We start from the raw sequence: 134,129 nt of genomic DNA on the forward strand, positions 1-134,129 counted from the left end.
CCCAGCGTGGACCGCGGTCCGAAGGATGCTGCAGCCGCGGGGGCGGGACCCGCAGGCGCTCGCCGGCGCCCCCGACGCCGATTGGGCGCAGCTGTGACCGGCGCCGCACGATTGGCCAGTGGCGAGGCAGGGGCGGGGCCTGGCTCCTGCAGCCGGGCGGCGGGGGACGCGGCCAAAACCCGGGCAGCTGCTGCGGGGCGATGGCCGCGCCGAGCCCCGGGCCCCGCGAGGTAAGTGCGGACCCACGGGAGAACAGGAGAGGGCAGGGGTCGGGCCTCCCTTCCGCGAGCGGCGCGAACACGCCCCCATCCCAGTCAGGGAGGGGCCCTGGGCCATACGGGGCGCGGGTGTGAAGGGGGTGAGCTGGAGGGTAGCCCGTGAGGTCTTCCTCAGTTTCCCCATTGGGAAAATGGAGATGATGGTGATAGAGGCTCCTTCCGAGGCATGCGGGGAGGTCACTTCTGGGCACGTGGCGAGGCCCACTGGTGCTAGACCAGATGAATGGACTTGGAGCCCAGCCCGGATAATGACCACAGCTAGTGAGCACCTGCCGTTGTTTCAGATCTCCTCTTAGGGATGAGAGGGCGAGGCCGGGAGAGGCTGCATGGCTTCCCCCGAGCGCACACGGCTGGCGAGATCTGGCCATGCTCAGGGCAGGCTGGACCGCAGCACACATTCCCCACCCATGGGCACAGTTACCATCAGGCTGTTTGGGTGCTGACCGGCTGCTGGTGCAGTGCCACCCCTCCCGACACCTGCCAAGACAGTGGCAGAGAGTGAGGGGGAGCGGACTCAAAAGTAGCGGAAGTGGGAATCGAACCTGGGTCTGTGCCCTCTGAGATAATGCCACCTGCTCTTTGCTTCCCGTGCCTCCCCCCACCAGGTGCTGACCCCCTCCCCAGAGGCTGGACACAGAACAGCCGCCTTGCGCTCCAGCCGCTGTGGGCTCCTCTGGCGCCTACGGGACAAGCAGGCTCGCCTGGGTCTGTTTGAGATCGGCCCAGGACATGAGCTGCATGGGCTAACATGTATGATGCAGGCAGGGCTGTGGGCTGCCACCCAGGCTGCCATGGACCACCCGCCCACGGTGAATGGCCAGCCTGCCTCCCGCGTCCCCACATCGACCGCAGGGCCCAGCTGATGCCCTGTCTCGCTGATCGTGGGGAGCAGAGAGGGTCACCACGAGGACGAGGGGAGGGAGGGAAGGTCTGGGTGGAAGCCGGTTGCCCAGGGTGTCCAAAGCTCCTGACCCAGTGCTTGCTGTGGCTGCAGGTGGGCCCTGCCTCTTCTGGGCTTCAGTGGCCCCAGCGGCACAATGGGTGGAGGGGATAGTGACCTTGGTTTCTGAGCACCCCCACCCCAGCCCTGCCAGGGTGGACGATGAGGAGGGACCCCACCCCCACCCTGCCTGCCTTGCCCATCCTCCCTGAAGCCAGGCTGGGGCCCTGCTGGCTCAGCAGAAAGGGTCACCCGTCTGCAAGCTCAGCAGCTGGGCAGGGCTGGGTGGGCATGCGTGTCCTGTGTGTGCATGTGTGTGTGTGCACAGGGCTGGGTGGGCATGTGTGTCCTGTGTGTGTATGTGTGTGTGCACAGGGCTGGGTGAGCATGTGTGTACATGTGTGTGTGCACAGGGCTGGGTGGGCCTGCATGTCCTGTGTGTGTATGTGTGTGTGCACGGGGCTGGGTGAGCATGTGTGTACATGTGTGTGTGCACAGGGCTGGGTGGGCATGCGTGTCCTGTGTGTGCATGTGTGTGTGTGCACAGGGCTGGGTGGGCATGCGTGTCCTGTGTGTGCATGTGTGTGTGCACAGGGCTGGGTGAGCACGTGTGTCCTGTGTGTATGCACAGGGCTGGGTGAGCATGCGTGTCCTGTGTGTCCTGTGTGTGTGTGTGCACAGGGCTGGGTGAGCATGTGTGTACTGTGTGTACGTGTGTGTGTGCACAGGGCTGGGTGAGCATGTGTGTCCTGTGTGTACATGTGTGTGTGTACACAGGGCTGGGTGAGCATGTGTGTCCTGTGTGTCCTGTGTGTGTGTGCACAGGGCTGGGTGGGCATGCGTGTCCTGTGTGTGCATGTGTGTGTGTGCACAGGGCTGGGTGGGCCTGCATGTCCTGTGTGTGTGCACAGGGCTGGGTGAGCATGTGTGTCCTGTGTGTACATGTGTGTGTGTACACAGGGCTGGGTGAGCATGTGTGCCATGTGTGTGCATGTGTGTGCGCACAGGGCTGGGTGAACATGTGTGTCATGTGTGTGCATGTGTGTGCACAGGGCTGGGTGAACATGTGTGTCTGTGTGTGTGTGTGCACAGGCCTGGGTGAGCATGTGTGTCCTATGTGTGTGTGTGTGCACAGGGCTGGATGAGCATGTGTGTCCTGTGTGTGCATGTGTGTGTGTGTACACAGGCCTGGGTGAGCATGTGTGTCCTGTGTGTGCATGTGTGTGTGCACAGGGCTGGGTGGGCATGTGTGTCCTGTGTGTGCATGTGTGTGTGTGCACAGGGCTGGGTGGGCATGTGTGTCCTGTGTGTACATGTGTGTATGGACAGGGCTGGGTGAGCATGGTGTTCTCTGTGTGTGCACAGGGCTGGATGAGCATGTGTGTCCTATGTGTGTGTGTGTGCACAGGGCTGGATGAGCATGTGTGTCCTGTGTGTGCATGTGTGTGTGTGTACACAGGCCTGGGTGAGCATGTGTGTCGTGTGTGTGCATGTGTGTGTGCACAGGGCTGGGTGAGCATGTGTGTCCTGTGTGTGCATGTGTGTGTGTGTACACAGGCCTGGGTGAGCATGTGTGTCGTGTGTGTGCATGTGTGTGTGCACAGGGCTGGGTGAACATGTGTGTCGTGTGTGTGCATGTGTGTGTGTGCACAGGGCTGGGTGAACATGTGTGTCCTATGTGTGTGTGTGTGCACAGGGCTGGGTGAGCATGTGTGTCCTGTGTGTGCATGTGTGTGTGTGTACACAGGGCTGGGTGAGCATGTGTGTCGTGTGTGTGCATGTGTGTGTGCACAGGGCTGGGTGAGCATGTGTGTCCTGTGTGCACAGGGCTGGATGAGTTGCATGTCCTGTGTGCATGTGTGTGTGCACCGGGCTGGGTGAACATGTGTGTCGTGTGTGTGCATGTGTGTGTGTGCACAGGGCTGGGTGAACATGTGTGTCCTATGTGTGTGTGTGCACAGGGCTGGGTGGGCATGTGTGTCCTGTGTGTGCACGTGTGTGTGTGCACAGGGCTGGGTGAACATGTGTGTCATGTGTGTGCATGTGTGTGTGCACAGGGCTGGGTGAGCATGTGTGTCCTGTGTGCACAGGGCTGGATGAGTTGCATGTCCTGTGTGCATGTGTGTGTGCACCGGGCTGGATGAGCATGTATGTAAGGGGCCACTGTCCATCCCTCCGCTAGGGGCTTCAGCCACCTGGGCCCTCCTTCCCTTGCTGGTGGCCATCAATGCTGTTTCCACTGCCATGATCCACCCCTCCCTACCACCCAAAGGTGTCAGCCTAGAGGTCACCTTCCCAGGGAAGCCTTCTCAGACCCCTCCCAGGCTGTGTCAGGCATACTGATGACTTCAGGACTCTCCCTTTGTGCTGGGACGGAACCTGGCCTCACTTGCCCCGTGTGTGTCCTGGAGTCCAGAGACACGTGCCAGGCTTGCACATGGAGCCGGGTGCTGGGGACACAGCATCAGACACCCACCCTCCCCAGAGGCCGGCTCCCCAACTCACACACCCTCAGGGACAACTTGGGTCCCTGTTTGCTGAAGAAATCCAGTGTGGGGTGGGGGCGGGGCAGGGAGCAAGGTTAGGTGCGGGACAGCTGGAGCCTCTGGGAGGGGCTCAGCCTTGCCCTGACCTCCTCCACCCCTCCCTGCAGGGGCTGCCCACCCAGGAGGACTTCTCCGAGGTCCTGACCCAGGTTCACGAGGTAGGCAGCCAGGAGTCCTGTAAGGGAGGGGCCTCGTCCCCCACCCCCGCCCTCGATTGCCTGTGCTCCTGCAGGAAGGGCGCGGCCTCCAGAGCCGGCTGCGCAGCCCTGGACCCACGGGGCCTTTGGGGCTCTTTTCCAGGGCTTCGAGCTGGGCACTCTGGCGGGCCCCGCCTTCGCCCGGCTGCGCCGCTCGCTCGGCCTGGCGGAGGAGGACTACCAGGCGGCGCTGGGCCCCGGGGGGCCCTACCTGCAGTTCCTCAGCACCTCCAAGAGCAAGGCCAGCTTCTTCCTGTCGTGAGCTAGAGGCAGGGGCGGGGCGGGGATAGGGATGGTGCCCGGGGAGGGGGCGGCCAGAGGGAGTCCGGTGGGGGAGGGGCGAGGGGCGGGAAGGTCGCGAGGCCAGGCCCGGGAGAGAGAGGGCCACGTGCACAGGCGGGGCCGTGACCTCGGCCTCCTGCTCGCAGCCACGACCAGCGCTTCTTCCTGAAGACCCAGCGGCGCCGCGAGGTGCGGGTGCTGCTCGCCCACCTGCCCCGCTACGTCCAGCACCTGCAGCGGCACCCGCACTCGCTGCTCGCTCGCCTCCTGGGTACGCGGGGCCCAGCCTCTGGGGCGGGGCCTAGAGGGCCGGGCATGGGATTGCCTAGTCCTGGGGGGCGGGGCTGCTTCTAGGGATGGGGTGGGGTCCAATCCCACCAGGACCCCAGTTGGAGAGGGGCGTGAGGTGGGCCTGGCGGGGCGGGGTGGATCTGGAGGAGGGGGCGAGGCCCGGAGCGGGGCTTGGCGCCGGGGTGGCCCGGGTTGTGCAGTTTGGGACCCTCACCTGGCGCCCTCTCCCCTTCCAGGAGTGCACAGTCTGCGGGTGGCCCAGGGCAAAAAGGTGGGTGAGGCCGAGGAGGGGCGGCTGCAGCGGGGGCGCGCCGGGCTCCCCTCACCGCGCGCTCCCGTCCCCAGAAATACTTCATCATCATGCAGAACGTCTTCTACCCCGCCGGCCGCATCTCCGAGCGGTGAGTGTCCCCCGGCCCCGGCCCGGGCCCCCGAGCGCCCGCGGGGCGGAGGGTCCAGGAGGGGGCCCGCGCTGCGCTGCGCGGATTGCGATCGGCCTCCCCGCTCCCGCAGCCCCGCGAGGGTGGGGTTGCCGCCCCTCCGGGTTACGGGACGGTGAAGGCGAGGGCGCGCGGCGCTCGGGGATCCAGCGCCAGCCTCGCTGACCGCTGACCGGTCGCACGCAGCGCGGTGCCTTCCTCGCTAGCCCCCCACCTCCCGTGGGCTCCCCTCTAGCCCCCTGGCTGGATCGCTGTGTCGGGAGGGCGGCGCCGCGGCGCCCGGGGCAGGCCGCCCAAGGCCTGAGCGCGAGCCCTTTCCTCGCCGCTCGCTGGGATCTCCGACGCGGGGCTGCGCAGGCCCAGGGTGAGGTCCCCAGGTGGTTAGGCCCCCGGTGAGCCCGGTGCCCGCCTGGCCGCGTTGCCCAGGTGCCTGAGTCCACGAAAGTGCCCCGTCCGCCCCACCTGCCAGGTATGACGTCAAGGGCTGCCAGGTGAGCCGCTGGGTGGAGCCGGGCCCCGCGGGCAGCGCCGTGGTCCTGGTGCTGAAGGACCTCAACTTCCAGGACAAGACGATGGAGCTGGGTGAGCCCTGCCTGCTCGGCTCCTCTCAGGGCGAGGGGTGGGAAAGTGCCCGGACCCTGCCCTCTCCTAGGCCCTCAGGAGCCCAGGTTCCCAGGCGGGGCTGCTCTGAGCCCAGCTCCCCGCTCCCCGCCCCGCGGCGCTGGCGAAGGGGCGCAGCTGGGTGCGTGACGCCGGGACGGTAAAGCCCCCGGCCCGCTGGGACGGAAGCCGAGCACCCCCTCCCCGCCCTGCTGCTCCCAGGCCCCCAGCGGAGCTGGCTTCTCCGCCAGATGGAACTGGACACCGCCTTCCTGCGCGAGCTCAACGTGCTGGACTACAGCCTGCTGCTGGCCCTGCAGCGCCTGCGCGAGGACGAGCGGGGCCAGGCCGGCAGCCTCGTCTTCCGCGTGGCCAGGTGAGCGCCCCCCCCCCCCCCCCCCCCCCCCCCCGGCCAGGGGACGCGCAGAGGTGAGCGCAGCGGCACAGGAAAAGCCCCGAAGGCTGGGAAGTGCCTTAGGAAGAGCCTTACCCCTCCTCGCCCCTGCTCACCCCTCCCCACCCCATCCTTCACCCCTCCTTACTCCTCCCCCTCCCCCTCCTCACCCCTTGCAGACTGACCGTGAGCCTTGCGGAGGCAGGTGTGGGGGTAGGGGTCCTTCTCGGTTTGGAGGCTCGAGATCAGGCTCGGAGGGGACAGGCGTGGCAGAGTGGCTCCCGGGACTCTGGGTCCTTGGCCAGCTGCAAGGCCAGCCTCCGGGCCTGAAGAGAATTTCCGGCCCACGGGGGTTCAGAGAGGCACGCTGAGAGATGAGAGCCATGGAGCTGGCAGGCAGTCAGGGAAAGGCGAGACCCCTGCCCCAGGGCGCGCGGGCAGAGTGCACAGTCAGGGCTCCCCATGCAGCCTGTGGCTGCCCGGACACTGGGGCACCTGCTGGGGTGCAAGGCCCCTGGAGTCCGCCCTCTCAAGCCAGGTCCGTTTCTCTCCGGCCCCTACCCCTAGCTGGGTCCCCTGGCTCCGGGTTTACACAGAGTCGTTGTTATCCTGAAATTCTCCTGCTGGCCGTGCCACCGCCCAGCCCCTGCACATCCCATCACCCAGGCCAACCCTGGCACCACCGAGGGCACCTGCGCTCGGCGGCTCCCAGGTCTCCGGGTTCTGGTTGGTCGGCGCCCGGCTGGGACCCACTTCTCATTGGCTTGTGGTTTCCGAGACGCGAAGAGACCGAAATAAAACCTCTCCCTGACTCCCACACACATGTCAAGGTTAGGGGTTGGGGGCTGGTGCTGTGGCATAGTGGATAAAGCTGCCGCCCGCAGTGCTGGATCCCATATAGGGGCCAGTTCGAGTCCCGGCTGCTCCACTTCCCATCCAGCTCTCTGCTATGGCCTGGGAAAGCAGTGGAAGATGGTCCAAGTCCTTGGGCCCCTGCACCTGCATAGGAGACCTGGAAGAAACTCCTCCTGGCTCTTGGCTTCGAATCGACCTATGGCCATCTGGGGAGTGAACCAGCAGATAGAAGACCTCTTTCTCTCTCTGCCTCTCTCTAACTCTGCCTTTCAAATAAATAAATAAATCTTAAAAAAAAAAAGATTAGGGTCTGGCTCCTACCTCTGCTGGGGCTGGGCACCCAGCCAGGGGCGTCTTCTGGTTTGGAATACATTTTGAGGCAAAACTACATGTACCTGCAAACGAGGGTTGTAGGGTTTTTTTTCAAAAAGCTTCAGTCCTGAGACCCTAAGATTTCCAGGGTTGGATAATTCCGTTCAAAATTTAGCAAAAAACCCAGAAACTCACCCAAAGTCGTGGCACTTCAGGCAGAGCCAGGTCTGTGTGACCCGAGGGCTCCAGGCCGGCGCTAACCAATAGAAACAGAATTCAAACTACGTCTATAAATTTTTAAAGTTTTTTTTTTTATTTGAAAGGTAGAGTTAGAGAAAGAGAGAGAGAGGGAGATCTTCTGTCTGCTGGTTCACTCCCCCAGATGACTGCAACAGCTGGGGCTGGAGCCTGGAACTCCGTCCGGGTCCCACACGTGGGTGCAGGGACCCAAGCACGTGGGCCACCCTCTGCTGCTTTCCCACGCGCATAGGAAGTGGAACAGCTGGGACTTGAACCGGTGCCCATGTGGGATGCTGGCGTCAAAGGTGGCGGCTTAACCTGCTACATCACAAACCCGGCCCCTACATCTGCAATTAAAAACAAAAATAGTGCTTTATTTGAAATGGTAAAAATGGGCGGTTGTGTCCCAAAACCCGGTAGGGAGTCCTTGTGCTAAGCAGGTGGGCGCTGCCGGGTTTAAAAAAAAAAAAAAGAAATGGTAAAAATGACAATATTTTTAATACAATGTGTTTAGCACATCCGAAATGCGGTCAGTTCCTCCCAGAACCTGCATACGATGAGTGAGGTGACGGTACACTGTTTTTTCGATGTTTCCTGGAACTTAGGTATGCACCTGTGGGCAGGACGTCCCCGCCGGTGCTGGCCGCGTCCTCAGCGTCCCGGCGGCGGTCAGCGCGGCGCTCGGCGTGAGTCACGCCGCCTCCCGCAGCCTCGCGCTCCGCTGTCGTCCCCAGGTCCGTGCAGGGGGCGCAGAGCCCGGAGGCGCCGGGAGCCCAGAACCGCAGGCTGCTTCCCGACGGCCCCAACGCCCTGCACATCCTGGACGGCCCGGAGCAGCGCTATTTCCTGGGCCTCGTGGACCTGGTCACGGTGTACGGGCTCCGCAAGCGGCTGGAGCACCTGTGGAAGACGCTGCGCTACCCGGGCCGCACCTTCTCCACCGTCAGCCCCGCGCGCTACGCCCGCCGCCTGTGCCAGTGGGTGGAGGCGCACACCGAGTGAGGCGCGCCCGGCTCGCCGGCTGCGCCTCCGCACGCCGCCAGGGGGCGCCGTCGCGCCGCCCCGCGCCAAGGACTCCCCCGCGTTAGCTTATCCAATCCTCAAAAAATGCTCCTGTTCCCTTTCCCCAGACCATGGCCTGGAGGCTCGGGGACCGAGCGAGATCACTGAGCCGGAAATGCCGGAGCCGGGACTCGACCGTGCCTTTTGGGCTGCAGAGCCTGCGTCCTCAGCCGTGGGCTCCCGCAGTCCTGCCCTGCCCTGGGGGAGGTGGGAGACTGACCACCCCAGCACAGATGCGGAAGCTGAGGCCCAGAGACCTTAAGGGGCTCCGGCACCGGTAAGTGCAACAGGGTCAGGCCCAAGAGCCCCGGCCCTCTGGTTCCCTGCCCGGGGCTCCTCCAGGGGTGCAGGTGGGAGGAGGCGGGGGCTTCCTGGAGGGGGTCCCGCTGCTGATCTGCTCTGAGCTCTGCCCTCCGCCCAAGTCACTTTTTCCATCTGTGAAATGGGGGCAGGGCTCAGCAGTCAGACCCCTGGGCCCAGCTTCTTTGCCTCGCGCCCCCTCCTCCCCGGGAGACTCCCTGGCCCCTGACCCACCTTTCTCCTCCTCCAGGAAACTCCGGCCAGGCCTCTGAGCCCAGCGCCCTCCCCCGCAGCCGCTCTGTGTGAGAGCAAGGTGCTGCATCTCTGTCTCAGCCTTGAACCTGTCCCAGGGGAGGGGGAAAACCGAGTTCGTGGACTCAACTGAACGTGTGCGGGGGCGGCGGGGGCCTGCGGGGCCGCCTGCACAGTCTAGGGGCGCTTATGTGACCGATGGCGTAAGGGGGGGCGTGGGCTCGGACCTCTCGTCGGAAACCAGAGTCAGCCACGAAACCGGAGTCAGCCACGGGGCGTGGGAGCCCCCCCCCCCAGCACTGCAGGGGAAGGAAATCTCGGGGTGGGAGGGGACGGCCTGGGGACAGCCCTCAGCGACAGCGCCACCCCGCTGCCTGTCGGGAGCGGCCACAGCCTGCCACGGGCAGGAAGAGCGGTGACGTGGCAGGGCCGGGGCGTGGGTTCCTGAAATACATTTTTTTTTAAACGTTGACATCACTCCCGGTTGGGGCCTTCCTCGGGTGATGGTTACTCAACCTGTCCACGCGGCATCAGCCACAGCAGGAAGCTGAGACCAGCAGTGGCTTCCACAGCGGGCTGGGGAGACCCCGGGGGAGGGGCGGGCCTTGGGGCAGGAACTGGGGTCTGCGGCCTCGTGACCCTGGGGGCTGGATGCCCGGGCCCGAGTCAGCACCCAGAATCCTGCGCTCACGCACGGGCGTCACAGCCCCCATCCTCCCGAGGGTCTCTGGCCGCGAGCCTTGGCGGGAGGGGGCAGTGGGGGTCCGGGACGCCTGGCTCTCCTGACCTGTTCATTCAGCAGGTGTTCGCACCTCGTGTGTGCCCTGCCTGCCTCCGCACAGGAGCCTACGCTGTAGTGGGCACGGGAACCGTCACACACAGGTGGCCAACACCGTGGAAGACAGAGTCGGGGTGAGACAAGGGGGGAGGGTGCAGTGGGGGGGTTGGCGAGGGCCTCGCCGAGTAGCTCGGAGACGAGGAGTCGGCCATGTGACCAGAGCAGTTCCGGTAGAGCGTAGAGCAGGTGCAAAGGTCCTGAGGCAGGAGCGAGCTCCATGTGACTGGGGGGTCAGAGGGTGAGAGAGAGGGAGAGGCAGGGGTTCACGCTGTGCAGGTTCTTGTAGGCTGAGGGTTTTTGTTTTGTTTTGTTTTTGTTTCCAAAACCGAATAGAAGAACTTGCCTGGAGCTGCAGGACGCCTGGTCTCAGCTCCACTGTGGACTTTGGATCCGCATCTCCCCTGGGCGCCCCTGCTCTGTGTGGCCCAGTGAGGAGAGGGTGCTCACCAGCCACTGTGGGCGAGGACTGAATCCAAGGGAACTGCGCCCGCGGGGCCCCCAGGGCTGAGTCCTCAAGGAGACTCAATGGAGGAGGACACGGGGCCGGCGCTGTGGCACGGGCTGAGCCTCCACCTGCGAGGCTGGCATCCCATACGGCACAGGTTCGAGTCCCGGCTGCTCCGCTTCCAATCCAGCTCCCAGCTGATGCACCTGGGGAAGCAGCACCCCCCCCCCCCAGGGGAGACCTGGATGGAGTTCCAGGCTGCGGGCTTCAGCTGGGGTGTGGGGATTCGGGGAGTGAACCAGCGGATGGAAGATCTCTCTCTCTCTCTCTCTCTCTCTCTCTCTCTGTCTCTCTCTGTCTCTCCCTGTCTGTCAGTCTGCCTTCAAATAAATAAAAATGAAATCTTAGAATAAAAGAAGACTTGGGGCAGATGGGAGGGGCTCGGCCTTGGGGACCCATGTGTCCCTTGCCTTGTGTGACAGGAGAGGCCGTGGAGAGACTGAGCTCAGACCACTACTCTCCGGGGCCGCCTAGGCTGGGGCGGGGGCCGGGGATGACAAGGGGCGGGCTTGTGCTGAGACCCCCTGCCCAGGGCAGCAGAGCTGGGAGTCGCCGAGGGGGACCCAGTCCCCTGGTGTCCTGCCTACCCTGCATCTGGGGAAAGGAAGGTTGGGTTTGCAACGGGAGCCAGGGCAGAGCCCAGCGGTTCGGGCCAGGGTCCTACGGGGGGGGGGGGGGGGGGCTGAGGATGCTGAGATGAGCTGTCCAGCCACCGCAGCGATTTGGGGTCTTAGAGAGGAGTCTCTACCCCCTCCCGCTGCCCGGTCCCTCTCTCCTTTCTGCCGGAAGCCTGGCCCCTGAAGCACCTGGTTTGAAAGCCACAAGGGCCCCCCTCCCTCCGAGACACAGCGCCATCCGGGGTGGGGGGCTAGGCTGAACTGGGTTTGGAGAACACTCCAGCGGGGGAAGCCTAGGGAGGCCCGAGCAGGTGGTCAGAGCCCCGCTCTGCGCTGGCACCGCCCGGGGTCCCTCCCTGGCTGCGCCACGAGCTGCCCCCGCCCCACGAGGACAGGGCTGCCGGCACCCCCACTGCGCGGAGGAGAGAAGCAGAGACCCAGCTGAAGTCCACGGAGACGCGATCGTGGTAAAATAGTGACACTGGGGCCGGCGTTGTGGCGCAGTGGCCCAGCTGCTGCCCGGGACGCTGGCCCCCCTCCAGAGTCCCGCTGGAGCCTGGCGCTCCGCTCTCGCCTGCTCCCTGCTCAGAGCCCGGCAGGCAGCCTGGGCTCAGCCTTGGGCTCCTGCCACCCACGCGGAAGACCCGCGCGCGGCCTGGGCTCCTGGCTGTGGCGCATTCGGGAAAATGAAAAACGGAAGGAAGATGCCTCGAATCCCCCACCCCGCCTCTGCCTTTAACAATTTCTTTTTTAAAATTACATGAAAACAACGTGGGGGCTGGTGTTTGGCCTAGCAGTTCCATAGTGGGGGGCCTGGGGAGTGGTGGGGCAGATGTCCCCGTCTGTCTAATACGTGAACAGACAACAACCAGAAAACCACACTTGCTTCTTCCTTACTTGAAATTCCAATTTAACCGGGAGTCCAGTGTCTCACTTGCGAAACCTGGCGACCCTACCTGCCTGGGCCGGGGGGCTGCAGGACCCCAAGGCCTTGTTTAATTTCCCTACGCGCCCCTCAAGTTTAGAAACGGGGACACCGGAGTCCGCTCCGCGGTGCGGCCACAGCGCGGGCACCCCAAGCGCACCCCGGCTCGGCTTGAAAGGCGGGGGAGGCTGGCGCTCAGGCTCCGCCCCCCGCGCCGGCGGCCCCGCCCCCAGCCTGGAGGCCTCCCCGCCAGCCACGCACGTCCCGCCCCCGCCGCGCAGACCCCGCCCCAGGTCGCGCCGGCTGCACTCGTAGGCGCCGCCCCCGGCGCGCAGGCCCCGCCCCCTCCCGCAGGCTCCGCCCCGCCCCCGGCGGCGCTGGGTAGGCTTCCAGTCTCAGAAGCCGCGGCCGCAGCGCCGCCTCCGCCTCGGTCCCCGCTTCCAGCCCGGCCCGCCCGGCCCGCAGGTCATGGAGCGCCGAGCAGCGGATCCGGAGCCTCTGGCGCGCCCCAACCAGCCCGCCCGGTTAGCGCTTGGCCGGGGGAGGGGGCGGTGGAGCCGGGAACGGGGTGGAAATCGCACATCCTGCCCTCCGCAGGCCTCTCGTGCGTCCCGGGGTGGGGAGGCAGAATGGATGGAGTGGAAATCCAGGCGCTGGGCTTTCTCTGCCTCAGAGCGGATGGGTGACCTTGAGCGAGAGGGCGCCGCCTCTCCTTCCCCATCCGAGCAATGGGGACTGGGTTCCCGGAGGGCTCCCCCAAAGGCGGCCCATTCCAGCTCCTTTAAGGCGAGACGCGCTGTTCGGTGTCTGGAGACCCATTCCCTGGGCGCCATCGGCCTGTCCACCGTCCCCTGCCTCGGTTTCCCCCTCTGCCCCGTCCCCTCCCGGCTCTGAGTTCCTGGGTCCTTGGCAGGTGCCCAGCTTCCGCCTCTTGCCAGCCGCAGCCCTGGAGACAGCATCCCCCCGACTGCTGAGGCTGCGCGGCAGCATGAAGGCTCAGGTGAGTGGTGGCGCCCTCCGTCCCCGCCTTCGGACCTCACTCGCTCCTCGTGGTGCTGTGCAGCCCCAAGCGAGTGGCATGCCCTCTCTGGTTTCCGTGCCTTGGTCTTCTCTGTTGAGTGGAGATCATGGTGCTACAAGGTCACCCAGGTGACAGCTGCCTGGGCGTGGGGAGTGAGACGAGAGCTTAGGCCAGCTGCTGTTGGGTTCATCCAGGAGGCCCCTGGTTACCCGTTCTGGGAGAGGCACCTCGTGTGGTCTGGGGGGAGGGGGCTTGAGCCTTGACTGCCTGCCGAGGTCTCTGGGTGTCTGGTTCCTGTGGGCTTGAGGGCAGCGGCCCAGGTGCCCGGCAGAGGCTAAGACCTCGGGGGCTGACTGCCCTCCCCCACACAGCTGGCCACACAGAAGAGCCCTATTTTTAGAAGCTGATGTGGCTTGTGGGCAGGAGAGGGTGGGCCTTCATCAGGATGTGCCTGCTGGGTGCGGCGGGGCGGGGTGGGGGTTCCCTCCCCACCTCTGAGTTTTGAGAGTGCCAGCTGGCTTTCAGAGGGTTCCCGAGGGGCAGGACAGGGGACCTGTGCCTGCTGTAGACCCAGGTGTTGGTAGCCAGGGCAGCCCCCCCAGGCGGCCCCTGTTGGTGGGGGCTTTCCCAGCATCCGCCACCCCACGCCGGGCCCCGCCAGCACTTCCTGGTTCATTGCCTCTGGTGGCAGCTTTTCTTACTGAAGGCATTTTTCCCCCCAAATCGCTGGTTGCACCTGGACAGGTGACCCCGATCCACCAAGCCAGGTGGGGGTGGGGATGCAGGAGGCCGAAGGCCGGGCCACCTGGGGAGTCGCACCAGGGCTGCGCAGGCCCTGGGGCTCCCGGCTGAGGGCCTCGGCTTTGCAGCCGGCAGTGAGGCCCCATCCTGCAGCCCTTGCTCTGCGGCCTTGAGAGCAGCTCAGCCCTGGTTGGTCTCTGTGTCGACGTGGGGAGAGCGGAGTTGTCTCTGGGCTTTGTGTCCTGAGCCGGCAGGCCTGCTGAAGCGAGCCCGGTGCAGCCCCCGGGGAGGCCCCTTCCTCACACCCTCCCTGTCGCCGCTGTCTCCCTCCCTCAGGGCCGGCTCCTGCTCGTGGTCCTGTGCTCCGTGGCCTTCTCCGTCTCCTACATCCTCTTGTGCTGCTGGGCCTGCCTGCCGCTCTGCCTGGCGACCTGCCTGGACCACCACCTGCCTACTCGCTCCAGGCCCACGGCGCCGGGGCCCCTGCACTTCAGCGGATACAGCAGCGTGCCCGATGGGAAGGTGGGTCGGCTGGGTGCTGTGTTGGAGGCAGGTCCAGCCAGGGTGCCCTCCCACTCCAGGGGGCCGGTGAGGCTGGGCTTGTGCCAGGCCAGCCTGGACCTTGAGCTTGGTCCTTGCACATAGCAGCTGTGTGGCCTTGGTCAGTCCCTGAGTCCCCAAGTTCTGGGAGGCAGTGGGGTTTGGGATTAAGTGAGTCTCGGTTGGCTGCTCTCGGCTGGATGCCAGGGATACAAAGGTGCTCCAGGCCATTGGCGGACAGACACGTCCCGGTGCTGTGCACCTGCTGTGTGTCTCGTCCGTCCGCACACAGTCCCGTCAGCAGGCATGTATGTGGCCCCTGCCACTTGGGCAGCCTTGTGTTGATGGCTGCTGTGGGCAGGCAGAGGGGGCGGGTAAAAGATATGAGGGAGACAGGGATGGGGTCCCAGGAGGGGGAGAAGCAGCTGTGGTGCCTCCCCACTGCAGAGCAGTTCAGACCCCTCTCCCTGATTTCAGTGGCTCCTACACTGTGGGCTGCATCTTTTTTTCTTTTTTTAAGATTTATTTATTTATTTGAGAGAGAGGGAGAGTCAGAGAGAGAGAGAGAGAGAGAGGTCTTCCATCCTCTGGTTCATTCCCCAAATGACCACAACAGCCACAGCTGGGCCGATCTGAAGTCAGGAGCCAGGAGCCTCCTCCAGGTCTCCCACGTGGGTTCAGGGGCTCAAGGACTTGGGCCAGGCTCCGCTCCTTTCCCAGACGCATTAGCAGGGAGCTGGAGCAGAAGAGGAGCAGCCGGGTATGAAGCCGGCACCGCAGGTAGAGGCTTAACCTACTACGCCACAGCAGTGCTGGCCCCTTCTTTTTCTTTTTTTTAAAAATTTATTTATTTATTTAAAAAGGCAGAGTTACGGGGGGGTGGGGGGGGAGAGGTCTTCCATCCACTGGGTCACTCTCCAAATGATTCCAACGGCCACAGCTGGGCCAGGCTGAAGCCAGGAGCCTGGAGCTTCATCCAGGTTTCCATGTGGGTGGCAGGGGCCCAAGGACTTGGGCCATCTTCTGCTGCTTTCCCAGGCACATTAGCAGAGAATTAGACTGGAAGTGGAGCAGCTGGGACTCGAACTGGTGCCCACATGGGATGCTGGGTGTCGCAGGCAGCAGCTTAGCCCACTGCGCTGCAACAGCAGGCCCGTGGCAGGTTTCTTAGCCAGGGAGAGCTGTGCGCTGGGCAGAAGGCTTGCAGTGTGCGGTGCACGTGACGGTGCTCCGGCTGCTGGTCTAAGAGGCGCGCCCGTCCTCAGGAGCTGGGCTCTGGGGAGACAGAGCCCGGGTGTCCTGGACTCTGGGTGTCCGGAGCCTGCCTCCATGCGGGAGGGTGGCCGGCTCCTGGCTCTGTCAGCCGGCTGACTGGGGACAGCGTGTGCGACAGGTGCTGTGCAAACATTTGATGAAGAAATAAATGGGGCAGGGGGTGGGGGAGGCGAGCGCCCATGCCTGCGAGAACAGCGCGGGGCAGCAGGTGGCGGGTGGCCCGGGACACCGCCTGGAGTCTCTTTTTCTTAAGAGAAAAGGAAGGCTGGCGCCACGGCCCAATAGGCTAATCCTCCACCTGCGGCGCTGGCACCCCGGGTTCTAGTCCCGGTCGGGGTGCTGGATTCTGTCCTGGTTGCCCCTCTTCCAGGCCAGCTCTCTGCTGTGGCCAGGGAGTGCAGTGGAGGATGGCCCAAGTGCTTGGGCCCTGCACCCCATGGGAGACCAGGAGAAGCACCTGGCTCCTGCCATCGGATCAGCGTGGTGTGCCGGCCGCAGCGGCCATTGGAAGGTGAACTAATGGCAAAAGGAACATCTTTCTCTTTGTCTCTCTCTCTCACTGTCCACTCTGCCTGTCAAAAAAAAAAAAAAAAAAGGCTGGCGCCGCAGCTCAATAGGCTAATCCTCTGCCTTGCGGTGCCGGCACACCGGGTTCTAGTCCCGGTTGGGGCACCAGATTCTGTCCCGGTTGCCCCTCTTCCAGGTCAGCTCTCTGCTATGGCCCGGGAGTGCACTGGAGGATGGCCCAAGTCCTTGGGCCCTGCACCCCATGGGAGACTAGGATAAGCACCTGGCTCCTGCCATCGGATCAGCGTGGTGCGCCGGCCGCAGCGCGCCAGCCGCAGCGGCCATTGGAGGGTGAACCAAAGGCAAAAGGAAGACCTTTCTCTCTGTCTCTCACTGTCCATTCTGCTTGTCAAAAAAAAAAAAAAGAGAGAGAGAGAGAGAAAAGGGAAATCTGTATTTTGAGTGTCGGGGGAGTCAGATTTTATGCATCAGGAAATAATGAAAATGTGTAAAGGCCTTGGGAGGGTCCATGGACTGGCGATTGTCAGGAGAGGCCCAGGCTGAGGGCAGGCAAGAGTCTGGTGCTTTCTCGCCGGGCACAGAAATTCTCCTGCGAATCCGGGCATCAGCGCCCCATCGCGAGCGACAGCCAGCCGGGCGTCTTTCCTCCCCAGCCGACCCCTTCACCCGGTCCGTCTCTGGGAGCCCACATGAGTACAAGGGGGCGCGGGCCCCCCGGGAATGTTCGTGGGCATGTCGCTCCATTTGCGCCACTCCAGGGACAGGGAGCCTGGCGTGGGGCCCGCGCTGCACCCTCACCTGCGCCGTCACCCCCAGCCGCTTAGAAATCTTTTCATCAGCTTTATTGAGGTGTGATTGACATGTGACAGAACCCACTGCTTGTAAGTGCACCCTCCAGTGGCGTGTGACAGGTGTGTGTGGCCTTGGAACCACAGTCGAGCGACAGAAACGTTTTCTGTCCCCCCAGAGAGTTCTCTCACTTTTACATTTTTAAAAATAGATTTTTTTTTTTAATTTATGTGAAAGGCAGAGTTAGAGAGAAAGAGAGGGAGAGACCTTCCATCCATTTATTTACTCCCCAAATGGCCACAATGGCCAGGGCTGGGCCAGGCCAAGAAGCCTGGAGCTCTGTCCAGGTCTGCCACATGGGTGCAGGGGCTCAAGCACTTGGGCCGTCCTCCGCTGCTTTCCCAGCACATTAGCAGGGAGCTGGATCGGAGTGGAACAGCCGGGACTCGAACTGGTACTCATAGGAGATGTACCTGCTGTGCCACAGCGCTGGCCCCTGGACTAAGAAATTTTTTTTTAGATTATTTATTTATTTATTTGAGAGGGGTAAAGTTATAGACAGAGAGGTCTTCCATCCGCTGGTTCACTCCCCAAATGGCCACAACAGCTTGAACTGGGGGCTGATGTGAAGCCAGGAGCCAGGAGCTTCATCCGGGTCTCTCATGCTGGTGCGGGGGCTCAGGCACTTGGGCCATCTTCCTCTGCTTTCCCAGGTGCATTAGCAGGGAGCTGGATGGGAAGTGGAGCAGCCGGGACTCGAGCCAGCACTCATATGGGATGCTGGTGCCACAGGTGGAGGCTTAGCCCACTGTACCACAGCGCTGCCTCCCCGACCCGACTAACTTTTTAAAAATTACTTAATTACTTAGGCAGAGAGAGAGTGTTTCCCAAGTGCCTCTGATGGCCAGAACTGGGTTGGGAAAAGCCCGGAGCCAGGAACTCAGTCCTGTCTCCCACATGGGTGGCAGCAGCCCAGCGACTTGAGCCATCACCTGCTGCCTCCCGGGGTTGGAATTCGCCGGAAATGAGTCAGGGGCCCCAGCCGGGCGTCTGGCTCCGACTGGCCGATGTGGGATGCAGATAATCTTAATTGGGAGGCCAAATGCCAGCCGCTGGGCAGATTTCAGAAAGTTTTGATAAGAATCATTGAACTCCACATGGGAAGCTTCAATGCGCCCCGGAAGACTGGGGCAGAGGGCTTCCGACTGCCGAGAACACCGCATTCCCGTCCTCAGACTTCTTGGCAACGCCCCTCGCCCTTTCTCCACCTGTGTGTCTCCTCCAGGCGTTTTTCTTTTCTTTTTTTTGACAGGCAGAGTGGATAGTGAGAAGGAGAGACAGAGAGAAAGGTCTTCCTTTTTGCTGTTGGTTCACCCTCCAATGGCGGCTGCGGCCGGCGCACCGCGCTGATCCGAAGGCAGGAGCCAGGTGCTTCTCCTGGGTGCAGGGCCCAAGCACTTGGGCCATCCTCCACTGCCTTCCCGGGCCATAGCAGAGAGCTGGCCTGGAAGAGGGGCGACTGGGACAGAATCCGGCGCCCCAACCGGGACTAGAACCCGGTGTGCCGGCGCCGCAAGGCGGAGGATTAGCCTGTTGAGCCACAGTGCCGGCCTGCTCCACTTTCAATCCAGCTCCCTGCTATGGCCTGGAAAAGCAGTAGAAGATGGCCCAAGTCCTTGGGTCCCTGCACCCACATGGGAGACCTGGAAGAAGCTCCAGGCTTCTGGTTTCGGATCAGCCCAGCTCTGGCCGTTGCGGCCATCTGGGGAATGAACCGGGGGTGGAAGAGCTCTCTGTCTCTGCCTCTCTGTAACTCTGCCTTGCAAGTCCTTGAAGAGCCATCAAGGGACGGCCAGTGTGCCCCAGGGCAGCCAGCCACAGGTGGGGGGTGGGCACCACGCCCACGCCTCGCTCCTTTCTCTCCCCACCCCCTGCAGCCGCTGGTCCGGGAGCCGTGCCGCAGCTGTGCCGTGGTGTCCAGCTCTGGCCAGATGCTGGGTTCGGGCCTGGGTGCCCAGATCGACGGTGCCGAGTGCGTGCTGCGCATGAACCAGGCGCCCACCGTGGGCTTCGAGGCGGACGTGGGCCGGCGCAGCACGCTGCGGGTGATCTCGCACACGAGCGTGCCACTGCTGCTGCGCAACTACTCGCACTACTTCCAGCAGGCCCGGGACACACTCTACGTGGTGTGGGGCCAGGGCAAGCACATGGACCGGGCGCTGGGCGGCCGCACCTACCGCACACTGCTGCAGCTCACCCGGATGTACCCCGGCCTGCAGATGTATACCTTCACGGAGCGCATGATGGCCTACTGCGACCAAATCTTCCAGGACGAGACCGGCAAGAACCGGTGAGCCCCGGGGGCGGGCCCTGGGGGTCAGCAGTGTGGGAGGCAGGCCCGGGGCTGCCCCTCGCCATTCCCGGTCCCCTCAGATGGCAGAAGTAAAGGTCGCGGAGACACTGGCCTCTCCGTGAGCTGGCACACACTGTGCTTGCAAGATCCCCTCTCAGTCCACACCCCCAGCAGCACTGCTGGCTCCGGCCAGCCCCCACCTCCAGGCACCTGCACCTCCCCCACCCCCCCATGTGCCCCCGTGACCTGCGCTGTCCCTGCAGCCGCCCTCTTGCGGGCCCCCCTGCTGCCACCCTTGCCCCCGTGGATTCCGCCCTCAGCCCTCCAGCGGCTTGGCAGCTCGTGGGGAATAAAGTCTGGACCCTCTCTTCTCAGCCCCTGGCCCGCAAGCCCCAGGGATCCGGCCCCTGCCGGCCCCTGTGCCCTCCACTCTCCTTCACTCTCTGGGCCGCAGCCTCGCTGGATGGCGTCTGGGGTTCCTTGGACATCCACTCTCTCCCGCCTGCCTGGAATATTCCACTCCCATGTCTGGCTGCTTCTCGCCACTCAGAGCTGGGTGAAATGTCACCTCTTCAGGGAAGCCCGCCCTGACCACGCCATCAGGAGCGCTCGTGCCCTGCCATTCTTTATCATATTTCTTGATCTTGTCCCTCTTGGACGAGGTCCTGTTCGTGGCTTTGTCTCCTGGCTGCCCCTCCCCTGGGAAATGTCACTGCCCAGCGCTGGGTCAGGGAGGCGTGCAGTTTGAATGCCCGGTCTGTAGGGTTGAGGGGTAGCCCTTAGCTGGCGAGGTGCCCAGTGCAGCAGCCGTGACAGAGCCTCGGCCTCGGCCACCACGCGTGTTGGGGAGGGGCCGCCTGACAGTGTCCCCCCCCCCCCCCCGCCCCCCAGGAGGCAGTCCGGCTCGTTTCTCAGCACCGGCTGGTTCACCATGATCCTGGCCCTGGAGCTGTGCGAGGAGATCGTGGTGTACGGCATGGTCAGCGACAGCTACTGCAGGTCAGGCCCGGCCTCGGGGGTGGGGCGGGCAGGGGCCCCGCTCTGGCCTCAAGCCAGGGAGTCCAGCAGCCGCGGGGGCACACGGTGGGCGGCATTGATGCCCCCGCCCCAGGTCTGATCTCGGGAGAGCGCTCGGCCGGGGGGACGGTCCCCAGCGTGCATCCTGGTGCCGCCCGCGGTGCTCCTCTGTCAGAGGCGGAGCAGCCTGCAAGGCGCTCAGCCCACGCGGTCCAGGCCACTGGGCGGGGGCGGGGGGGGGGCGCTTCAACGAGTTCACGGAAAATGCGGATCTTGGGGGAAAAAAATCAGATTTAAAACGCTTTCTGCACCCAAAGAAACTACTCTGTCCATCCCGTCTGCTGTGAACTTTCTGGAGTGCCCTCGTGTCTCAGTGGTCGTCACAAACGAGTTTGTGATATTTCAGTCGTGGCGTCTGGCTCCCTATGGGCCTGGCGTTACTTGGTAACATGGATCCCGGCGAAGGCCGTTGTACCATTCTCACGTCCCCCACCTGTGAGTTCAGGAACGTGCCCCCGTTCTCACGTCCCCCACCTGCGGGTTCAGGAACGTGCCCCCGTTCTCACATCCCCCACCTGCGGGTTCAGGAACGTGCCCCCGTTCTCACATCCCCCACCTGCCCCACCTGCGGGTTCAGGAACGTGCCCCCGTTCTCATATCCCCCACCTGCCCCACCTGCGGGTTCAGGAACGTGCCCCCGTTCTCACATCCCCCACCTGCCCCACCTGCGGGTTCACGAACGTGCCCCCGTTCTCATATCCCCCACCTGCCCCACCTGCGGGTTCAGGAACATGCCCCCGTTCTCACATCCCCCACCTGCGGGTTCAAGAACGTGCCCCTGTTCTCACATTCCTCCCAGCTGGTGGCTTTGGAACTTGCTGGTTGAGCAGGTGGGCAGGACGGCTGGAGCCCGGGTGGCCCTGCTGTGGCCCTGGCCGGACTGCTGGGCTGCACGGTGCCGGCTGGGTGGGTGTGCGGGCTGGCAGCTCTGTTGGGGCCTCAGCGCCAGTGGCTTTGGGGTTCGTACCCTTTGACCTCCGTGCTCTCCTGGGAAGGTGGTGGTCCCCGTCCCCACTCACAGACAGGCTCCTGGGGCACGTGCCTGGCCCGGGGCCACCAGACTTGCAGGAGGCGGGGCCAGGGCTGGAACCCTGGCCTGTGGGGGCCCCTGCGCCTCCCCGGTCTGTCCTAGCTCTCCTGGGTCCTAGCATGGGTCTCCGGAGGCCAGTAGTGCCAGGGGAGGGGTGACCGTGGCAGGGGGTGGGCGCTGGTGCCCCACGCCGGTCCTGTCCCTGTCCCCGCAGGCAGCAGAGCCACCCCTCGGTGCCTTACCACTACTTCGAGAAAGGCCGCCTGGACGAGTGTCAGATGTACCTGGCGCATGAGCGGGCGCCCCGCAGCGCCCACCGCTTCATCACGGAAAAGGCCGTCTTCTCCCGCTGGGCCAAGAAGAGGCCCATCGTGTTCGCCCACCCGTCCTGGAGGACCGAGTAGCCCCCGTCTCCCGGCCGGCGGCTGCCGCACCTCCGCCGGCTTCTACACTCCGCCAACGACATTAATTTATGAATGCTGCCACGTGGGTTCCTTCCCGCCCCGCCCTGGGGATGCCTGGAGCCATCTCCGGCCTCTGACTTGAGGGGACAGGGAGGGGCCAGTGACCCTGGCTGCACCCCTCTCCTGGAGTCATCTTCATTTCGGGGTTCACACCGCCCCCCCCCCCCCCCGCCAGGTCTCTCAAGTGGCCTTTGCCCCGGGGCCGACGCCGCCCCCACTCACCAGCATCGGGACCTGGGCCCATCCGGGTCTTTCCTGTCCCGTCCCCGGCCGCGGATGGTGCCACACTTCTCAGGCCGGGCAGTAAGAGCCCGGGATTCGTTGGGCGAGGCAGCTTCTGGCCTTGTGCCGGGGCCGTCTCAGGACGTACGGGTAAACGTGATTTCTGGACACTGTCTCCTGCGTGGTCGTGCGTCTCTCTGGGCGGGGCCTGGTGATGGACTACATCTGCCCCCTGCCCTCGCCCCCCACCCCCACCCCAGCTCAGGCCTCCTGGAGGCCTAGGATGAAGGCCCTGTCTAAGCTTTCTCTGGGACCCGCGTGCCCAGTGGGAGGTGAGCCAGGGCCAGGGAGGGAGGGAGGAACTGGGGTGAGGGTGAGGGCGGGGGCAGGGAGGAAGGAAATTCCTCCACCCCACGCTGCCTCCCAGGGCTGTGGGTCAAATTCCAAAGACTGCCAGTTAAATTCCCTGTTCACTCCAGGGCTGGACGCTTTGTGAGGCAGGAAGGCCCAGGGCAGCCTGGGCAGGGGCTGCCGGGGTCTCAGGCGGGGCGGCGGGGGGCGGCTTTCCTTCTGCCAGCTGCGAGACAGGGACCCCTTGTGAGGGGGCGAGTGTTAAGCCACCTGCAGAGGAGGTGAGGCCAGCGGCAGGGCCGGGGTGCAGAGGCCCCGGCCGGGCTCCAGGGCTTCGGGCTCTCAGCTGGGGAGGGGCCCTGAAGTTCTAGCTGGGGCGGTCAGGGCCTGCTTCATGGGTGTGTCCCTGTGCGTCAGCCCGAACCCTCTGTGTAGCTTAATGTTCTACTGACATCTACTAAGGGGCCTCCCGTTTTCCTGCTGCCGGTTGTGTCTGGTGCTCGGGGTGACCAGGTGCACACTCCCTCCTGCCACCCCCCACCTCCAGGATAGGCCAGAGACCTGGCACCTGGCCAACAGCCCCTCCTCCCCTCCCCAGGCCTTGCAAGTGTGGGGGGAGGGGGAAGCTGGGAGCCGGCTGGCAGCCGGGCCACCGCTGCTGACCTGGACAGTGGCAGGGGTCTCCGCGGGGGTTGGGCAGGTAAGGGTGGGACAGAACCTGGTGGGAGTTGGGGTTCAGGCTGGAGTCAGCGCTGGCTTCCTCCTGGCTCCACTTCCTGCTGCGGCCGGCGGTGTGGGCCCTGCACATTAATGTTCTCTGGGCCTCAGTTTCCCCTTCTGTAAATGGTACTGAAATATCCCTGCCTCTGTGGGTTGTATGAACTCAGACATGGTGGCCCGGCCTTGGGGCTTCTGACGCACTTGGCACCTAGTCGGGGGCCTCATTCAGTCGGCCCTGCCCGGCCCGGGGCCCCTTCAGCTGGCTCCCTGCTCACAGCCTCACGCTGGGAAGTTCCAAGGCCCAGGCTCTGCTGGCCTTCATGGGATTTGGACTTGGCCTCCACCTGGGAAGTGGCTTCTTCTTCCTCCAAAGGCTGGCCCAGCCCTGGGGCCCAGGACACAGAGGCTCCTGTTTGCTGGCCCTACCCCTGTGTGGGGCGTTCACTGTTGAATTGGCCCACACAGATCCCGTGTCTTTGTGGGGTGGTGACCTCCCAGGAGTGAGCCACCAGCCACTTCCTCCAGACAGGAGAAGATGACCCCTGGTGGGTCTGGTGGCTACTTCAGGGTCTGCTGAAAGCTCTGGTGACCATGACCATGACCATGAAACTGAGGACCCCGCTCCTTTGCCACTGCGGGCCCTGCGGCTGCCAGAAGGTAAGTGGGGGTGGGACCCTGCGCGCAGGTGCAGGGCGCTCTGAGGGCTCTGCTTCCCTGGCCTCTCTGGCTGGGGACACCCCCCCCCAACTCCGGAGCCCAGAGGGGACGCCAGGTAGCTTCAGCCAGAGGGGTCCCCAGGAACCCCTTCCTCAGAAGCCTGGCACTGCGGCCTTGTGCGCCAGGTCTTGGGGACAGGTGTGGGGCAGCTCCTGGCGGACGCCACATTGCCAGCTACACCTCCCGAGAGGGGGAGAGGGAGGCGGGAGTGCCCAGCCTGGCCCTGCCCTGGCCTTGAGCGCTTGGGTGTGCTTCCTGTAAATTGAAGCTGGGGCAGCAGGTTGGGGACGTTTGCTAAGGGGCAAGGAGGTGGAGCGGACGGAATGGCCCCCGAGCACCTGTTGCAGGTGACGTCTCCAAGGACTCCAGAGGTGCTCTGTGCGGGAGCCGCGGTCAATGCACAACGTTCCCTTTTCTCTCCTCCTTGTGATCAGCACTGCAGGGCTCCTTACTGCTCCTGGGGCCTGGAAACACAGCGGGTGGCAGTGAGCCCGGCCCAGGGGCATGGTGGCCCGTGTGGCCCCTCGCACTTCCAGGGTCTGGGTCACTGGCCTGGGTTAGTGAGAAGGGATGGGCCCCAGATGTTCCTACCCTGGTGCAGCCGCCGGTTCCCCGGAGGGCTGGGGGGCCAGGATCTCCCCTTCGCTGAAGTCAAATTCCTCAGGCTTCCCCACCCTCTGGGTGTCCGTTCTGGGGTGGGCCCGCTGGGGCTGGGGAAGGGAATGGAGGTGGAGAGGTAGCCGCCAGCAGAGACCAGCAGAGACCGGAAGCCTGGAGTCTGTCCTTTGCAGCGCCTCCTTCCGCGCCTGATAGGCTGTGCTTCTCAGCTGGAGGCTGGGGTTGGGGGCAGGGGGTGGGGTTGATTATTTTATTCTTTTTTTTTTTTTTTTGAAAGATTTATTTGAGAGGCAGAGTTAACAGAGAGAGGAGGAGGGAAGGTGGGAGAGAGAGAGTGAGACCTCTCCTATCTGCTGGTTCACTCCCCAAATGGCTGCAGTGGCCCAGGGCTGGGCCAGGCAGGAGCCAGGAGCTTCTTCCGGGTCTCCCACATGGGTGCAGGGGCCCAAGCACTTGGGCCATCGTCCTCTGCTTTCCCAGACCATCAGCAGGGAGCTGGATCAGACGTGGAGAAGTCGGGACTTGAATCTGTGTCCATGTGGGAGACACAGCTTAACTCACTGTGCCAGAACTCCGGCCCCCTGGTTACTTTTTGTTTTAATTAAAGACAAAGTGTTATCTACTTACCAAATTAGTACAACATAAACCACCTGGCGTTTACGAAGCAAGAAGTGAGAGTCACGTCGACTCCTCCCCAGCCCCTCTCCACCCTGCACACTTCCAAATGTGCCTTGGTGCTTGCGGGGGGTCGTGTGCCCTAAGGACAGCAGCCAAGAACGCACCGCACCTCCTGCCCGGGCCCCTGCAGCCGGCTTGCATCATGGACGTGCACCCTCTGATGTTCGCACAGCAACGAAATGGCTTAGCGAGCACGTCCCAGTCGATCCCCCTTCTTAAGCTGTGTGCCCTTGTATTGGGAAAAAAAAAAAGGCAAAAAAAAAAAAAAGAGTCTATACGCCCTTTGTTCTTGGAAACTAGAAACACTTTAAAATGTAATGACATTGCATGGCCATTATCTTAACATTTGGGGGAAATACAGACAAATCAAAAGCCAAAGAGCATCCCCAAATTTCATCCTTCCACTATTAACACTCTGTAGGCAAAAGCTCTCACGATTCATTTGTCTCATCTATCTACTCTTGTGCACCTTTCTCTCCTTAAATATTTACCTACTTTATTAGAGAGGTGCCGGTGCCCGGAGGGGATGAGGGCGCTGTAGGTGGAGGCTTAGCTTACTGCGCCACAGCGCTGGCCCCAGCACAGGTGTCTTCGCCAGAGTCTTAGGTGCCTGGATCCAATGGCCACCTCTTGCTCGTTTCTTTGTAAACACTGAGATGCACACCAGGACGGCCAGGCCACGCTTGTTAGTTTCAAAGCACAGTGCTATGGCCAGGACCTGCGGCCAGACAGTTACTGTAACGTGCACCGTGCCTGTTCCTCCCCCAGGAACCTACTGTGCTTCTGACATTTGCTTTTAAAACTTTAATCACCGTGCTAGGGCAGGGCTCTCTCCTGGCTGCCACGTGAAAACAGTATCCAGTCGTGCCCTCAGCATCCAAGGGACCCACATCCAGGGATTCAAACACCCGGGGGTTGAAAATAGCTGGGAAAAAATTGCTTTTGTACTACTCATGGACAGACTCTTTTCTTGTCATTATTGCCTAATATAGTACAACTATTTATGTAGCGTTTATATTGTATTAGCTATTAAGTAACCTAGAGATGCCTTAAACTATGTAGAAAGGCGTGCATAAATCATGTGCAAATGCTAAAACATTTTTAAAAAAAGATTTACTTATTTATTTGAAAGGCAGAGTTAGAGAGAGAGAGAGGGAGAGACAGAATCTTCCATCCTCTGGGTCACTCCCCAGATGACAGCAACGGCCACACCTGGGCCGATCTGAAAGGAGCTAGGAGCTTCTTCCGGGTCTCTCATGTAGGTGCAGGGGCCCAGGGACTTGGGCCATCCTCCACTGCTTTCCCAGGTGCATTAATAGGGAGCTGGATCGGAAGAGGAGCAGCCGGGACCCGAACTAGCACCCATACGGGATGCCGGCAGTGCAGGCAGTTTACCTGCTATGCCACAGCGCTGGCCCCTATGCTGAGCCATTTTATAGGAGGACTGGAGCGTCCCTGGATTTGTGAATCTGCAGGGGATGCTGGCACCAATCCCCTGTGGACGCTGAGGGACGATGGCATTACGTAGTCTTCATTCCTGGCGGTGCTAAGATTCACCTGCATACTTGTAGCTCACTCCTTTTCCCCTGCTACATAGTATTCCATCGTGCAAATGTCCCCTACTGTCAACATGATGGCTCTGCGCGTTGTGTCCAGCTTTGTATTATTTCTTGCAATGCCACTTTGCTGTGTACCTCAGTGAGAATTTTTCCAGGGTTCATCTGCACTTAGAAGGCAAATGTTTACCGTGTTGGTTTCCAAAGCGACTATACAAGATGCAGGTGTGTAACCTGCCTCCTACCTGCGTGTCCTTAATATCCTGTGCACCTGTTGCTGCCAGGGCCTGTGGATGACCGTGTCCCTCATTTCAGCACTCACGATGATGAGTTGTGCCTTTGTTCCTTTAACCGTTGTGTCCTCGCAATGTATACTCAGATGTTTTTCCCCATCGCGTCAAATGATGTTATGGATACCCAGGTAATCATAAGAAGTGACTTTTCAAAATAAGTATTACTTTCTTTTTATTTGAAAAGCAGACAGACAGAGGTAGACAGAGCCCACAACAGCCAGGGCTGGGCCGGGCCAAAGCCAGGTCTCCCAGGTGAGTGACAGGGACCAGAAATACCTGAACGCCTGCTGCCGCCCAGGGTGTGCGTTACTGGGAGCTGGGTTGGAAGAGGAGCCAGGTGTGAAACCAGGCACTCTGATACGCGATGTGGGCGTCCGGAGCACTTTACTCTTTTTAAAGATTAATTTTATTTATTTAAAAGGCAGAGTTACAGAGAGGGGAGATATTGTCGGTTCATTGGTTCATTTCCCAAGTGGCCCCAACAGCAGAGGCTGGGCCACGCGGTGGTCTCCCGCGTGGGTCCAGGGGTCCAGGCACTGGAACATCGCTGCGCCTCCCCAGGCCATTAGCAGGGAGCTGGATGGGAAGCGGAGCAGCCGGGACTCCACCGGCGCCCGTAGGGGAGGCCGGCGTCCCAGGCGGCGAGGGCAAGGCCGACCCCAGGAGGTGACATTTCTAGTCCTGGGGCGCCCTGGGAGTTTCCTTCCCCGCTCTCCCGAGGCAGGGGAGCGCCAGGGCCGCGCCCCCGCGGGTGCACCCGAGTTAGCTCCCCGGCGCAGCGAGCGCCGCGCGCGTGTGCTTCGGGACTCGGCTTTCCCACCTGGGGTCGCGGTGACAGCCGGGCGACACGGTGGGCCTGGCCCGCACTCCCAGGCTCCCAACGGCTTCTGCTGTTTTCGTGGTCACCACGGCGGCCCCCGGGCGCCACCGATGAGCTCTGACGGCCTCAGGACCCGGGTCCCTCGCCCCTCGCCCACCCCCGCGGCGCCGCCCGGAGGCGGAGCCACCTGCGGCCTCCAGGCTCCGCCCGCCTCGCAGGCCCGCGCCCGGGCTGCGAACGGCGGCTCTAGGACCCGGCGGCCCGGGGCTGCGGCGGGGCCTGGGCGGCCGGAGGAGCGCGGACCCCGGCTCTCGGCTCCCGGCGCCATGTGAGGGGGCTCGGGGGCCGCGGGGGCCCGGCGCTCCCCGGCGGAGGTGAGCGGGGGCCGCGCGGGCGCGGGGGCGGCCGGCGGGGAGGCGGCTGCGGGGGCCGGGGAGGGGGCATCGCAGGCCGCTAGGCAGGGGAATGGATGCGGGGGCCCCGGGACCCCGGGACGCACTCCCCACCCTGGGTAACCACGCCCAGAGACCCCGGCCCTCGCGGCTTCGCGGGACCTCGCGCCGCGGCTGCCGGGCTGGGGCTCCCGGCCCCTGCCCGGGCGCTGCTCACTTCGGGCCCCCCGGAGTGCTCGAGTTGGGAAGGGGTCGGCGCGAGTGGGTACAGGGGCGAGCCCGTCCCGGGTGGATCCCCGACTCGGTGCTGCCATCCTCTCCCAAGGAGCAGCCCCCTCCCCCTCCCCGAAGTCCCCTCTCCCACGCGGCTGCTGGGGGCGCCGGGGCCCCAGGGGCAGACAGAGCGGGGCGCGGACCCCCGTGGCTCAGGGCGCAGCCCCCGTGCACGTCCAGCCAGGGTCTGAGTGCGCGCCCCGGGGCCAGCGCCCCTGGCTGCCGCCTCCCAGCCCGAGCGAGCGGCTTTGCCACGGGCTTGCGCGGCGCGCCGGGCCGGCTGCTGGACACGCACACGGCGGCCTCGGGCCCGCGCCGGCGGAAGACGAGAGGCGCCGCGCCGCGCAGCTCCCTGTAAACACGCTCCCTAGAGCCCGCTGGGCCGCCTGCACGGCGCTGCGCCTGCGACGTGGTCTGCTCATCTGTGAAATGGGCCTAGGAGCTGCGCCCGTGCAGGAGGAATCGGACACGCGTTCCCCGATGTTGGGGGAAGTGGCCGGGCGGGGTCCGGGGAGGAAGCTGGTGGAGGCCAGGCCTTGAACGGCCAGTGAGCAGCCGCCGGACTGATGGCCGCTGATCTCCACGAAGCCCTTCCAGCCTAGCGCGCCCCTTGCCACGTCCGCCTGCATCCAACCACCCCGAGAGTCACTTTCTCTTATTATTCCCACTTCACAGATGAGGACACTGAGGCTCAGAGAGGTCACATGGCTTGCTCGAGGCCCCCCAGCCAGTAAGTGGTGGAACCGGATTCGCACTGGCGCCTGACACGCTGTCCTGACCACCGTGGCCTTCGGAGGGCAGGATTGTGATGGGCTGACCAGGGGGACGGTGGTCCTGGCTGAGGGCTCTGCTTGGGCCAAGGTGGGAAAGCGGGGCCCGGGGGGCGTCGGCAGGGAAGGGCAGTAGCTGCAGGAGGCTGCCCCCGGGCAGTGTCCCCGGAGCCCGGAGCCCGGAGGCGGCGAGGCTGATGGGGCAGCCCCCGGACCCTGGCCCACGAGTCCACGAAGGAGCGGCCCCTCCCTTCTGATGAGCCTCAGTTTCCCCGTCTGTCCGGCGGGGGCTGGACCGTGGGCGTCGGAGCCTCCCTGGGAAGGGCCGGGGAGAAACCCGAAGCCGGCCGAGTGCGGGGGCGGGGTTAGCGGCGGGCGGGGCCCTGACCGCCAATCAGGAGCGGGGGTGGGGGCACCGCCTTTGGCCGAGGTTGGGACTATTCCCGGTGGCTGCGTGGGAGTAAACAGCAGCTAGAGCAGGGGGCGGGGACCCCGGAGCGGGGCCGGCCGGGAAGCCCCCTTGCAAGCTCCCTCGCCGACTCATGGCCGGAAGTAGTCTGGGTACGGTGCTTACGCCCTTTTCACAGGTGGACAGGTTGAGGTCTGGGTCCCGCGGCGGTGGGAGCGCTTGGACAGCGGGGCTCAGGGCTGGGGTGGTGCCGGGCAGGCGGGGCCGGAAGGAAGGCTGCCTAGGGCTTTGCTGACGGCCACTTGGCCCATGGCGAGTCTGAGCGCTGGCTGAGATTTCCAGGCTGGGACCAGACCTGGCCCGGTGCCGTTAGCCCCCAAGACCTTCCTTGCTAATGGAGTGAGTAATTCCGTGCCGCGCCTGCCCCCGCGATCTCCGTGACGGGGGATGTGGACTGTGGCACCTGGGAGCTCTGAGCCTGCCGGAGGGTAGGCCAGGGTGCAGGAAGGAGGGTGTCCCGGGCGTGCCCAGGACCTGGGAGGGAAGGGGAGCAGAGGAGGTCAGGGCCCTCCTGGGAGCAGGCTGTGCGTGGGGCTCCTGCCGAGTGCGGCCAGCTCTAGGCCTGCCTGGGTGCTGGCGAGCCGCCGGTGAGGGCAGGCCGAGGCCACTACCGGGCTCTGTGACTTCAGGGAGTTCTCGCCCTTTCTGTGTCTGTCTGCACAGTGCTTCCGGCCCTGAGCCTTCAGTTCTGGGTGCAGAGAGCAGGCGGGGAGGGGGGGTGAAGCCTTTGACCAGCCAGACCCAGGGGAAGGTGGCTGGGCCGTAACCCTTTCTGGTGGCTTGCAGGTGTGACCCCACTTCCCTGCCCCCCGGGCCGCCTGTGGGACGCTGGCCCCTACCCCTCAGCAGACGCCGGCGAGAGATGAGTAGCAACAAAGTAAGTCCCCTGGATTCCTCAGGCTCGCCTCCTTTTTAAAGATTGATTGATTGATTTGAAAGGCAGAGAGAGAGAGAGAGAGAGAGAGAGAGAGAGAGAGAGGTCTTCTATCTGCTGGTTCACTCCCCAGATGGCTGCAACGGCCGGGGCTGGGCCAGGCTGAAGCCAGGAGCCAGGAGCTTCTTCCGGGTCTCCCACGTGGGTGCAGGGGCCCAAGGACTTGGGCCATCTGCTGCTGCTTTCCCAGGCCATAGCAGAGAGCTGGATCCGAGTGGAGCAGCCGGGACTCTGAATCGGCGCCCATAGGGGACGCCCGTGTCACAGGCGGCTTCCCCGCCGTGCCCCGTGCTGGCCCCAGCCCCGTTTCTTAGTCTCGTTTTCCTCTGACGAGGAGCAGCTGATGTCTGGGAGGCCTGCGCGTGAGCCCTGCTTTGGCCTCTGATCTGTTGAGTGGCTCTGGGCAAGCTCAGGGTCGATCTGACAGGGGCGACTGTGATGCAGGACCGGCTGGGGAGGTGGGGGCGGGGCCGGAGGTCAGAGTCAAAGCTGACCGAGGGGAGCACCCCCTCATCCGTGCATTCGTGCTGACCCCGCACACCTCTGTGCTGGAGCTGCCGCGGCCTTGGCTGAGCGGGACATTTCGGGGATGGGGGTAGGCTGGTTGTATTCATTGGGCTCTAATCCGGAGAGAGAGCCCATGACAATGTAAACAGGGAAGTGCAGTGGCCGATGTGCTGGGCTGCAGGGGGTTAGAACTCAGGGTTCCGCCCTGCCTTCGAGGCTTCACTTGCTAGGTTCCGCCTTTGTAACGTGAGGAAGCCACAGGCATGCTGTAGAAATGGTTCTTCCAGTTGTGCACGTCTGTCCAGCAGGAGGTGTGACTGCGCCCTGGCCTGCTGGGAGCCGGCCGGCACTGCAGGGCACCGCGTGCCTAGGCTGCACTGCTTGGTCAGCTCTGGGTTTTCAGTGCCTTTCCCACTTGGACACGTTCGCCTTCCGACGGTGTCACGGTGTGAGCGGGATATGGCTCCCCAGACTCGCCCCCGAGTTGTGCGTTCACGTTAACGGGTTAATGGCTGGTGGCTTGGCAGTGTCTGCAGTGGGGCCCGCAGGAAGGGACGGGATTGGGTGAGGGTGTTGGGTGGAGCCCCAGGATAGAATCCCGGGGGCTTCCTAAGGAGAGGCCGCGTGGAAGGTAGTGGACAGGGTGTGCCCTGTGTCTCTCCCTCCAACCCACTGGGGCCTCCCGATCTTGGACCTTGAACCTCCAAATCCGTAGAGGGACTGACACAAGGCTGCACCAGCAGCCCAGGGCTTCCACGCGGGAATCACAGGTATAAGGAACATATCTCCCCCCACCACACACACACACACACACCCTACAGGCCTGACATCCAGGCCTTGGTGCTGCAGGTAGCTGAGTGGTCTGGGGGAGCTGTGGTCCTGCAGGGGCCAGTGGCCCTCAGCCGCAGGACACTGGAGCAGATGCCTGGGCTGGGGAAGTCATGGCTTTGAAAGGGGCTCCCCCTGGCCAGCCCACCAGAACCCAGACTGAAGCCTTTGCCCCTGCGGTGTCTCTCTAGCGCCCTCTACTGACTAAGATTAATATGCAACTGGCTGGCAAGGGAAAAGATTTAAAGTGCTCAGCTCTATTTGCACAGAGCAGGTGGGGTGAACTTGGAGCTTAGAGGGAACATGGGCGTCTGTTGGCATTTGTGGGCCATAGGATTCAGGACCCCTCCCCACCCGGAGACCCCAGAGTCTTCGGATGCTCAAGTGTCTTATTAGAAACGGCTTAGCGTTTGCGTGGCACCTGCTCCTATGCTCTCCTATCCTTGAAATCGTCTCCGGATTACTTAGAACACCTGAGGCAGTGGAGCTGCATGGGGCTGCTTGTTACGCTGTAGTGCTTAGGGGAGAGTGACAAGGAAAGTCCATCCGTGCTCAGCACAGACACAGGCGTCGTGGGCTTGACTGCCTTTTTGACCTGCGGTTGGGTGCATCCCCACAGACAGAGGGCTGACTATGCATTGAGGAGGCCAGGAGCGTTACTGCTGGGAAAGACCTGGCCCACCCGTCTCCAGGCGTCCGCTCACCTGCAGCTGGGGAGCAGCTTGCACCCGCCTCCAACCCAGCCCGGCAAACCCTCACTGAGATTCTGCCCAGCTCCCTGTCCTGGGATTTGGGGCACAGTGGGGTGCGAGGCTAGCCCAGGCCCAGTCCTCAGAGCTGGTGGTCTATCTGGGGGTTGGCAGTTTGAATGCAAGGTGACCAGTGCTGTGAGAAAGGGGGCTCAGGGGGGCTGGAGGGAGGCCTTCCTGGAGGAGGAAGCGCCTGCACTGGTATGGGAGGAAGAGTTAGCCGGGTGTGGTCGGCAGCTGGGCGCTCAGCAGCCTCTCCCGTCCGCAGGAGCAGCGGTCAGCAGTGTTCGTGGTCCTCTTTGCCCTCGTCACCATCCTCATCCTCTACAGCTCCAGCAGTGCCAATGAGGTCTTCCATTACGGCTCCCTGCGGGGTCGCAGCCACCGGCCTGTCAACTTCAAGAAGTGGGACATCGCCAATGCCTACATCCCTCTCCTTGGCAACAAGGTAGAGTGGCCCCTTGGGGAGCCCCGGGAGCTGCCCGGGGCTGGTGCCCCCCAGGGAGAGTGGATCTCTCTGTTCAGCCTCACTGTGCCTTCCTGCTCCCGCTCCACCCCCCTCTACTCCCCTCCTCCCGCTGACCCCAGGAGGCAAAGCCCTGGCCCCTTGCTTGCTGTGTGACCTTGCACAAGTGCCCTGCCCCCTCTGGGCCTCAGGTCTCTCCCAGGTCCCACCCTCCGTGTTCAAATTGGAAACCGGCTGCATGTTTCTACTGGTGTCCGTCTCTGCTGGGGAGACCAGGCGGGCTTGGGAGCAGGGCGCTGGGTGCTTAGCAACCCCACAGCAGGAAGAATGGTGGCTGTGCTTTGCCAGGGCCTGCGCTCCTTGGACACATCCCCTGAGGGCAGCTCCGTCATCTCCCTGGGGGAGAGAGCGTAACCGCGGCCCTGGCTCCAGAGAGGGGAGTTGCTTGTCCAAGGGACCCAGCCCCTGCTGACTGGCAGCTCAGAAGTCATCCCTGGGCGCTGTGGGTGCGCTGGCTGTAGTCCTGGGGTCCGCTCTGTGTGTCTGTGTGTCCCCATCCGAGGCTCTGGGCACTGCCGCATTGGGAAGGAGCCCCTTAGGAGTGTTTCCTTGAAGGAGGAATAAGACAGATCCTGGGATGAAATGGGACGGCTCGAGTGTGGGAATGGGGAAGGGAGGTGGCCGAGCCTGGCGGACAGGGCACCTGGGACCCAGGAGCTCAGGAAAGTGGGCAAGTTGTCAGTCGAGACACGTGAGACCTGTTGCTGCATCTTGGAAGAAGGGCTCATGGAAGGCTGCCTGGAGGAGGTGCCATTGGCAGAGAGAGAAAGAGAGGTCTTCCATCCGCTGGAAGACCTCCACTCCCCAGATGGCCACAGCAACCGGAGCTGCGCTGACCCGAAGCCGGGGGCCAGGAGCTTCTTCTGGGTCTCCCATGCGGGTGCAGGGGCCCAAGGACTTGGGCCATCTTCTACTGCTTTCCCAGGCTGTAGCAGAGAGCTGGATTGGAAGTGGAGCAGCCGGGACTCGAACTGGCGCCCATATGGGATGCCAGCACTGCAGGCGGTGGCTTTACCCGCTATGCCACAGCAGGCACCCCCCCTTTTTAAAATTTTTTATCTATTTGAGAGGATGAGAGCTACAGACACAGAGAGAGAGAGGTCTTCCATCTGCTGGTTCAATCCCTAAATGGCTGCAACAGCTGGAGCTGCGCCAATCTGGAGCCAGGAGCCAGGAGCTTCTTCCAGGTCTCCCATGCGGGTACAGGGGCCGAAGCACTTGGGCCATCCTCCACTGCCCTCCCGGGCCGTTAGCAGGGGGCTGGATCAGAAGTGGAGCAGCCGGGACTCGAACCGGCGCCCACATGGGATGCCGGTGCCGCCGGCTTCACCTACTACGCCACAGCGCCGGCCCCTCTCCCGGTTCCTTCATAACAAGGTGGAATCTTGTTTATGGGTGACGAGGAAATGTCACGGTGACCTCTTTGGGGAGTGGGGCTCTGTGGTCACCTGGACCTGGGGTTCAGATCTGGGCCCTACGCCCTTCCACCGCGACCTGGGGTTCAGATCTGGGCCCTATGCCCTTCCGCCGCGTGACCTGTTCTCCAGCGAGCGTCCTCTGGCTCTCAGCACCCTCCGCTCCCCCCCCCCGTACCCCCTCCCCCCCAAGCCTGGGCTCAGAGACACCCCCCCCCCCCCAGCGAAGCCCGTCTCGCGGTCGCCTTCCCAGCACCAGCCGCTCAGGGGCGCTGTCTGACCCCGCAGCTGGGCGCTTCCCCAGGCCAGGAGCAGGGTCTCCGCTCACTTTCGGTGTCCGGCAGCCGGCCGTTCGCCAGCTGGCTGGAAGTAGCTGCTGAGTGCTGAATGACTGGGCTCCACTTTCCCCTCTTTAAAATGGGCGCAGTCATTCTCGGCTCCCCGAGGCCTGGATTTGCGGAGCACCCCTCGCCTCTCGCCCCCCCAGACGCTGCCCTCCCGGTGCCACCAGTGTGTGATCGTCACCAGCTCCAGCCACCTGCTGGGCACCAAGCTGGGGCCCGAGATCGAGCGGGCCGAGTGCACCATCCGCATGAACGACGCGCCCACCACGGGCTACGCGGCCGACGTGGGCAACAAGACCACCTTCCGCGTGGTGGCGCACTCCAGCGTGTTCCGCGTGCTGCGCAGGCCCCAGGAGTTCGTCAACCGGACCCCGGAGACCGTGTTCATCTTCTGGGGGCCCCCGAGCAAGATGCAGAAGCCGCAGGGCAGCCTGGTGCGCGTGATCCAGCGGGCGGGCCTGGCCTTCCCCGGCCTGGAGGCCTATGCCGTCTCTCCCGGCCGCATGCAGCAGTTCGACGAGCTCTTCCGGGGTGAGACGGGCAAGGACAGGTACCGGCCGCCCGCGCGCCCCCGCGCGCGCCCACTCCCTGCCGCCCTCGGTCGGACTTCCTGGGGGCGCGGGCCTCTCCAGCGCTGCGTGGCCTCTCCTCCCGGCATGCTCTGCGCCCAGCGAACGGGGGCTCCCAGCATGCTCTGCGCCAGGGCTCAGAGTCACCCCCAGCCTCTGTCTCGTGCAGCTGCCCCTAGCGTCAGGTCTCGCGAGAGGTCTGGGCTCTTCCCAGCATGCCCTGCTCTAAGCACGGTTGCTCCCAGCATGCCCTGCTCCAGCTAATGTCCCTGAAACAGCTGGGCCAGCGCTGTCCGCTGTGAAGAAGCCACACCTGTAGGTTCGAGTTCTGTGGCAGCCACGGGTAGAACGTGACGAGAGAGAGGCCGGCGCTGCTGACTTACTGTATTTCTTTGACTCTGCCGCTGTGTTTTGTCCGCTTTGTCCCTAAATACCCAACATCTTCGGCGCTGCCCTAAAAGGCTGCGAAGCACCTGTGCGCCGCTGTTGGTCGCTGGTGCGCAGCTGCGGCTCCCGTGTGCACCCTGGCTCTGGCTCAGCTCCCTGTGTCTGGATTTCGGTCGAGCCTTTGAGGCTTTCTGTGCAGATAGTCATGCGTTAAATAGTCTCCCTTTTTAAAAAAAAAATTTTGTTGTTTATTTGAAAGGCAGAAACAGAGAGAAAGATCTTCTATCTGCCGGTTCACTCCCCAAATGGCTGCAATGGCTGGAGCCAGGAGCCGGGAGCTCCATCCGGGTCCCCCAGGTGGATGGGGGGGCCGAAGCACTTGGGCATCCTCCACTGTTTTCCCAGGTGCATTCGCAGGGAGCTGGGTTGGAAGAGGAGCATCCGGGACTCGAACCGGCGCCCTGAAATGGAGTGCTGGCCTCCCTGGAGGCAGCTTAACCTGTTGTGCCACAGCGCCGCCCGGATATCGCTGTTTATCAGACGTTTTTCTGTAGCAGTTAACAGGATCCTGTGGTTTTTCGCGGCTCACTAGGCTAATCCTCCGCCTGCGGCGCCGGCATCCCGGGTTCTAGTCCCGGTTGGGGCGCTGGTTCTGTGCTGGTTGCTCCTCTTCCAGGCCAGCTCTCTGCTGTGGCCAGGGAGTGCAGTGGAGGATGGCCCAAGTGCTTGGGCCCTGCACCCCATGGGAGACCAGGAGAAGCACCTGGCTCCTGGCTTCTGGCTTTGGGGCAGCACGGTGCGCCGGCCGAAGCAGCCATTGGGGGGTGAACCAATGGAAAAGGAAGACCTTTCTCTGTCTCTCTCTCTCTCTCACTGTCCACTCTGCCTGTCAAAAAAAAAAAAAAAAAAGAGTATTAATGGGTTCTAAAGAATATGATGGGTTGTATTGACTGAATACTGAATCAAAAATATTTGTGCCTCTGGAGTACCCCCTGGTGGTGGTGTGGTTCCTCCTGTCTTGCTGGCGGGGCCCTGCCAGTATTTGGCTGAGCCTTTGTGCCGGTGCTGGTCTTGGTAACGGGGTCACGCCGGCCTCTGAAAATGAACTGGGAAGGTTCCCCCCCACACCCCGTATATTTTCTTTCTTTCCTCCTTCCTCCCTTCTTTCTTCCCAGGTTTATTTATTTACCTGACAGGCAGTGTTACCAAGAGAGAGGAACAGAGAGATCATCCATCCGCTGGTTCACTCTCCCCAAGTGGCAGCAGCGGCTGGGGCTGGGCCAGGCTGAAGCCAGGAGCCAGGAGCTCCATCTGGGTCTCCGCCGTGGGTGCAGGGGTCCAAGCACTTGGGCCATCTTCTGCTGCTTTCCCAGGCGCAATAGCAGAGAGCTGGATCAGAAGTGGAGCAGCTGGGACTCGAACCGGGGCCCATATGGGATGCAGGTGCTGCAGGCGGCGGCCTCCCCCGCTGCGCCACGGCGCCGGCCCCCACCTCTTACATTCTCTAGAAGAGATTGGGTAGCTGTTCGGTAGGATTTGCCAATGAAGCTCTCTGGGCCTCCAGAGTTCTTTTCAGAAGGTTTAAACTCTGAGTAGTGTCGGGCTCTGCAGGCTGTTTCTCCATGGCCGAGCTTCGGTGTCTGTGGGTTTTGGGGTTAGAGTGTTTCATCTGAGTAGTCGAGTTTATGTGTGGAGTTGTGGAATTGTTTACTATGCATTTAGTGTCCAGGCCAAAGCCAGGAGCTTCATTCAGGTCTCCCACATGGGTGCAGGGGCCCCAGCACTTGGGCCACCTTCCCCTGCTCTCCCAGGTGCGTCAGCAGGGAGCTGGATGGGAAGTGGAGCAGCTGGGACTCAAATCCATGCCTATGTGCAATGCCAGTGTGGCAGGTGGCGACAACCCGCTATGCCACAGCGCCAGCCCCGGCCAAAATGTTTATTTTATTTTTTTTAAAAAAGTCAAAATAACCACCTCCCACCAAGTATGTGTCCCAGACTCAGTTCAGCATCTGCTCACTGTGAACTGTCCTCCGTGGCACAGTCTGTGTCGTCTTTTCCCGCGGTCTGAGACACCGCTGAGTGTCTTCTGCACGCAGTGGCGAGTGCTCGGCGGCCACACGCGGCCGTGGGCTGGGAAGCAGGTGCCAGCCTCACCCACGGTGCGGTCACAGCCGCACGGCCGGCTCCGTAGGAGTCCACTCTGCAGCCTGCTCCGCCGTCCCTGCCTGCCTGCCCGATCTGACCGGGGCACAGCATGGCCCGGCCTCTCTCTCCCCAGAGAGGATTCCCCGCTCTCCGGCTGGACAAGCACAGAGCCCCGGAGCGGGGCTGGGCAGGGCCCCCAGGGTGGGTGGGAAGGGTTCCGGGCGGCACCCTGGGCGCTCCTCCCTGCCTGCGCCCCCTCATCCTGCCCCCTCTCTGCCCCCAGGGAGAAGTCCCACTCATGGCTGAGCACCGGCTGGTTTACCATGGTGATAGCGGTGGAGCTGTGTGACCACGTGCACGTTTACGGCATGGTGCCCCCTGACTACTGCAGGTGAGCCCCGGGCCGGTGCCCCTTCAGGATGGGCCTGGAAACCTTGGCTGGGCAGGGGGTTGTGGCCTTGGAGGCCTCTGTGTGGATTTCAGACTGCTCTGCGGGGTACCACCCCCAGCTCCGCCAAGGCTTGTAGGTTTTTTTTTTCCTTTCTTGCTTTTTTTTTTTTTTTTAAGATTTATTTACATTTTTTGAAAGGCAAAGTTACAGAGTGGAAGAGGCAGAGAGAGGAAGCAAGGTTTTCCATCCAAGGGTTCACTCCCTAAATGGCCACAACTGCCAGAGCTGGAGCCAGGAGCTTCTTCTGGGTCTCCCACGCAGGTGCAGGGGCCCAAGACCTGGGCCGTCCTCCACTGCTTTCCCAGGCCACAGCAGGCCACAGCTGGATCAGAGGATGCGGCTTTACCGGCCCCCAAGCCTGTTCATGAGTGATGGGGCTTGTGACTGCTTGAGAAACTGACAGCACGGCGGCATTACTGTCTTCCTTCCTCCCTACATTGGCGGTCAGGCCAGGCGTAGGTCCTGCCGTCCGCCCCGCTCCCTAGATGAGGGAGACTGGGGGAGTACCCAAGGTCCGCAAACAGTAAGGAGTGGGCCAGGCTCCCACACCCCGCCACGCTCTGCCCTCTTGGAGAACGGAGGTCTCACTCCATTAAATCATACACAAGTCGCCAGTCCCACGCACACCCCTTACAGATGTGGGGAAGGGCGGGTCCCCGCGGCGCCCACCCTGCCTGACGCCCCCGTTTCTCCGCCCCAGCCAGCGGCCCCGCCTGCAGCGCATGCCCTACCACTACTACGAGCCCAAGGGGCCGGACGAGTGCGTCACCTACATCCAGAACGAACACAGCCGCAAGGGCAACCACCACCGCTTCATCACCGAGAAACGGGTCTTCTCGTCCTGGGCGCAGCTCTACGGCATCACCTTCTCCCACCCGGCCTGGGCCTAGGCCACGCCTGCCGGGGCCACGCCCCTCGGCCGCTGCTGGCCAATCCAGGCTGGCTGCAGCGTCTCCCAGCCAATCGGGGCCTCGATGAGGCTGTGGGGGTGTGGCCTCCAGCCAGTCGGCCCCGGGGGGTATCTCTTGGCCAATCAGGGATGTGGGATGTTTGGGTTAATCAGGGGTGTCAGGGTCTGAGCATAGTCAGGGTATTGGGGTGCTTCTGAGTCGATTTGAGGCGGACACAGCCTTTCCCATGAGGCCTTGGTTCAGAGCCCCAGGAATGGCCCCCAGGTCTCTTGGTTTGTGGCTGGGACACTGGGGGTCCTGTCCCAGGGAGCAGGGAGTTTTGTGTTGCCCCCTCAAGTGCCAGCAAACGGAGGGGTTGGAGGGGGCGGGGCCGCGGGCTCCCGGGAAGGGAGTGGCTTGTGGGGAGGCCCCAGGGCTCCGAGGCTGGCGTCCAGCTCCTGGCTCCTGTGTCCTGGGCTGTGGTGGATAAGCCCCTTCCCCGGGCAGCTTCTGCGGGCCGGAGACCCTCCTCCCCCACTGAGTCCCGCGGGTCCGTTTTCCCTGGGACCGGAGCCCCCAAGCCACTGCTGAGCCCCCAGTGGTGGCAGGGGGACCTGGGGTGCCTCTCCCCGCCTCCTTGAGGAATACTTTCAGGAATTTCTGTGTAAACTTCCCCAGGCTTGGGGGACTCCACAGGGAGGGGACAAACTTTAAAACAGTCTTCTGGGCCCCTCAGCCCAGCTGCCGAGAGCTTGGCTCTTAAAGGGCCAGGCCTCTCTTTTCCACCTGTCGGAGAAGCCTTTGGTTGAGACAGGGGGACCCTGACCAACTGGGGTTCCACGGGGTCTCCGTGTGAGGCTGACAGGGGCTTCCGAGGATCTCCCTGGCGCCAGGCCTGGGATGGCTCTAGGGAGCCAGGAGCTGCGTCCCTGGCTCCTGGCCCTAATCAGGCACTTTATTGACGCTGTTCGTTCTGTGGGCGGGCGGGCGCCCTGCTCTGCCAGAGCCTGGAAGGCCAGGGCTGGAAGCGGGTGCACAGGGGGCGCTGGGGGGCGGTGACTGCCCCATCTTGGTTTTGTAATGATTCCTACAGGAATAAACACGTCTGAGCTCCAGCGCTGGGTCCTGTGAGTCTGCAGCCAAGGGCCAAGCAGGACTGGGTGCTGCCCGGATGGAGCGCGGGCTCTCAGGAGGGGAGGGGGTGGAGGAGTGGGGTCCAGGGCCTGGGGGCCTGAAGAGTGGGCAGCGGACACGTCCGGGCAGGCCCCCAGGAGGGCGTGTGGCGGGCTGTGGGCTGGGCAGGGCCTGTGAGTGGGTGGGCTCCGCCGCTGCCTCTGGGCACAGGGCCTGTTTCCTGCAGGCTGGCACCAGGCAGGGGCTGTGCCTCTGAGTTTACAAGCTGTTTAGGCAGATAAGATGCCCTTGGGGACGAGGCCTAACAAAGGGTGACCGTGTCAGACAAGGGCAGGCGGCCGGCTGGGCTCTCCCAGGGCTGCCACAACTGGGAAGGAGAGCTGTCCGCTGGCACAGGGCCAGCCGTCGTGGCTGCCAGGGGCTGGGGGCAAGAACCACCTTGGCGTTTGCTGCTCAGTTCCCGGAGTCAGGGACGTCGGGGAGGGAGGGAGGCTTAGCCGGGAGGAGTGAATGGAACAGAAATTCCACTGGGGGGACCCAGGAGGCCATGAGGCCAAGGCGGTGGCAGGGAGCAGCGAGAGATGGTGGCAAGGGGCCAGGAGCGTCAGCGGTGGAGGGGGGAGGGTGGCGAAGCCGGCTGGGAGGCAGCCCAGGGCGCAGGGGTTGGCCGAACGTGGTGCAGGGGGCAGCTGGGGGTGGAGGGTGCTGGAGGATGGGAATTTCTCCTCCAGGCCTGACATGGGGACCTCAGGGCCCTGCGTGGGCAGGGATGGGCAGCAGGGTGCACGTCCTGCCCCACGAAGGCTGCTGGGGACGTGGGACCAGGCAGAGGTGTCCAGACAGGGTCCCCCAGCCCGTGGGTTGTGGAATAGCTCAGGCCGGGAAGCAAAGATGTGTTCTAGGGGCGGAATGAGGGGGTCGCGTGCGGCCGTTGTCCGCTAAGTGGACGGTCCAGAGCGTGTGAGGGGCTCAGAAGGGAAAGCAGCACCTAGGGGCCCGTGACCCCCGACCCACCAGGAATTAGGGGCTCAGGAGTCAGCAGCCAAGCTCCAAAACTGGCAGCGGACCCGAAACAGGACGTCAGAGCCGCTTGTTGAGAACCCCGCTGAGGGAAGGGTGATGGCTTGCTGGCCTCGTGGGCGGAGCCCAGTGCACTGGGGACTGCTGTGAGCTGGCAGCTAATGCGATACCACCTAGGCTTGGGGATCCCAGCGTCTCACCGACCGTGATGAGATCACCCCACTGAGGTCTAAGACCTGTAAGAGCTGGGGACCACAGGAGACCTGCAGTCACCCGCTCCCCGTTTCACCTGTCACGCCCCACAGGGCAGGCTCGGTGGCCTGGGGAGCCTCAGCAGGTGGGGCTTTGGTGGGGGACACCAAGGGCAGGAGACCTGGGGGGCCTGGACCCCAGCCCCTCACCCCATCTCCTAGGACCCAGTGGATGCTGATCCTTCACGGCCAAGGTCAGCCTCCTGGGGCAGTGACCTTCTGGCCACCATCCAACCCGCTTCTTCCTTGGGCACCCGTGTCTGTGCCCCGCCCCCTGTAACCCGGGAGGCCGAGACCCCCACCTCCCGCACTGCAGACCCACTGGGGGGGCGCCCCTCCTCCCGGCTGCACTTCCCCTGCAGCTGCTTCCTGCGGATGTGGCTGATGTCAGCGGAGCCCCCAGCCAGGCCCACCTGGGGCAGCCCCCGCCAGCCTCAAAGCCAGCGGCCCCTGCCCCGGGCTTGTTTTCAAGTCTCGGAGTTCTCTCTGTAACCAAAATATTTTTTAATTTAAAAAAAAAAAAAAAAAACATAAACCCTTAGCTTTATTTTTCTATGTGTCTGGTTGTAGGTGCGACACGAGCTGTACGAATGGTGTAGGGTGGGCAGCAGGGTCGCGCCTGGCTCTCGGCCTCCAGGCAGTTTGGGATTGCAAGTCCCGAGATTTCTACTTTGCAGAGCTGAAATGCAACAAAGTAAATAAAATAAAAAATCTGGGACTAGACTTCACACCTGCCACACAAAACACAATTCCTGCCCCTCCGTCCCTTTGTCCTTTGTTTAGGTTATATGTCAGAATAAAATCCCCAAATTTTGGGGCCTGTGCTGTGGTGCAGTGGGTTAAAGCCCTGGCCTGAAGCGCCGGCATCCCATATGGGCACCGGTTCTAGTCCCAGCTGCTCCACTTCCGATCCAGTTCTCTGCTATGGCCTGGGATAGCAGTAGAAGATGGCCCAAGTGCTTGGACCCCTGCACCCACATGGGAAACCCAGAAGAAGCTCCTGGCTCCTGGCTTCAGATTGGCGCAGCTCCGGCCGTTGTAAGCATATGGGGAGTGAACCAGCGGATGGAAGATCTTTTTCTCTGTCTCTACCTTTCTCTGTAACTCTGTCTTTCAAATAAATAAAATAAATATTTAAAAAAATAAAATCCCCAAATTTTAATATCCTGACAGTGGTAGATACACAAATTAAATAATTATAGCGTGTGCTTCAAACTGTCTTTTTGATCTTAAAGGTTTATTTATTTGAAAGGCAGAGGCAGAGAGAGAGAGAGAGAGAGAGAGAGAGAGAGGTCTTCCATCTGCTTGTTCACTCCCCAACTGGCCGCAATGGCTGGAGCTGTGCTGATCCGAAGCCAGGAGCCAGGAGCTTCTTCCAGGTCTCCCACGTGGGTGCAGGGGCCCAAGCACTTGGGCCATCTTCTGCTTTCCCAGGCCATAGCAGAGAGCTGGATATGGAAGCCAGGATTCGAACCAGCGCCAATATGGTATGCCTGCACTGCAAGTGATGGCTTTACCTGCTGCGTCACTGCACCAGCCCCGAACTTGTCAATTTACAAGGTTTATGTTATTTAATTTGGTGAGAAATAAAAGCACAACAAAAGTGTTCCAGCTGAGCCGCCAGAGCCCCAGAGCTCTCTGGCTCCGGCTCCCCCACTGGCCCCGCCCCCAAAGTGCTTCTCCTGTTTCTGTGTCTGGCGACTTCAGAGCCCTCAGAGGAGTGAAATCCACGTGTCTGCCTGTGACCAACTTGTTCCACTTAGCGTGATGTCCCCAGGGTCCATGTCATGTTCAAATGGTTTTTTCTTTTTTTCTTTTTAAAGATTTATTTGAAAGGCAGAGTTACAGAGAGGCAAAGCCAGAGAGAGAAAGAGAGAGAGAGAAAAAAAGAAAGAGAGAGGTCTTCCATCCACTGATTCACTCCCCAGTGGCTACAATGGCTGGAGCTGAGCCGATTCAAAGCCAGGAGCCAGGAGCCAAGAGCCTCTTCCTGGTCTCCCGCATGGGCGCAGGGGCCCAAGCACTTGGGCCATCTTCCACTGCTTTCCCAGGCCACAGCAGAGAGCTGGATCGGAAGTGGAGCAGCCGGGTCTAGAACTGGCGCCCACATGGGATGCTGGCACTGCAGGCGGAGGCTTCACCCGCTACGCCACAGCGCCAGCGCCTCAAATGGTTTTCTTCATGAAGTGATCAATGCTTGTGAGAAGCGATAGTCTCGCCTCCAAACCAGGGGTCCCAGGGTGACAACCACCTCTCAGTTCCCTCCAAGATGCTGTGGGTTTTTTTAAAAAGAGTTTTTATTTGTTTGTTTGAAAGGCAGAGTTACAGAGGAATGGTGATAATGGCTAAGGCCAGGCTGAAACAGAGCCAGGAGTTTTATCCAGGTCTCTGTTGTGGATGCAGGGGCCCAAGCCCTTGGGCCATCTTCTGCTGCTTTCGCAGGCGCATTAACAGGGAGCTGGATCGGAAGTGGAGCAGCCGGGACTTGAACACCAGGATGCTGGTGTTGCAAGCAGTGGCTTAAGCTGTTAAGGCCCCTGACGCTGGGGCTCTGGCTGTAGGACAGCAGCATTTTAACTTCACAGAGTTCATGCAAAAATCAAATCAAAGTTGGGACCAGACTTCAGACGCTTAGCCACACATGTGCACGCACACACACATGTGCACACGCATGTGCGTGTTTAGTTATTTTTATGCAGGTGGGATTGGAGCAGTGTGGTGGGGCTCTGTGCCTGATTTCTCCAAAGCTGTGCCTGTCTGTGGCCTCTTGCCCTCCCCAGCTCCAGGGAACCCCCTCTTCTTTTCTCAAGAGGGACTTTGGAGTAGGGTCACCACCTCCCCCCTCTCCCCGGCTACACCGCTGTTCCATCAGCCCCTGCACCAGAGAGTGTTTCTTACACAGTTCTTTGAAACTAGCAGGCCATTTCTCTTTTGTTTTTGTTTTTAAAGATTTATTTATTTGAAAGAGTTACAGAGAGGGAGAGGCAGAGGCAGAGAGAGAGAGAGAGGCAGAGAGAGAGAGAGAGGTCTTCCATCTGCTGGTTCACTCCCCAAATGGCCACAACAGCCAGGGCTGGGCCAGACCGAAGCCAGGAGCTTTATCCGGGTCTCCCAGATAGGTGCAGGAGGCTGGGACTCGGGCCTCCTCTGCTGCTTTCCCAGGCACATTAGCAGGGAGCTGGATCAGTAGTGGAACAGCCGGGACTCGAACCTGTGCCCATATGGGATGCTGGCACAGCAGGCCATGGCCTTAATCTGTTGTACCACAGTACCAGCCCCCCCTTATGTATTTTTTAAAAATATATTTATTGATTTGAAAGGCAGAATGACAGGGAGAGAGAGAAGAGAGGTCTTCCATTCCCCAGTTCACACCCAAAATGCCTGCAACAGCCAAGGCTGGGCCAGCCCAAAACCAGGAGCCAGGAGCTCCATCAGGTCTCCCACGTGGGTGGCAGGGACCCGACTGCTTGGCCACTATCTGCTGCTTTCCCAGGCATGCTAGCTGGGAACTGAATTGGAAGTGGAGTACCCGGAACTGGAACTGGCACTTGGATATGGGATGCCAGTGTCGCAAGCCATGGCTTAACCCACTGCACCAGGACACCAGCCCCCATACAGTCACTGTCCACACATGTTTCTAAAAGTGGAGAGAGGGGCCGGCGCTGTGGTGCAGCGGGTTAACTCCCTGGCCTGAAGCACCGGCATCCCATATGGGCGCTGGTTCGAAACCCAGCTATTCTACTTCCGATCCAGCTCTCTGCTATGGCCTGGGAAAGCAGTAGAAGGTGGCCCAAGTCCTAAGCCACTTCTTGGGCCCCTGCACCCACATAGGAGACCTGGAAGAAGCTCCTGGCTCCTGGCTTCAGATCAGCGCAGCTCCGGCCATTGCGGCCAATTGGGGAATGAACCATCGGATGGAAGACCTCTCTCTCTCTCTCTCTCTCTCTGCCTTTCAAATAAATAAGTAAATCTTAAAAAAAAAAAAAAAAAGTGGAAGAGAACATTTGAAATTTGGATTCACATCATCGGTTTCCTTTGCCCAAATGTGGTGCCTGTTCACACCCGTCTGTGGCTTTGCGGAGGGGAGGGCTTTCCAACAGCTTCCGCTGCAGAACCTCAGACTCACTGCCCCGCCCTCCCGAAGCCGGGTCCCCAGCAGTAGGAACCGTGTGACGTCACAGGTGGCAGAGCTGGGACAAGACCCAGGCTGCTGTTGCTGCTGAGATGCTGCCACCTGGGGCGGGCTGTAGCCTGGGTAGTCGTACTCGCTCCAACACATTCCATGGCTCCCTAGTGCCTACAACACAAATCCCGAGTCCAGTCGGCCCCACCACCTGGGGCTGCTGCCCCCAAGGTTGTGCCGTGGTGGGGCACTTGAGTTCTGCAGCTGGGCTCCCAGCCCTGCCCTCCACCTGTCTAAGCATCCACTGCCGGGTGCTGGGTGCTGGGTGCTGGGTGCTGGGTGCCAGGCTCCTGAGCAAACGCTGGAGAGGCAGGTGGTGCTCCACTGGCCAGTTCAGGCCTCACATTCCTCCTCGCTGGTTATGGATTCAAGGCCGCGCCCTTAGCTAGGATTCAAGGCCGCGCCCTTAGCTCGGCTCAGTCTTGTCCCTCACCTGGGTCCCCACAGCTCTCTAAACAACCCATGTCCTAGCACTCCCTCCCATGGGGGCAGGGCTGGGCTCTATAGCCTGCTGCCCAACCCCCAGCTGGAGACAGATGTGTGGGTGGTCTCCCTCGGCCCCACTCTCTGCACCTGCCTCAGACCCTGCAGGAGCTTTGTGCAAACAGCCTCAGTTTCCCCAGCTGGCACAGGGCAGCTTGCCGGGCCCCTGGAGTGACGTGGGCACAGTGCCGGGACCGCTGCAGCCAGCTGGGGTGCGCAGCAGGGGTGCTGGTCTTGGCTTCTCTTCAGGGCTCGCTCGGCCCGGCCCCCCTCCCTCCCCTCCCTCCCCGCCTCTGGAGCGCCGGCTCCCGGCATGCTGCGCGCTGACAGCCTTATAAATAGTCGCCTTTGCGGGCGCCGGAGGACGGGCACGCACTGCCCTGGCGCCCACCGCAGCCCTCCCCAGGTCAGTGTGCCCCCGCCCGCCTGGGGAATGTCTGTGCCGGGGGGAGGGGGCTCTGCGGGGCGCAGGGCAGCTCACGGCGGTGGGGGGGGTGTATGTGTGTGCAGCTGGCTTCCCCAGGGTTGTGCGTGGCTGCCCGTGCGATCCGTGGTTGTGACCTGTGTGTGTGTGCGTGTCAGCGCCTCCCGCTCGGGGCGTTCACGCCACAGTGCTGTGCCTTTGTGGATCTGCGTGTACGTGCTGCAGCCCCCCCCCCCAGTCCCCTTTTGTCCCTGCCCCCTCTCCCCAGGCTCCAGGTCCCTGTCCTTGGCACATCCCCCGTCGTGGGGGGGGGGGGGGGCTGCGGCCTGCTCTCCTGCCCCGGAGAACCCGCGCAGGGGCCAGCCCTGGAGCTCAGAGGGGCTGTCCTGCATGTCACTTCGGGAGTCAGGGGGACCCAAAGTCCCTGGATACTTGGCCACTGCCCCAGCTTCCTGCTAGGGCAGGGGGCTCGGTGGGAGTCCGGGGCCAGCACACTCGGCCGACCACCCCAACTCTAGCAGTAGCAGGACAGGCCAGAGAGGGGACCCTGCCGCCCAAGGTCACACAGCTGAGTGATGGGGTGCCAGCCACTGGGAGAGCTGCTCCCGGGTCAGGAGCTGGGGGCCCTGGGCCTTACCCTGTGCACCCGGAACACCACCCAGCCCGCCCCGGGGCCGTAAAAGGCCTGGGTGCTCAGCTCGTAACCCAACTCTGCCTGGACCCCCGGCCCCCGCGAGGCCTCCTCGCCATCCAAGTTATTTTGGACCAAGGAAGCGGCAGGTGCCCGCACAGCAGAGGGGCTTGGGTTACCCGGAGGCGGGGTCAGGCCGCTTCTCAGGGCTTCGCTGGGGCTGGACCTGGCACGGGACACTCCCTCAGCCCCGGCAGCTGCCCGGAGCCTGGAAGGACCCTGCCCTCCTTCAGCGCACTCAGCAGGAAAGTGGCCGTAACTCATGCCCCGCGGGCAGGGACCGTCAGCGAAGCTGTCTCAGGCCCCATCAGGTGCCAGGCCCGGAGCAGCAGAAAATGCAGACCCGAGTCTGACCCCAGCCGGCCCTTGGGCCAGCCTGTCCTCTCCAAGCCTCAGTCCCTCCCCCGGCCCTGTGCTCGGCCACGGTGCCAGGCCCAGGCAGGTGGGGGACACAGGCCCATCTACAGTAGAGGAACCAATCCAGTGTGGCAGGCCCAGTGCTGGAGAAGTTCAGAGAAGGCGCCTGCCAGTGCAGAGTCCAGGGGGCCTTCCTGGAAGAGGAGACAGCTGAGCTGGCAAGTTGGGGAAAGGCATCTGCCACGGTGTGGAGGGGTCAGCACCACGGTGGGCTAGAGGGCTCCACGCGTCCCTGTGGCAGCTCATTGGCTGCCAGGGTGACCTCGCCCGGCCCTGCCAGCTCAGTGAAGGGGCCAGGTTTTGTCTTGGGTGTCGAGGGGGCCACGCGTGGGAGACTGTGGGCAGGTGAGTGACATGGGCCGATGCTCGTTAGAGAAAGTCCCACAGGGGTGGCAGCCAGGAGAGCCGTGCGGGGTTGGGTGGTGACAGTGGCCTAGGCACCTGCTTGGCACAAGGGAGCGGCAGTGAGACAATGGAGCAGGACCGGCAGAGGTGCTGGGGCAGAGGCTGGACCACGGGAGTCAGGTCAGCGGCCGATGTGGGAGAGGAACTGTCCTGCTGATTTGGGCCTTCAACTTGGCCGGCTGCTTGGAGTCCGTGGGTGCATGGGGCTGGGAGAGGGGCCTGGGCTCGCTGCATGGGCGCCAGGGGTCCCTGAGCCAGAGGGTTGGTGGTCCTGGGAGGGAGGGCCCAGGGTCAAGGCAAGGGTGGTTGTGACCGTGGCTGGTGGCACCAGGAGTGTGGGGTGGGGGATGGGAGTGAGGAAGAGGAAGGCAAAGGCGGCAGAAGGTGGTTCTGAGGAGATGCTGGGGGCCTGGAGGGGTGGGGGAAAGGAGCAGGGAGGCGGGGTCCCCCGTCCACCGGGCAAGCTGAGCCTGCACGGGGAGGGAGCCTGGGAGCCCTCACTTTGAAAGCCCGCGGTGGGGGGGCGCTGTGTCCCGCTGAGCGGCTTCTGTGGATTCTTCCCCCTCGGGCCCCTGCGTCCCTTAGCGCATCCTGGTCCAGGACCGGGTCCCAGGCGAGGATCCACGTCCCTCCCGTCCGCCTCCCGCCTCCTGGCCGGCCGGCAGCCCTCCCAGGTGGCGGCCGTTGTCAAGGTGCTGGGCAGACGCCAGCCCCGCCCCTACTTTCTGGGGCCCCAAGGGGAGCAGCCCAGTGGGCGCCGCCCCCACCATCCCCGGGGCACAGGGTGGGGGTTCCTGCTCTCCAGGGACAGGTGATGTAACGGATGCTGCAGGGGAAAGGTGACTTTCCCAAGGTCACCCGGCCTCCTGGGCCTCCCCCTCTGCCCCCAGCTTACGTGTGTGTTGGGCCTGGCACGTACCAGGCGCCCTGGGTGTGGCCTGGCAGAGGCTGAGTCAGGGGAGGGAGGAGAAACAACCCCCCCACACCTGTGCCCTTGTCTTGCAGAGGCAGACTCGGCTCCTGAGAGCGCGGCAGGATGGAAGGTACGTGGCTCCCCTCCGTTCCTGCCCACTGCCCTGGCCTCAGTGTGCCCATCTGTTAAAAGGGTCTGCGCCTGGGGAGACACAGAGAGCTGGGAGAAGGCTTAGGCTGCCAGAGCAAGCCTGCCTGGGAGCTGCCAGCCCCTCCCAGGGTGTGCCGGCTCCAAGACTAATTTCAGAGGCCTCCAGGCCTCCCCCTGGCTCCTGCTGCACCCCCCCACCCCGGGCGCGCTCACCTAGGTGGTATTATAGAGCTAAGTCTCTGGCTGGGGAGGGGACCTGCGCTGCCGGGAGCCCCACCCATGCAGAGTGCCCCTCTCCGGAGTCTGAGGCCCGCTCCTGTCCCTCTCTGAGTCTCTGAGCTGTCAGCAGGCCTGGGCCCTCCTGGCTCCTGCGGGCTGGGACCTAGAGGGAGACGTGGGCGGGCAGAGAGCGCGCCCTTCCTCCCTCCCCCGCCGGCTGCCGGCTGCACCGGTGTCCAGCCCCTGGGGCTGGGCCTCAGCCTGGCGACTCTTCCAGGAGCTCGGTGGGCCTGGCACCACCTGCCGCTCCGCCCTGAACCGCAGCCACCACAGGGCTGCAGCCTCTTCCCCAGCCCCAGGCTCCTGCCCTTCGGCCCCCCCGCCGGCCCTCGCCCCCTGGGGGCAGGGCCGGAGAAGCAGAGGCCTCAGTTTCCCTCTGCCCAATGGGGCCGAGGTCTTGCAGAGGGCGGAGCGGAGGTTGCTCGGCTCCCTGTCTGGCCAAGAACTCCTGGCGCCCACCGCAGCCCTCCTCCCTGGCAACCGTCTCCATGGCAACATATGTTGTGGTTGCCAACGCCACATCAGCACTGCTGGGGTGGGCGGGCGATGGGCAGGACCAGGCCTGAGAGAGGCAGGGCAGGGGGACCCAGCAGCATAGGATCATGGGCTGCTGCTCGTCCAGTGACCCTCGCAGACGGGCCGACTCGCGGGCCAGAGGTGACCTAGTCCTGCCACCCAGCCACCCGCAGGGAGGCGCTCCCGGGCCCGGGCCTCTGCCCCCACCGCTCCTTCTGTCCTCTTTGCTTCCACTCCCCGCCCTGCTCCTCCTGGGCTGGGGCCGCAGCAGGCCTGGGACCCCAGGGGAGCCGGGGGCTCTTGGTCAAGCCAGGAGCTGAGCTCTGCTGTCCTTTCCTGTCCCACAGAGAAGCTGAAAAAAGCCAAGATCATCTTCGTGGTGGGTGAGTTGCGGGCAGGCAGCGGGGCGGGGGGGGGGGGGGTTGCAGCACTCCAGGCTCCGCCCCTCCCTCACTGGGACCCCCCCCCCGAGTCTCGGGGTTCCTCAATGGGTGGGCGCTTGCAGGCGGGCCTGGCTCCGGCAAGGGCACCCAGTGTGAGAAGATCGTGCAGAAGTATGGCTACACCCACCTCTCCACCGGCGACCTGCTGCGCGCCGAGGTCAGCTCGGGCTCGGCCAGGGGCAAGAAGCTGTCGGAGATCATGGAGAAGGGGCAGCTGGTGCCACTGGTGAGTGGCCCCTGGCCGCGTGGGGGTAGGGGCAAGGGGGCCGCGAGGTGCACCTGCCAGCAAAGCCCCCCACATGCCGGCCAGGCTGACCAGGGCCCTCCCTGGCTATGCGCCCTCCTGTGGCTCCCCACTGCCCTCGTCAGAAAGATCCTTCCAGGAGCTCCCAAGACCCCGGGGGCCCTTCTGCCCACCCACTCCCCAGGTGTTCTGCCGTCCTGGCCTTGCTGTTCCCAGACACGCCCCCTCCCCCCGCCTGGCCTGCCCTCTCCTCCTCAGCTCTCGGCCTCCCCAGTTCCGCCGCAAGGATCCCCCTCATTTTATCTCTCGAAGCCCACAGCCACTTCTCTCCTGGACAACCTCGGGAATTAAGCCCCCCGCGTGCTGTCTGTCCCCTCCCCGGCCACGCACTTCCCCAGGGCAGAGGCCTGATTTGTCCCCTCTGGGTCGTCCAGCCCAGGACCTGCCCGGGCTCGGGAGGGAGAGGAGGCTTCCTGGAGACGGAGGCTTGCTGGGGACGCGGGAGTCCGGGGGAGGCCCTCTCCTGCCACAGGACCAGCACGAGCCGAGGCCGAGAGGACGGGGGAGCGAGGCTCCAGGCCCCTTCTTCCTTGGCTGTGCCCGCAGGAGACGGTGCTGGACATGCTCCGAGATGCCATGGTGGCCAAAGCAGAGACGTCCAAAGGCTTCCTCATCGACGGCTACCCACGGGAGGTGCAGCAGGGAGAGGAGTTTGAGCGGCGGGTAAGGGTGGGGCCGGCAGAGGTCAGGGCGGAGGGAGGGAGGGAGGCACTGATGCCGGGGTGGGGAGAGAAACCAGGAGGACTTCCTGGAAGAAGCCTCTAGAGGGAAGGGAGGAGCCAGGCTGGGCACCCCCTGAGACCCTGGGCCAGTCCTGTCACCTCTCAGCAAACGGGAGAGGACGAGGACGGTGGCAGGGAGGGTGCGTCCTAGTGCAGACCGTGGCAGCCCCCAACTCGCAGTCAGCGGGCAGGGAGCAGCGGCTGGAAGGGCGAGGCCAGCAGGGGAGAGCGCAGTGTGGGGGCCGGGGGTGATGGGAGAGGAGCTCAGGCCCGGCTGGAGGCCGCCAATGCAGGGGCTCCAGCCGGAACGCCAGGCCTTGGTCATCCTGCAGCTCTGAGCGGCCTTAGAGCAGGTGCCCACCAGGAGCACCGTCCACGGGGTGGGGGCGCCTCATCCAACCACACGCGTGCACACGCACACAGGAGCACACGTGCTGCTCTCCTACATGGGAACACACGCACTGCACACGTCCACGTGAGCACATGTCCATGCACACACAAAGTATGTGTGTTCACAGGCACACGCGTGCTACTGGGCACACGATGCACACGTACAAGGGTGCAGCACACACACATGCACACACGTGCTCCACAAGGCCTCACAGGCAAACATACTGGGTGGTAAATGCCTAGGAGGGGGAGGGCAAAGGAGAGGGTCAGGGGGTTAACTGGGCACTGCCGAGACAGGGGCGGGACCAGGCTGCCATCCCCCACCCCGCTATCTGTGGGCCGTCTTTGAGCTTCTGTAGTTCCTCAGCCCAAACATTATTTTTTTAAAGGTTTATTTATTTATTTGAAAGGCAGAATTACAGAGAGGAAGAGGCAGAGAGAGAGAGAGAGAGAGAGAGGTCTTCCATCCGCTGGTTCACTCCCCAAATGGCCACTACGGCCAGAGCTGGGCCGATCTGAAGCCAGGAGCCAGGAGCTTCTTCCGGGTCTCCCATGGGGTGCAGGGCCCAAGCACTTGGGCCATCCTCCACTGCTCTCCCAGGCCACAGCAGAGAGCTGGATGGGAAGTGGAGCAGCTGGGACTCGAGCTGACGGCCACATGGGATGCCGGCACCGCAGGCGGCTCCTTTACTCTCTGTGCCACAGCGCCGGCCCTCAGATTATTGTTTGACCTCCAAGTGTCTGCGAGGCCTCAAGTTTTCCTCTCTGCAGAATGGGTGTTGCTTGGGCTTCCCTCAGACCCCTGGCCCTGAACCCTGTGGTCACCTCCAGGCAGCACTGAGGAGTGTCCTGTCCCAGCCGAGTGATGTCACCTGCAGCCCTCAGGGCCACATCTAGAAAGCGGGGTCAGTGGAATCCCCATCCCAGCACTGCTCAGGGCCCAGGCAGAACCAGGGCCCTGCAGAGGCCCCGGGGCCTTTGGGCAGCTGTGTTCTGAGACCTGGACACCAGGGGGCGCCAGGGCCCTGCTGAAGGAGGCAGGGTGGGCTGCAGGCCTGGGCTGGCGGGCCCAGAAAGGGGGGCGGGTGGCATTGTCCAGCTCTCTTCAGACTAAGTGTCCAGGTGCTGACTGGGAAACTGAGGCCCCACAGTCAGAACCCCAGCCGGGGACCCCTGCCCAGGGCCTTAGCTGCCTTCATAGCCTCACTGCACGTGTGTGTGTGTGTGCGTGTGTGTGTGGAGCCCCTGTGCATGGCCTGGGGACCCAGAGGACGCCGAGGCTGTGGGTGCACGCCCTGGAGAAGCTCAGTGCCTACGATGATGGCAGGTGGTGGCCTTGGGACTGGGGCCAGACGGCTGTCCCGGCCCAGCCCTCCCTGCCCATGGTCCCTTGGAAGAAGGGAGCGCCTGGAAGGCTGTCCCTGGTTAATGGACAGCCGGAGCCACCCTCCCTGAAGCTGTCCTTAACCCCAAGTCCTTAACCACCTCTGGGACAGGCGCGAGTGTGAGGGTGGGCTCAGAGAGGGCAAGCGGCCCGGCCTAGGACACACAGCTGGACAGAGGCAAAGGGGAGCTGGGGCGGACCCTGGGGTGCTCTGTGCTGGAGGGCAGTGAGGCAGCACCCGCTCGGCCTCAGAGAGGGGCCTGGGCACCAACCCAGGTGGTCCGGAGCGGCTGCAGAGCCTTGAAGGCCGTGCAGAAGCCCTCGTCCGACCCTGAGGCTGTGGCGGCCGCGGTGGCTCTGTCCCGCTCGCTCAGCTGCCTGGCCCCTGACTCGGGGAGCAGACCCGGGCCTTGCCTCACACAGAGGCCGCACCCTGCTCCTGGGGACAGGTGGCCAGGCAGGGGGCCCTGCGGTCAGCCCCAAGGACCCCCAGAACTCAGTAGCCCTCCCACCCCTGCCCTTTGCCAAGTCTGTGCCCAGCCCCCCAGGTAAAAGTCAGATGTTCCCAGCCCGCTGGGGACAGGGGCGTGAATAAATAACTGGGGGGAGGAGTGAGGGGGCTGGACGGGCGGAGGGACCCAGGCGGGTGCAGGCCTGGCTTGGGGGCAGGGGGATGGCCCCCGCAGGCGGCCCCCCGGGGAGGGCATGGGCCTTCTGCGCAGGTCTCCAGGGAGACCTGGGAGGGGCGGGGCAGGAGCCGGGTCCCTGAGCCGCGCTGGCCCCGCCCGCAGATCGCGCAGCCCACGCTGCTGCTGTACGTGGACGCAGGCCCTGAGACCATGAAGCAGCGGCTCCTGAAGCGCGGAGAGACCAGCGGGCGGGTGGACGACAACGAGGAGACCATCAAGAAGCGGCTGGAGACCTACTACAAGGCCACCGAGCCCGTGATCGCCTTCTACGAGAAGCGAGGCGTCGTGCGCAAGGTGCGCGCGCGGCCCCGCCTCCGCCGGGGTGGGCGGGGGGCGCCGGCCCTCGCCCTGGCACCCCGGCCCTCACGGCCCCGTCTCCCCGCAGATCAACGCCGAAGGCTCGGTGGACGAGGTCTTCGCTCAGGTCTGCACCCACCTGGACGCGCTGAAGTAGCCACAGCCCCTTCCCAGCTCGGCGCCCCGCCCGCCCCGTCCGGCCTGGAGGTGGCCCTGGCCGCGGCCCAGCGCCTCCGCCCTGCCCGGCGAGCACAGACAGAGGAAGCCACTTTATCCTGTTTTCACAGACAGCCGAGCACTAAAGGAATTGCCAAGGACATTTGGTTTTACTCGGTTTTTTTTTTTTTTTTTGCTTCCAATCAGAGTTGATTCACCTCGGGTGTGCCCTCCAGGCCGAGGACCCCAGCTCTGCACCCCTGTGGCGCTGGGGCTCCTCTGCCCACCTCGGCCAGCGCCCCTTTCCAGCTCTGGTGGGAGACCCCATGCCAGGCCTGGGGACGGTGGTGACAGCCAGGCTGGAGCCGTGGCCTGGGGTCTCAGCCTGGGCTTCGTGGCACCCTTGCTGTGTGGCTTTGGCCGTGACCCTCACCTCTCTCTGAGCACAGGTTCCATGCCTGACCCTCCCCGGGGCCTGGGCTGCGGCAGGCAGTGAGGTCACAGGCAGGGAGACGGCGGGGGGGGGGGGACTTCCTGGGCAGCCGGGGTGGCGCTCACCAGCCTCCAACAGTGAAGTGGCCTCCTGTGCCTGTCTGACAAGGGCATAGTGATTGGGTGGGGGTGGGGAGACCTGCTCAGGGTCACCTCCCTGGGGAGGCGTGACCTGAAGGCCTCCCCGGTGCTGGCAGCCTGGCCTCTCTGAGCCATTTGCCAAGTCTAAGCCGGGCCCTGTGCGTAGATCAGACCCCCACCCCAGCCCCTGCCTCCATGTTAGGCTGAGCCGGAGAGCAGACAGCCCGACCCACAGCGTGCAGCCCCTGGAACCCCGGGGAAGAACCCCCTTCCGCGTTCTGTTCTCTCTCCATTTCGCGGCCTCATCACCAAGAAAGGCTCGTTTGGTGCTCACGTGTCCTTGGCACCCACCCTGGCCCTGGACGGGGCTCCCTGCCAAGCGAGGGTGCCCACGTGCGTCCTGCCATGGGGGGCTGCTGTGCTTGGCGTGGCCCCTTCCGATGATGGCAAGGGGCCCCGTTTCCCAGTTACATTGGTTATTTAAAGTTCCTTTCAAATAAACGTATTTAAGTTATAAAAGGAGAGTCCATTGGGAGAAGCACGTGAACTAAGCCGAGGGTGCTGGGGAGAGAGGAAAATACAGGTGCCATGGGGGGGGGGCATGCAGCTGCTCCCCACCGTGAGCCTGGGCAGCTGGGAGAGCAGGAGCCACAGAGCCCTGGCCACCTCGCAGCCCCAGTGCCACGCGGGGACATGCACACGCCCCCCACATGCACACTCATCACGCATACACGCTACGACTCCTCACACACACTCCTGTCTCAGGTTGTCTGGGGTCAGTGCAAAGCCCAGCACAAGGGTGGGGAAGAACAAGAAAGATCCGCCCGAGAGGCGTCCGCGTCGCTCCCCTTCCCTCCCTCCGGGTAGGCAAATCTCAGCTGACCCAGATGCTCAGACTGCTCGCCACGGAATCCTCGCATTCGCTCTAGAGACACCGTAGGGGCGGCGTTGTGGCGTGCGTGCCGCTGCCTGGGTCACCTGCACCCCGGCTCGGGGCGCCTCGCGCGAGCCCTGGCTACTCTGTGTTTCTCATCACGCTTCCTCCTGATGCACACCCCGGGGGGCAGCAGGTGTCGACCCAAGGACTTGGGCCCCTGGCACCCACGTGGGAGACCTGGATGGAGTTCCAGGCTCCTGGCTGCAGCCTGGCCCCTGCCCCGGCCGTTGCTGGCAGTAGAGGAACTCTCTCTCTGAACATCCCTCTCTCTGCCTCTCAAATAAAAGGAATAAGTAAGAATTTTGAACAACCACAGATACTCCTCTCTCCTCGCTGTCTATGCAGGCGACACAGATCCTCTTTGTGGAAAACACAAAACGTCATCGAAAGCCCCAGCGACTCCTGTCCTGGCCGCTAGGAACCTGCTGCTCATCCGGTCTCCGGCGGCCAGCCCGAGGGGACCCCTGTGCTCAACCAAGACCCGCTCTGGGCAGCGGGACCCTCAGAACTCCTAGGGCATGTGTGCGGGCAGAGGCTCCTCTAGCTGAGCTCTGCACAGGGCCTTGTGCATATCCAGGGAGTCACTCCAACTGCATGGAAGGGCAGAGGGAACAGCCCCGCAGAACTGCAGGGTGGAGAGGACCTGTCGGCTGTAGCGAGGGCAGAGGCCTCCGGCGGGCCAGGGTTCAGGCTAGAGGGGGTACAGCAGCCAAAGACAAGCCTGGTGGTGGCGCAGTCCTTGGATGCCAGCCCACGCATCTGACGTGTCTCCTAAGGACAATGGGGAGTTCAGAAAGTGGTGATTTTTGTTCTTTCTCTTTTAAAGACTTATTTCTTATTGGAAGGGCAGTGGCAGAGAGAGAGGCAGACAGAGAGAGGATCTTCCATCCGCTGCTTCACTCCCTAAATGGCTGTAACTGTGCTGATCCGGAGCCAGGAAGCACACACAGGAGCTTCTTCTGGGTCTGCCACGTGGGCCATCTTCGGCTTACCCAGGCCATCAGCAGGGAGCTGGATCGGAAGCAGGGCAGCGGGTAAAAGCCCCAGCCTGCAGCTCCTGCGTCAGCGGGGACCGTAGTGGGGTTCTTGGCTTTGTGCAAGAAAGAATTCAGGCATGAGACAGAGCAGTGGTAAGCAAGACGGGAAGGTAAGCAAGACGGGGTCGGGCACCCGTAGGAACGGAGGGCGCCTCTCCAGACAGACCCTGAGAGCGCCCAGGCACTCCGGCTGGGAGAGCGAGGTTGCAGGTTGAATGGCGAGAAAGCCCCTGGCCGGCCAGGCGCGCGGCTCCGCGGAGAGCTGAGCGTGCGGTCTGCAGACGGCGGCTCCCAGGAACAGGGGCCCGGTGTTTCCCACGGCCCCTCCTTCCCCTCCTCCTCCAGGCAATCCCTCCCAGGTTTACTACCCAGGGCTGTCAGCCGGGGAGCCCCCTGAGCTGGCGGAGGAGCCTCCCCTGGGCTGCGGCGTGGAGGAAGGCTGGGAAGGTTTTATCGCTCAGTGTTGTCTGGTCCGGTAACCCGCATGGTGCTGAGGAGAGAGGAGTGTCCCGGGGAGCTTCCCGTGGGGGGAGGGCTGAGCCCACCTGGAAAGTTCTCGGGGTCTGGGCGGGACTTTGCAGTGCAAATCCTGGGCTGCTTCCCAGGTGAGCTTCTGCAGGCGCTGTTTTCCTCAGGCCTCTCTCACGCACACACAGGCTAATTTCTAACTTCCCACCTAACACCGGCATCCATGTGGGCCCCAGTTGAGTCCCGGCTGCTCCACTTCCAATCCAGCTCCCAGCTGACATGCCTGGGAAAGCAGTGGAAGATGGCCCAAGTGTTTGGTTCCCTGCACCTGTGTGGGAGACTTAGAAGAAGCTCCTGGCCGGCACTGCGGCTCATTAGGCTAATCCTCCGCCTGCGGCGCCAGCACCCTGGGTTCTAGTCCCGGTCGGGGCACCAGATTCTGTCCCGGTTGCTCCTCTTTCAGGCCAGCTCTCTGCTGTGGCCCGGGAGTGCAGTGGAGGATGGCCCAAGTGCTTGGGCCCTGCACCCGCAAGGGAGACCAGGAGAAGCACCTGGCTCCTGCCTTTGGATCGGCACAGCATGCCGGCCACAGCAGCCACTGGGGGGTGAATCAACGGAAAAAGGAAGACCCTTCTCTCTGTCTCTCTCTCTCACTGTCCACTCTGCCTGTAAAAAAAAAAAAATAAAGATTTATAAAAAAAGAAGAAGAAGAAGCTCCTGGCTCCTGATCGGCGCAGCTCCAGCCATTGCAGCCATTTGGGGAGTGAATCAGCAGATGGAAGACCTCTCTCTCTCTCTCTCTCTCTCTCTGTAACTCTGATTTCAAATAAATAATTTTTTAAAAAAGTTCATGGAAAAATGGAACGTAAATTTAATGAAGCAGAGCAGTCGGGACTCGAGCCAGCGCCCATATGGGATGCCAGTGCCAGGCGGCACTTTCACCCCGTGGAGACGACGCCGGCCCCACGTGTGACTCTTTGAAGAACACGGCCGTTTTCCAACATCATCACAACGCAGAGTTTCGGTGACGCCAGCTGAGCCCGACCCACGAAAGCGCTGATTCTCGGTGCGTGTGAATTTTTCCGGTTGTCCCCCAGGTGCGACGCACGGAAGGTTTGTGGAACCCAGGACGGGACCCAGGCCCACCCTGGAGAGTGGCTTTCGGGGGCTGCCAGGCCCAGGTGTCTGCAGAGAGGGAATGACCGCTCTGCCCCAAGAACGTCGCCTTCTGTCCCCCGAGGGAGGGGCCCTGGGCCCTGCTGTCTCCAAGGCCAGCGTGACATTGTGTCTGGTCGTGACACTGTGTCTGGTCGTGACATGTGCTTAGCTAGAGTGGCGCTGTCCTGTCTCGGCACGCTGGCCCGGGGAGGGACCCGATGTCTGGCCAATGTCTTCACTGGAAGCTTCCTGGGTGCCCTTGAACTTGCTCCTCGCTCCCTTGCTGGTCCTGGAAACCGGAGTTAGTTAGCCACTTCACAGATCCCAGTTCAGCCTTGTGGCGAGAGCACCTGGTAGGTGCCCAGGGCAGGTTTTCCAATCGGATGGGGCGGGGATTAGCCCAGAATGAAGCCTGGTGCTGGCTCCCGACCCTGGCTTCCACTAATGCAGACCCTGGGAGGCAGCAGTGATGGCCGGAGCAACTGTGTCCCCGGCTTCAGCCTGGGCGAGGCGCTGTCGTGGGCATCTGGGGAGTGAATCAGCTCTCTGCCTCGCGCACTCCCTCCTACATAGGTGAATTTTTAAAGAAATTAAAAAGAATTTTTACAACAAAAACCAGACAGGAAGGTCAGGTCTGCCACACCAGGGGCTCTACTGGGCCCCTGCGTCTCCCGGGATCTTGTCCAAAGCTGCTTCTCTGGGCAGGTGTGGGGCGGGGCTGATGTCCGGGCCGCTGCTCCAAGGGCCACACTGGGGGTCGCCCGGGGAGACTGCGCCTGGGGTCCTGGGTGGAGGGGGGAGCCTGGGGGCGGAGAGGAGGCCCCCCCCCCCGGCGGTCACACCCACCCCACAGGGCACTGAGCGGTGGGCGTGGCCGGGTCGGAGGTCAAAGCTGTCACATGTCCTTGGTGTCCCGGGTGTCTGCCCGGCTGGGGTCTCTGAGAGGGTGTGCTCCTGGGCGGTCCCTGCAGGGGTGGTGGCCTCGGATGCCCCCCAGGACTGAGCCCCCGTGTCTTGGCCTCGCGGGCCCTGAGGGCCGGGGCCGGAGGCGCTGAAGTGGGAGAGGAAGGAAGCGGGGCGCAGGGGAGGCCAAGGCTGTCGCCTCCCAGCCGCGCGAGGGGCCTTGGGTAAACAGGAAAGACTGGCGGCTCCCCAGGCAGGGGCCCTGCCGGGCAGGCGGGACTCCCTCACCAGGACGCAGCCCAGAGAGGTGGTGTGGCCTGCCCCGAGGCACACAGCAGCTGAGGCGCAGGGCCCGACTCCCCGGGGGTCTCCTGCCTTATGCGGTAGTCATGGTGGCTGGGGTTCTGGGCGAGTCCCTCCCCCTTTCTCGGGCCCCAGTTTCCCGTCTGGTGAACTCAGAGCCCTCACAACTCAGGGGTTCTAGAACTCTGGCCCGGTGGATCCTTCTGCCACCCAGGTGGGCCTCCCGGTTCTGCGACCTTGGGGAGTCCAATGTCACGCTGGCCTTGGAGACAGCAGGGCCCAGGGCCCCTCCCTCGGGGGACAGAGGTGACGTTCTTGGGGCAGAGCGGTCATTCTCTCTGCAGACACCTGGGCCTGGCAGCCCCCAAAAGCCACGCCCCGGGCGCTCGGAGCCGTCCCCTGAGAACGTCCCCTGAGGTCTGGGTCTGCGTCACCCCGTGTGGCCCAGGACTGGGCCTGCTCAGTGTTCACCCAGCATGGATGGAATGGCTTCCCTGGGCCGGGCACCCTTACAAGATGGCATAGAGGGGCCGGCGCTGTGGCGCAGCGGGTTAGCGCCCTGGCCTGAAGCGCCGGCATCCCATATGGGCGCCAGTTCTAGTCCTGGCTGCTCCTCTTCTGATCCAGCTCTCTGCTATGGCCTGGGAAAGCATTGGAAGATGGCCCAGGTCCTTGGGCCCCTGCACACCTGCGTGGGAGACCTGGAAGAAGTTCCTGGATCCCGGCTTCGGATTGGCTCAACTCTGGCCGTTGTGGCCATCTGGGGAGTGAACCATCGGATGGAAGACCTCTCTCTCTCTCTGCCTCTCTTCTCTCTGTGTAACTCTCTGACTTTCGAATAAAATGAATAAAATCTTAAAAAAAAAAAAAAAAACAAGATGGCATACAGCTGGCAACAAAGCAATGCCCTTGACCTCATGGGACATTCATCCAGGGAGAGGAAACACAATAAATGAAGGACACGCAGTGGGCCCCGGGTGATGTGCACCCCAGGGCAGGTGGGAGGGGGGTCATCTCAAACACCAGGGTCAGGGGACCTCACTGACCGTGTGGTGTAGGACCAGGGGCTCAAAGAACGAGGGAGCAAGTGCTGTGGCTCCCAAGGGGGGTAGTGTTTCAGCAAGCGGATACAGGAAGTGCAAAGGCCCTGAGGCGGGCATGTGCTGGACACAGAAGAGCAAGGGGCCAGTGGCTGGAGTTCACTGAGCTGGACGGAGAAGCCCAGAAGATGAGGCTGAACAGGGGATAAAGGGGTTTCCCTGGCCCTGTGAGGGGCTTTGGCTTCTGTTCTGAAAAGAGGGTTATGGGGGGAGGGTGCTGAGCCGACAGCGACGGACTCCAACTTAGCTTGGACAGGGGCCTTGAGAGTGTGGGGGAGGGGCTGAGGCAAGGGCAAAGCCAGGAGGGAGCTCCGAGAGGAGGGGACCGCGATGTCGGGTGGGGGTGGGGACAGCTGGGTCTGCAAACCTGGGCATCTGAAGGAGAACTCAGCAGGAACCACCCGGGGCTCGGGGCAGCGGCCAAGGTCCCAGGGCTCGGGGGAGGGTGGGAGCACAGCCCTCTGTCCGTCAAGGTCTTCTCAAGGCTTGTGCGACAGGAGGGGTCAAGGTGTGGGATGGAGGCTGAGACAGGAGCAGCCTGCAAAGCCTGGAGCCCAGCTGTGGCCGTGTGAGGGCAGGGGTGGCACTGAGATGCCTGGGGGCCTGGGGGCCGCTCTGGCTGGAGGTAGAAAGCTGGGTGCCCTCAGCCCACAGACGGGATCCGAGGTCACCCATCTGGGCGGGCACAGGGCCACGCACGTGGGCTCGGGCACACCCTTCCCCCAGGGTCTGGGGTTGGAGGTCCTGGGTCACTTACGCCTCCGGGGCACCGAGAGCTTGCCCGGATCAGCAAGGAGCTCACGTGTTTGATTCTCTGGCTGGGACCCAGCGGCGGGCGATCAATCACGGTGAACTTGACAGCCAGCGGCAAGACCCGTGGGACAGGACGGGCACTAGGGGAGGGCCTTGTGATCGCTAGGGGACGTGTGGGTTCGCAGCACGCGTGCAGGGCTGTTGGAGCCGAGCCCTAGCCTGCTGGGCACCAGGGCCTGAGAAGGCCCCGTGTGGGGGTGGGGGTTGATAGAGGCGGGAAGCAGCCCAGGGACCCAGCACAGGGTAAGGGGAGGTCAGGGAACTGGTGGAGGGACCAGAGAAGGCGACCAGAGCAGTAGGACAGGCAGGGTGGAATGTTCTGGAAGCCAAAGGCAAAACACACACAGGATGTGGTTTATTCTCGGCTCCCCCCAGCCCTGTGGCCACGCGCAGCTGAGCCTCAGTTTCCTTTGCTGTGGAATGGGGACATGGGCGTCTCGCCCGTGCAGTGCCACAAAGTGGTGCCCAGCACAGGGCTGGGTGGGTGAGCCCGGTCCCTGTCCGGCCCTCTGGACTCCCCTGGGCCAGGAGGCTGCCTGCCCGAGGCCCAGAAGGCAAAAGGCCTCGCCCCGGGCCACCTGGCTCCGGCAGGCCAGCGTCTGGATTCTCTATCAGTGAGAGTCTGGCCCCGCTGTTATCAGCAGCCCCTGGCTCTGGGCCGGTGCTGGAGACACACAGCCGCCTGGGGGGTCCCTAGGGGCCTCCTCGAATTCCTTCGATGGCCAGCGGCCAGTGTAGACGTGCCGCATCCCTTCCTGCATCCCAGGCCTCCCCGGCCAGCCAGGGGAGGAAGGAGCAAATGCGTGTGTCTGCCCACTGCCCGGTCCAGGCCAGGGGCTGCCAGAGGCCACATGTCTGTCTGGCGTGGACCAGAGCCCCAGCAGGAAGTGGATGGCTCCAGGGGGTCTTGGGGGGCTCTGATGAAGGGGTCTGCTTGCCCAAGGGTGTACAGGGAGCAGGACTGGCACCAGGCATGAACCCCTGGGGCCAGGACCCCCTCGGCCTGCTCGTGGAAGGAGAGGCACCAAGTGCACGGCCAGCCAGGGCTGTGGCCTCCGCGGATGGAACGCGGGAGACTGCTCACGGGTGCGCTGTGTGCAGGCCGCGACCCGGCAGCAAAGGCGCCAGAGCTGGACCCCTCGCCTGCTCCCCCCCCCTCCCCCCCCCCCCCCCCCCCGGCACGGCTGGCCCGGGGGCAGAGTGCACAAGGGGCACAGGGAGCCAGCCAGCCCCAGGTCTGTGCCCTGCCGTGAGGCGTATGACCCTCGAGCTTCCTGGGGACCCAGCACGAGGCCCAGGGCGCTGTGCCTCAGTTTCCCTGTGCCCAGGACCCGCCCCACTGCCTTCCCTTCCGGACTAGGTCATGCTCTCAACAAATGCATCTCCAGGACCCAAGGCCCAGGCCGCATGCTGGGGACCAGCAGCCGGAGGACATCAGAGACGCTGCCTCCTGGGGCTGCTGGTCAAGCAGAGACAGGTGCGGCCCCACCCCGTCCGGGCCTGGGCTGCTGTGGGAGCGGAGGGGACCTCCTCTGCCCCCGGGGGTCCTAGGCTCTCCCTCCTCCCTTGCGGGCTCCAGTCTCTCCCATGGTTATGGATCAGTTTTTCTCTCCCTGTGGCTTTTCTGTAAGTTCCTCCTAGTGTCCTCCTGAAGTCTCTCCTGCTTTCTAGAGAATCCACTGGGTCTCGTTTATAACCCAGATCGGGGTGGCATTCGAGGCACAGAGGGACATGGTGGGAGGGGACGTTCGATGTCTTCTATCAGGTTCTTCTTTCTGTTCTCGGGTTCCCCACCCCACCCTGGACAGCACCCCCAGGCCCTGGATACCCACAGCCCATTCAGCCAGGCAGGGCAGGGAAGCAGCTGAGCAGGCCCTGGGTCTCTTTCCTGCCGGGAGGCACTGAAATGTCAGGGAGCCTTGGGCTCCTGCTCTGTAAAATGGAGGGATAACGGCTTGGCTTAGCGTATGAGGGCTGATAAGGTGAACGCCTAGGGCGGGTCCTGGTGGAGACAGGGCTGGATTAACTGTCCCCGGGCGGGCACAGAGCCTGCCCAGGGGCCTGGGGGAGCCTCACGGCCACCGCTAAGCCATCCTTGGCTGCAGAAAAAGGCGCTGGAGCTGCCCCGGGCCGGCGGCGTGGCGCGGGCGCTGCTGGGACAGGACGGGTCTCCCTCGAGCCCACTCCCATGCCCGAGTGGGAGCCCACAGGGCCTCCCCAGGGCTGGGCGAGTGACCCTCCCCGCAGCCCCCACCCAGGGAGCCCTGCCCCCTCGCTGGTCAGCTCCTGCAGGGCCTGTTGGGGTCACTGGAGCAGGCCGAGGAGGGCTGCGGGCGCCTGGGGACCAGGTCTCGGACCCTGGTCGGAGGCAGCCGGGGCTCCAGCCTTCTCCTCCCTCCAGTCCCCCTCCCCGATCCTAGACAGGCACAGCGAGAAGGAACCCGGCTCCATCCCACACCCAGACTTCTCTCCTAAAGCTGAGCTCTGTCGGAGTCCTGCTCAGGAGCCCTGCACGGCTCCCCCGGCCCTGGGGTAAGGTCCTGGCACAGGGCCGGCTCGAGTCTGTCTGCAGGCTTCCTGCTTCTACACGGCCCTGCTTGTCCCCAGGGGCCTGGCCCCTCCCTGCCCCGTGCCAGCAGGCTGTCCTGGTCACTTCTCTCCCCGTGTACCCCCCCCACACACACACACACTCAGTGCCCTCCCCAGCGGCTGTCTCAGGTCCCTTCTCTAAGCTCCCTTGGGTCTGACCCTAGGCGCCACCTGTGACAAGCACTGTGGGTACACAGCAGGTGCTTACTGTTTGCACAATGAATGTGGGATGGATCTGGGATTGAGAGCAGGCCCCGGGAGCACTGATGGGGGAGTGTCTCCTGTGTGTCTGGCCGAGGGTCAGCCTGGTCCTCTCACAGCCGCCCAGCGAGGCCGGCTCTGCCAGGCCCCACTTGACGAGCAGGTGGCTGGGAGTTGAGGGCCCAGGCCTCCCAGCTTGGGGCAAGCAGAACAAGTTTGAACCCAGGGCCCCATCAGTGGGGGCTGTCTCCAGGACCTTGTGGATTTTCCACCCGGCGAGGGGCACAGCCTGTGTCCCCCCGGGCCGAGACACTGCCCCAGCTGCCTTGCCCGGCCCGGTCCTGGGCCTGCCTTGCTGATGGAAGACATCCTTGGTGCCCGAGGAGACCTGCGCGAATCTCAACTCCGTCCTTTCTCGGACCAGTTAGCTCACTGCCTCAGTTTTCCCTTTCTGCCATCTGCATAATGGGAATGCTGAGTTTGAGGCTGATGGCGCCCACAGGGCTACCCCTGCAGGCACCCCCACCTGCCAGCCTCGGGGACACAGCCCTGAGCCTGGGCCCGCCCACCCCCACCTCCCCCCATCCCGGGGGCCCCCCACCCAGCGACAAAGCCAGTGGCACTTCCTCTACTCGCCTGGCAGGCGGCCTGGGCCGGCCCCTTCTCTAAGGAAGCGCATTTCCTGCCTCTCTGGGCCGGGCTGGATGAGCCAGAGCTCCCTGCCGCCGCTGCCGCCGGTCATACCTCGGCCTCCCTCTGCGTCCACAGGCCGGGACCGCCACGCCGCCGCCGCCGCTGTCCCCGGCAGCCCAGCAGCCCTGCCCGCCCCACCACCGGCCAGTGCTGCCTGCCCGGCCCCGCGTCCCTGAGCCCACTTCTCCTGAGCCTTCGGCCGCCACCCCAGAAGGCTGGAGCAGGGACGCCGCCACTCCGGCCGCCTGCTCCCCTCGGGTCCCCGCGCGAGCCCACGCCGGCCCGGGCGCCCGCCCGCAGCCCTGCCTCTGGACACCGGATAAAGCCCAGCACGCACAGCTCCCAGCGGACGGCATGGACCGTGGCGCGCTGCCCCCGCTCGTGGCCCTGCTGCTGGCCCTCTGCAGCCTCGGCCCCACAAGTAGGTGTCCGGGGACCCGGGGTGGGGACACTGGGCTCCCAGCGCCCAGGGCCGGCCCCAGGTGTTCCCCTGAGCTCACCCTGCACCGGGCTAGGCTGGGGTCTTGGGCCTTCGCAGTCGCAGGACTTGGGCACACCAGGCCGACGCGCTTACCTCTGCCCTTCCAGTGCGCCATGCCGGGAAGCCCAGGCCCCAGAGTGCTGTGCAGCCCCGGGAGACTTCCCCACCCTCTCTGGGCTAAGGAATGTGTGGGAGGTGGACCCGCACGCGGTTGCTCCTCAGTGAGTTCTGTGAGGACAGCCTCCAAGGCTCCGAGCAAGGTGGGGAGGGAGCGAAAGGGCCCCGTGGGGACAGCGCTGGCCTGGAGGGGGTCTGGCCGGGCCGCTGGCTTCTGCCTCGGTGCTGTGGTGCTGTTTCCCGTCGGCTTCAACTCCCCACGCCCTCACCTTCCCTGGGGCCTGTGGAAGAAGCCAGCATGGCGATGCCCTGGCCCCCGCCCCATGCCTCCTCCGGCTCCCCGGGAGCACTGTGGGTGGGGGTGCAGGCCCAGGTTGGGATTCCGTGAGGCTCCTCAGCCCAGGGGCTTCTCCAAGGAGTCACAGCTGCTTTGGAAGCCGGCCAGAAGAGAGGCCGGGAAGGACCCCAGGCCCACCCCCACCCCCATCCCACTCACCGTGGGGCTCCTGGGGCCCCCCGGCCAGCCCTGGGGACCCCTGACCCGCCGGGGCATCCAGGACCTCCCTAAGGGGCCTGCAGGGAGGGGCAGGAGGAGGAAGGGCCTGCGGCTGCGAGGCCAGCCCCTCCCACCTCACCCCTGCACCATCCTGACCAGGGCCCCGGGCCCCAGTTCCGAAGCTGCTACCGCCACCTCACTGAGCGGCAGCTGAGGCTCAGCGGCCCAGGCAATGGACCCCAGACCCACGGCGACCAGGGCACTGCCTCCCCCCCGGGCTCCCAGCCGCCCTGCAACATGGCCGCCCTCATCAGCCCCATTTCCCAGGCGGGGAAACAGAGGCTGAGTCCCCGGCCGGGACTCCCAGCTGCTCCCACAGGGCTGCTCGGTTTCCCCTCCTCGCTCCCTCGCATCCGGCTCTTGGAGAGCTCACTCCCTTCCTTTGGGCCTTGGAGAAAGAGCCGGGCGGACCTGGAGTCTGGCCTCACCGGCTCCGAGTCAGCAGTGGGCAGGTCAGTGAGAGCCCGTGGGGCGGGGCTCGCCCGCACCTGCGTCTCTCTCCCACCGCCCAGACACCACCCTGCCCAGACGCCACCCTGCTGTGTCCCCCTCCCTGGAGTCCTAGTGCGCAGGCGTGGAAGGATGAGGCGTCGGACACTGAGTATCTTACGTGTCAATGTGCTTCCTTCAGTTCCACGCTGGCGCGATTTGCTTTTCCGCGGTAGCCATGTTAACTCTGGTTTTGAAAATCGCGGGGTGTTGTACCTGTGCGATCCTGGGAGCAGGTGGAGCTGGCCCCAGCCCGCACGGCGGTGACACAGGTTCCAGGGCATTAGCAACCATGCAGCCCGGGTGGTGGGCAGTGTGGTGAGCCGCCTTGGAGCAGGATGGGGAACCCAGCTCCCCAGCTCAGGGCTGAGGGGGGAGTGACCCAGGCAGGCTCATTCAGGCTGGTCGGGCGGCGGGTCTTCTGGAAACAGAACTGGCAGAGGGTCCTAGAGCTGTCCCTGTGCCTAACCTCTTATCCCCACAACCCAGCCTTCCGAAGCCAGCCCTGGAGCATGGACTTGCCCAAGTACGAAAAGCCCCCCAGCAGGGGGCCTTGGAGCCAGATCCTGATGCCGCGGGCAGGTGTCTGGGACACACCGCCAGGTGACACACCGCGGGGACTCCGGTCCTGTAGCAGCCAAACGCTCAGAACGCTCAGTGTGCGTGCAGAACGTTCTGGAAGGCTGTGCATCCCACGTGCCCGTTCTTTGGTTCTTTGGCGTGGGGCTCTCTCTCGAGGGGAATTTCGCTTTCTAAGACACACTTCTCTGTGTCATGCTGGAATTTGTCATTTAAGCACAAACCTGTAGGGATTTTGAAAAAGTAATTTAACCTGATCCTCAAAGCGAGGGGCTCTGTTAGCGGTGGCACCGGTGGCGAGCTGGTGGGTTTGTACTGGTTTTCATCGGCTTCTTAAGGTCATTTGGGATCAGCATTTGGGAGTCTTGTGCCCCAGTTTCCCTGTTGTCATGTGGATGGCATAAGCATCGTATTGCAGTTCTAGAATTTTCTGTACCTTCACTGTGCCGTCATTTGCCCAGTGAATCCTTTATTGTGGAATGTTAGGTGGCTCCTCGCTTTGTTCTAGTTATAAATATCACCGCATGCACGTTTTTGGTCCATGCACCTTTTCCTGTATCTGGGATTATTTCATTTGGATGGAGTCCCAGCAGTGTGGGAGCTGGGCCTCGGGGCCCGTGCTGGGTGGCTGGCATGGGAGGGGCAGGGGTGTGACGGGGAGCCACTGGCCACCTTTTTTGGGGGAGAGGGACCTCGCTGAAGAGGGGGTGGTGACACAGCACAGACCTCAAATGCCCTCCTCCTCCAGGTTGCCTTCCAGGACAGCGTCTCCCTGGCCAGGAAGAAAGAGGCTGGAGCAGCAGCCGTGTGAGAGGATGGGTCCCTGGGGACTGTGGGGCCGTGACCACTGAGTTCCCCTGCCAGACAGAGGTGACACAGGGACAAAGGGACAGAGGGACTTGCTCATGGTCACAGAGGCGTCTCAGACGACAGCCTGGCCAGATCTGGGAGAGAGGAAAGTAAGAGCTCTCCCAGCTCTCTCCCATGTCCTAGGCCACTGCCCAGTGCACAGCGAGGGGACCGGGGGCCAGGACAAGCGGCAGGTCCAAATTCCACCCCCAGCCCTCCGCTTCCAACCCAGCTTCCCGGCCCGCACCTCTGACGTGCCGCGCGCCTGGAGAACGGTCACCTGTCTAGGCCCTGGCCCTTGGCTCCAGCCCAGGCTTGGGGCCGTCAGCCCTGAGGGCTCCCCACCAGGACGGAGTGGGCGTCACACCTGGGTCTTGTCGGGGGCGCGTCCTTAGCCCCTGCTTGTGCCGCACCCCGCGGTTGCCTGCTGCGCGTCCCCGTCCAACCCAAGTCTTGCAAAACCCTCTGGGGGCTGCACCCTGTCAGCCCCACCTTACAGATGAGGACACTGAGGCAAGGCCGGCGAAGGGATTTGCCGACCAGCACAGTCCAGACCTGAGCAGCGGGGCTTGGGCCCTGGGCCCGACCACTGCACAGCTCTGCCTCCGAGGTGCTGAGGCCCTGCAGGCAATCGGCTCCTGCCCCTGCTCCCCGAGTGGCCCTCCCCACTAGAGTATGGCCCCCCGGGACCCCGCCTGCAGCCCAGGCAAGGCCTTGCCCTTGTCCCCAGATGAGACCCCAGGACGCTGGAGCCCTGTGGGACCTGCAGTCTGCCTCTCTGGCCCCCCCAGGCGGAAGCTGAGGGTGATGTAGGGGCCCGACGCAGGCCACCCAGCGAGTTAGAGGGAGGCCCAACAAACCCACCCCACAGATGCGCCGAGCCCCGGGCTGAGTGACCGGGACCCAGCGTGGCCGGGACTTCTCCTGTCCTGGAGAACCTGTGTCGCCTGGGAGTGCAGACGTGTGGCCCGCGCAGAGCAAGTCACCTGGGCCTGTGTGGTTCCAGGACACTCAGCACTGATGCGCCTAAGAAAGGAGGAATACGTTCCCATGGGATTTTCTCACCAGGGCTTTAAAGGATGAATAGGAGTTGGCCAGGAGGTCCAATGAAGGGTGGCCGTTGGTCTGGGAAAGGCAGAGGCCTGGAGCATGGTATGTTTGAGGGGAAGCCCCCTTGTCCCCCGCTGACTCAGTGCACCCACGTGTGGCAGTGGCTATCAGCTCCTGGGCTAACCCTGTTCATCAAAGTGCAGCATCTCGGCAACTCGATCATCGGCATACCCACTGTACAGACAGTAACACTGAGGTGCGGAAAGGGAGCTGGGAGCTTTGGCATCCGCCTGATCCCTGTGCTGCGTGCCAGCGCCTGCAGGTCCCAGGCTCACTCACTAGGAGACACAGCCCACAGAACAGGTGCTGGGGCCACGGCTGGATCGTTCACGTTCAAATATGGGCCTGGCCACCGAGTGGCGGGCCCCCGCCTTAGCCTCCCCAGGCCTCTGTCTGGGGACAGCAGCACCTCGGGCGGTGAGGACCCGACCTGTGGGTGCGGGCAGACCCCCGCAGTGGTCGGCTGTGACTGCTGTGTCTGCAGGTGGGGAAACTGAGGCACTGGGGGCGGCTGCTCCAGATCCCGCTCCCAAGAGGCAGAGCTGGGACCTGGCCCAGGCCGTCCGGCCGGCTCCAGGGCCCCTTCCTTGAACGTGGGCTGGCCACTTGGAAAGTCCCAGGGGATCTATGCTCCCGGGTAGGGAAGGGGGAGGAGGGGACGTGGCGGGAGGCGGCTTGGGGCTCTCTCTCAGGAGGCCGGGTCACCCAGGCCCCATGTGGCGCCTCGGCCGCCCCGGGTCCCGGGAGGCCCCGGCCTTCCCCCTGGTGCCAGGGGATTGTTTTCAGCCGGGCCTGGGCCCGCCTTGGGCTCCTGGAGACAGGCCCCGGCGTCACACTCCCTCCTGTCTCCCCATTCTCTCTGCGGGGTGGGGGTGGCCGGGATCGAAAAGGCCCCAAAATAAATGGACCTCTTATCTGATCTCCCAGCCTGCCCGTTATCTGATCATTACATAATGGCCAGGCCCGCGGCCTCTCCCGCTGGCTGACGGCATGGAGGAGGCGGCCCTGGGCGCCCGGCACTCCGGGAGGAACTGGGGTTCCTGGAAGTCTGGGGAGGGGGCAGGGAGAGTTCAGAGGGGAAGAGGGAGGCGCTGTGTGGGTCTGCAGGCCGGCCCTGGGTCGTGCGGGGAGAGCCGGGTCCCAGGCCCGGGCACTGAGCCCAGTGCTGTGTGACAGGGGCCTGTCCCACCTCTCTGGGCCTCGGTCTCCCCACCTGTACAGTGGGGGCAGGAACTGGGCAACAGCCAAGGAGCCTGTGTTCCCAGCAGGAAAGGGAGAGGGCACGGGACGGGGCTGTCAGGTGAGGGAGACCCCGGGACGTCCCTCCCCCAGGTCTCTCACCTGCTGGCTGCCCTGCCCCCACCCTGCCCTTAGATAGTCACTTCTTTGACAGTGACTGAAGTCCGTTAAAGAATTGGGACGTCCCACACCGTCCCCCCGGGGGCCTCTGTGGGTTGTGGGGGTCCCCAGCTGACTGTCACTCCACAGACCAGGAACTGCCGCCCTGAGGGGGGACCTCAGTGACCAAGGCCGCCGAGCAGGAGCCCTGGGCCCGAGATTCAGATGGGGGCAGACAGGGGCCTTGCTCGGAGCCCAGACGCCATGCGGCCCGGCCCTGTGGAGTGCCCGGGCACGCCCAGGACAGGGCCAGCGTGAGGATGAGAGGGCCCGGGCACCCGTGGTGGCCAAGTGCCCCGTCCCATCTTCCGGGGGCGGGGGCGGGGGAGCCGGGCGCAGGCTCGCTGGCCGCCACCTCGGGGCTGGCGTCGGCTGGACGTGTGGCCCGGCCCTGCGTGCCCATCTTTGATCTCTAAGAAAACAGGAAGTGAGCGCGACAAGATGGAGACACAAACTTCCCAACAGTCTCCCCTTCTCTGTCCTCCTTCCCGCCCCGGGCCCCCTCCGGCACATTCCTTGGGCCGAGGTGTAGGGGCCTCACTTCCTCTTCCTCCTAGGCCACTCGGGGTGAAATTCCATTCCCTTCCCTCAGGACCCGGCTTCCTGGCCGCCCAGGGCGGGCTCCTGGGCCTCCTGCGGCCGCCTCCCTCCAACCTGGCCACCCTCACGGCTCAGCCCGTCCCCTGGGGCCGGGGCGGGGCCACCCTGAACCCTCGGCCCCCCCCCCCCACACCATCAGCAGGTGTCACAAGTATATGTAAGAGCCCGGGGAACAGCAATTCCAGACCCACAAGTGTGCCCGGGGCGATACCTGGGGTGGACATATGCTTTCTACAAACATCATCTTCTGAAAAACACTGATTTTATTTCAAAGGCAGAGTTACAGAGAGAGGGGGAGAAACAGAGGGAGAGAGAGGTCTTCCATCTGCCGGTTCGCTCCCCAGATGGCCACACTGCTCAGGGCTGGGCCAGGCCGAAGCCGGGAGCCTGGAGCTCCGTGTGGGTTTCCCGCGTGAGTGCAGGGGCCCAAGGACTTGGGCCATCTTCTACTGCTTTCCCAGGCCGTAGCAGAGAGCTGGATCAGAAATGGAGTGGTTGGGACTTGAACTGGTGCTCACATGAGATGCCGGCATCACAGACCATGGCTTAACCCACTGTGCCACAACGCCAGGCCCCAAAATGTTCCTCTTTTATCTGAAATTCAGGCTTGACTGGGCGCCTTGTCTTTTATCAGTCAACCTGGCAGCACTCTGACCTTGGACGAAGGACGTTTCCTCTCTGAGCCTCAGTTTCCCCATCTGTGGAATGGGTATAATGCTCCCTGCCTTGCAGCGGTGGCAGCGCTTAGCGGGGGTCACAGGCCTAGGAGCCACCTGGGAGGCGGAGCCGTCATGACCCTGTTCTTACCCAGCTCTCTCTGCGCCTTCCCCAACAGGCCTGGCAGAGACCGTCCACTGTGACCTCCAGCCCGTGGACGCCGAGAGAGGCCGGGTGACATACAGCACCAGCCAGGTCTCGGAGGGCTGCGTGGCTGAGGTCGCCAGCGCTGGCCTCGAAGTCCACGTCCTCTTCATGGAGTTCCCAAACGTGAGTGTCCCCGGCGAGGTGGGGCGGGGGCTCTGGGCGATGGGGGGGGTGCACCAGGCAGTGTCAGCCCCAGGGCTCCCGCCAAGAGAGAGACAGGGGCGTCTCCCTGGGCGTTCCTGGGGCAGGGTCTGGGGGTGGGGCAGGTTCTGCAGCGGGTGGCCAGGGTGAGTCTGGCAGGTGACTGGTGAAGAGCACCTGGAGCCCCTCCGCCCCGCAGCCCCTCCAAGACCCCAGCCGGCGACTGCTCTCTCCAGGAGCGCCCGCCCCGGGCCTACGGTCAGTGTGTCTGACGAGCTGGTCCCTCCCGGTGGTGACTGTGTGCCAGGTCCAGGGCTAGGCCCTGCCGTGTGCCAGGGATGCCGCCACCTGGGGCAAATGAGGCCTCCGGGGGCCACCTGCCGGGCTCTGTCACTCAGCTTTGCAGAGGTGGCCTTGAGAGGCGAGGCCGCAGGCTGGGGGACTCCAGGCCCCGGGCTGGGGATCTCATTGGGTCTGCCTGGGCCAGAAGCCGCACCTGGCCGAGGCAGCCCTAGGTCCCAAGCGCGATTTCCTGGGGTCCGTTAGGGCCAACCTGCCCCGAAAACAGTTGAGTTGCCCTGTGTTTGTGCTGTGATAAGAAGGTGCCCAGACCACCAGCGTCGGGGATCCTGCCCACCGCCGGGGCTGTGGGCCGCGATAACCCCAGGCCGCAGATAGCACCAAACACGGCTCGTGCGGTTTGCACCAGCTTTGTTGGCCGTTTCACACCGGGCAACGACACAGAACCGCAGACGGGCCGCTGGGAGCTCGTGCTGTTCGTCCTGATGTTCAGGGATGCCCTGCCAGTGATCACGCATCCTTGGGCCACGGTCACACAAAGGCCCCGGGAGGCTTCGCCCGTGGGAGACAGGAGTGTAGACAGCCAGCTGCGACACAGGTGACCCGTCGTGTTCTCGGGGCGCCCGGGGCAGGGACACTCCAGCTGCCATGGCCTGGTCCGGGGCTCCCTGATGGGAGTACCTGCAGGAAGGAGGCCGCGGAGAGAGCAGGTGCAGACGCAGGGGACAGCTGGGGCCGGGTTGAGCTCATGGCAGGAGACGAAGTTCACGTTGGAGCAGGTCTAGTGAGATGCAAGGGGCCCAGAGCCACAGTGAGGAGACCGGCCTTTATCCTGCGGGCAAGGACAGCCAACGGCCGGGCTGGTGGGGCTGTGGCCGGGTGCACTGTGAGCAGGTTGGTGGGGCTGTGGCCGGGTGCACTGTGAGCAGGTTGGTGGGGCTGTGGCCGGGTGCACTGTGGCTGGGCTGGTAGGGCTGTGGGCCGAGTGCACCATAACTCAAATCCTATCCCAAGGGGCCTGTGGCTCCCAGCAACAGAATCTCCCAGCCTCCCGTCTCTTCCGGAGATCTCCATCCACAGAGCATGCAACTTTAGCTCAAGGAGCTAAGCTGCAAAGGCTGAATGTTGGTGGAGGGGGCTGAGAGCCAGGAGCTCTGGGGTCCAGCCCCAGCTGGGTCTCTGGCCAGCACCTCCCGTGGTGCCCGGTGTGCACAGGCGGCTCCTTCTCCCCCGTGTCCTGCACACCCTTTGCTGGGGCTCAGGAGCTCACCTAAGAATCAGAGCGGCGGAGTCTGGCCCGGAGCCGGGCATCCACCAATAGCAGTTGGGTGTATGGAGCAGTGTGTGAGGGGCACAGTGACGCCGGTGTAGGAGGTAAGAACACTGGCTGTGCGGAGGTGTCTGGAGCAGCAGTGTAGACGCTGCCTGGGACACGTGCGTCCCATCCTCCTGGTTTCGAGTCCCGGCCTTGGCTCTCAACTCAAGCTTCCTGCTCGTGTGCACCCTGGGAGGCAGCAGGTGATGGATTAAGTGCTTGGGCCCCCGCCACCCACGTGAGAGACCCGGATGGAGTCCCAGGCTCCTGGCTCTGGCTGACGCGGGCATTTGGGGAATGAACCAGCAGATGGAAGATCTCTCTCTCTCTGTGTCTTTCAAAGAATAGAAATTAATTAATTTTTTCAAATGAGAACAGTTTCGGGAGCCCTGAGGTGCTCCAATGGGACGGACAGCCGCACCGCCTGGGCCACCTCTCTGGGCCTTCACTGCCCAGGGACACCCTGAGTACCCTCAGACAGGCGGGACACCCAGCTCGCAGGGGCAGCGCCAGCCAGGTCCTGCGTCAGGGCCTGCTCCCAGCACCTGCCAGTGTCCCGTGGGCCTGAGCTCCAGTGCCCACCCGCAGAGCCCTCAGCACACCGGGTGTGTGACTGTGCACACATCTCCACGGCTGCCGACTAGCGGGCAGGCACCTCCAAGGGTATTGCTTCCGGACAGGTGGGCAGGGGCCACGAACCCATTTTCAGAGAGGCCGGCCCTCCTGGAGCTGGGCCTCCCCCTGGAAATTCCTGGCCTCCCCGTCCCAGGGTTGGGCCCACAATCCCTCCAGACCCTCCCACTGCAAACACTGAGGAGCCCATGGGGGCCCTGGGTGGCACCTTCCTCCCCAGACAGCCCCCAACAACAGGACCCACAGCCCAACAGTCCCCCGCCCCCAGGCCTCTCCGGGTACCTGCTCTGCGCCCTGGAGCGCTTTTTGCAACTCAGGGGGCGGAGGGGTGGGGTCGGCAATGGGCGCTCAGGGGCTGTGGGGACAGGAGAGCGAGCCTGAACGTGCAGGGGAGGGTCCCTGGGGGACGGCTCCCAGGCTCTAAGCAAAGAGAAGGGTCACGGGCACTCCAGGCGCCGGGCACTGCACCGGCAAAGGCCGAGAGGCGAGAAAGCTGGGCCAGCAGCTGCCATGGGGTGATGGCCGCTCCAGCAGCCCGCCTGCCCCCTCCCCGCCCACGGCCGCCTGCGTCAGTCCCCGGCCTGGAGAAAGGACTTTCCAGTCCGCCGCTGCCTGGCCCCAGAGCCCTCAGATTCCCGGTGTGTGGGTGGCAGGCGGGAGGAGGTGCGGGGGTGGTCGGCAGACAGGCAAGGGGCCGCTGGGCAGGGTCCCCGAAGGGCAGGCTGGAGCCTGGATTCCGGGAGGGGGCCCAGGGTCACATCCTGACCCGCGGAGACAGGAAACCGGCCTGGTGTCTGCGCAGCTCCGCTGTCTTCGTAACACACTGCGGCAGCCGCTGATTCACCCCGCTCCGGGCAAGCCCGGGGGAGCCGGCACGCCCCACCCGCCCCGTGGCGCTGACTCACGCCTGGCCAGAGCCACACGCAAGGCGGCAGAGGCTGGGACCCTGGGCTCCCCCAAACTCCTTGTAGGGGCTCTGCAGGCCGTGGAGCCCTCAGACCCGCGCCCTCTCCAGCCCTTTTCTGGTTGCACCTGTCCCGCCGGGGTGGAGGGCTTGCAGGGCCTGAGGACCCAGCTGGAACTGCACTTGCCCCTCCAGACCCTGCTCGGGGCCCCAGGACCCTTGCCTTCCTTGTCCGGAGTGCCAGAGCTCCTCCCACAGCTGCACGAGGCTCTTCCCTGTCCCATCCTCTAGGGGGCGCACTGCGGGGCTGCCGTGAGCCCTGGGCTCCGGCGGCTGTTGCCGTGGAGGTGGGGTGGGGGAGAGGCAAGGCTTGGGCGTGTGGCCTGGGCTGTCCACGGGTGGACCGGGGAGCTCCCTTGCAGGGTGGAGAGAAGGGGCAGGCTGGGGCCAGGGGCTGCCAGTGTCAGGCGGGTGTGCGTGTGCCCCCTGCTGGCCACCCATCCCAGGGCTTGCTGTGTGTGGTCATTTGGGGATGGGGTTCGTTTTGCTCCCGTCCAAGTTCCTGAGGACAGACTTGGAGTTGCCCCGTCAGGGGAGTTTGGAGAGCTGGGGAGGTGTGGGCCGACCCCGGCAGCCCCCTGAGCTGGGGGAGTCCCCTGTCTTTCAGGCATCCTGGAAACCCTCTGTGGCCGTGGGGCCGCAGATAGCCAAGGCTGGGCAGCCGGCAAGCACAACCCCCAGGCATCACTGAGCCCGGCTCCTCCCGTCATGGGGAGGGAGGCTGGCCCAGCAGCGCATGCCCTAGGGAGGCCTGGCAGAGCCCCAGCCTACCCCCAGCCCCTCTGCCCTGGACCACGGCCTCCCCCGGTAAGTGGGCCGTCCCCCGGTGTCCTCGGGGACCGGTTCCAGGACACCAGAATCTTCCACGGGTGTTTGGTTCCCTTCCGTGGAGCGGCTCAGTGACGTGCACGAAGCCCACCGGTCTCCTCGGACACTCGAAGTCATCCCTGGATGGCTCACTGCACCTGCGCCCACGTCAGTGCTACAGAAATAGCTTTGTGTGTGGTTTAGGAACTTCTGCCCGGGTTCAGTGGATATGTCTGGAATATCCCTGATTCTGTAGATGTGGAACCCGGGCCAGAGAGTGCACTGTGCTTAACTGGACACGGACAGTCACTTTGCAGGCAGAATTGCACCAAAACCTCAAAAGTCTGTGGAATGGGTCTAGTGTTCAACCCATTTTCCAGACCAGGAAACTGAGGCCCAGAAAGGAGGCACGACTGAACTGCCCTTGAATTCAGGTCAGCCAGGCTCTGCCCGCCCCTCCCCTGTTTGTGCCATCTCTGAGTCTGTCCACCAGGGTGGACAGAGGGGCAGCTGGCTCCCCGAGGGCCACCTCCAGGCGGGCCCAGGGAGGGCGGGCTCCACTCCGGGAAGAATTACTGGAAGTGGCTTTCTATAAGCGAGTACGAGCGCTCGGGGCCTCCCCATCGAAATCCCGGCTGCTCGCCACCGACCGCTGGGCCAACAATGGCATCCGTGGGACACTGGACATAAAAATAGAAACGGGCTCCCGCCCACCTGCTCAGCCGGGCAGGCCCGGGCTGGGAGGCTCAGCTGGCTCCCAGAATTCCCAGAATCCCACTGGGCCGCCAGGGAGCTAGGGGAGGGGGCGGGCAGGCCTGTGTGTGGCTGTGGGTGAGTCAGGGCCACGGTCGTGGAAATGTTTGCTGTGGAAACCAGGGCCGGGTGTTCCTGGTCTCCGGCTGGTCTCAGCCAGGCCCCGGGAGCTCGGGCCGCTCGGTGACAGCTGAGGAGGGGCCGGGTTCCTGAGCCCCAGAGCAGACGTCCGTCCAGTAGCTGCTCCTCCGGATGCCCTCACCCCTGGCGTGACCGGGCCCTGACCTCCACTTCCCCTTCTTCACTTCCCTTACGCAGACCCCCTCCCCCGCCGGCCCGAGCCCCATTTCCCAAGGGCCGCAGCAGGGCCAGGGGAGGGCTGGCTTCCAGCTGCTCTCGGCTCCTGCGTGCCCTCGGCCCGTGGCTGCCCTGGAGCAGGGAAGGCTGGGTCTCCTTGCCCACCGCAGCCCGTGGCACCTCCTGACCACCGTGCGCCAAGCCATGGGGCCGCCTATTTGCCGCGTGTGTCCCATGGTGGGTGGGGACAACAGCTGTGACCTGGGGTGCAGTCTGGGAGGGGGTGGGGCTGGGAGCGAGGACCCAGGCCAGGCAAGCTGTGGGCTCCCCACGCGGCCACTCACTGGCAGCTCCCTCCGAAGCTTCCCTGAGCCTCTGTGGCTGCATCTGTAGAATGGGACTGCACCTGTGCCCGCTCTGCCCAGACAGCACAAGCAACACGCTCAGCCCAGGGCCCGGCCCGGGCAGGTGTGAGAAGTGACTTAGGGTAGGCCATTGCTCTTCAACAGCTTTATGAGATAAAATCCGCCCACTGAAAGTGGATCGAGTGGTTTGGGTATAGACACGGAGTTGTGCAACCGTAAGCGATCCTTGGCGCTAACAGTTCCGATGCAGTGAACATCTGCGTTGTCTTGGTCAGTCTCAGTGACAGTCACAATCCGGGGCACGATGGCAGCCGCGACACTTACATGTACATTTCGCACTTTATCAAAATGTGGTGTCAACCCCCGCTGCTTGTTTTGGAAGTGCTTAGAATGCATATTTTCTTAAAAGCATTTATGTATTTGAAAGGCACAGTTACAAAGAAAGGGAGAGAGAGAGAGCCCTCCCATCCGCTGGTTCACTCCCCAAATGGCCACAATGGCCAGGGCTGGGCCAGGCTGAAGCCAGGAGCCTGGAGCTCCATCCGGGTCCCCTACATGCGTGCAGGGGCCCGAGGACTTGGGCCGCCTTCTACTGCTTTCCCAGGAGCATTAGCAGGGAGCTGGACCGGAAGTGGAGCAGCCGGGACTGGAGCTGGCGCCCATACAGGACGCCAGTGCTGCTGATGGCGGCGTAACTCCCTGCACCACAGTGCCCTCCCCTAGGATGCATATTTTTAAAAATGATGAAACAAAGGAAGGGCCGGCGCTGTGGCACAGCGGGTAAAGCCACTACCTGCAATCCCAGTGCTCCGTGTGGGAGCTGGTTCGAGTCCCAGCTGCTCTACTTCCCATCCAGCTCCCTGCTAATGGCCTGAGAAAAACAGTGGAAAACAGCCTAAGTGCTTGGGCCCTTGTACCCACGTGGGAGACCCGGATGAGGATCCTGGCTCCTGGCTGCAACCTGGCTCAGCCCTGGCCATTGCGGCCATCTGGGGAGGGAACCAGCAGATGGAAGATCTCTCTCTGTAGCTTTGACTTTCCAATAAATAAATAAATAAATAAATAAATAAATAAATCTTTTTAAAAAGATGATGAAACGGCCGGCTCCGTGGCTCAACAGGCTAATCCTCCGCCTTGTGGCGCCGGCACACCGGGTTCTAGTCCCGGTTGGGGCACCGATCCTGTCCCGGTTGCCCCTCTTCCAGGCCAGCTCTCTGCTGTGGCCAGGGAGTGCAGTGGAGGATGGCCCAAGTGTTTGGGCTCTGCACCCCATGGGAGACCAGGGTAAGCACCTGGCTCCTGCCATTGGAACAGCGCGGTGCGCCGGCCGCAGCGCGCTACCGCGGCGGCCATTGGAGGGTGAACCAACGGCAAAAGGAAGCCCTTTCTCTCTGTCTCTCTCTCACTGTCCACTCTGCCTATCAAAAAAAAAAAAAAAAAAAAAAAGATGATGAAACAAGCTAGGTTGAAAAGCAGAAGCTATACACCCATCAGAAAACATCAATGGAAAATGTGAACATGTTCGAATGTAAATCTGAAGCCGATCATTCTACTATAAATTAGCATAAAATGATTATTTAAAAATGGCCAACCGGAATGGCGCAGTCCAATCAAGACCGTCCCGGGGAACGCTGAAAGCGAAGGGACAAGATGTGCTCCTGTACCGTTTTCCAGAGCGGACACAGGGCTATTGAGCAACGGAGATCTCGCTGGGCTGCAGCGCTGTCCCCGGCTTTGGGACATCGGCCGGGGGAAGGACAAGGAGGCGGCGAGAAGCTGCAGACTTCCCACCGGCCTCTTGGCCAGGCAGGGGCCTCCCCAGGGGGCCTGCAGGAGGCGTGGCCGGCAGCCAGGGCTGTGCTGCGGCAGGGCCTTGGGGCCTTTCTGTCTCCCTGAGCTGGGGTTGGGGTGGCCACTGGGTCACGTGGCCTGTTGGGCTCGCTCGCTCTCAGTCCCTGGGTTCAGAGAGCCTCTACAGAGGGGAGCAGAGGTCACTGTGCCCTTGGAGCTCTGTCTTTTATTTTCTTATTGGGGCTAAGGTGTCGAGAAGGGTAGCCAGGGGCCAGCGTGGCGGCGCACTAGGCTAAACCCCCGCTTAACCCGTATCCTGTATCCGAGCGCCAGCTGGAGTCCCGGCTGCTCCGCTTCTGATCCGGCTCCCTGACCACGCACCTGGGAAAGCAGCGGAGGATGGCCCAAGCGCTTAAGCTCCTGTACCCATGTGGGGGACCCAGGAGAAGCTCTGGCTCCTGACTTCCGCACGGCGCAGCCCTGGCTGTTGTGGCCATTTGGGGAGTGAACCAATGGATGGAAGACCTCTCTCTCTCCCTCTCTCTCTGCCTCTCAAATAAATATATGAAAAAGAAAAGAAGATGTGGCAGGGAAGGGCAGTGGTGAGAGCCGAGGTCTACCCAGATCCAAATCCCAGGCCCTCTTATTTGCTGTGCGACCAAGGGCGAATGACTCCTCCTCTCTGCAAGTCAGGGTCACTGGGAGGAGCAAATGAGCTAAGCGTGCCACAGTCAGAGCAGCCCCAGCTCGCGGGGAGCCGGGGACAGGTGTCGTGGTCGCGGTTAGGAAACTTCCAGAAATGCACAGTGCTGGGGGACGGAAATTCTCCATGCAGGTGACACGTCTCCAGACACGTGCGTTCGCCTTCACACGCTTCTACAAAATCGTGGTTTTATGCCCTCAAAAATGCGTGTGCTTGTGTGTTTCAAATAGTGAGGCAAATAGCACTGGTGCAAACTGGGAGAGCATGTGTGGGCCGGCTGGCAGCAGAGAAGCCGCCCGGAAGGCCAGAGAGGGGTGGGGACAACGGGCACGAGTCACACATGGCAGGTGCTCCTGCGAAACGAGAGACCTCTCTTGGCCGGCTGCCGTGTGAAGTTCAGGTTCATCCTGTATTTCCCGCCTCCTTGGCTGTGTTGGGGCTGCCCTCACAGCGCTCTGAGGACAGGCCCAGCTCTGGGCCCCGGGAGGCAGGGGCAGGGGCCTGGGGCCGGCAGGCAACGGGCCAGCACCGGCGCATGGTGGCCGCCCCGTGTGAGTCTGACCAGTCCGCACCCGTGTCCGTCTCCTGTCCCCACCCCAGGAGGTGTCAGAGCTGGAGCTCACTCTCCAAGCATCCACGCAAAATAGCACCCAGCCCCGAGAGGCGCTTCTGGTCCTCGTCACGCGCAAAAGCATCTTCCTGCAGCTCCAGGCGCCGGGGATCCCGCTGCACCTGGCCTACGTGAGTGCGACCTCCGCCCCCCCCCCCCCCCCCCCCGGCTGAGCACTGGCCCGGGAGGCCCCTGCTGTCTGTCCCGTGAGCCAGGGCCTCCCACCCCAGGGGCCCAGACGGCAGCAGGACCCGGCGTAAGAGAATCAGGCGGGGTCAGGTCGCTGTGCAGTTCTGGCCACCTGTGACCCTCTGTACGGCCTCAGGGTGCCCACCTGTCCGGTGGGACAACTGGGCTCGACGGTGGTCTCCAGATTAATCCTTTCGCTGGCTTTGAAGTTTCCGGACTGGCATTTGGGAACTCAGGTTCAAGTGTGGTGGGCAAGGGCAAGGCGGAAACCTAGTTGAGGTTGGAAGTGCGGTCGGGAGACTTTGTTTTGTTCGTTTTGTTGCATCCACTAATGGATGTGGCCCACGTGGGTGGAAATCCTCATTGTTTAAAGTCACGTGCACCAGAGGATGGAGGGGAGGGGCCCCAGATGTGAGCAGCTGTGGTTCTCAGCAGGAGAGCACAGGGCCAGAGGAAAGGTCAGGAGGGGAGCGAGGCAGAGAGCAGCGGGCCTGGCCTGGCGTGGGAGGGGCAACAGACGCAGGAGGGCAGCTCCGGGGGCCAGGCAGAGCCACAGGGGCGGGGAAGAGGAGCCGGGGACAGAGCTGGGGCTGGCCGGCGGACAGTTCCAGAGAGAGACAGAAGCTGCTGGGTGTGTGCAGGCGTGAGGAATCCAGGGAGGGAGGTGGGGCAGCAGGGACTGCCCAGGGACAGACACATGGACGCGGCCCAGCCAGCAGGGCCAGCTGAGGAGGGAAGGGGCTGGCCAGGCGGGAAGGACCCCATGAGGCCCCGCCCACCCAGAAAGGGAAATCCAGGCGTCAGGGAGGGAGAGGCCTTGCCCTGGCTCCTCCAACTCCTGCCTTTACTCCTCCGGGGGAGGAGGGGTCTGAGCCAGGGGGGCCCAGGGGCGGGCAGGAGCAGGAACCCAGCCAGCTGGGAGGTCGCAGCTGCCGGCTCCAGCCTGGGCTTGGGTCTTACCGCCCTCCTGGAGCTGGCAAAGTCCAGTCTTGGTCCCACCAGAGGCCCGCCGTGCGCCTTCTCTTACGTGGTAACGCCCTCTGCCGTCCTTTGCCTCCAGTCACTTGACACACGTCTGAGTGGCGACACTGCCCAGGTCACGGGCCTCCCCCGCCCATCTCATTCATTCACTCATTCATTCATCCCCCCTCCCTCCCTTCCTCGTGCTAGGTGTCAGGGTGAAGCTGGCAGATCAGGGGCCCCCAAAATCAGGCAGATGTTTCCCGAAGAGCTGGGCGAGTAGGCGCTGTCCCCTGCAGGCCCTCAGAGCGCACAGGGAGGCAGGGGGACCGACGAGCAAGGGTGCGGAAGGGCCCACCTTGGGGGGAGGCGGGGCAGTCTACCGGGGTGCTGACGCCCCAAATTGCTCCCTGACCTCCCACATGGGACAGAGGGGCTCCAGAGCCCTGAGCCGCGCTGTGTCTCCCCAGAACCCCAGCCTGGTCATCTTCCACAAGCCCCCGGGAGTCAACACCACGGAGACCCCACCCTTCACCACCAAGAGCCAGGCCCTCGACTGGGCCGCCACGAGGGGCCCGATCGCCTCTGCCGCTGAGCTGGAGGACCCCCAAAGCGTCGTCCTCCACCTGGGCCCAGGTCAGCTGGGGTGGAGGCGGCTGGCCCATCCCTGGGGCTGGGAACCGCGGGGGGGGGGGGCCCTGGGTCAGCCTAGCCCTGCCCTCCTGCGGGGTGGCAGTGACTCCACACCCACGGAGGGAAGCCCTGTCGCTCCGGGCGTGGGAGCCCCTGTAAGAAAGCCTCCACGCATGGAGCGCCGCGGGCGCGCTCTTGGCTGCTCCAATCCGTGTCCTGCACGTGCCCGATGTCAGCCGGGTGTAGACAGAGGGAGACAGGCCCAGATTCAACGCGCGGGGCGGGGAAGCTTTGCAGCTCCATCCCACCCGTCTGCGGGCGCGGACGGAGGGGACTGACACTCGCCTGTCTCCGCAGCCCCCGGCTCCCCGACCCGCTGCGTGCTGGAGGCCCCCCAGGACATGGGCAGCACGCTCCAGTGGTGGCCGCGGGCCTCAGCCCCGGTCCGCGGCTGCCGCTTCGAAGGCGTGGCCGGCCACAAGGAGGCGCACATCGTGCGGGTCCTGCCGGGCCCCAAGGCCGGGTAAGGGCGCCCGCTTCAGCCCCGGGTCCCATCGTCCCGCCGCCGCCCCGCGCCGGCCCGCTGGGCGCGGCCGCCGCCCCGCACCGACGCAGCCGCCTGTGTCGCCGCAGGCCGCGCACGGTGACGGTGCAGGTGGAGCTGAGCTGCTCGTCCGGGGACCCCGACGCTGTGCTCATCCTGCAGGGTCCGCCCTACGTATCCTGGCGCATCGACACCAACCACAACATCCAGCTCTGGGTGAGCCCGGCCCCGCCCCTGCGCGAAGCCCCCAGCGCCATCCCCTCGCCCATCCCCACCCCAGCGCCCCTGCAGGGTCCATCAGACCTCCCTCTCCAGGAAGCCTTCCCTGACCCACTGGGGACCCCCTCACCCAGCTCGAGAGGCCCCCGCGGGCCCGCAGCGCCCCTGACTGTGTCTCGGGTTCCTCCCTTGCCTCTCCCAGACCACAGGCGAATACTCTCTCAAGATCTTCCCGGACAAGACCATCCCGGGTTTCGCGCTCCCAGACACCATCCAAGGCCTGTTGGGGGAGGCCCGCGTGCTCAACGCCAGCGTTGTGTCCTTCGTGGAGGTCCCCCTGGCCAGTGCCATCCTGCTGCAGGCCTCCAGCTGTGGTGAGCACCGGCCACTGCTCCCTGCCCCTGCCCCCTGCCCGCCCTCCAATCTGTCCGTCTTGCTGAGCCTCTTTGCGACTCCCGGGACGGTAGGGAGCTAAGCACGGAAGAGCTGAGTTCCTGTGCGCAGTGGACGCTCCCTGACCGTCCCCCCCACCGCCCGTCTCTGCTGCCCCGCAGGTGGTGGGCCGCAAACCTCACCTGCGCCGGTGCAGACCACCCCTCCGAGGAACAGGTGCAGCCCGGAGCTGCTCATGTCCCTGATCCAGCTGAAGTGCACCAGTGACGTCATGAGCCTGGTCCTAAAGAAAGATCTCGTCCAGGTAAGCGCACGGCTGCCCCGGCACCCCGGCTGGGAACCCTGGGCTCCTAGCCCCGGCAGGGGTCGGAGCCTCAGGTGGGCACCACCTGTAGGATGGGGCCGACGGCGCTGCCTACCGGCTGCTGCTGCTGGCTCTTCATCTGAGGTCTGATGGCCGGAGCCCTTGGCACAGCGAGCTGCGGCAGGCGGCGGTGCTGAGCTCATGGTGCCCGCACCGGGGAGCCCTGGGATCGGCCTCCCGTCCCGCAGCTTGCTCGACGCGGATTCAGCCAAATGAGAATAAAAAAAACTCAAGGGGGAAGAAAAGCAAAAAGCGCTTCTGCCCTGGTCATGTTCAGGCTCTTCTTGTGATTGGTCCCTGAACAACACAGCGGGGGCGGGGGTGTACAGACTGCCCCAGGCCCCGGAGCACCTGTGTCTCTGGGGATCCACTGGGATCCACTGCGACGGCGTGTGATGAAGTGCCTCTTCCTCTCGCACCCAAAGGCGGTGGCTGCGGGCTGCGGTGCGTGTCCCTGGGGGGCGTTCACTCTGGATTTCCCGTATCCGGGCAGTCCCAGTGGACACATTCCTTTGCCTCCTGCTATTCCAATTCGGGTATTTTTAGAGCTTTGGCACCTGCGGCGCGTATCATGTATTAATTAGCGCGGATTATTCCATCGTGTGGACATGCCGCAGTTAACGGTTCCTCCCGTGTCCGGCATGTAGGCTGCTTCCGACTCCGGAATTCCGTAGGTATGCGGAACCTGTCCTCTGTGGGAAGCTTTCCTGCGCACAGGGACTCCTTTCTTGGGCTGGCTGTGCCCGTTGGCGGGATCGCTGGGCATCGAAGTCTCTGTCGATGGAGCTTGGCTTTTTCCCTTTGATGTTTTTGATCACAAGGATTTTGATCACAAAGGAAAAAAAAAATGTGGCCTTTTGTCCATCCTTTCTCCTGATGTGTTGTGCTTTATTAAATTTTGGCTACAATGGTTTTTAACTTTTTTTGGGCATTAAAAAAAAACCATCGAGCTAGGGCAGAGGTGGTGCTGTGAGTTAAGCCCCCACTTGGGACGCCGGCATTCTTCTCAGTGCCTGGGATCAAGTCCCGCCTCCGCCTCCCCACCCGGCTTCCTGCGGGGGCACCGGGAGGCAGCACGTGATGGCCGAGTGCATGGGGATCCTGGCCTTGGCCTTGTTCAGCCCAGGCTGCTGCGGGCGTTTGCTGGGTGAACCAGCAGATGCAAGATCTTTCCCTTTGTCTCTGTCACTCTGCCTTTCACATAAGCTTTTTAAATGAGCAGAGAAGCATCTTCCTAAAACTCAGGCCCTCTGGCCTGCCCTCCTCCCGCGTGAGTTCCTCCGGCCTTCCTGGGGCACACACTGCCAGCCCTCTGTGATGGCAGCTGGGGCGCCGAGCCCTGGCTGCGGCCACTTCTGGATAAAGAGGCCTGGGTGAGCCCCACGTGCCTGCTGGCTGCCTCTCCCTCTTCCTCCTCCTCCTCCTCCTCCCCTGTGCCCTGGTCCAGCAGGTGTCTGGGAGGGCGGGGGCTCCCTCTGTGCCGCTTCTGCGGCCCATTGATGGCGCTGCAGCGCCCCCTACGTTCTGTCCAGTCGCTCACAACTTGCTCCCTTGTGGACAGAAAGACAAGCTCTTTTCTTTTAAATTCGAGAGGCAGAGGGCAAGAGCACCCATCCCCTGGTTCACTGCCAAATGCCCACAAAGTCCAGGGTGGGGCTGGCTGGGTCCTGGCGGAAGCCGGGAGCCAGGAACACTCCAACACGAGTGGCAGGAACGTAGCAACTTGCTGCGGCCTCCCGGGGCCGGCACTGACAGGCAGCTGGACTTGAGCAGCAGGGGGAGGGACGGCAGGCACCTAGCTATCCATCGGCAGGGCCTAGCGGATCCGTCTGGAGTCTGCCCGTACAGACATGGAAAGCGGTGGAGACCAGATTGCTGGTGGCACGCTGTGGCTGCGTGTGTTACACACACAGGGAAAACCCAGATCCGCACATCCTCCCTAAGAACCGGCATCTCTGTCGGAGATCACTCACCGAGAAGGGTCTGGGCCGTCACCCCAAACACAGGTGCCTCCCACTGGCAGTGCAGAACCAAAACTCCCTGTCTCCTCCGAGCTGCACTAGAGCCGCTTGCATTAGGTGGGGAGCTGAGGGCGGCAGCCATCACGGGGGCATCCTGGGGGAGTGACTGTGGCCCAGGGGCACCTCAGCAGTCTACGACTCCGAGATTCTTTGAGCCTAAGAGTGTGGCGAGAAACCCTCCAGTCTGATTCTCCCGAAACAGGCTGGCAAATTCTGGACCACCGCTTGTTTTTTTTTTTTTTTAAATAAAGTTTTATTGGTGCACGGCTGTACCCATTCATTCACAGGCTGTCTGTGGCGACTTCCCAGCTGTGACAGCGAAGCTGTCACCATGACAAAGACCATATGGCTCACTAGGCCTGAAATATTTACATTCTAGCCCTTGAAGGAGAAGTTTGCCAGCCCCAGATCTGACCTCGGACTATGCCGGTGGGGTGTGTGTGGCTGTGCGGCTGTGAGCGGTGACTGCCTGCCTGCTCAAGCACGTGGTTTTGGTTTTAATTTGTGTTTATTGTTAATATAGATTAGAAGAACGTAAATAGCATTGCTTAGGACAAGGCTTAGAATACAGGCGAGCCGGTTCAAGGAGAGCAGCAGGTGTCCCGCGGTGCAGGATGATGGCAAATGCAGGGGTGCGCAGGGAGAGCTGGGATTCGAGGCCTCTGGGGGCTGAGCCGCGGTGGTCAGGCCCGAGGAGCCCGGCGCCCCTCACCGTGCCCGCCTCCTCCCCGCCCAGGCTCTGCAGTGCACCATCCTGAGCCTGACCTTCGGGGACCCCCGCTGCCAGGCCGAGGACAGCGAGGACCAGCTGGTCCTGCACAGCCCCTACTCCCGCTGCGGCATGGAGGTGACCGCCAGCATGATCAGCAATGAGGTGAGGCCCGGGCCGCAGAGGGGGCTGCCCTGCCGAGCCTCCAGGGTGGGGGGGCAGGGTGTGGCGCTCAATGGGAACACAAGATGAGGCTCAGTCTCTCCATCCATAAAATGGGCGTGTTGGCTGGGCTAGCCTCCAGGGTCCTTTCTGGCTCTGACCAGCTCCTTGGCTCTGTCCCCACAGGTGGTCGTCCATGTCCTGTCGATCTCATCACCGCAGAGGGTGAGAAATGTGGGCCCCGTGCTGACCTACCTGGGCCAGGGTCTGCTGCCCGGGCGTGGGGCCCCTTCCTGGCCTGGCAGGGAGCAGACCTCTGTTCCTCGCAAGCCACGTGGCTCTCGCATGCCTCTGTCTCCCGCTCTGTACAATGGGAGCAGCAGTACTGTCGGGGCCCGACCCTCAGACTCTTAGCCAGGGGTTCCAGCACTTCCTGGCCGTGTGGCCGTGGGCAAACCACAGGAACTTTCTGGCCCAGAGTCATCAGGCGTCGATTGTGGCATAAGCAGAGCGCCCACAGGGTGCGTCTGAAATGGCGCAGAGAGCACACTTGCCCTAAGTACTCAGGTTTTGCAAAGGTGAGCCTGGGGCTGAGGCAGCCGCTCTGGGCCTCCACCTGGCTCCTGCCTGCTGCTAACTGGGCCCCCACCTCCGTCTGCAGAAAACCGTGCGCTGCTTCAACGCGGAAGGGCTCGCCGTGCACCTGGGCCTCTACGTGAGCCCGCACTTCGGCCAGGCCTCCAGCACTATCGAGCTGGGACAGCAGGGTTTTGTGCAGGTACTGGCCGTGCCCCACACCTCCCGGCCTCCCCTCCCCGCTCTGCCCAGGAGAGCAGAGCCAGCCGGCCCCGGTGCAGGGGGAGGCCGTGCGGTGCTGGGAACGGGGCCCTGCTCTCCTCACCGCTCCAGGCTTTCCCGATAGGTCCTGGCAGCACAAATCTCCTGGTTCATTTCAAGCGAGCCGAGGTGGGGGAGGCGAAGGCTCGCCTCCCGCCGTGCCTCACCCCCTTGCCCACCTGCGCAGGTGAGCTCGTCCCCACCCCTCCCTGAGCTCGTGCTCCAGCTGGACAGCTGCCGCCTGGACCTGGGTCCCGAGGCCGAGAACGTGGAGCTGATCCAGGGCCGGGCGCCCCAGGGGAGCTGTGTGAGCCTGCTGGCCCCGAGTCCCGACGGCCACCAGCGCTTCAGCTTCCTCCTCCGCAGCTACATGGTGCCCACGCCCACGGCCGGGACCCTCAGCTGCTCCATCACTCTGCATCCCAAGAGCTGGTCCCAGGTGAGCACAGCCTGGCCCAGCCCAGCTTGAGTCTGGGGTTTGCAGGCGGGGGCGTGGCCACCCGGGGCGGGGCACAAGGGACCAGGTGGCACGGGGCAGAGCTCCCATACTGTTCCCAGGGCCTCCAGCAGTGCTAGGAAACCATCCCGCTGCAGCCAGAGGGGGTCCGCTGGCGCCCTCCCATGGCCCAGCTCCCCCGGGACTGCCCAGCGCTCCCAGCTAGGGAGCTGGGGTGGGGGGACTCAGAGCCACACCTGTGATCTGCCCCCCGCCCCCAGGAAATCCACAGGACTGTGTCCACTCGCCTCAGCATCATCAGCCCCGACCTGTCTGGTGAGTTCCGCACCTGCTCCCCGGGCGCCAGTGGCTGGGGTCACAGTGGGGGACACTGGACAGCGCATAGCGAGGGGCCCAGGCATACAGCAAGGGGGAGCCCAGGAACAGCAGCCCTGGGAGGAGGGGCAAGAGAAGCCCCCCCCCCCGCCCCATGCAGCTCCTACCCAGCAGGGGCCAAGGCTGCATCTGGATGGAGCCTCTTGGATTCCAGGCCCCCGACTCCCTGTCCAGTGCTCCTCTGGGCCCCCCTGGCTGTGGTTGCCCTTGCTAAGGGGCTGGGGCCTGGCCCTGAGGTGCCCTGGGTGGAGGTGGCCCCTTCTGCCCAGCGCCCTCCAGCCCAGGGTCACCTGCAATGGGGGCTGTGGCGGGGGCCTCACCTGCTGTCCAGAGCAGACCCAGAAACAAGAAATGGGGACCAATAGCCCCATTGCACAGATGGGAAGTCAGAGGCCTGTGGTCACACGTGGGCAGTGGGGAGTGTGGGAAGAACGAGGCCTGGGACAACCCAAGAGCAGAGCTGAGGAGCCCTGGCCGGCTGTGGGGCTGCAGGGCGGGCCAGGCCTCTGGCCTCCTCCGTCTCTCGCATCCCACGCGTGCCCCAGGGTGCGTCTCGGGGGTCAGGGCGGGTCCCTTGGGCGGACAGTCAGGGTTCAGCATCAGATGAGGGTGTGAGGCGCCCACTTGCGAAGTGAGGAGACCAAGGGCCAAGCCCTGGGGCCCCGGGGCGGCACAGCAGGGCAGGGGCCAGGCGGGCGGCTGGTGCTGACCGCAGCCGGCCCCGCCCCTTCCTCAGGCAAAGGCCTCGTCCTGCCCGCCGTGCTGGGCATCACCTTCGGCGCCTTCCTCATCGGGGCCCTGCTCACCGCCGCACTCTGGTGCATCTACTCGCACACGCGTGAGTATCCCGGGGCCCCCCACTCCCCGGGGGAGCCAGGCGAAGCCTCGGAGGGGGCGGGGAGCCTGGCTGGGGCCCTGACCGCCGCCCCTGCCCCCGCCCCCAGGTCCCCCCGGCAAGCGGGAGCCCGTGGTGGCGGTGGCTGCCCCGGCTTCCTCGGAGAGCAGCAGCACGAACCACAGCATCGGGAGCACGCAGAGCACCCCCTGCTCCACCAGCAGCATGGCCTAGTGCCGGGCCGAACGCGCCTCCCTCCCCGGGGCTGCCGCCGGTGGGGACGCCCGGCCCACGCCACAGAGCCTTCAGACCCCCTGGCTGCAGGCTGCGGCTTCCCGGGACCACGGAGAGAGAGGCCGCTGCCCCGGCTGTCCACGTCGCTGTAGAAACCCAAGGCCCGCCTTCCTGACCCGGGGCCTGCACTGGGCGGAGAACTGGAGACACGCCCGGCCCCGCCACAGGCCCCGCCCCAGCCAGCGATTGAAGGAGGGCCCAGCCCAGAGCCTCCTCGGACTGGCACAGCTGTGTGTGGTGCAGGAAGCAGAGGCCTGGGGTGTCTGGCCTGGGAGCCCAGAGCGTGGCAAGAACAGCGGGAGGGAGGGAGCCCGGCCCTCCCGGCGCCTGCCTGCCGCATGGGGACCCTCCCCACCCCCGGGGCAGGCAGCAGATGGGGAGGGGCTCAGCTGCTTGCCCTGCACCCACCCCTGTATATTCACCCCCAATAAATCCGACCTTGAATCCAGCGTTGGCCGGGAGAAGGGGGAGGGGCCTGGCGGGTGAGGGCGGGGCTGGGATGCCAGCAGCCCCCTCTGCCCCGCTCAGCACAGCCGGGGCTGCGGCAGGGACTGTGTCCTTCCGCGCTCTGGCTCTGGGGTTTGAACACAGGCCTTGACGGCTCGGGCTTCCAACCCTGGGCCTGCCCCCTTGTGGTTCACTGTGGGCAGGACCCCTGGCTTCTGTAAAATGGGTATAATTCTACCGGAAGTCCACAAAGCAGTGCCTGGTACGTGGCCACCGGAGGGAGGGACTTGTCCCAGGCCACACAGCCTCCACCCCCTCCACACACAATCCAGCTCCTGTACCACCCCACCACCACCCCCGTCCCCTGCTACCTGCTGAGCGGGCCAGAGGTCAAGAGCCGGTGAAAAGCGTTGCCAGTTCTTTATAAAAGTTAAAGGCTTTAATTCACTCAGCTACTCTGGCCCCAGGGAGGACCAGACAGGGCCCTGCCTTTCCCAGAAGGCACTGGGCGGAGGAAGTCTACCGCCTGGCAGCCAGCAGGACCTGGGCCTGGCCAGGCAGCTCCTAAGCTGCACCAAGCGGGGACAGAGGCCTGCCGCGTGGGCGCTTCCCGGCCGGGAAGGGGGGCCAGGGGGGCCTCCTTGCCCCCAGCCTCAGCAGCAGTCAAAGGCACCAGGTGTCTGAGTTCACGGGGAGAACGCAGGGCAGGCGTGGGGGTCCCCACCTCCGACCCTACGGCCGCGGCTACTGCGACAGGGAAGGGTCCAGCAGCTTCAGGACGCCACCCACCAGGTGCAAGCTGCCCGTGACCAGCACGTGGATGGCGGCGGCCTCGCGGAGCAGCCTGGTCTTGCTGCCCGCCACGGGGAAGGGGGGGCGGCCCCTCGGGGGGCTGGGGGGCTGGAAGACAGGGTCCCGGCCTTGGCTGATCCACTGCAAGGCGTGTGAGATGCAGCCGAAGACCAGGGAGGTGCTGCGGCCAGGGCGGGCCAGGGGCGGTGCCAGCAGCAGGGGCGCGGGCCCGTCGGGCTCGGGGCTGGGGGCGCTCCGGCCGCCGTCGTCCAGGCGGCTCCAGTGCTGCTGGTGTTGTAGGCAGCGGTGCAACACCTGGTCCAGCGTCACCATGAAGTTCTGCTGGTCTGCAAGGGGCAGAGACGGGCAGGTCAGCGCGGGGCAGGCCGGGAGGGGAGGCGGCAGGTGTGCCGAGAGCCCCCGACGTGCGGCAGGCCCCTGGCGTGTGTCACGGCCGGCGCTTGGGGGGGCCCCAGGCTCAGACAGGTCCCGAGGGCCGGAGCCGCGGAGCCCAGCTCCAGGACGTGGGCCCCACTAAGCGCCACTTCCTCCCCTGGGTCACTGTCTTCCTCTGTAAAAGGCACATTGGTCCCGCTGCAGTCCATCACCAAGGAGGCGTCAAGGATTTCTGAGGACGCTGGTAAAAGTGCAGATTCCAGAACTTTCCCCAGACAGTCCGACATGGGGCCGAAGCTCTGTATCTTTTTTTTTCTTTTCTTTTTTTTTTTTTGACAGGCAGAGTTAGACAGTGAGAGACAGAGAGAAAGGTCTTCCTTTTTCCATTGGTTCACTCCCCAAATGGCCGCTATGGCCAGCGCGCTGTGCAGATCCGAAGCCAGGAGCCAGGTGCTTCCTCCTGGTGCTCCACGTGGGTGCAGGGCCCAAGCACTTGGGCCATCCTCCACTGCACTCCCGGGCCACAGCAGAGAGCTGGACTGGAAGAGGAGCAACCAGGGACAGAATCCGGCACCCTAACCGGGACTAGAACCCCAGGTGCTGGTGCCACAGGCGATGGATTAGTCTAGTGAGCCGCAGCGCCGGCCAGCTCTGTATCTTTTTAAAAGCATCCTATTGGCTCACTACCCAAACACCAGCAACAGCTGGGTGTCCAGGGCCGGGAGCCAGGAACCCAACCCTGGGCTCCCACCGTGTGGGGCAGGAACCCAACTGAGCCATCGCCACTGCCTCCCAGGGTGTGCGTTGGGAAGCAGCAGAGCTGGGATGGAAGCCGGGCCCCCAGCGTGGGACGCAGGCGTCCTCACAGCCGGGCTCAATGGCTGCCCTGTTTTACTTTAACTGACACACAGTATCAAACACGAGTGTGCAATACACTGTGACACTTCAGTCCGGGAGCTGTCATTTTTACCAACACTATGTCAAACTTTTTTTTTTAAACATGAAAGAGTAAAAAAAAAATGCATTTTTTTGAACTCACATATAGAACGAGGATCCTGCAAAATGTTTGTGGAAAATGGAATTAAAAAAGCAGATGATTGTGGTGGAAAGAACCTGAGCTCTTCGCAGCTGATAACAAAGCGCATCTCCCACACACAACACCCTCCCGAATGCCGGGCTCGGACCCCTTCCCGGACAGCAGTGCTCTCTGCGCTGCCCGCTGGCCTCTTCTATCTGCTTCATTTAAAAGAAAAAAACCTGGTTGAGAACCAGGACTCGGCTCTACCAACCGTCCGCAGGCTGGAACTGCATGTTGAATATTCTTCCAGAGAATTCTGGACACGACACAAAACCCAAAACGTGCCGACGGATGTTGATGCGATGAACCCGCCTCGGGCCCCGAGCCCCGCCAGCCCCAGGGACCACACATGTCCCCTCTCACCTGCATCGCCGGTGAGCGACCCCTCGGTCAGGTTGGGGCAGAAGACGGCATAGTCAAACTGGCAGGGCTAAAGGCGAGGGGAGAGATGGGGCATCAGAGCCCGGCCCTGCCCTCCCCGCCCCCTGTTCCTGCTGCCTCACCCACCCACCCACCCCCGCCTCGCCTGTGGCCTGGGCAGCAAAGGCCCGGCCGTTAGCACCCTCCTGCACAGACCAGGGAGCAGAGGCTGGGGAGAGGGGACATCTGCTGGGGGCTAGCCAGCCAGCGAGTGGTCCCCCACGGCCAGGCGGGGCTTTGCCTGCACAGCCGGGCGAGGTTCCGGCCAGCAAGTCTCAGCCTCCCAGCCTGTGAAATGGGACGGGATCCCTAGGAGCCCCTTCCAGCCCAGGGCACCTCCATTTCCCCAAGAAGGACCTGCACCCGCTTTATAGCAGACACCCACGGGCATCCCATTTTATGGACAGGCAAGCTGAGGCCCAGAGAATACGCTGATGCTCAGACGGGCGTACACGTTGTCGAGAGCCTGCACTCCAACCACCACCACGTCGCCCTCCCTTTAAAATCCCTGGGCTCGGCTCTAAGCCAGCAGGGGCCCCAGGGTGCTGACTTAGGGCGATGCTTCCCCAAGCCCCCAGTGCTTCTCTAATCCTCACTATGATCAGGGCAGAGGGCATGGCCCCATTTTACAGCTGGGCAAAGCAAGGCAGCCGACAGGGGCGGCACAGCCGCGAGCAGGGCTGCCCGGGCCACCCCCAGGCCCCTCACCTGCAGCACCTTCAGCAGGGCCGCTGAGTCCCGGTCCCCCGGTGGAGTTGAAGAGCAGCACTCGCACTTCAGGGCCACTGAGTCAGGGGCCAGAGAGCAGTCACTCAGAGGCATCCCCCCTTCCCTTCACCCACACCCCTCCCCCTCAAGGTCTGGCCCCGCCCTGGCCCCGCCCCACCACACCCCGCAGCTGCCCGGAGCTCACTCACAGTGCTCTGCCTCTCCTGGTGCCGCAGCGCCGCCAGGAACCACCGCACGCAGGCCTGCACGCTGCTGGTGGTGTGCGCAACCGTCCAGGTACCAAGGTGAGGGGCCCCCGCCGCAACACCTGCGTGCGGCCCAGCCACTCCGTGTCCCGAAGCCCTGGTGTGGGGGGCAAGACGGTCCTCGGGCCGCAGCCGGAAGCCCTCCGGAACCTCCCCACCCAGTCCCTCAACTCTGAGCCGAGTCCAGAGAGCCCTCTCCAGGCAGCCACGGCCCCAGTGCTCCGGGGACAGGACCCACGAGCCTCTCACAGGCGCCAGCTGGGGGCTGGGCTCTCCCTTCCCCTCATCTGCGGAACCTCCTAGGCAACCTGGGCCTGGGCCGCCCTGGGCCCATCTGCTGGAGGGTCTCAGGACACCAGCACCTGCAAGTCTGGGGGAGGCAAGCAGCAGCCGGCGCAGCACCATCCCCAGGACCCCGGTGGGCGGCTCAGGGTGGTGACAGTGACGGCGGTGTCACCGGCTCTGGGCCAGTGCCTTGGGATGTCACCCGCACAACGCTCATGGCAGCCCTTGGTGCTGCCACCCCCGGGGCGGGTGGGGAAGCTGAGGCTCAGAGAGACGCGTGGACTCGGGGTCAGCAGGGTGACTGACCCTGAGTCTGCCCTGGGCACCACCTGGGACTGTCCCGCCTCCCACGCAGGAAAGCACAGGAACCCCCGTGGGCACACCTGGGCAGGGCAGCCCCCACTCACCATGGCGCATGCGGGCTGTGGGCTGGAACGCAGGCGCCAGGGGCAGCTGCCGCACGACGCCGGGCCTGGACGAAGCCATCAGCTCCCCGACGTCTGCGGGGCGAGCAAGAGCCAGGGTACTCAGCACCCCTCCAGGAAGGCCCCCTCCCCGGGCCCCCCATGGCCTGCCCACTCACCCCTGGTGGTCTTGCTGCTGGAGCCAGCAGTGGGCCAGCTGCAAGGCCAAGGCGGCATTGGACCGCTGGTGCTCCCCCTCCAGCCCCAGGCTCAGCGGCGGCCCGCCGTCCTCCAAGGCTTCCAGCGGCGGGCACAGGTAGAGAGGACACTGCGGGCAGCCGGGCGGCAGCTGGCAGACGGCCCCTCCCCCGTGCCCCCTAGCCCCCAGGAACCCACCTAGCCCTGCTCCCAGAGCCCAGGTGGCCCAGCTCCCTCACTCACCGAGGAGCTACCTAATCCGCCCGTGCACCCTCCGGCTGGCGCACACCCTCTCCCAGGCTGACTCACCGAGATCTGCTGGGCTCGATCCCGCAGCACCGCCAGGGGCCCGTCGGGCTGCAGCACGGTGAAGGCTGGGACACCACGCTGCGCAGAGCCAGCGGGGCCTGAGACGGGGCTGCCCGGGGCCCCCCCATCCGCCCCTCCGCAGACCCCTGCCGCCACGCCCACTCAGCCTCCTGCCCCTCCCTTTGCAGTGGGGACACAGAAGCTGGGAAGGGGCTCGAACTCATCGGTCCCCAGCAGGGGCGAGGCCAAGACCCCAGGGCGAGGTCCAGGCCCCCCCGTGCGCCTCCCCGCGCCCAGCCTGCCAGGTCACCTTGAAGATGCCCCCTTCTGCCAGGCAATCTTCTCCATTGTGTCCCCCAGGATGCTGGTGTGGTCCACGGCCAAGCGAGGAGACGCCGCACACCACCGGCTTCCTGGAGAAGACCACACGGCCGTGTTCCCCCTGCCCCGAGCCGGCAGGTGGCAGGAGAGGCCTGGGCTCCCGGCGGCCACCTCACCTGATGATGTTGGTGCAGTCGTAGGCCCCGCCGATGCCCACTTCCACCACGGCCAGGTCCACCTGCAGGAAACCAGGGGGCGTGGCAGGGGCGTGGCAGGGGCGTGGCAGAGACTGGGCCCACCCAGGAGCAGAGCGCCCACCTGTGCCTCGGACACAGGCCCGGGGAGCCGGCACGCACCTTCTCTTGGAGGAACACGTGGAAGGCCATGAGCGTGAGGAAGCGGAAGTAGGCAGGCATGGACACATAGCTGCCATCCTGCGGCACAGGACTCGTCAGGGGCCCGTGTCCCTGCAGCCCCCCTCCATGCGCCCAGCCAGCCCCCGCCCTCTGCTCGGGGCACCTTGGTCTCCTCCAGCCGCTGGTAGAGGCGCCAGAAGTGCTTGGTGAAGAGCTCGCGGCTGATGGGCTGCCCGTTGATGCGGATCCGCTCGCGCCCCTGCACCAGGTGAGGGGAGCTGCCGGGAGACCTGTGGTTGTCAGGACCCCGGCCAAGCCCAGCCTGCAGCCTGAGCCGTCCGACCACATCCCGCCCCTGATGAATGCCCTCCCGGGACCCCCGGTGCCCTCAGGCGAGTCCCTGCGGTTCCCCACAGGCCCCCAAGCCCCGGCCTCTACCTCACCGCTTCCTATGCCCAGCGGCTCTGGACTTGTCAGGGACCCTCCGCCTTCCGGCACCAGGCCTCTGCACCTGCCTCACCCCTCTGCTCTCTGGCTCACCTGACTCACTGCACAGGTCTCAACCGAGACAGCCCCTGCCCTCCAAAAGGCAGGAGCAAGGCCCCTCGCCGCGGGGCTGGTCTGGCTGGTCTCTGTGTCCCCAGGCTGCCCCATCACACGCCCATCAGCCACTCCACTAACGTCTGCCCCCAGCGTCTGTCCGTCTGTCAACCCTCAATGTCAAGGTCCTGTCCTCTTCCTGCAGACTGCAGCCACAGCCGCACAGGCCTAGCAGATGCTGGGGTCCTGATGCGGTCGTGTGTCCCCACAATGTGCCCATCAACGGCGGGCCGCCCACAGGACAGCGGTCCCGCAGGACTGCAAGCCCTGGGGACGTCACTGCCCTCTGTTTGTTCAGGGCACCCTGTGGTGGCCACGTGATGACGAAACCAGCTAATGACACGCCCCTCAGCATGCGGCCCCACTGTTGGGTGACTCCTGACCACTTCGGAATCCACAAAGTCCGACTCCTGCCCTCCCCCTCTTTATTCCGAAGATGTTGGCCTGCGGCCACCTTCGCCAGTTGGTCCAACGCACAGAGGTGGCCCTCAGGGGACTAGCAAATAGAGAGGCAAAATCGTAGTGGCCCAAGGCCAGCGAGCAAATCCTGAGAAGCAGCCATCGGGTTCGTTCCTTGGTTTAGGGGTGGCTGGGCTCCCCTCCGCCTGTGAGCCCTGGTGTCTGAGTGCCACCAACAGGGGGCACTGCCTCCAAGGCCAAACCTTGGCAGAGACCCAGCCTGGGCCATGGGGAGGCCTCAGCCCCCTCACCTTCCGCCTTTACCGGCCAGAGCTCTGCTCCCGCGTGCAGACATCCACGCTGATAAAGACCCCTATGTGACTTTCCAACTTGCACTTGGGATTGACCTGATCAAAGAGCCACGGACTACTCCAGTGTAGTCGGGCTGCCGCCTGCTGTGCTCTTCATTATGGAGACAAAACTGCCATCGACGGCCAACAAGGTGGTGCCCACTACGTGTGCCGCGTGAACGAACCATGCCCAGACGGACAGACAGACGCGCGTGCGTGCGGCTGACCCCGGGGTGACCCTGGCCCTGAGGGGCTGGCTGGTTCTCCCCTCCCAGTACCTAAAGAAGCCCGTCTTCAGCCCATAGTTTCGGAGGATGCGTTCAGTGAAGGCACAGGTAGAGCCCTAGGAAGAAAAGGCGCCGTGGGCACAGGCCCCGCCTCCTCGGCCCTCTCGGTGCCCCCCCCCCCCCCCGTGGGTCCTGGCCCTCACCTTCCCCTTGGTCCCGGTGACGTGGATGATGTTCAGGCGGTCGAGGTCCTCCACCTGGGACAGACAGGTAAGAACCCCCCTGTCACGGGACCTCAGGGCGGGGGTGGCCACAGCCCTCCCCAGCTTACCTGCAGGCCGCTCCGTGCCAGGTACAGCTCCATGGCTTCCAGCTGTGTCTGGGGGTCCCCCCGGTGGCGCTTCGCCTGCTCCAGGTAGCTGGCGTTGGTCTGCAGGGTGTTGAGCATCCGCACAGCATCCTGACAACCACAGCAAAGGTTAGGGCCCCCTGAGGGTCCGCAGGGACACGGGCGCCGGCACGGCACCGGCCACGCCAGGGCTGCTCGTGTGCCCAGCCTACGGGTTAGGCAGTGGCAGCAGGGACAGAAGTGGCACCCTGCCAGCTCTGGCAAAGACGGCAGCCTGCGGCCGTTTGCCCCACCCAGGGAGTGCCATGTGCAGAGAATACGGAGGGAGCCAGGGGGAGGGAGCCGGAGGGAGGGAGCCGAGCTTCCTGCTCCTTCCAGGGGGAACCCACAGGGGCGGGGCCAGGTGCACACCAGGCTGGGGGCTCAGGACTCTGGAACTCCTCACACTCTCACCCAAACTGCAAAGAGGGGGGGCTCAAAGGGAGGGTGTGCCTGGGCCACAGCCTCAGGAGGTCCCCACTGGCGCGGGGACACTGGGTCCACACCGGTGCAGGGATACTGGGTCCACCCTGGCACGGGGACACTGGCGTGGGGACACTGGGTCCACACTGGCACGGGCATACTGGTGCGGGGACACTGGGTCCGCACTGGCACGGGAACACTGGGTCCACACTGGCACGGGGACACTGGCGTGGGGACACTGGGTCCACACTGGCACGGGCATACTGGTGCGGGGACACTGGGTCCACACTGGCGCAGGGACACTGGCGTGGGAACACTGGGTCTGCACTGGCATGGGGACACTGGCGCGGGGACACTGGGTCTGCACTGGCGTGGGGACACTGGCGCGGGGACACTGGCGCGGGGACACTGGGTCCACACTGGCATGGGGACACTGGCGCGGGGACACTGGGTCCGCACTGGCATGGGGACACTGGCGTGGGGACACTGGGTCCGCACTGGCGCGGGGAGTGGCAGTGCCGCTGGCCTGCCTGGGTCAGGTTCTGGCAACTGGCATGGCACCCGTATTGATTTTCTGGTTTCCGGATTCGGGGGCCCTCCACTGCCCCCCTAATTCTGACACTTGATCATCAACCTTCTTTTTTAGAAACAGAACCTCCACGGCACCTGGTTTATTGGGGTTTTTTTTATTTGAAAAGGAGAGAGGGACAGAGACACAGACAAGGAGAGAGGGACAGAGACACAGGCCGCGTTCCACCCGCTAATTCACTCCCCAAACGCCTGCAACAACCCAGCCCGGCTCCCGGCTGGAGCCAGGAGCCCAGAACTCCACCCGAGCCTGCCACGTGGGTGGCAGGAACCCGAGGACTTGGGGCGTCTTCTGCTGCCTCCCGGGGTGAGCTCTGGGCAGGAAGCCGGCACTGCAGCGGGGGTCAGGACTCGAACCCAGGCACTCGGGATGCAGGCGTCCCAAGCAGCCTTGGCCCCCGCCCATCTTCTGAATCCGGGAAGCTACCCCAGGGCCACCCGCGTGGGTCGACCGAGCCCAGCTGCGGGATCCCTTCCGTCCCGCCTCCCCGGAGGGTCTCCGCGACCCCCGGAACTCCGCGCCCGCTGACCCCAGGCTCCCCAACCGCCAAGGGCCCCTTCCCACTGCAGCGCGGGACACCTCGCCTCAGGACCCCCAGCCCCGGCGGCCCGAGCTCCACTTCCGGGTCCCCGCCGTCCCCCCTCCCGCGACCCCCGCCCTCGACCCCTGCTCCTCCCACCCCGCGGCGGCAGGGCCCCGGATGAGCGCGGCTCAGGCCCGGCCCAGATGGCACGTCGCGACCTCCCGCCGGCCCCGCCGGGTACCTGATACTCCATGCCCGGCTCCTGGGGAGCCGGCCGCGCGCTCAACTCCCGCCGCGCTGCGACCTCTGTCGTTGCACCGCGAGCAGAAACCGCTGCGAGAGCCAGGGCGGCGCGCAGGTGTCTCCGCGCCCACGACATAGTCCCGGCGCAGGCCGCGGCACGCTGGGCCCACACGGGAGACGCCCCGCCCCGGCACGCCCCGGCACGCCCCCCTCGGGACGCGCCCCCGCCGCCCACCAATCAGCGCCGCGCCAGCCGCTCTCCCGCACCAATAAGACCCCTGCGCCTTGCGCTGGGGGCCATCTTGGTGAGGGCAGACCCCGCGCTGGCCGGCGACTTCGCCCATGTTGGTGAGGGCTGTGGTCCTAGCGGGCGGCCTCGCTCTCACAGGCGCACGCGCCTCTTTGGAAGACTGGGCCGCGCGTCCCAAAATACCCAGGCCCAGTCAGCAGCTGTCAACCCCTGCGCCAGGCTGGAACCAGCTCAGAGCTCCGGTAGAATGACAGGGCTTCGGATCCTGGCTCCGCAAAGTCCCAACTTCACGCGGAGACCTCTGCCCTCAGGGACCCAGTCCCTGCACTCGCAGGTCCCCTGACCGGCCCTGAGCAGCCTGGGACGGCTTCCTGGGGGAGGCGGCATCCGGGCCGAGTCCCGCAGGGTAGGGGAGGCCTGGCGGACAGAGGTGTGTGAGCAGCTGGAAACGCAGGCTCGCGGAGCAGCGGGTTGGCCCACGTTGGGGACCCCCCCTTCCACGCCCCGCACCCCACGTGGGACTGCGGGTTCAAGTCCAGCGCTTCTGACCCGGCTCCAGCCCCCTGGGAGGCAGCAGAGGACTGGGTCCCGCCACCCGTTGGGGAGGGACCCTGACGGAGTTCCTGGCTCCTGGCTGCAGCGTGGCTCAGCCCGGGGCTTTGCGGGCATTCAAGGCTGGAACAGTGGATGCGAGGTCCTGATTTCTCGCTCTCTCACTCCCTCGGCCTTTCTTCTTTTTCAAAGAATTGTTGGGGCCGGCGCTGTGGTAGCAGGTAAAGCCACCGCCTGCAGTGCCGGCATCCAGTGTGGGCACCACCTCCAGTCCTGGCTGCTTCACTTCCCATCCAGCTCTCTGCTGTGGCCTGGGAAAGCAGTAGAAGATGGCCAAGTCCTTGGGCCCCTGCACCCACGTGGGAGACCCAGAAGAAGCTCCTGGCTCCTGGCTTCGGATCTGTGCAGCTCCGGCCGTTGCAGCCAATTGGGGAGTGAACCAGGGCATGGGAGACCTCTCTCTCTCTCTCTCTCTCTCTCTCTCTCTCTCTGCCTCTCTTCTCTCTGTGTAACTCGGCCTTTCAAATAAAATAATTAATCTTAAAAAATAAAAGAATTGTTTATTTGAAAGAGTTACAGAGAGAAAAGGAGAAAAGGTTCATGCCCAAATGGCCGTAACAGCTGGGTAGAGCTGGACCAGGCCAAAGCTAGGAGCCAGGAACTCCGTCTAGGGCTCCCATGCTCCCACACGGGTGGCAGGGGCCCATGGACTTGGGCCATCTTCCGCTGCTTTCCCAGGGGCATTAGCAGGGAGCTGGGTCGGAAGGGATGGGCTGGGCCTCCACCCCTGCTTGTCTTCGAGCCTTCAGGAGGTTCGGGACTCTGTTGCCTGGGATTGGTCAAAGACGCCCTGGGACAGCAGGGGGTGGCAGCCCTGGGGAGACCCCTCCTTCAAAGGTGGGAGCCAGCGGTAAGACTGGGGGAGAGGTCCTGTGCCTTCTCCTTTGGTGGCTGGGCTTCTCCTCTCGTAATCTAATGGCTGGGTAAGCAGGGTGAAGAGACTCAACGTTTGGCCACGCCCCCCAGGGCTCTGCCCGTAACCCTGTCCACAGCTCCTGTCCTGTGAGATTCTGTGAACCTGAATCAGGGCACACCTGGACTTCTACAGGGTCTTGTTGATGCAGACAACAATATTTCCTGCATCTTTTTTTTCTTTGCAAAGCAGAATAGAGAGATGGAGAGCTGGAGAGATCTTCCATCTGCTGGTTCACTCCCCCAAATGGCCGAAAGGTCCAGGGCTGGGCCAGGCTTCAGCCAGGAGCCAAGAACTCCATCCTGTTCCCCCCGTGGGTGCGGGGGCCCAGCACTCGGGCCGCCCTCCACCCCCTTCCCGGGAGCATTAGTAGAAACCTGGATTGGAGGCGGAGCAGTCGGCACTCGAACCGGCGCTCTATTATGGGGATGCGAGCATCACAAGCCACCATCTAACCCAGCGCACCCCAAGCCTGGCCCCTATTTTTTTTTTTTGCATCTTTTTAAAGATTTATTTATTTATTTCAAAGACAGATTTACAGAGACAGATCTTCCATCTGCTGGTTCACTCCCCAGATGGCCACAACGGCCAGAGCTGTGCTGATCCTAAACCAGGAGCCAGGAGCTTCTTCCAGGTCTCCCACGTGGGTGCAGGGGCCCGAGGACTTGGGCCATCTTCCACTGCTTTCCCAGGCCATAGCAGAGAGCTGGATCGGAAGAGGAGCAGCCAGGACTAGAACCAGTGCCCATATGGGATGCCGGCACTTCAGGCGGTGGCTTTACCCGCTGTGCCACAGCACCAGCCCCTTTTTTTCATCTTAACTCTCTTATCAAAAGCAAGTTTCCTGGCCGCCTGCCAGACATCACCTTAGTAAACACAAGGATACTTCACAAACTTCGTGGAAAATGGAATTAAAAGATACATTTACTGGCCGGCGCCGTGGCTTAACAGGCTAATCCTCCACCTTGCGGCGCCGACACACCGGGTTCTAGTCCTGGTTGGGACACCAGGATTCTATCCTGGTTGCCCCTCTTCCAGGCCAGCTCTCTGCTGTGGCCAGGGAGTGCAGTGGAGGATGGCCCAAGTTCTTGGGCCCTGCACCCCATGGGAGACCAGGATAAGCACCTGGCTCCTGCCATCGGAACAGCGCGGTGCGCCGGCCGCAGCTCGCCTACCGCGGTGGCCATTGGAGGGTGAACCAATGGCAAAAAGGAAGACCTTTCTCTCTGTCTCCCCCTACTGTCCACTCTGCCTGTCAAAAAAATTAAAAAAATAAAATAAAATAAAATAAAAAGATACATTTACTCTGGTGTGAAAGAAGCTTGGAATCCCTGATAGTTTTTCGTAATACACATTCCTGTGAGCTTCTGAAAGGCCCCTGGTGCTCAGTCATGGATTTGCAATTTTTTTTGCATGAAAATAGACACTTATTTCCACTTCCCATGAGTTTTTGAAGGACTCTCATTTTTTGTTTTATTTTTGTTTTGTTTTGTTTTGTTTTTGACAGGCAGAGTGGACAGTGAGAGAGAGACAGAGAGAAAGGTCTTCCTTCGCCGTTGGTTCACCCTCCAATGGCCGCTGCGGCCGGCGTATCGCGCTGGTCTGAAGCCAGGAGCCAGGTGCTTCTCCTGGTCTCCCATGGGGTGCAGGGCCCAAGCACTTGGGCCATCCTCCACTGCACTCCCTGGCCACAGCAGAGAGCTGGACTGGAAGAGGAGCAACCGGGACAGAACCCGGCGCCTACCTGGGATGCTGGCGCCGCAGGCGGAGGATTAACCTAGTGCGCCACGGCGCCAGCCCCAGCACTCTCGTTCTTAAGTAGCGCCTCTCGGGAGAGACGCCACTGGGAACCCACGGATACAGGTGCTCCTTCAGGCCGGGCACAGCCGGGTGACACAGGCACAAAGGAAAAAGCATGCGCTCCAGACACAACGCCAAGATTTGAACTCTAGGGGCCAACACTGACGGTGTTTCCAGTCCCGGCTGCTCCACTTCTGATCCAGCTCCCTGCTAATGCACCTGGGAAAACAGCAGAGGAGGCCCGAGTGCTTGGGCCCCTGCACCCACGTGTGAGACGGGGAAGAATCTCCTGGCTCCTGGCTCTGGCCTGGCCCAGCCCTGGCTGTTGCAGTCATGTGGGGAGTGAACCAGCGGATGGAAGATCATCTCTATTCCCCTGTCTCGCTCTGTAACTTTTCAAATAAAATATATATTTTTTAAATAAAGCACTTTGCGTCTCACAGGTATCACACGTAGCTCTTTAGAGTGTGTGCTTGTCCTTAGCGCCATTGGCGGCCTGGGCCGCTCCTCCTAGAAGGAGGAAGACACCCTCCCCTCCCCAAGCACTGACGCCCAGGGAGCGCTCCCTCTGGCTGTCACAGGCCCTCTGGGACACGGGGAGCCCACGGTCCTGAGCACCTGCCCTGGTGAGGGAGAGGCCTCCGCCCCAGCTGCAGGGAGGAATGGACGGACAGACTCGGAACAAGGGAACAGCACAGGAGACCCCAGGCTGCCGGATGGCGGGCCGTGACAGGTGCCGGCCGGGGCCCTGCAGACTCGGGGGCGTCAGGGATCCCATCCACAAGCACCTACTGAAGGCGGAGGAGTGGGGCAGAATGGACTCCTCTCCCCCCGCGGCGGAGCTCGTCACCCGGGGCTGGCGCTTGGCCTGGCGGTGAGACGTCTGCACCCCGGGGTGATGGTTCCCAGTCCCCGCCACTCCCGGGGGAAACCTGCGCTGAACTGCTGGCTCCTGGCCCAGTCGCTGCAGCTGTGGACACTTGGGCATGCATTGGGAGCCCCCCCCCAGCTAAACAAGCTGCTCCTCATCTTCTCCTTCGCCTTAAAAGTCTAATGACGTTGGATGGCTGAACGCCGTGCCGTTCGAAGAGCCGAAGGCATAGCAAGGGGACGACAGAAGCCCTCTCTCCCTGGGGGCTCAGGCCGGCACTTCAGACCCCACTGCCCAAAGCCCTGGCTGTCCAGCCGCGGGTGGTCTTTCCTGAGAGGCCGGCTACAAGCGGATACATGTGGGTTCCCCTTTCGTATGCAGACCCCGGGCAGGTGTGAGGCCCCACTGCGCTTTTCCCCAGGCCTTTATATCCAGGACCGCACTGCCCAGACACACAGCTGCCCCATTGGCGCGTCGGCGTTTGCCCTTTTTTGGAGCTGCGTAGTACTCCACAGAGCGAGGCACCACGGTGGGCCTGGCCAGCATCTGATGCCAGGTGTCAAGGTTGTTTCCAATGTTTTGCCATCGCGAGTGATGTTGCAATGGGTAACACTTTGCCCTCATCGTCTGCCACGCATGACCACGTGCAACACAGAAGTTCCCAGAGTGGTGTGCATGTGACGTCCCGTAACTGCGGCCCCGTTGTCCCGGGGAGGGGCCGTTCCCCTCACATCGCCCTCCACACACACTGAGCGGGTGGAGACCCTGCCCGTCCGCTGGATGGGAAGTCACAGTCCCGGGGTCTCCAAGAGGAGCTGCTGCTGCTTCTTATACCTGAACGCTATTTGCATTTCCTCTGTAGTATACCTGCCCCCCTCCCTTATCTATTTAGCTTTTATTGATTTGAAAGGCCCCCAAATGCCCACCACAGCGAGGGCAGGGCCAGGCTGAAGCCAGGAGGAGGGAAGCTCCATCTGGGTCTCCCACATGGGTGGCAGGGCCGGCACTGCTGCCTCCCAGGGTTCGCAGGAAACGGGAACTGGGAGCAAAGCCAGGATTCGAACCCAGGGCTCTGATCTGGGAAATGGGGGATGTGAGTGGGCGCTTAGCCCCCGGGCCAAACGCCCGCACCACTGCTGCTTTGCACCTGCGAATCCACAGGTGTCTGTGGAAGGAACTAGAGAAAACCACGGAGCAGACGCCCAGAGACACCTGCATCACACACCCGAAGAGGGAGCCTTGACCCTGGAGCTACCTGGAAGGAGGCCGGTTCTCACCCTGGTGAGGAGGGGGTGGCCAGCAAGGGGGCCGACATCCGTCCACCTGGGTCAGATCTGCAGGTGCGCGAGGCGGGGGAGGGTGCTGAGGCCCACGGGCCACGGAGGGATCCTGCTTTAACTGCAGCCTCCCGAGGGGAGAGGACATCATTCATTCACTCCACTCATTCATTCAGCGCGAAACTCCCTCTGTGGCAGACCCTGGGCTGCACTGGCGACGCCGGGGAGTGGATTGCAAGGGGACACAAGGAAAGGAACTCAGAGTAGACATATCTGTAAGCCCTGGCCAGAGACACCCCTCCTTGCTGTAGCAGGGTGGGGGGGCCCTGAGGCCAGAGACGGCCAGGAACAGCGTGGGGTCACACAGCGGCTCTGCGAAGGCGTGGGGCTGGGCCTACACTCCGACCCCCTGCCCGCCTCTTCGTGCCCCTGGGATTAGCACATCCACGTGGCACGCCCCGCCCGCTGCCTGGGACACCCTCCCCCGGGGGTGGCCCCTTTGCTCCCCGACGGGTTGGTTTTTCGCGGACACTCAGAGTGTGCTGTGGTCAGCCTGCGGCCTCTCAGGAGGCGGGGGACACTCATGGCGCAGGGACAAGGTCGATGTCACCCTCGTTTCTTTGCCACTGCCTGCACCTTCTCCCCATCTTCCTCTGGGCAGGGCGGGGGGGCCGTGCCCCTCCCCCAGGGGATCTCCTGCTGTCCCAGGCCTGCGATGCTGGATGCTGGCTGCCTTCCAAACGGCCCTGTTGGCCAATCGGCAGCCCTGGGGACACGCAGCCTTCGGGATGTCCCCAGGCATGGTGACAGCCACACCCACAGTGCCTGCGCCCTGGGTCTCCCTGAGCCTGCTCCACCCCGGGCTCACTCCCCAAGTGCCCCCAGCAGTCGGGCAGGGCCCGGCCAGGGACTCCATCCGGGTCTCCCACATGGGTGACTGGGGCCCCACGCACTTGGGGCCATCTTCCACTGCTTTCCCAGGCACATTAGCACGGAACTGGACCAGAAGTGGAGCAGCCGGGACTCAAACCGGTGCTTACATGGGATGCTGCTGGCGGCGCCTTAACCCACTGCACCACGATGCCAACACAAGCTGCGCTCGGTCATTTTTAAAAGAAAGTCAGATCTTGCCTCTCTCCTGCTCAAAAGCCTCCGTGGGTTCCCATTGCACTTGGGATGAAATCCAGCCTCACCATCGCCCTCAGCCCCACTGGCCAGGCTCACACCCACCCTGGCTGAAGTCCACACTCAGCAAACCCTTTGTCCTGAAGCTGTCCGTGTAACCCCCAGGGTGGCCTCTGGAGTGCTGAGACTGCCCTCAGTGGCACAGAGAGGTCATGCAGCCAGCCAGAGGTCACACAGCCAGTGCGCGACACAACCTCGGTGCCTTTGCACTACTGTTCCCTCTGCATGGAATGTCCTTTCCCAAGGGTTCATGTGACCGACTTCCGGTCACGCCAGGACTCTGCCCAAATGTCACGCTGTTGCCACATTCTTCTCAATCGTCCACCGCGCCCCCCACCTAGAGTCTCCAGCCATGTGACTGCATCGTCATTTGAAAAGAAGGGTGCTGGGAGCCAGGATGTTAAAAAGACCCGGGAGAGAAACACCCCTGTGGGTGAGGCGGAGTGGACCTGGGGCCCAGTTTCCTTACAGTCACTACAATCCCAAACCCAGGCCGGAAGTTGCTCCCTGACACGGATTGGCTCTGGGCCGAGAGACTGCAGGTGACTTTGACCTCCCCTATGTTTATTTGTGGTTAGAAACTTTTCCCTCGGGAACCTGCATGTGCCGGACGGTTAACCTAACCGGCTCTGGCTGCACAGGGGGCTCAGGGCTGGGCCTGGCCAGGAGCCGGACGTGGAGCTGGGCGGGGCCTCCGCTCAACCCAGAGGCACTGTGCTACGGATTTTCCAAGGGAAAATGTGGGCTTTTTCTTCCCCCTACTTTGTTAGCTGAATCCCACTTCACAGGCCAGGGCGCTGAGGGCTGGGGAGGAGCCCCTGGGAAAGGGCCCCAGCCAGCCAGCGCAGGCCCAACTGGGCGCTGGGATTCCTGGGGCTACAGAGACAGCCTGGCAGGCCTGGGCAGGGACCTCGGCCACTCAGCCCCGCCCCCACCCCACGGGGAGGTTCTGCTCCAGACCCATTCCCCAGGGAGCCCATGGGAGCCCCAGGCTCTGCACCACCAGGCTCCGCCCCCAGGCGCCTGGCTAGGTGACTAAGGTCATCAGATCAGTGGGGTTCGGGCCTCGAGCTGGCTAACATGGGGGTGGGGGACAGGGAGGCTGTGAAGCACCCGCACCCCAGCCCCCCCACGCAGGTCCCTGTGCCCTGACTCCCCAAATGGCTCAGCATGTGCCCTTGGGCATGGCACTCAGCCCTCAGGGGTCCCGGTCTCCAAGGTGAGGGGCCTGGCTGACCGCGAAGGGGCCACTCTTCCCCAACCCTGGCAGGAGGTTCTGTCTGTCTGTCGGGAGGGGATGCTGGCCCACTGGAAGTATAGGGAGTGGCTCTGCTGCGTCCGTATCAGACCAGCCCCCCCTTTACTGAGCCCCCCCCCCCCCCCCGTTTAGGGAGTCGCAGCTGTCCCACGCCCAGGGCTGCAGCGGCTGAGGGTGTGCTGGGCCCAGGGCAGAAGAGGCCCTGCACCTGAGCTGGGTTCAGAGGCCTCCCAGCTGACACATCCCCCACTCCTCTCTCACCCGCCCCTCCAGAATGTGCAATGTGGGGCCGTGAGGCCGGGGTCCCCTGAGCCATCACAGCTCCAGGGCAAGTCTGCAGGGTGATGGCTGCCCACCAAGTGAGGGCTCACAGCCATTGCTGATGTCCTTGGAGTCCCCGAGCCACAGCTACGCTCACTGCTCCTGAGGGGAGCCTACAGGCAGGCAGGGCCCCCACCCCAGCTCACCGCCCCCTACCTGGAAGGAGGCTGTGGGGGCTGAGGGTGGACGTCCAGCCGGGCCCTGCTGCTCCATGGTCGCTGCCACCAGGGCTTCTGCGCCACTGGCCCAGAGGTGGCCGGTCGTCTGGCACCTGTCATCCCTCGGCCTCCCGGGTGGAGCACCAAGTGACTCCCACGTGTGGGCACCTCTGCCAAGGCGGCCCTGCCAGGCTCGCACAGGGGCCACGTGCCTGGCTGGGCCCAAGAGGGGACGGTCCCGAGCTCTCCCCCACGAGGATAGGACTGGCTGGCGAGCGCCAGGCCGCAGCAGAGAGGTGGCCCCTGACAGGCCCCTGCCCGCATCCTGGGATGTGCCCGGGAGCCCCCAGCCTTCCCGGCAGGTGTCCTGAGCGGGGGCTGGTCAGGACCTCCCCCGCGAGTTAAAGAATGACCAGGTGGGGTTAAAGGTGAGTGGAGGCACGTGGTGGAGGGCAGACTGGGGATGGGTTTGGTGCCTGCTCCTCTTACGAAGAGTGAGGCCCCGCCCAGCTGAGACCTGGTATGGGGACATGACACGGGGCAGGACACAGGGCCCAGGGAGGCCACAGCTCCCGAGTCTGCTGGAGGAAGTGGCTTCGCTTCACCACTTGGGACAAAAAGCAGCGAGGACACAGAACCCAGCCCCGGGCTGCAGGGGTCACGGACTCCTGGCAAAGGGGCGAGGGAAGGCCTTGCCGGAGCCCACGGCCGCTCCTCCGTGGGCACGGGTGGGCGCTGTCCAGGTGCTGGGAACTCAGTACCCCCCGCCCCGCCCCTTCCCAGGGCTCTCCTCCCCAGCTGGGGGCGCAGGCAGAAGCAGGACAAGAGCCCACCCAGTCCCAGCGGCTCCCTGGGCGGGTCTTGGGGCAGGTCTTGGGGAGGACGGGGTGGGGAGTTGGGAGCTAGTGGCTCCAGGGTTGAGGGCCTAAGTTGTTTTAAAGTATGGTTTAATTGCAGCAGTTAAAAAATGAAGGAAATGCAAGAAAACAGCAGCACCGGCTAGCGCCGTGGCTCAACAGACTAATCCTCCGCCTTGCAGCGCTGGTACCCCAGGTTCTAGTCCTGGTCGGGGCGCCGGATTCTGTCCCGGTTGCCCCTCTTCCAGGCCAGCTCTCTGCTATGGCCCGGGAGTGCAGTGGAGGATGGCCCAAGTGCTTGGGCCCTGCACCCCATGGGAGACCAGGAGGAAGCACCTGGCTCTGCCTTCGGATCAGCACGGTGCGCCGGCTGCAGCGCACCAGCCGCGGCGGCCATTGGAGGGTGAACCAACGGCAAAGGAACACCTTTCTCTTTCTCTCTCTGTCCACTCTGTCAAAAATTTAAAAAAAAAAGAAAAAAACAGCAGCAGGACCGGTCATGCGAACTGGCACAAAGTCCCCTTGACCCTGTCCCTCCCGTCCCCCACCACGCCCAGGTCCCTCGGGCGCCTGTCCCCCGCCAGCAGCCCTCTTGCTGCCCCAGGTGCACCTGGCGGCTCTGCCTAGCACGTGAGCTTTGGGGGTGGAGGTGAGCCACGGAGCTGTCCCCACTGCACCCTGGTCTAGAACCCTCTAGAACACACCCAGGAACTGATTGTTGGCTCAACAGGGAAGCCACCAACACACTCGGGGTGGGGGGGAGGGGGGATGCAAGCCCTGTGCCGGTCAGCTGTGCCTTCCCTCAGTTACTTCGTTCAGAACCTTCACCAACGTGGACGCTCAGTGCTGCTGCCATCCGGCTCTCTGCTTACTAGGTCTTTGTCTTTTAAACACTTATGTATCTGGAAAGCCCAGCTGCAGGGAGAGGTCGTCCCTCCATTGGTTCCCTCCCCAGGTGGCTGCAACAGCCAGGCCAAAGCCAGGAGCAGGACTCCCATGGCAGGGGCCCAGGCACTGGGCCATCCTCTGCTGCTTTCCCAGGCGCATTAGCAGGGAGCAGGGTCGAAGCGGAGCAGCTGGGACTTGAACCAGCGCTCGCCACTGGAGGCCGGCGTGCAGCGGCAGCTTTCACCTGCTGGCCACGCCACCGGCCCGTTCGCTGGATGTAAAGCGTCCCCTCCCCCCAGAACCGGCCCTGTGTGGAAAGGGGTGCGCAGGTCGGCCTGGGCGGGCCCTGCGTCAAGGACAGCTGCCTCCCAACAGGGGGAAGGAGGCGGGGCGGATGGGGCGCGCCTCCGAGCCCAGGGACGCCAAGGGCAGTCAGTAGCCCCCAGGTGCTGAGAGCAGCACGGGGGTCCAAGCCCCCAGCAGGCACCAACCCTGCCAACGCCCGCGGGCCTCCAGACCGGGCGGTCCACAGTGCTGGTGTCAGGAGCATGTCTGGCTGCGCTTCCTGGCAGACCCAAGGGAACACAGAATTTTTTCTGATTTTCCCCAGCCTTTTGTGACTTTGTGGAGTTCAGGTGCCACCCTGACCTGGCTTCAGGCTCACGGCGCAGGCTGACTGGGCTGTGCCACCCCTCCAGACCCAGCCTGACCCTGTGTGCCCACTGCACGCGGACCTCTCCCTGCTCCGTGTCGCCCTGACCCCAGCTACCGCTGCCACCTCCCCAGACCCCTGCAGTCCTTCAACCTGCTGGGTACTCCTTCCTCCTCGCCCTCCAGGCCCCTCCAGCCAGGGGCCTGGAGAGGACAAGTTACATGTCTGATCATCCAATCATCACTCCGTGATTAACAGCCTTACAGCGGGCCGGCCGCACCGGTTAGGCCACCGCCTGCACATCTGGGCTCCCGTGGGAGCCCTGGCTTCTCCCCTTCCAGTCCAGCTCCCTGCAGTTGTGCCTGGGAACAGCGGAGGAGGCCCTGGTGCTGGGGGCCCTGCACCCACAGGGAGGAGCAGCACGGAGTTCCAGGCTCCTGGCTTCAGCCTGGCCCAGCCCCAGCTGCTGAGGCCATCTGGGGAGTGAACCAGCGGACAGACCTGTCTAGACACTTTTAAAGGCCTGAAGTGACGCAGTGTCCGAGTCAGGCTCAATGGTCTGTGAGCGCAGCAGCTCAGCCCTGCCAGGGTCAACACTGCGGCCGCGGCTCCCGGGAGCCCCCGCCTCCGAGAACTCGCACCCAGGACCAAGAGCCCCCCGGCACCTGCTCTTGGAGAGCATCGCGCCACGTGTACTGAGAGGACGGGAAAGGACAGGAGCCTCCTGCGGCTGTGTCCAGAACGGCACAGGGACCCCGGGACCCCCGGGACCCCACAGCTGGGGTCTGAGCGCAGAAAACACACAGCCACCAGGTGGAAAAAAAAAAAAAAAAGCCAACTTTTAATTGTAACTAACCAAACTGCACGAAGGAATGTCCCTCAACTCAATCACGCAACCCGATAAAACACTCCTGCTCCCGCCAGCCCCAGGGCTCCCGGGAGGCGGCGGGAGCACACCGTCCCGAGGCCAGCCGCTCGTCCCGGGAGGCCAGGGTGAGCGAGGGACCGTCCCCTCCTCCTCCCATCATGCTGGGAGCCCCTCCTCCCAGCCCGTCCCCGCCTCAGGCACGGAGACCCCCAGGCACCGTCCAGAAAGCTGGGGCCGGGGCAGTCGCCCCCAGTGCCCTCCTAGCCGGGCAGCCATGCTTCCCTCCAGTCCAGCCGGCTGGGCATCCCGGCGCCCCGGGCAGGGGAATAAATAAAACGCGCACTAGAGAGAACCGCGTCGGCCCGCGGGCTCCGCAGCGCGAGTCACAGCGGGAGGCGCGGCCTCAGAAGACGCGCTCCGAACTCCGTCTGGTTGGTGGTGGTGGGGTTGCGGCTCTGGTTGGTCGCCTGCTGGGTGATCTGGCTGCCCTTCCGGCCGCGGGGGCGCCAGGTACTCGAACATGGACGTCAGGTGGGTGGACAGCATGCCCTTGAGGTCCGACGGCATGGGGTCGGACCAGAAGAAGTCGTGGTTGAGGCGTCGTCGCTGTCGATGCGCTGGGCGGGGTCCAGCACCAGCAGCTTGTCGATGAGGTCCAGCGCGTAGGGTCGCGCACGTAGGCCTTGAGCCTGTCCTTGACCTTCCGCTTCTGGCCCTTCACCAGGTCCAGCTTCTCGAACAGCTCGTACTTGTCCACGTTCGGCCACACCTGCGAGGGGCGGGAGAGAGGCCGTCAGGCGGGCCACGCGGCCTGGCCTGGTCAGCACCCAAAGGGATTTCAACAGCAGCTGCACTCGGGTGCTCTGGGACCGCCCCGGGAGGGGGAACCCGACCCCTCCACGTGGCATCAGTGGCATCGGCACGAAACAGCTGATGCCAGAGCCCAGAAGGCTCCAAGAGGCCAGCCCCGCCCCTCTGCAGCCTCTCGACCCATCACTCCTCCCGGGCCCCCGTCCATCACTCCTCCCAGGCCCCCGTCCATCACTCCTCCCGGGCCCCCGTCCATCACTCCTCCCGGGCCCGGCAGCGTGGCCAGGCACGCACCTCAGGAGTGATGGAGCCGCAGAGCTGGCTGATGAGTGCGAGCTGGTGCTGCTCCGTGTTCCCCTGCATGATGGGGCTGCGGGTCCACATCTCTGCCATGATGCACCCGGCGCCCCACAAGTCGATGGGGGGGCCGTAGTCCCGCTCCCCCTGGGAACAAGAGCGCAGCAGGAGGCCCTTTGAGCCCGTGGCCCCGGGAGACTCGGAGCCCCGGGGCAGGTGGCTCAAGAAGCCCAGGCAGGCGCCTGGCCCCTGCCCAGCCTCAGCCTGCTCCAGGGCCTCACCCAGCAACAGCTCCGGGGGCCGGTACCAAAGCGTCACCACGCGGTTGGTGTAGCGGTTGGGCTGGCTGTTCTTGGCCAGGCTGAAGGCCCGGGCCAGCCCGAAGTCGGCCAGCTTGAGGACCCCGTCCCGAGTGATGAGCACGTTGGCAGCCTTCATGTCCCTGTGCAGGATCTGGGGGGAGCGAGGGTGCTCAGCGGGGGGCCCCGCTGCCCACGGCCCCGGCCCGCCCACCTGGCCCCGCCCCCTGGCCCCGCCCATGGCCCGCCCCGCCCCTGGCCCGCCCACCTGGCCCCCGGCCCGCCCACCTGGCCCGGCCCGCCCCTGGCCCCGCCCCCTGGCCCCGGCCCCGCCCACCTGGCCCCGGCCCGCCACTGGCCCCGCCCACTGGCCCCGGCCCGCCCCCCGGCCCCGCCCGCCCACCTTGTTCCTGTGGATGTAGTAAGAGGCCGTTGAGCAGCATCTGCATCACCCTCTTGATCTCAGACAGTGTGAACTTGACCAGGACGTTGCTCAGCAGCCCCGCGAGGTCGTGCTCGCAGAAGTCGAACACCAGGTAAATGCTGCCCTTGCAGCGGTTATAGGGAGAGGCTGAGGGAGAGAGGGATCAGGACACCCCGCCCCCCCCGCGCCCGCTCAGGCCGGCCGGCCGAGCAGGCAGGGCCCCGGCCCCCGGCCGCCCGCACCTTTGGTCCGGCAGATCTCGATCAGGTTCACCACGTTCTCGTGCTTCAGCAGCTGCAGGATCTTGATCTCCCGCAGGGCCGTGATGGGGAACTGGGGGGAGAGGGGAGCCGTGAGCAGGGGGGCCATGGCAGGGCCGTGATGGGGAACTGGGGGGGAGAGGGGAGCCGTGAGCAGGGGGGCCATGGCAGGGCCGTGATGGGGAACTGGGGGGAGAGGGGAGCCGGTGAGCAGGGGGGCCATGGCAGGGCCGTGATGGGGAACTGGGGGAGAGGGGGAGCCGTGAGCAGGGGGGCCGTGATGGGGAACTGGGGGAGAGGGGAGCCGTGAGCAGGGGGGGCCGTGATGGGGAACTGGGGGGAGAGGGGAGCCGTGAGCAGGGGGGGCCGTGATGGGGAACTGGGGGGAGAGGGGAGCCGTGAGCAGGGGGGGCCGTGATGGGGAACTGGGGGGAGAGGGGAGCCGTGAGCAGGGGGGCCGTGATGGGGAACTGGGGGGGAGAGGGGAGCCGTGAGCAGGGGGGCCGTGATGGGGAACTGGGGGAGAGGGGAGCCGTGAGCAGGGGGGGCCGTGGATGGGAACTGGGGGGAGAGGGGAGCCATGAGCAGGGGGGCCATGGCAGGGCCGTGATGGGGAACTGGGGGGAGAGGGGAGCCGTGAGCAGGGGGGGGCCGTGATGGGGAACTGGGGGGAGAGGGGAGCCGTGAGCAGGGGGGCCGTGATGGGGAACTGGGGGGAGAGGGGAGCCGTGAGCAGGGGGGCCGTGATGGGGAACTGGGGGGAGAGGGGAGCCGTGAGCAGGGGGGCCGTGATGGGGAACTGGGGGGAGAGGGGAGCCGAGCAGGGGGGCCGTGATGGGGAACTGGGGGAGAGGGAGCCGTGAGCAGGGGGGCCGTGATGGGGAACTGGGGGGAGAGGGGAGCCGTGAGCAGGGGGGGGCCGTGATGGGGAACTGGGGGGAGAGGGGAGCCGTGAGCAGGGGGGCCGTGATGGGGAACTGGGGGGAGAGGGGAGCCGTGAGCAGGGGGGCCGTGATGGGGAACTGGGGGGAGAGGGGAGCCGTGAGCAGGGGGGCCGTGATGGGGAACTGGGGGGAGAGGGGAGCCGTGAGCAGGGGGGCCGTGATGGGGAACTGGGGGGAGAGGGGAGCCGTGAGCAGGGGGGCCGTGATGGGGAACTGGGGGGAGAGGGGAGCCGTGAGCAGGGGGGGCCGTGATGGGGAACTGGGGGGAGAGGGGAGCCGTGAGCAGGGGGGCCGTGATGGGGAACTGGGGGAGAGGGGAGCCGTGAGCAGGGGGGGCCGTGATGGGGAACTGGGGGAGAGGGGAGCCGTGAGCAGGGGGCCGTGATGGGGAACTGGGGGGAGAGGGGAGCCGTGAGCAGGGGGGCCGTGATGGTGGAACTGGGGGGAGAGGGGAGCCGTGAGCAGGGGGGGCCGTGATGGGGAACTGGGGGGAGAGGGGAGCCGTGAGCAGGGGGGCCATGGCAGGGCCGTGATGGGGAACTGGGGGGAGAGGGGAGCCGTGGAACTGGGGGGAGAGGGGAGCCGTGAGCAGGGGGGCCATGGCAGGGCCGTGATGGGGAACTGGGGGGAGAGGGGAGCCGTGAGCAGGGGGGGCCATGGCAGGGCCGTGATGGGGAACTGGGGGGAGAGGGGAGCCGTGAGCAGGGGGGCCGTGATGGGGAACTGGGGGGAGAGGGGAGCCGTGAGCAGGGGGGCCGTGATGGGGAACTGGGGGGAGGGGGAGCCGTGAGCAGGGGGGCCGTGATGGGGGAACTGGGGGGAGAGGGGAGCCGTGAGCAGGGGGGCCGTGATGGGGAACTGGGGGGAGAGGGGAGCCGTGAGCAGGGGGGCCGTGATGGGGAACTGGGGGGAGAGGGGAGCCGTGAGCAGGGGGGGCCGTGATGGGGAACTGGGGGGAGAGGGGAGCCGTGAGCAGGGGGGCCGTGATGGGGAACTGGGGGGAGAGGGGAGCCGTGAGCAGGGGGCGGGGCCGTGATGGGGAACTGGGGGGAGAGGGGAGCCGTGAGCAGGGGGGGCCGTGATGGGGAACTGGGGGGAGAGGGGAGCCGTGAGCAGGGGGGCCGTGATGGGGAACTGGGGGAGAGGGGAGCCGTGAGCAGGGGGGGCGTGATGGGGAACTGGGGGAGGGGGGAGCTGTGAGCAGGGGGGGCCGTGATGGGGAACTGGGGGGGGAGGGGGAGCCGTGAGCGGGGGGGGGGGCCATGGCAGGGCCGTGATAGGGAACTGCGGGGACAGGGGGAGGTGGGCCGTGAGTGGGGGGGTGGGCGCCATGGCTGGAGAGGAAGGCCCCGGAGCAGCTGTAGCACAGGGGTGAGAGCAGCGGGCCCATCTCCAGGAGCCGGTCTGAGCCCAGGACCGGGACGGCCATTGCCCGAAACACCTCACAGTGTCAACCTCAGAAGCAGGCCTCTGGGGAGGCGGAGCAGGGCGGGGGGCTGGGTGGGGAGGTAGCACTGTCAGCGGCCCGGCCCTGTGTCAAAACCCCTTTGAAGAACCGCGTGCGTGCATTTTCCCTCCGCATTAAACAAGATGAACACTCCGGCAAAGGCTGAAAGGCTTTCGACGCCTGGAGGCAGGCGTGAGCTCCCCCTCCCGGCCCCAGCCGGTCGTTCCAGGAGAGAATTAAAACACGGAGCCCGGGCCCAGATGCCTCGCAACATTTCCGAGGCCGCCCCCAAACTCGATCTCAGCCCGGCCGCCCGGGGACGCACGGAGCCCGGGGACGCACGCAGCCCGGCCGCCCGGGGACGCACGGAGCCCGGTGCGGCGCGGCGCGCAGCCCGGCCGCCCGGGGACGCACGCAGCCCGGGGACGCACGGAGCCCGGTGCGGCGCGGCGCGCAGCCCGGCCGCCCGGCCCGTACTCACCCCCTCCTTCTCGTTCTCCATCAGCACCTTCTTCAGAGCCACCTTCTGGCCAGTCCTGGCGGTGCTTGGCCTTAAACACCTCCCTGCAGGCCGACAGGGAGGCCCTCAGAGCTCGGCCGCCGGGCTCCGCAGCGCCCGCCCCTCCCCCGCGACAGCAGCGGCTCCGGGTGGGGCCGGGCCCGGGCCGCGCGAGCCGCGCCCCCGCCGCCCGGCACCTGCAGGCTCCGTCCGCGCCTCGGCGCGCACCCCCGGCCCCCCTCACCCCGGGGGCTCGCGGAACATCGCTGCGCTCACAGGGCCCCCTCTGCAGCCCCTCCCCAGCGCCCCCAACGCCGGCCTCAAGCTCCTCCCCGCCCGCCGGCTCCGCGGGCCCCGAGGGTTGCGCCGCGCGGCCTAGCGAGACCGGGACAAGCCGAGGAGTCGGCGGCCGCCCGACCACCTCTGGCCGGGCCCCGGACGTCCCGACGCCGGCCCCGAGGGGTGCAGGCCCGGAGCTCGCGGCCCCTTGGGGCCTAGCCTTACCCAAAGGTGCCTTGGCCGATCTTAGCCAGCTTCTCATATTTGGTCACTTCATCGCAAAACGGGCACTCCACCGAGTCGTACTGCTTTGCCATGGCCGCTTCCAGCGCGCCGCCGCCGCCGCCGCCGCCGCCCCCCCGCCGCAGCCGCCGCCGCTCCCGCCCCGGGCCCTGCAGCCGCGCTCCAGGCCCCTCCGCGGCCGCGCCACTTCCGCTTCCACGGCCACTTCCGGCCTCGCGGCGCCGACCCCGCCTCTTCCGCCCCGCCGCCGCCGCCAGGCCCCCTGGGACTTGTAGTTCCCGGGAGGCCAGGGGGAGCCGGAGCTGCAGAGGCGCCTCCGCCGCCGCCGCCGCCGCTGCCCCCGCCGCCGCCGCCGCCCGTGCTGGCGGCTGCCCCGATCGGGGGCGCCGGGAGCCGGGGCGCTGGGGCTGGGGCTCGGGGCGGTGCGTCCCGCTGCATCGGCCCAGGCCGCCGCTGCTGCCGAAGCTGCTGCTGCCGCTCGGGCGCCCGATCCGGGGCCAGCCGCAGTGCCCTGCTCCTCCTCCTCCGACGGCGCCGCCTCCGCCGGGCTGCGCCGGGCGGCGGGCGAGGGGGGGGCCCGCCCCCGAGCCGCGGCCTGGGGGCTCCCTGGCCGGGGCTCGGGCCCGGGGCGGCCGGGCGAGGGGGCGAGACGCGGAGAGCCGACAAGGAGGCGGCCGGAGAGCCCAGGAGGGGGCGCGTTATGAAGGGGGAGGCGCCCCGGCCTCGCCCTCCCCTCCCCCTCTGCCCGCCCCCTCCCTCCGCCCACCCTCCGCGGCCGCACCTGCCGCCGCCGCCGCCGCCGCCGCCGCCGCCTGCCCGCCCGCCCGCTGTCGGCCGGCCGCCCTCGGCGCGCGTCACCGCCCGCGGCCCCTCCTCCGCCTTCGGAGGTGGGGCCCCGCGCTCCACACCTGGCTGCGGGGCGCCCTGCCGCGTGCCTCAGTTTACCCCCACTGCCGGCTGCCGCGCGGGGCCCCCGCCTCCTCGGCTCCGAGCGCTCCCCCGAAGGCGGAGGCAAGAGGCGCCCAGGGAGCGAGAACCACCCCCGCCGCCGCCGCCCCCGGCCCCGGCCGCCCGCCGTTGACATGGCAACCGACAGCCGCCAGGGGGCGCGGCGACACTGGCGGCGGCTTCGAGCCAGGCCCGGTCCTCTGGAGCCTTGCCCCCCCTCCCCCTTGCCCCCCCTCCCCCGGTTCTCTGGGAGGAAGGGTCGGGAGGGAAGGCCGGAGCTGAGGGACCTGGGGTCGGTACTCGCAAAAGCACCAAATTGTATGTCTGCTCAGGAAGTGCTGGCCATTCCTGCCGAATCCTGAGTGCACGGCGACCCATTTTACAGAGGAGGACGTTGAGGCCCTGGGTGTTTGCCCTTGTCACCAAGTGACAGAGCTGGGATCCGGACCCATCGGCCTGAACCTGAAGCCTTCTAACCCACGCGACTGCAGGCCTGCTGTCCCGGCACAGGCACCAAGCCCGCCGTTCACTTGGCGCCCCTCCTGCCCCTGCCCCTGCCCACATCCCCCCCCCTTCTCTCTCCCTCTGTCCTCCTCTCCCTCTCCCTCTCCTTCTCCCTCCCTCCCTCCCTCTCTCCCTCCCTCCCTCTCCCTCTCCCCTTTCTCTCTCCCTCTCCTTCCCTCTCTTTCTTTCTCTCCCTCTCTCCCTCTCTCTCTCCCTCCCCCTCTCCCTCCCTCCCTCTCCCTCTCTCCCTCCCTCTCCCTCTCTCTCTCTCCTTCTCCTTCCCTCTCTCCCTCTCCCTCTCCCTCTCTCCCTCCCTCTCTCTCCCTCTCCTTCCCTCTCTCCCTCTCCCTCTCTCCCTCCCTCTCTCTCCTCTCCTTCCCTCTTTCCCTCTCCCTTTCTCTCTCTCCCTCCCTCTCCCTCTCCCTCCCTCCCTCTCTCCCTCTCTCCCTCCCTCTCTCTCCCTCTCTCCCTCTCCTTCTCTCCCTCTCCCTCTCCTTCTCTCTCTCTCCCTCTCTCTCCCTCCCTCTCCCTCTCTCTCTCTCTCTCTCTCTCTCTCTCTCTCTCTCTCTCTCCAGGCCCAGCAGAACTGGCTTTTCTGCCTCCTCTGCTTCCCTTGACCCTCCCCTCCCCCTCTGCCCTCTGCGCGTGGCCCCTGAGCTCCCCAGGCCTGCGGCCGGCCTGCCTGCCTGCCTGTCTGCCTGCCTCCCTCCCAGCCCAGGCTGCATGCTGCAACTCCACCATCTACCATCTCCTGTTTAAAATCCCGAGTGTGGGGCCAGCGTGTGAAGCTGCCGCCTGGGATGCCAGCATCCCATGTGGTCGCCAGTTCAAGTCCCGGCTGCTCCACTTCCGATCCAGCTCCCTGCTGATGGCCTGGGAAAGCAGTGGGAAGATGGCCCAGATGCTTGGGCCCCTGCCGTGTACATGGGAGCCCCAAATGAAGCTCTTGGCTCCTGGCTCAGACCCGCCGTTGCAGCCATGGGGGAGTGAACCGGCAGATGGAAGATCTCTCTCCTTTTCTCTGTAACTCTGACTTTCAAATAAATAAATAAAAGTAAATAATTCTTAGAAAAGCCTGAATGTGACATTTGAGGCTGTGGCCACGCAACTCCCTCTGGTTTCCGGCTCCCCAGGCTTCCGGCTCCCATAGTCCCCGCCCCCCCCGGCCTCTGTGCTCGGAGCCCTTAGGTTACCCCAAAGCTCCTGCCCCCACCGCGTTGACCCTGGTGTCTGGGGAGGGCCCTGGGCTTCAGGCAGCTGAGCCATGCGTCAGAGAGTGGTCTGAGCCGGCTCCAGGGGCTCTCACTCGGCCCCTTGAGGTGGTGCCGTGTTTACCTTCGGTGCACACGGTGTTGCCGAGGGACAAACAGCTGGCCGTGGGGCGCCGGCATTCGAGCCAGGCAGGAGCTTCAAGTCATGACCCTGCTCACTGGCCTGGAAGCTCCTCCCTCACCGTGACAGGTGGGAGGGGACAGAAGCAGGGAGGGCTCTGGCGTGGCTGGGGTGGCCTCACCCGACACTTGCAGCTGGGGCGCCCGGCGTGTTTCGCAGGAGCCCTCCCACGGTCACATCCTGTGGGCAGAGGCCTCGCTCGGTTCCGGCGCTGCTGTCACCTCCACCTCCCCACCCCTGCCCTGAACCTTGACATCCGCCAGTCACTTCCCCTTGGGGTGTGGGGAGGGCAGGAGTGGGCAGGGGCCCTTCGACACGAGCTGCCCAGGCCCCGGGGCCCCAGGTCGGCCCGGCTGGCAGAGCCCAGGTGGGGGCAGAAGCAAAGGAGCCGTTTCTGTGTTGCTGGCTGGAGGGGAGTGCCTCCTGCTTCCTGTGACACCGGCTGCTCCACTTCCGGCCCAGCTCCCTGCTGGTGCACCTGGGAGAGCAGCAGGAGGCCCAAGTGCTAGGAACCCCGCCCACCGATGTGGGAGACCCCGATGGAGTTCCAAGCCCCTGGCTTCAGCCTGGCCCAGCCATGGCTGTTGCAGGCATCTGGGGAGTGAGCCAGTGGGTAGCTCCTCTGTCTCTCTTTCTCCCCTTCCCTCCCCTCCCTCTCTCTCCCTTACAGACAAATCTTTATGTAAAAAGTAAATGGGTGTCGACCTTCTGACCAGGCGTGAAGTCTCTGGTTCTGCTGTTGTTGAAGAACTAGGGAACCTGAGGCATGGGCTAGAAGGAGCCTGCGTTCGACCCTAGCTGGATCCTTGAGGACTAGAGGAGGGTGGGCATCTGGAGGGGGCGGGGCTCCCCAGACTGGGCGCCGGCCTGTACCTCACAGTTCTGCGCATGTGTCTGGAGCACCTGTCCCGTGCCTGGCCCCGTGCGAACAGGTGCCCTCCCTCTGAAACTTCTCAGGTGGCTGTGACCGGGCCCAAGTGACAGAAGAGGCTCAGAGCGAGGACGTGACAGGCCCAGGGCCACACAGCCGGGGAGCTGTGGAGCAGGGACTCAAAGCCAAGGGCACCAGGTCAAGCCTGAGGAGAGAATTCACGGTGCACCTGCAGTACAGCCCCACACAGCAGGGGCCAGCGGGGTGGGCAAGGCCCCGACCCTGCCCAGGAAACCTGCGGTCTATTTGGGACACACACATGAAGGCAGCAGTGGGTGACGCATGACGCTCCAAGTAGCAACGTCTCCTCTCCCTGCCACAGGGAGAGGATGTTCCTCCATTTACCGCCTGCTCCCACCCACGTAACTCACCGTGCGAGGAAATTAGCAGGAGCCAACAGCACCTTAATGCAGCCAGCCCGCCGGCCACTGCAGCCGGGCAGCACAGCCCAGGGCGACAGCGTCTGCGCCCAGCACCACACACTGCGAGCCAGGAAAACATCCCAATCCCAGCTTTGCCCCGTCTGGGGTCTCCCGAATGCGTGTGGAAGATCCCAGATGGAACCACCACTCCCTGGGGAGAAAGAGGCTGGGAGAGATGACCTGGGCGGGGACCGAACTCAGCTTTGCCTGGCCAATGCCTTTGAGTGTGAAGAGCCCAGTGCCTGACGGCCCCTCCCTTGCCTTCTGCGAGCCCCCCAGTGTGAGACAAGGGGGTCCCTCAGAGTGATTGAGTGGCAGGCAGTGGCATCCTGGTGTCTGGCGTGGGGCCAGGCGAGGCCAAGGCCTGGGGTGGGGGTGGGGGAAGCCCTCGGGGGTTCAGACCCACGGACAGAGGCCTGGCTGGGCTGGCCTCCAGGCCAGGCGAGGAGGGCCCGCGGGACAGCCACCGGCCAGCAGGTCTCCGGCCGCACGCCCAACGGCCACTTGAGACTGCACAAAGCAGCCTCTGAGCTCAGCGGAGCCACCACACTGAGCTCCATTCATGGAGCCAGGGAGGCCAGCAGCTGCCTGGACGCCCCGGGCCAACGGTAGCACCGGCCCTGGTGGTGACGAGGCGCCTCTGCCAGGGCCACGCAGCCTCACCGTGGCCGGGACGGCTCGGGCCATGCCAGGCGCCTGCCTGCCGGGCGTCCCTGGCCTGGGCTGCTCTGCCACTCGCCTACGCACCTGTCCCTCAGACACAACAGCCAGGGCTTTCGGGTCCACAGTGTGCTGCTCTCCCAGCAGCCCCAGGAGAGAGCCGTCGTCACCCCATCTCACAGGGAAGGAAACAGAGCCAAGAGGCCACATCTCTCAGGCGGGAGGAGGCCTGGCCGGGATCCCGCCCTCTGCCCTGCACTAGCAAGGCCCTCCCCCGCTTCTAACAACAACCAGGAGACGGGAAGGGGAGCCAGCGTGGGGGTTAGGACACTGGTTGTCCGTCCGTCTGACAGCTGGGTTCTTTAGCCTCTGTTTGCCCGTCTGTGAAATGGGGGAGTAGCAGGATTTGCGTCTCATGTCTTTTTAGACTCAGTGGGTGACCTGTGGAAGCCTCCAGCTACACACCTGGCACACTGTGAGTGCCAGAGCAGGGGGCTGTGGTTGGGCCCTCCTCCTCCTCCCCAGTCCCTGGCCCAGAAACCCTATCCTTTCGTGAGAACCCTGCGCAGGCCCCTGCTGCCGTGGTCTCCTGGCCCTGGGCTGCTCTCCACCCGTCACGAAAGTTCAGCTGGACTCTTCCCCCCAAAGGCATGGGAGTCGGCAGCACCTCAGCCGCAGGGCTGCGCAGGTCCAGTTCTGGGGGGCGTGGCTTGGGGGCTGCAGGAAGGGCCCTACCTGACCGATGCGTCCCTCGTTCCCTCCCTTATAGCCCCAGCGGCCAGGCATCCGCACGCAGATGGGATCTGAAGCCGCTGCTCTGGCGGCCTCCCAACCCCAGCAGCTGGTGATGCGCCCCCTGCAGGTGTCCTGGATGATGGGCGAGAGGGCTACACTTGCTCGTCCTGTCCTACCCACCGGGCACACGGCCGGGCAGGGTGACATGTGACCCAGTCTGTGCCCCAACCCACTGTGGTCCTGGGGGAAGCCCCCCTTGTCCGCTGTGCCTCGGGGTCCTCATGTCTGGCCCGTGGGCTGGGCGGACCGAATTCTTGCCTGTTGCGTCCAGCTTGTAAAAGGGTGAGCACGCCTTGGCAGGCTCCGAAGCGCTGGGCCCTGGCAGGTGGGCATGTGAGCCCCTGCTCCCAGATAGGAAACCGAGGGACAGGGAGAGGAGCTGCCTAGTCCAAGGTCACACAATGACAGAGCTGGACTTGGCTTTGGTGCTGCCCTGTCCATCTCCTGGGTCCCCAGGCTCTGAACAAACCACCCTGGTGGGTGTTGGACCTTGCGGTGAAATCCCCCCTTGCGGTGTCTGGCTCCGGCTCCTGGTTCTAGCTTCCCAGCGAACCCTGGGAGGCAGGGTAATAGCTCCAATGACCAGGTCCCTGCCACCCAGGTGGGGGACCTGGATTGAGTCCCTGGCTCCCAGCTTCCGTCCCTCAACCAGCGGGGGAGTGACCCAGTGATGGGAGCCCTCCCTCCGTCTGCCTCTCAAATACAGAAATAGATAAATAAGTAACTTCAGCAGACGAAACTGCCCTGCACAGAGGCCTGTCCCCTGGCCTTCCCAGCCCGCGAGCCAGCCCCCCGACAGCTGCTGGCAGGTCCCCAGGGGCCCCCGGTCCAGTGGGCTCCATTCCCAGAGCCTGTGGTTGGCTCCTCAGCCCTCCCAGGTCCCGCGGGCTTGCGGACTGCACCCTGCCCCTGCTGCCGAGGCCTGGGGACTGGGGGAGGCCCCAGCCCCCGCCCCCTGTGGAGAGGGCAAGGGAGGGTGGGGCTGAGGGAGTTTCGCTGGTTTAAAAATACACAGAGGAAGCAAGGCGCGAGGGCGCGAGAAAGGGGAAGGGGAGGTGGGGAGGCTCCTCAGCCTCAGGCCCAGAGCCTCGAGCGGCCACTCGCCGGCTGGCCAGGGCCTTTGCACGACTCGCCAAGATGACGGAGGGGCCCAAGAAGGCCAGCAGAAAGCTGAGTGAGTGCGGGGACCGGGGCCCCAGCCCGCGTCCCTCCGGCCGCCGCCGGCCGCTCTCCACTGCCTCCTGTTCCTCTTTCTCTCCATCCCTGTCTATCCGGAGGGCTGCCCTCTGTCTGTCATTCCGGCCCGGGCTCCTCTCTCTCTCTCCCTCTCTCTGGCTGGGTCGGCCTCCATCTCTGCTCTCTCCGTGTCCCTGTCTCTCCCTTCCTGCTTCTGAGACGCTGAGCCCCCGGCTCTCTCTGCCCCTGAGGCCGGGCAGCTGGAGACCCTCATGGGCTCTGTGCCCGGCCCCTGCCTGGGAGCACGTGGATCTCAGGTTGGGAGCCGCTGGGGTTGGGGCCTGGGCACTTAGGCCATGCCTTGGGGTGCTGTCCCTGTTCCCACCAGCAGTGAGGCGGGCTCCAACCCCTGGGGGAGGGGCCACACCCACCCACGGCCGGTCCCTTCCTGGTCCGGGTGAGCATGGGCTCCCCTGGTTCCTCTGACCTGGGGTGACATGACAGCTGCATCCAGTGTCTGGCGTGGGGCTCAGTTTCCCTCCCTGCTGCCCCTGCTGTTCCCTGCAGACCAGGGGCACTGAGGGTGGAGGCGGGCCTGGTGCTCCCGTGGCGCGCGCTCTGCCCCTGCACAGCTGTCCCTGAGCGGAGCGGGCCCGAGAGCAGCATTTTCAGGGGCTAAGACCGGGTCTGGTGGCCAGGGCTGGGAAGAACGTCCCGGAGCACCGACCCAGCAGTCAGGAGCCCCGCGTGCTCGCCTGGCTCAGCCTCGGCCTGGCGAGGGTGGGGGGGACCCTGGGCTGGTTCCTTCCCTTGCCAGGGCCAGTGGGTGCAAGGGCACAGCCCATACAGGGGTGGGGGGCCTGATGCACCCCCACGGAAATGGAGATGGTATCGCCCAGCACTGCCACCCCTGTCCTCCTCGGAGCTTGGGGCTCAGCTGACAGGAAGGGGAGAACCACAGGGACCCGGGGCCTCCAGAGCGCAGCCCTGGGCGGCCTCCGGCCTCCTTTCCAGGCTCTGGGTCTCTGTGCTCATCTGCAAAAGGGCAGAGTTCAACTGGAGTCGCTGAGTTATGGCAGGAGCGGTGTCTCCATCTCCACCAGCCCCGCTATCCGGGACGATACTCCGTGCCAGGCCCCACGCCACACGGTGCACAGTGTCCGTCGGTCCTCCCGCTGCGCTGGGGTAGATGTGTAACCCTGATTTCCCCCGTGTGCAGAACGGGACTCGGAGGCCCCGCGACATGCTAGGTGTGGAAGAACAGCCCAGGGCCGCCACCTCTGAGTGGTCGTGACTGCCGGGCCGTCGGGGAAGCCCCAGCCCCCCTAGGACCCTCCCCAGGCGGGACGGTGGCGTTTTGATTGTCTGCACTGCTGATGACGGGATCATTCCCTCCTTGCCCTGCCCCCACCAGAGTTCTTCAAGTTCAAGGGCCTTGGGAGTCTCTCCAACCTCCCTCGCTCTTTCACTCTGAGACGCTCCTTGGCCCCCATCAGTATCCGGTCCCGGCTGAAGCCCGACACCTTCGAGGCCACGCAGGACGACATGGTGACAGTCCCCAAGAGCCCCCCGGCTTACGCTCGCTCCAGTGACATGTACAGCCACATGGGCACCATGCCTCGGCCCAGCGCCAAGAAGGCTCAGGACCGACAGGCCTCCCGGGAGCCCCAGGAGGGGGCCCCCAAGCCTCACCTCGTACCCCAAGGTGTGCCGGAACCCTCAGGCCCGGAGGCGGCCGAAGAAGTGGCGGGGGCCGATGTCTCCGTGGAGGGCACAGCTGCAGTGGACCTCAGTGCTTCCGCAGTGGAGGCGGAGCCTAGCAGGGGCCATGAGGACCACACGGAGAGCACAGAGGAGGAGAAGGCTCCCAGGGATGTGCACCCAGAAAGGTAGGTGCGACCAGGGGCAGGGGAGCGCCAGACCTGCGGGGACTGGGAGTCTGAGACGTGCCAGCCCAGATGGGAGTGTCGGCACTGCTCACAATCTTCCCTTGTATAACAAATTCTCAGGAGTTCACCAGCCGGGAGAGACCGCTGCTGTCCCCACGCTGGACAGGGTGTCGGCGGCCCCGGCCGGGCTGCACATCTTGCCAATGACAAAGCCCCAGGCAGCGTCCAGCACGGGCCCTCGGGGGTGAGCTGGGCACTGGATCTGTGGCTGGACAGCACCCCTGCCCCCCGGGGGGTCTACAAGACCGCCTGGGCCGTCCCCCAGGTTTCCTGTGATGCCTGGGAAACGCTCCCCCTGAGCAAGCATGTGTGTTGGGTGTCACGGAAAGTGCTAGAGGGTGTCTCCTTAGCCCCATCTACGGAGGGGCAGACGGGGACTCCCCAGGGTCACACCCAGCTGGGACCCGAGCAGGAACCTGCCTGCTTCCAACAGCTGCCAGGCTCGCCTGCCGCCTCGTCCCCGCCCTCGGCCTTCCTGCCCCCCCTGCTCCCCCCCCCGAGGCTCAGCTCCGACATGAGGAGCCCCCAGCTTTTCAATCCTCAGAGCCTTTGTCTAAACCACTCCGTTCAGGGGAGCTTGGGAAATCCAGAGGGAAAAAACCAAAAAAGCCAGCGTAGCCGAGTCCCCCTGGGGCTAAGGTGCTGGCCGCCGTGGGCTGAGCTGTGACGAAGTCCAGATCCCGTCCCCGGGGGAGCAGGACCTTGCAAAGCTGCAGACTGAGCCCAGGCCAGACCCCGCCTCCGCCGAGGTGCGCGACCTCCCGCGCAAGGCGGCTGCCTCGCTGAGCCTGTTTCTCACCGGGCAGAGGGGACGTGGGGACAGCACCTGCTGGTGGGGTTGTGGGAGAGTCCAGGAATCACAGACCCGCAAAGGCTTAGCGCGGGGCCGGACACCCGCTAAACGGGCGGGACGCCATGCCTGCGACTGCAGCGGCCGCTGTCCCGCCGTGCCGGGCTGCCCCCAGCTGCCGCCGCCTGCTCTCCGCGGCCTCGCTGGGGTGTGCGGAGCAGGGCGAGTCTGGAAGGAGGACGCCCCCAGCGCTCCGCGGCACCCCCAGGTCTGAGACCGCGCTGGGCGCCTGCCCCTCCCGTCCACGGGACGCGGAGTTCGCAGGGCGGGGCGGAGCGAGGAGGAGCGTAGGGGCGTGTCTTTCCCCTTGCCCGGGAAGCGGGGCGGGGCGGAGGGCGTGCCGGGGGTGTGGCTCCCCGCCCTGGGCGCTGACACATGCGGAGGGGGCGGAGCGAGGGGGCGTGCCCGAGGCGGGGCGTGGCCTTCCCTCCTGCAGGCTTAGAAGACGGGGGCGGGGCGGGGAGAGGGCGGAGGGGCGTGTCGGGGCGTGGCCTGTAGGTTAGGCCCCGCCCCGGAGTCCTGCTTTGCGCTCCGCAGCTGTGAGGCCCGAGAAAGGCGGGAGCCGTGGGGCTGAGGAGGTCGCCAGGCTGCCCGCGGTGACCACCGGGAGCCATGACTGCAGTGGGCCGAAGGTGCCCGGCGCTGGGGCTCCGGGGGTGAGTGACCGAGCTGGGCCCGGGGAGACCCGGGGGGTGGGGGAGCATGGTATGTATAGGGTGTGGGTTCAGCATCCGCGAGTTTTCTAAGCCAGCTTTCTTGGGGGTAAGCGCCCTGCCTTGCCCGGAGCAGGCGGGGGTCAGCGCACCCACTCCTCTGGGAGCCACAGGAGACAGGTACCAGTCTTTCTCTGTTATAGATGAGCAAAGGAAGGTTTATTGCACAGCTGGACACGGCGGTGCACGTCAGAACGAGGCTGGGCTCCCCCTTTCTGCCCATGCCCTCACCTGCTGGCCAGCACGTTCCCCTGGGACAGCCCAGGGCCTCTGAGAAACTTGGGCTGTCAAGTCTGGGACCCAGCCCGAGCCCACTGCCCCCGTGGGCAGAGGCCCGGTGGTCCTGGCAGTTCCCTGGGCATCAGGCCCGGTCTGGTGGTGACGTCTGAAGTGGACAGGCTCCATCCCCGCCCTCCCATCATGCGGAGTGTGTAGGATGGGTCCTGAGCAGGGTGTGGGGTCAGCAGACCCCCCCCCCCCGGTGCCCGGCATCCACCTGCCCTCCGGGGACTGCTGGGTGCTTCTTCCAGGAGTCCTCAGCCTCTGCCGGTGCCATGACAGCCCAGAGGGGTCCGGGAGGGTCTGGGGGGAGCCACCCAGCAGGGGGAGAGGGGCCCGCTCCTGGGCTGTCCAAGGGGGTCATCCCAGGGTCTGCAGCTGGGGGAGACGGCGTCCCTCCCCCACCCCGGGGAGGCAGGGTGCACCTGGAGCTGGAGGAAGGAAGGGGAAGAGGTGAGGCCGCAGGAGCTTCCTGGAGCCCGGTCCCCATCCCTGCTGAGATCACGAGGGCCGGGAGGAAGGAGGGAGGGGGGCCGTTAGCGCCGAGAAGGGGAGCGGCAGCCTGGCCGGCCCCGGCCCCAAGGACCCTCGGCCTCTGCGGGAGACAGCAGGTCCCAGCGGGCCCTGCACCCTCTCCCCCGGTCGCTGCTACAGAAGAGGGGCCAGGAAGCAGGCCCCACCCCCCACAGGAACTGCCAGGTGGGTCCTGCAGGCTGTGTGGGCCGGCACACACCCCTGTGGGCCCTGCCAAGGGGGGTCCTTGGGCTTCGATTTGCTGGTGAGGACAGGGCACAGAGACGCTGAGCAGGGGAGTCTAGACTTGACCCCAGGCCCAGACCACTCCCTGGCTTTGGGTCTTAACCCTGGGCCACATCTCACCTCCTGCTTTTTCTACCACTCTTTCTGTGAGCCACTGGAGAGAAGGTGATAGGAGCCCATTTCACAGATGAGGACACTGAGGCTGTCGCCGTGCTGGAGGCCATGCAGCTGACAGTTCCTCCGCCGTGAAATGTAGGGAGGTGCGCCTGTGCTGCTCCTGGTCCCGGGCTCTGAGCAGACAAAGCCATGTCCTCGTGGGGACTTGGTCTTGGGGAAGGAGGCAGTGGCTGCTGGTGGCGAGGTAAGCACAGCCGGGACAAAAGTCCCAACAGAGGTGAGGAACCCATCCTCTTGTTCTCTGGGAGAAAGTGCAGCTGGCCACGGGGACAGCGTGTGCAAAGGCCCTGGGGTGGGAGCCTCCTTGGCACGTTTGTGGAAGAGCAGAGACTGGAGGAGAGGGGGTGAGGCCAGAGAGGAAAGGCGCCCAGCTGATGGGGGCCCGGCTTCCACTCCGCGGACAGGAGCCACAGCTGGCCCTCAGTGTGGGGGCCTCTCCTTTGAAGGAGACCGGGATGCTGCCCCACGTCACTCCAGGGCCTCACCCTTGGCCACCACCCATGGACACCACTTCCCAGGGGACAAATGGGACTTGGAGAAGGCAGCGCCCTACCGGAGGGTCAGGGACCCCCCGTGCTGCCCCGGCCCCGGCCCCGGCCCCAGCCCTGGTGCCAGGCACCAGGACAGGCCAGGCCCCCAGCCCGCCCCGTTTCCTCCTGGAATGTTGATTCTGCTCCAAGAATTCCCCACTCTCCCCAGAGTCCCACGACCCTCCTGGCCCTGTGCAGTGACGTCAGCTGTGGGGCATGTGGTAGCGATTACCCATGGGGGAGGGGGCGTGGTGGGCTCCGGGCGGCGGGGGCCCAGCTGCCGCTGGCTCTCATTTCCTGTGGAGACTTTCTCACAGTCCCCGAGACCCCCAGACGCCTTGGGCTGTGGGAACGGGGAGGGCCCAAGGATGGGCCACGCCCCCCATCTGGAGCCACCCCCCCACTCCCCCACCCTCGGGGGACTCTGTGTGCAGGCTGCTGGGGCCGTGTGCAGTGGGGGTGGGGAGCAGAGGGTCAGGCACCAAGGCAGCACAGAGGCCCCTGGGCAAGCCCCTCCCTGCCACCCATCCTCAGTTTCCCCAACTGCAAACGGGATAATGACAGCACCGGCTGCACAGAGGTGCCGTGGGGACTGAGAGCGTGGCCTGGGGGCTGCTCCTGCTATAGAGCCGAGACCGCCCAGTGAGGGACCTCGCCCTCTCCTGAGCCCTGGGGTCTTCCCTGGGGCCACGGCTCCCCCTCTCCTCTTCCTGATGTCCACTCTGGGCGGGTCCACGTGTCCTTTTCTTCGCCCTCCCCTCCCTGGCTTCCCCCATCTCTGCCCAGGAGTGCCTCCTGGTTCCTGGGGCTGGGGGGAGGAGAGCGGAGAACTTGACATTGACGAGGCCTGTCTGGTCCCGGAGCAGTGAGCTCCAAGCTCAGTTGTCAGTCTGCAAAGCAGAGCTTCGAGGTCTCGGCGCGCAGGCAGGGTCCCGCAGGGCCCCCGTCGCTTTTCGTTCTCCCCCGGCAGGTTGGGGGTCTCAGGTAGCCTCTGGGCTCAGCACCCGGGCAGAACGGCCCCCGCCGAGCCCAGCCCGGTCCTTTCTTGAGCTCCTGCTGCACGGCTCACCCCAGCCCGGAAGACCCGGGCGAGGATGGAGACAGAGGCGCAGGGCCGCGACTGGCTCAGTGGTGGCCCATCTCACGGGGCAGGGCCAGGGCTAAAGCCAAAAGCGTTGGCGGCTGGGAATCCCGCTGGCCCCGTGGCTGGGGGTCCTGGAGGCACAGAGCTCCCCCCCGCCGGCCCGGTTTCCGCAGGGCCCAGAGCAGGCACCTGCTGCTTGTCTGCCAGAGGAGGCAGGTCAGAGGGCGGGGTGAGAAATGGCTGTGGGTGGGGGCGGGGAAGCCTGGAGCCCCAGGCGGGCGGGGAACCTTGCGCCCCTCCTAGAACCCTCTGGGGGGACAGTTACAATATGCCCACTGCACGGAGGAGAAGGCTGAGGCAGAGGGGGGAGCCGGGGGCAGGGGGCAGCTGAGAGGCAGGTGGCAGAGGTCACAGAAATCTCGAACCCCAGACCCAAGGGAAGAGATGGGGCTCAGAGCGGGGACAGACAGGCCGCCCCGTGACCGCGAGGGAGGCCGGGAGAGCAGGACCTGGGCACCCGGCCCGGCCCAGGTGAAGTTCCGAATTAACCGTGCACAGGGGAAATAAAGGATAATGGGCTCCAATTAACGCCCATTAATCCAATTAATTAAGATAATGTATGCAATAAGTAGTATCAGTTATCAGAACAAATCAGTTAATACAGGCAATTAAAGGGGTTGGATATTTAAATAATTAATGTGGCTGATTCACGGGACTGATTGAGCTCGATTGTCACTGCTATATATTGATCGCTTCCCCCTGTTATATCAGAGCGAAAGTCTTTCAAGTCTGTATGAGAAGGAAGCAGTCAATAGGTGCTGGGCGGTGCTGAGGTTTTTCACAGGGATTTTCTGGATTGGATCTTCATGACAATGAGAAGGAGAATGTTCTGGAAGTCTCCAAGTAGCTGATCTAAAAGTTGAGTGGGAGTGGCCCTGGCTCTGACAGGCAGAGGACATTCCAGGGAGCAGGGACGTCAGGTGCAAAGGCCCTGAGGTTGGAGCTCAATGCAGGAGGAAGCCCAAGGGCGAGGGAGGGCAGCAGGGGAGGGGCAGGTCCGTGATGGCCTGGTCACAGAGGTCTGAGCCGGGAGAGGAGCCGAGGCTGTCCCGGGACAGTGGGGGTGGTGGTGACATGCGTTTAACAAAGGTTCACTGGGTGCTGTTGGGTTCCCAGCACTGTTGTAGGAGGAACCAATCCAGGCCTCGTTGGTGCTGTAACGGTGCTGCAGCGAGCGGAGACGCCTGGGCGGCAGACCAGTGCCAGGCCAGATGGCGTGCGCGGAGCGGACCGAGCAGGGAGGGTGGTGGGAGTGCCAGGGCTCCCGCCTCCGGGCAGGGCCTCGCTGAGCTGGGGCCATGTTAGTGATGACTGGAAGGAGGCCAGGGAGGCAACCCAGGGCCGACGTGCAGGAAGCGTGTTCCGGGCAGAGGGAACAGCAGGCACGGAGCCCCTGAGGCGGTGGCGTGTGGGGAGCACTGGGGGAGTTGGGCTGGGCTGCAGCAGCCCGAGCCGGGGAGCGTGGGGCGGGGGCCGGGGGCCGGGGGCCGAGAGGCAGTGAGGAACCGCGGGGCATCATTCTGATGCTGGGAGGGGCGCAGGGGGAGGCAGGGAGGCCAGAGGCGAGGTAGGGACGGGCACCCAGGTGAGGGCGGACGGAGGGGCCCAGAAAATCCCAGAGCGCTGTGGAGTGCCCGCGGCCTGGGTGTCCTCTTGGCTCCAGCCACCCTGCCCGGCCCAGTCTCTGGTGCCGCGCCCCAAGCCTGAAGGGAAGTGGACAGGAAGCGGGAGGAAGCTCTGGGTCGTCCGGGTGTCCCGGCCAGTCTGCTCCCAACAGTGGGAGGATTTCCGGGCCTGAATGGCCGGAAGTGCTGGGATGGGTCACCTCACCCGGGAAGGGGAGGGGAGGGGAGGGGAGGGGAGGGGTCCTTAGGGCTCCTCCACCCGCCACCCCCAGCCCCGCCACTGCTGCTAGACAGAGAGATCCCAAAAATCCTTTGGAAGCCTGTTTTTGCCAATCTACAGCTTGAGGGATTCAGGTTAGAGAGCAGGAAGGACTTCCCAGGAGGGAGGGCAGAGAGCAGGGAGCCCCACAGAGTTCAGCATGGGCAGGGCCCTCGGACAGGGCCTCTGTGAGGAGCCCGGGAGGCAGCAGCTGGGGCCACAGCACTTGCTTTTAGCTCAGCTTTCTTCTTTCTTTTCTTTTCTTTTCTTTTCTTTTCTTTTCTTTTCTTTTCTTTTCTTTCTTTCTTTCTTTCTTTTTTTTTTTTGACAGGCAGAATTAGATAGTGAGAGAGACAGAGAGAAAGGTCTTCCTTCCGTTGGTTCACCCCCAAATGGCTGCTATGGCCGGCGTGCTGCGCTGATCCGAAGCCAGGAGCCAAGTGCTTCTCCTGGTCTCCCATGCGGGTGCAGGGCCCAAGGACCTGGGCCATCTTCCACTGCCTTCCGGGGCCACAGCAGAGAGCTGGCCTGGAAGAGGGGCAACCGGGACAGAATCTGGCACCTCAACCGGCACTAGAACCCGGGGTGCCAGTGCCACAGGTGGAGGATTAGCCAAGTGAGCCACGGGGCTAGCCAGCTTTCCTTTTCTAATTATTATTTTAAGTGGTTTTAAGTTTATTTATTTGGCGGGGGGGAGAGAGAGAGAACTTCCATCTGCTGGTTTATTCCCCAAATGTCCATGACACCCAGGGCTGGTAGAAGCCAGGAGCCTGGAGCTCCATCCGGGTTTCTCCTGTGGGAAGCAGGGACCCAAGCACTTGGGCGATCTTCCGCTGCTTTCCCAGGCGCATTAGCAGGGAGCTGGATCAGAAGTGGAGCAGCTGGGACTTGAACCTGTGCCCTGATACCGGAGGCTGGTGTGGCAGGTGGCGGCTTTACCGCTGCCTACAACGCCGGCCCCATGTCCTCTTGTCTTGAACATCTGGCATAATTAACCACGTAAAAACTTCCCATCTTGGAGACATGCTTCCCGGTGTTCAGACTTCCCTCGCCCATTTCCCAGAAGGGAAGGCTGAGGCCTTTCCTAGCCTAACAGAAGTAATGTTTACTCGCTGTGTGTCCCCTTAACGGGTGCTGTGGAGCTCCTACTGTGTACTGGGGACTGAGACAAACTCCGCACCCTCAGGGAGGCGGCTGAGAACTTCCGGTCGGTAAACAGGGGCAGAGTGGTCCTGGCAGGCAGGGGTGTGGACAGGGGTGTGGTCAGGGAAGGCTTCTCTGAGGAGGTGACTTAAAGTAGGGCTTTGAACAAAGTGGAGGGGCACCCCGTGAAGGCCCGGGGGAAGCACGTTCTAGGCCAAGGGAGCGCGTGCTCAGACCCCATGGCAGGAGCGAGCCGGCAGGGACATAGGTGCGGCTGGGGTGGAAGGAGGAACCGGGGAGGGAGGATGGAGGCTTGGGGGAGGGGGGCGCTGCCAGGCACCACCGCGCCACGCAGTGCCTTGTGGGTGGCGGAGCACAGCGCCGGGTTCTGCCTGTTCCTCTCTGGCACAGTCCTGGCGCCCTCTTTCCTCTTGGAAGGACATGGAACGTTCTGGTGTGGGTGCTAACACGCACTGCCCGGAGGGGAGTGGAGATCTTTGTTCTTGCAGCCACGGGAGCCCCAAGAGGTCTGGGGGTGGCTTGCGCACCCCGATCTGTGATCTGCAGGTGTCAGCCTGGGGCACGGGGGAGGGGGTGGAGGGAGCCCCACAGAGAGATGGAGAGACGGGTGGGTGGGCCAGTGGGGTTGAGGGGTCAGGACGCATGCGGGAAGGAGAGCCGCC

At 64.3% G+C, this 134,129-nt stretch overlaps 7 protein-coding genes across 12 annotated transcripts; 5 read left to right on the forward strand and 2 right to left on the reverse strand.

Moving 5' to 3' along the window:
• Positions 1 to 200: 200 nt before the first annotated feature.
• Positions 201 to 8,377, forward strand: PIP5KL1 (phosphatidylinositol-4-phosphate 5-kinase like 1). The gene is made up of 10 exons (XM_062207485.1): positions 201 to 230; positions 884 to 1,087; positions 3,872 to 3,922; positions 4,065 to 4,219; positions 4,390 to 4,514; positions 4,771 to 4,805; positions 4,880 to 4,935; positions 5,444 to 5,556; positions 5,797 to 5,950; positions 8,110 to 8,377. Exons 1-10 carry the CDS (start codon positions 201 to 203, stop codon positions 8,375 to 8,377), a joined length of 1,191 nt encoding a protein of 396 aa, XP_062063469.1.
• Positions 8,378 to 12,289: 3,912 nt separating this feature from the next.
• Positions 12,290 to 22,108, forward strand: ST6GALNAC4 (ST6 N-acetylgalactosaminide alpha-2,6-sialyltransferase 4). Its single transcript, XM_062207494.1, has 6 exons — positions 12,290 to 12,398; positions 12,788 to 12,874; positions 13,973 to 14,158; positions 18,706 to 19,118; positions 20,013 to 20,120; positions 21,443 to 22,108. The coding sequence occupies exons 2-6, from the start codon at positions 12,863 to 12,865 to the stop codon at positions 21,630 to 21,632; spliced, it is 909 nt and encodes a 302-aa protein (XP_062063478.1). The 5' UTR covers positions 12,290 to 12,398; positions 12,788 to 12,862; the 3' UTR covers positions 21,633 to 22,108.
• Positions 22,109 to 22,604: 496 nt separating this feature from the next.
• On the forward strand, positions 22,605 to 40,431 carry ST6GALNAC6 (ST6 N-acetylgalactosaminide alpha-2,6-sialyltransferase 6). Of its 6 annotated transcripts, XM_062207487.1 has the most exons (7): positions 27,931 to 28,041; positions 29,008 to 29,062; positions 30,358 to 30,448; positions 32,858 to 33,037; positions 35,018 to 35,424; positions 38,259 to 38,366; positions 39,127 to 40,431. In XM_062207487.1, exons 2-7 carry the CDS (start codon positions 29,037 to 29,039, stop codon positions 39,314 to 39,316), a joined length of 1,002 nt encoding a protein of 333 aa, XP_062063471.1. In that variant the 5' UTR covers positions 27,931 to 28,041; positions 29,008 to 29,036; the 3' UTR covers positions 39,317 to 40,431. The 6 variants fall into 6 exon arrangements, with proteins under 6 accessions (XP_062063473.1, XP_062063477.1, XP_062063471.1 ...); XM_062207493.1 differs by lacking the exons at positions 27,931 to 28,041; positions 35,018 to 35,424 and adding an exon at positions 23,574 to 23,642 and having other exon boundaries at positions 39,127 to 39,213; XM_062207491.1 differs by lacking the exons at positions 27,931 to 28,041; positions 29,008 to 29,062 and adding an exon at positions 29,082 to 29,193.
• A 6,280-nt stretch (positions 40,432 to 46,711) lies between these two features.
• AK1 (adenylate kinase 1) lies at positions 46,712 to 54,730 on the forward strand. The gene is made up of 7 exons (XM_062206890.1): positions 46,712 to 46,793; positions 49,330 to 49,367; positions 50,530 to 50,565; positions 50,688 to 50,851; positions 51,476 to 51,592; positions 54,217 to 54,408; positions 54,500 to 54,730. Exons 2-7 carry the CDS (start codon positions 49,361 to 49,363, stop codon positions 54,566 to 54,568), a joined length of 585 nt encoding a protein of 194 aa, XP_062062874.1. The 5' UTR covers positions 46,712 to 46,793; positions 49,330 to 49,360; the 3' UTR covers positions 54,569 to 54,730.
• Positions 54,731 to 65,374: 10,644 nt separating this feature from the next.
• Positions 65,375 to 90,504, forward strand: ENG (endoglin). The gene is made up of 15 exons (XM_062207495.1): positions 65,375 to 65,763; positions 72,357 to 72,508; positions 81,055 to 81,195; positions 82,684 to 82,849; positions 83,204 to 83,369; positions 83,480 to 83,606; positions 83,812 to 83,983; positions 84,164 to 84,306; positions 87,124 to 87,261; positions 87,445 to 87,483; positions 87,920 to 88,036; positions 88,283 to 88,534; positions 88,813 to 88,867; positions 89,664 to 89,765; positions 89,872 to 90,504. The coding sequence occupies exons 1-15, from the start codon at positions 65,697 to 65,699 to the stop codon at positions 89,994 to 89,996; spliced, it is 1,962 nt and encodes a 653-aa protein (XP_062063479.1). The 5' UTR covers positions 65,375 to 65,696; the 3' UTR covers positions 89,997 to 90,504.
• A 416-nt stretch (positions 90,505 to 90,920) lies between these two features.
• Positions 90,921 to 99,935, reverse strand: FPGS (folylpolyglutamate synthase). The gene is given in 20 exon segments (XM_062207496.1): positions 90,921 to 91,642; positions 93,133 to 93,199; positions 93,898 to 93,936; positions 93,938 to 93,974; positions 94,081 to 94,184; positions 94,186 to 94,200; positions 94,202 to 94,260; positions 94,856 to 94,948; positions 95,033 to 95,180; positions 95,360 to 95,437; positions 95,670 to 95,686; positions 95,689 to 95,737; positions 95,739 to 95,772; positions 95,857 to 95,918; positions 96,037 to 96,114; positions 96,200 to 96,314; positions 97,664 to 97,728; positions 97,816 to 97,869; positions 97,944 to 98,072; positions 99,777 to 99,935. Coding segments are annotated over 20 exon segments (1,776 nt in total). The 5' UTR covers positions 99,915 to 99,935; the 3' UTR covers positions 90,921 to 91,247.
• Positions 99,936 to 111,636: 11,701 nt separating this feature from the next.
• Positions 111,637 to 117,302, reverse strand: CDK9 (cyclin dependent kinase 9). Its single transcript, XM_062206891.1, is given in 11 exon segments — positions 111,637 to 112,182; positions 112,184 to 112,287; positions 112,290 to 112,358; positions 112,361 to 112,457; positions 112,793 to 113,248; positions 113,498 to 113,518; positions 113,520 to 113,665; positions 113,761 to 113,851; positions 116,651 to 116,704; positions 116,706 to 116,733; positions 117,173 to 117,302. Coding segments are annotated over 11 exon segments (1,269 nt in total). The 5' UTR covers positions 117,265 to 117,302; the 3' UTR covers positions 111,637 to 112,071.
• Between the last annotated feature and the right edge of the window lie 16,827 nt (positions 117,303 to 134,129).

The sequence above is a fragment of the Lepus europaeus genome, chromosome 12, assembly GCF_033115175.1.
Source record: "Lepus europaeus isolate LE1 chromosome 12, mLepTim1.pri, whole genome shotgun sequence".
NCBI classification, from domain to species: Eukaryota; Metazoa; Chordata; class Mammalia; order Lagomorpha; family Leporidae; genus Lepus; species Lepus europaeus.

Coding starts and splice junctions, on each gene's coding strand:
- PIP5KL1 (XM_062207485.1), top strand. CDS start 201: ATGGCCGCGCCGAGCCCCGGGCCCCGCGAG. Junction 4,220..4,389: donor AAGGCCAGCTTCTTCCTGTC/GTGAGCTAGAGG, acceptor TCCTGCTCGCAG/CCACGACCAGCGCTTCTTCC. Junction 5,557..5,796: donor GGACAAGACGATGGAGCTGG/GTGAGCCCTGCC, acceptor TGCTGCTCCCAG/GCCCCCAGCGGAGCTGGCTT.
- ST6GALNAC4 (XM_062207494.1), top strand. Junction 14,159..18,705: donor GCAGCGTGCCCGATGGGAAG/GTGGGTCGGCTG, acceptor CACCCCCTGCAG/CCGCTGGTCCGGGAGCCGTG. Junction 20,121..21,442: donor GTCAGCGACAGCTACTGCAG/GTCAGGCCCGGC, acceptor CTGTCCCCGCAG/GCAGCAGAGCCACCCCTCGG.
- ST6GALNAC6 (XM_062207487.1), top strand. CDS start 29,037: ATGGCTTGCTCGAGGCCCCCCAGCCA. Junction 29,063..30,357: donor TGCTCGAGGCCCCCCAGCCA/GTAAGTGGTGGA, acceptor GGTGGCTTGCAG/GTGTGACCCCACTTCCCTGC. Junction 35,425..38,258: donor GGTGAGACGGGCAAGGACAG/GTACCGGCCGCC, acceptor CTCTGCCCCCAG/GGAGAAGTCCCACTCATGGC.
- AK1 (XM_062206890.1), top strand. Junction 50,566..50,687: donor CAAGATCATCTTCGTGGTGG/GTGAGTTGCGGG, acceptor GGGCGCTTGCAG/GCGGGCCTGGCTCCGGCAAG. Junction 54,409..54,499: donor AGCGAGGCGTCGTGCGCAAG/GTGCGCGCGCGG, acceptor GTCTCCCCGCAG/ATCAACGCCGAAGGCTCGGT.
- ENG (XM_062207495.1), top strand. CDS start 65,697: ATGGACCGTGGCGCGCTGCCCCCGCTCGTGGCCCTGCTGCTGGCCCTC. Junction 72,509..81,054: donor TCTTCATGGAGTTCCCAAAC/GTGAGTGTCCCC, acceptor TCCCCACCCCAG/GAGGTGTCAGAGCTGGAGCT. Junction 88,868..89,663: donor CATCAGCCCCGACCTGTCTG/GTGAGTTCCGCA, acceptor CCCCTTCCTCAG/GCAAAGGCCTCGTCCTGCCC.